At 37.3% G+C, this 123,661-nt stretch overlaps 7 protein-coding genes across 9 annotated transcripts; 3 read left to right on the forward strand and 4 right to left on the reverse strand.

Moving 5' to 3' along the window:
- Positions 1-552: 552 nt before the first annotated feature.
- Positions 553-18,777, reverse strand: phka1b (phosphorylase kinase, alpha 1b (muscle)). Of its 2 annotated transcripts, XM_051878758.1 has the most exons (32): positions 18,375-18,777; positions 16,693-16,851; positions 16,373-16,420; positions 13,657-13,825; positions 13,486-13,568; positions 13,326-13,406; positions 13,100-13,198; positions 12,838-12,984; positions 12,289-12,342; positions 12,064-12,186; positions 11,884-11,979; positions 11,618-11,725; positions 9,383-9,461; positions 9,115-9,249; positions 8,599-8,708; positions 8,357-8,501; positions 8,188-8,266; positions 8,033-8,103; positions 7,157-7,318; positions 6,992-7,068; positions 5,223-5,368; positions 4,954-5,107; positions 4,768-4,847; positions 4,621-4,699; positions 4,414-4,543; positions 3,288-3,389; positions 3,088-3,203; positions 2,958-3,002; positions 2,707-2,868; positions 2,562-2,615; positions 1,436-1,636; positions 553-1,279 (listed from the first exon to the last, which is right to left on the reverse strand). In XM_051878758.1, exons 1-32 carry the CDS (start codon positions 18,450-18,452, stop codon positions 1,106-1,108), a joined length of 3,546 nt encoding a protein of 1,181 aa, XP_051734718.1. In that variant the 5' UTR covers positions 18,453-18,777; the 3' UTR covers positions 553-1,105. The 2 variants fall into 2 exon arrangements, with proteins under 2 accessions (XP_051734718.1, XP_051734719.1); XM_051878759.1 differs by lacking the exons at positions 13,486-13,568; positions 13,657-13,825; positions 16,373-16,420; positions 16,693-16,851; positions 18,375-18,777 and having other exon boundaries at positions 12,289-12,337.
- A 2,016-nt stretch (positions 18,778-20,793) lies between these two features.
- On the reverse strand, positions 20,794-22,582 carry si:dkey-22f5.9 (liver-expressed antimicrobial peptide 2-like). The gene is made up of 3 exons (XM_051878761.1): positions 22,414-22,582; positions 21,631-21,794; positions 20,794-21,547 (listed from the first exon to the last, which is right to left on the reverse strand). The coding sequence occupies exons 1-3, from the start codon at positions 22,483-22,485 to the stop codon at positions 21,508-21,510; spliced, it is 276 nt and encodes a 91-aa protein (XP_051734721.1). The 5' UTR covers positions 22,486-22,582; the 3' UTR covers positions 20,794-21,507.
- Positions 22,583-24,341: 1,759 nt separating this feature from the next.
- Positions 24,342-36,964, forward strand: clcn5a (chloride channel, voltage-sensitive 5a). Its single transcript, XM_051878011.1, has 12 exons — positions 24,342-24,474; positions 25,425-25,610; positions 26,766-26,917; positions 28,088-28,187; positions 28,299-28,609; positions 28,737-28,943; positions 30,029-30,109; positions 30,203-30,748; positions 30,911-31,097; positions 33,051-33,449; positions 34,448-34,664; positions 34,809-36,964. Exons 2-12 carry the CDS (start codon positions 25,466-25,468, stop codon positions 34,897-34,899), a joined length of 2,436 nt encoding a protein of 811 aa, XP_051733971.1. The 5' UTR covers positions 24,342-24,474; positions 25,425-25,465; the 3' UTR covers positions 34,900-36,964.
- A 645-nt stretch (positions 36,965-37,609) lies between these two features.
- tnfsf10l3 (tumor necrosis factor (ligand) superfamily, member 10 like 3) lies at positions 37,610-46,571 on the reverse strand. The gene is made up of 6 exons (XM_051878012.1): positions 46,439-46,571; positions 46,032-46,322; positions 41,294-41,443; positions 39,164-39,200; positions 38,896-38,988; positions 37,610-38,622 (listed from the first exon to the last, which is right to left on the reverse strand). The coding sequence occupies exons 2-6, from the start codon at positions 46,044-46,046 to the stop codon at positions 38,165-38,167; spliced, it is 753 nt and encodes a 250-aa protein (XP_051733972.1). The 5' UTR covers positions 46,047-46,322; positions 46,439-46,571; the 3' UTR covers positions 37,610-38,164.
- Positions 46,572-49,281: 2,710 nt separating this feature from the next.
- Positions 49,282-55,325, forward strand: xndc1 (xrcc1 N-terminal domain containing 1). 2 transcript variants are annotated; one of them, XM_051878004.1, is made up of 9 exons: positions 49,282-49,446; positions 50,032-50,173; positions 50,265-50,420; positions 52,155-52,327; positions 52,454-52,536; positions 52,626-52,786; positions 52,873-52,939; positions 53,816-54,000; positions 54,119-55,325. In XM_051878004.1, the coding sequence occupies exons 1-9, from the start codon at positions 49,402-49,404 to the stop codon at positions 54,367-54,369; spliced, it is 1,263 nt and encodes a 420-aa protein (XP_051733964.1). In that variant the 5' UTR covers positions 49,282-49,401; the 3' UTR covers positions 54,370-55,325. The 2 variants fall into 2 exon arrangements, with proteins under 2 accessions (XP_051733964.1, XP_051733965.1); XM_051878005.1 differs by lacking the exon at positions 49,282-49,446 and having other exon boundaries at positions 50,291-50,420.
- Positions 55,326-55,456: 131 nt separating this feature from the next.
- On the forward strand, positions 55,457-71,053 carry trpc2b (transient receptor potential cation channel subfamily C member 2b). The gene is made up of 13 exons (XM_051878001.1): positions 55,457-55,825; positions 57,673-58,365; positions 59,284-59,493; positions 59,590-59,754; positions 62,047-62,221; positions 64,661-64,861; positions 64,953-65,115; positions 65,222-65,314; positions 65,627-65,819; positions 65,907-66,034; positions 66,167-66,242; positions 66,344-66,458; positions 69,121-71,053. Exons 1-13 carry the CDS (start codon positions 55,811-55,813, stop codon positions 70,020-70,022), a joined length of 3,129 nt encoding a protein of 1,042 aa, XP_051733961.1. The 5' UTR covers positions 55,457-55,810; the 3' UTR covers positions 70,023-71,053.
- Positions 71,054-72,201: 1,148 nt separating this feature from the next.
- On the reverse strand, positions 72,202-83,096 carry rrm1 (ribonucleotide reductase M1 polypeptide). Its single transcript, XM_051878003.1, has 19 exons — positions 82,949-83,096; positions 82,236-82,324; positions 79,780-79,957; positions 79,600-79,700; positions 79,445-79,504; positions 79,308-79,347; positions 78,051-78,213; positions 77,744-77,885; positions 77,569-77,652; positions 77,328-77,489; positions 76,665-76,744; positions 75,676-75,877; positions 75,411-75,560; positions 75,108-75,329; positions 74,956-75,032; positions 73,088-73,223; positions 72,908-73,003; positions 72,624-72,812; positions 72,202-72,538 (listed from the first exon to the last, which is right to left on the reverse strand). Exons 1-19 carry the CDS (start codon positions 82,965-82,967, stop codon positions 72,350-72,352), a joined length of 2,379 nt encoding a protein of 792 aa, XP_051733963.1. The 5' UTR covers positions 82,968-83,096; the 3' UTR covers positions 72,202-72,349.
- Between the last annotated feature and the right edge of the window lie 40,565 nt (positions 83,097-123,661).

Genomic DNA, 123,661 nt, shown 5'->3' on the forward strand with positions numbered 1-123,661 from the left:
AAGTAGCATTGTTGATAGGTTTGGGTGAGTAAGGGCAAAACACACAAAATATAGTACCTTCAATGCCCTTTAGAAGGCGATATCACTTCTTGTGTAGCAGAAATAAAATGCTGCAGAAAAAGTTAGGTGCCATGCATAATGTAACAAGTAATTACATTACTCATCACAAATATATTAGGGGTAAAAGGTACATATACTAATTCCAAAAATGCAGTCAAGTAGAGAGTAAAAGTTGCTAATATCTTTGATACTCAGTAAAAAATTCTCAAATACTTTACACCACTGCAAAAGTAGCACACTTCGCATTTAACTTGACTTGTTCGCAAAAGACAAAATGACTTTTTTACTCACTATTTTCTCACAACAATGTCTACATAGATTAATAATACCTTATTATCTACATTTAAAGGATTAGTTCTCTTCAGAACTAAAATTTTCTGATAATTTACTAACCCCCATGTCATCCAAGATGTTTATGTTTTTCTTTCTTCAGTTGAAAAGTTTTTGCGGAAAACATTTCAGGATTTTTCTCCATATAGTGGACTTCAACGGCTACCAAGGGTTGAAGATCCAAATTGCGGTTTTAATTGCAGCTTCAAAGGGCTCTACATAATCCCAGATAAGGGATAAAACTGTTTTTGTAAAGGCCGTTTGACTTAATCTTTGCATGTTCGCTTCGTAAACACTGGATCGGTACTTCCGCCTACGTCATGCGTCACCTTTCCAACGTGATTACGTCATGCGTGGCGCATCACAGAACAGTGCAAGATGAGCATTTGTGGTTAAGAAGTATATCATTTTTATTTTTTTTAGAAAATGGCCAATGGTTTCACTAGATAAGACCCTTATTCCTCGGCTGGGATTGTGTAGAGTGCTTTGAAGCTGCATTGAAACTGCAGTTTGGACCTTCAACCTGTTGGTAGCCATTGAAGTCCACTATATGGAGAAAAATCCTGGAATGTTTTCCTCAAAAAACTTAATTTCTTTTCGACTGAAGAAAGAAAGACATAAACATCTTGGATGACATGGGGGTGATTAAATTATCAGAAAATTTTAATTCTGAAGAGAACTAATCCTTTAAAATGTGATACTTCAGTCTGGAGCTTCACTGAAGGGCACAAGCTCCACTGGGAAGAAAGTCTTCAACATAGCTAGTCACTGCTTTAGAAAGGTAGGTCATGCTTCCAAAGCGGCCACTGGGAGCGCTGTCATAGAGCAGCCTGCAGATGCCAGTCATGTGATCTCTCTCAAGGAGACTTTCATCAGCACCCAGTTCTTTCTGCAGAAACAGAATTCAGTCATTAATGTTAATGACTCTATGAAATCCCTGTGCAAATGCAGTTTCTATTGCTATTGCTAGTCAGTTGCATGTGATAACATTGCAATATTGCACTGCAAAATAAGGAATATAAAGAACCCTCCTCAAAGAGCTAACCTGATCATTGTAGAACATGTCACTGGCCATTTGTACAATCCTCTCCACCTGAATGACTTCACCCAAACTCTGGACGTCCACCTCAGCCAACATGGTCAGAACCAGGATGGCCTCCACCAACAACTGCCGGTATTCAGGCTGAGGAACGCGGTTCAGCACCGTCTCCACATGTACGGCAAACTTTATTTCACCGGGAGTCATCTAGAAATGGCACTATTTTATTATCATTCTGTGAAATTAAGTCTAAAATATCACTGCATTTTATGGCTTTAAAGGATTAGTTCACTTCAGAATTAAAATGTCCTAATAATTTACTCACACCCATGTTATCCAAGATGTTTTTGTCTTTCTTTCTTCAGTCGAAAATAAATTTGAGGAAAACATTCCAGGATTTTTCTCCATATAATGGATTTCACCAGGGTACAATGGCTTGAAGGTCCAAATTGCAGTTTTAGTGCAGCTTCAAAGGACTCTACATGATCCCAGACGAGGAATAAGGGTCTTAAAAAAAATTATATATTTTTTAAAAAACAAACGCTCATCTTGCACTAGCTCTGCGATGCACTACGCATTACATAATCACGTTAGAAAGGTCACATGTGACATAGGTGGAAGTACAGTGGTAGGGCGAAAAACTTATTTTCTCCTCCAACTTCAAAATCATCCAACATCGTTGTTTTACCTTTTTTTGTAAAGAGCGTTTCACTTAGTCTTTGCACGGTCGCTTTGTAGACACTGGATCGGTACTTCCGCCTACGTCACGCGTGACCTTTCCAATGTGACTGCATAATGCGTGGCGCATCGCAGAGCAGTGCAAGACGAGCATTTGTAGTTAAAAAGTATATAAACTTTTCAATTTTTTTGGCCGATCGTTTCGCAAGATAATACCCTTATTCCTTGGCTGGGATCGTATAGAGTCCTTTTAAGCTACATTGAAACTGCAATTTGGACCTTCAACCCATTGTACCCTATTGAAGTCCACTATATGGAGAAAAATCCTGGAATGTTTTCCTCAAAATCTTTTCGACTGAAGAAAGAAAGGCATAAACATCTTGGATGACATGGGGGTGAGTAAATTATCAGGACATTTTAATTCTGAAGTGAACTAATCCTTTAAGTTGTTTACCTCTTTTGTGGTTGAGGATGGAAGCACAAAGCCCTCAATGGACAGCCCATTACACTGTTAATTAAAAGAAAAAAAAATTCTTTTAATTTGAAGCATAAGCTTGACAAACCTGGCCTCGGCACTCATTGTAATGTGTCCCACTCACCTTCTGCAGAATCTTCCAGACGTTCTGATAGAATCCAACAGGGACTCTGTTGAGAGCTCCATCTAGACGTCTGCGCCGAAGCCACTGGCCATGTCTGCTGTCACGCACCAACGTGGCTCCTAATGATCCCTGAAATGACTCGATGGATGGAAGTCTGTATCTCTGGAAAACAATCAGATTGATAACACTTATAAAGACATAGCTCAAGCTTGGAAAAGAAGTAAAGGCATGTTTGCCTGTGATCCACTTACCCCTGATTCAATGTTTCCAATATCCAGTGAATGGACGGACACAAACTAAAGGACACAGAAAAAGTGGCTGGTGTTAATCTACTGCAATTAGACTGAGACAAAACCATCCTAATCCCAAGCATTTTCTCACCAGTTTGATATCACCACCCCGTTTACTTGCAACTTTCACTTCAGTTTTGGTGAAGCTGGATTTGCTCTTATCCTGGATACTGACTGCAGAGCTGACCACATTTCCTGCTGAGCGCACTGGTACAAATATACAAATGATAAATGCAAATTCACAGACCTAATGGATGAAGTATGATGCTGGCAATGGATGAATATATTTACCACTTTTTTGAACTCCAAACTCTTTGCCACTGAGAATGTGAAGCAGCAGGTTCTTCATCTCAGATGGGCTCATATTCATCAAACTCTCTGTAGCCTCCTCACCTAAAAAAATGACCAATATGTTTCTCTATGGCTGGACTAAAATAATATATACTAGGGTTGTCAATTGATTCAAACATTGATTTAATTACATGGTAAATTTAATTAATCTTATATACACTACCGTTCAGACGTTTTGGGTCAGTACATTAAGAAATTAGTACTTACATTCAGCAAGAATGCAATAAATGAATCAAAAGTGACTGTAAAACCACTTATAATTTTACAAAAGATTTCCATTTCAAATAATTACTGTTCTTTTGAACTTTCTATTCGTCAAAGAACTTTCCATTCATTTCAGCTTTGCCATCACAGGAATAAATTACATTTTAAAATAATTTGCCTGTTAACTGTCTGTGTCCTTGTATCCTATCACACATTTTAGTAATCATCATAAATTAGGTATCATTCCAAAGCTTAAACACTCAAAATTCATCCTGTGAAAACCATTTTAAATTCATTTTAAAAACCATTTAAATAGCTTATTTTGTAAAATATGTATGTTATAAAATTAAAAAATATATATCTTTAGTTCAGTACATTAAACTTCTTTTAAAAACTTTTTTTTTTATAATAATATGTAATAATATGAGTGTCTTCTTTAAAATAAACCAACCTTAGGTCTTTATTCCAAAACATTCATGAATTACAACCATTTAGGTTCAGATCTATGCTCAAAAAGGGTTAAATAGAAAACATTATTTTATATTGCAATAATATTTCACAATATTACTATTTTACTGAATTTGTAATAAAATAAATGCAGCCTAGATGAGTATAAGTGACATAAACTGTAGTGTATATCAATATTTGTTGAGAAATCCTCCAGAGGAAGACAATTCTAAGACATTGTACGTGAACGGACATTACAAAAAGTGGCTTTAGAAATCCATATATTGTTTTATTTTTCATATCTTTTAATCACATTATTTTTATACTTTATTGTAATAAATATGAAATAAATAAGAATAAACAAAATTGTTTACTGCATGTTAAATGAGTTTTAATGAAACAGGATCTGAGATACCTGAACAGCTGAGGGACTGGGCGAGCTCAGTGACCATGACCTGAAGAATGAGGCCAATGCGGAGGCGGAACATTTCACTGAAGATTTTCGGCTGGGTTCGAATGATCATACCCAGATACACCATTATCTCCTGCCAGGAGCGTATACAAGTGTCAGTGGAATTAAAACATACAAGGTTGAGATGTGGATCTGACCTTCAGCTCTAACCTGAGTGAGAATGGCGATGGTGAGGTTGTTCTCACTAGCCTCATCGATCAGCCTTGCCAGCTTGTCTGGAGGCACAGGACTATAGAGAGACAAAGACTGTAGTATGAACAGGTAAACAAGAATATAGACATATCTGTGTGTACTCACGCTGAAATAGTTTTCTCTCTTGGTTCAGGAGGAAGGCCAACTGTTAGATGTTTCTGATGAATTAGCAAATCTGAGCATGCCTGTTAATGGAAAACATTCAATAACTACAGTCTGAGAACATTTTGTTTAATTTACATAAAGACACAGGAAATCTGACATTGTAATAGTGGCAGTGCTGATACTTACAGCATCCAGCTCTTCTACTTTCTTGCGTAGCATCCCGGAGATCATCCGAATGAGGCCCCAGTGTTTCAGACTTCCTGCCTTTTCATACAAATCACTCAGTAGTCGTCTTACCATCCAACCTTTCCCATGTAGCTTGGTGTCCCAATCCATTCCCCTTATAACAGAAATCCCAACATCATTTATTCTCATATAACCTCCACAGCCACAGTAGAGCTCTTTCCTAGGAGACAGACTAACAAAACTCATCAAATAGTTTTGGCGATACTGACTTATCTTTGAAGAGTATGTAGAGAATGTCAGCCTGATCCTGTAAGTTCTGACTTTGTTTCAGCATCTGCACTAGAGCTAGGTAGTCAATCCCACCATTGACGTCTCTGGGCAGGTTCACAGAATGAGGAGCCTGTGTCTCAGATATCTTTGCAGTGGAAAAAAGTCAGCTCATTGTGAAATCCAGAAAGCAATTTTCCCTTTCATTTTTTTCTATATAGATATTATTCAGAAAATAAATTCTTCAGATCTATTAATCTCTCTGAAATGAATCACAACATTACAGACTGTGTTTTGAAGTAAAACAGTATTTGATATGAATAATGGCAAAGGTACCTAGCTGTGTACTTAAATTTAAGGTTGCAATCACAGAAATGATATACACACCGATTAGGCATAGCATTATGACCACTGACAGTTGAAATGAATAACACTGATTATCTCTTCATCACGGCACCTGTTAGTGGGTGGGATATATTAGGCAGCAAGTGAACATTTTGTTCTTAAAGTTGATGTTACAAGCAGGAAAAATGGGCAAGCGTAAGGATTTGAATGAGTTTGACAAGGGCCAAATTGTGATGGCTAGACTACTGGGTCAGAGCATCTCCAAAACTGCAGTTCTTGTGGGGTGTTCCCGGTCTGCAGTCATCAGTATCTATCAAAAGTGGTCCAAGGAAGGAACAGTGGTGAACCGGCGACAGGGTCATGGGCGGCCAAGGCTCATTGATGCACATGGGGAGCGAAGGCTGACCCGTGTGGTCTGATCCAACAGACGAGCTACTGTAGCTCAAATTGCTCAAGAAGTTAATGCTGGTTCTGAAAGAAAGGTGTCAGAATACACAGTGCATCACAGTTTGTTGTGTATGGGGCTGCATAGCCGCAGATCAGTCAGGGTGCCCATGCTGACCCCTGTCCACAACGAAAGCGCCAACAGTGGGACCATGAGCATCAGAAATGGACCATGGAGTAATGGAAGAAGGTGGCCTGGTCTGATGAATCACGTTTTCTTTTACATCATGTGGATGGCTGGGTGCGTGTTCGTCGCTTACCTGGGGAACACATGGCACCAGGAAGCACTATGGGAAGAAGGAAAGCCAATGGAGACAGTGTGATGCTTTGGGCAATGTTCTGCTGGGAAACCTTGGGTCCTGCCATCCATGTGGATGTTACTTTGACACGTAACACCTACCTAAGCATTATTGCAGACCATGTACACCCTTTCATGGAAACGGTATTCCCTGGTGGCTGTGGCCTCTTTCAGCAGGATAATGCACCCTGCTACAAAGCAAAAATGGTCCAGGAATGGTTTGAGGAGCACAACAACGAGTTTAAGGTGTTGACATGGCCTCCAAATTCCCCAGATCTCAATCCAATCGAGCATCTGTGGGATGTGCTGAACAAACAAGTCCAATCCATGGAGGCTCCACCTCACAACTTACAGGACTTAAAGGATCTGCTGCTAACATCTTGGTGCCAGATACCACAGCTCACCTTCAGGGGTCTAGTGGACTCCATGCCTTGATGGGCCAGGACTGTTTTGGCAGCAAAAAAGGGACCAACACAATATTAGGAAGGTGGTCATAATGTTATGCCTGATCGGTGTACAATTACCTAACAACCACTAAACACATTGTTGGAAGGTTTTAAATTATCGCTAAAAACAGTTTCTCCATGAAAAATCAAGCATACTTTTATGAAGAGACATCCAAATGATTGTTCTAATTATTATTTAAATGTTCACAGTGAATGCCAGTAATTTAGTGTTATCTACCTTTCCTTTGTTATCCAGCAAATTAAGGTTTGGTGCTGGCGAACGGAAAAGTTTAGTTGGAAGGTACATGTGCACATCTGCGGGGAGGTCAAAATAAAATCATGAATTATTTCTGAGCATTGCAAAGGCAAAATGACTGTCTAAAAAGCCCCATTCTGAACTCACTGTGTATATTGAGCTCTCTGGCTTTGTGCACCAGAGACACCATTTCCCGTGTCTTTTTGGCAGCTGCCCTGAAGCGGCTGAGGCCTCCTTTAGTGGCACTAATGGGACTTTGCTGAGGAACTGCCAGTAACTGGTCCAGATACACAGCCAGGTCATCCACCTCTGCAAACACACACACACAATTAAATAAAACTCTCAGAGGGTTGAGCACGTCTTCTGTCACTTTTGAGACGAGATTGAATATTTCACCACATGTGTCAATATATAAAACTGTGACAGCAGTTACTGCTCTGTCACAAAATTGCCTCTCAATCCACCCATGCAGGTAGGCAAACTGTCTTACAGACTGACTGTCAACCACAGGCCACACATTTCAACATAAAATGTCATGCAGAAAAGGAAAAAACTGCAAGTCAACAGCCAACAAACCCCAGACAGCTGACTTAACCCTCCAAACAAGAATGTTTGTCGGTAATCTTTCACGTAAGAAAAGTGATTAAGTGACTACTTTCAAGATTTGAAGTATTCTACAAATGCAAAATCAAGACATTTAAGCAAACTTCGTTTCACAAGGGTACTGTAGTTCACCCAAAAATGAAAATTCTGTCATCATTACTCACCCTCATGTCATTCCAAACCTATATGACTTTCTTTCTTCTGTGGAACACAAACCAAAATATTTTATATATAAATTTTGAAAGTCAGCAGCTACAATGGACCAGTGAGTCATTTTACAAATACCTTCTTTTGTGTTCAACAGAAGAAAGAAAGACATTTTTCTTATTTTTGGATGAATTATCCCTTTGGTTTTAGTCTTTTCAAAAAAAAAAAAAAAAAAAGTTGGTTAAACGTGCTGCTAGCTGGTGGCTCACTCACCACAGTCCATAAATGTAAGATGGGCACAACAGGAGGTGTCAAGAAAATCAGAAAGTTTCCCAGTCTTAACCCTTGAAATGTAAAACTTTTTTGATTTTGGGCTGCTTCAGGTATGTAACAAATATTACAAGTGCTGACCTCTTTAAATACATTACCTTGCTCCTCCAAAGTAACCATCCTGTAGTTTTTTCAAGGTTGCCAAAACAGCAGGATCAATCTGTTTGTGGTCATCAGCTGTGAAGCACAAAAACTAAATGAGTCTTTTTTTAGAATAATAAAGCTGCTTTCTGCATATTAAGGCCGTTAAGTATTTTTTTCACTCACTGAGCATGTCATGTGAAATTGGGAATGTTACTGTGGGTCGGCCGGTCATCCTCCAACGAGAGCAGAGGTAGGAGAGGTCGATACGGAGCATCTCCACAATCATGTGATTGTCCAGGGCCAGATAAAACTCATGATGGTCTACAAACTGCACATTCGATCAGGACCAGAACCAGCAAATTAACTGAATGGATACTAAATATTCAAAAAGGCACCAACAAATTTGAATTCACATGCTGACCTACTTGGGGTGTGAAGGTAAAGATGGTGTTGCGAATAATGTAGAATTTTGATGTTCCCAGCACACCAATTCGCCGGTACGGCCGCCCAGTCAGTCCCAGTCTTTGGTTACGCCCTGAAAAAAAGACCAAAATATAGTAAAATCCTTCAGTCTTTATTTGTATTTTGCATCTCTCTCTCGCTTAAATGACATATCCTTTTCATATGATAAATGTGGTTGGGGACCAGCTTATTAAGCTCAAAAAGTGACAAAAAGGCACCACAAAAGCATCATAAAAGTATTCCATACTATTTGTGCATTATATTTCAAGTCTTCTGAAGCCATTTGAAAACTTTGTGTGAGAAACAGACTGAAATTGAATTCATTGTTTACTGAAAATCTTTCTATGGTCACCATTCACTTTTCACCATTCACCATTCACTCCCATTTCTTCTACCGAAGTTTGGAATAACATAAAGGTGCGTAAATGATGATAGAATTTTTATTTTTGCATTAACAATCCCTTCCACCCTGAGTTCACCTAGTCTGGCATAGATGTGACTGAGGACTCTGGAGGGCTGAACTCGGATTGGGTGAACGTCCTCCAGGGTTTCTGAGTCAATGCCATGGCTCTGCAGGACCCGTTTAATCTCGTCATTTTCTGCCAGGATAGACACTGAAAACACAAGAATGGAGAACAGCCAGTGTAAATATGGTGAGATAGAATATTTATGTAATAGATTCAATGTCAAACACAGTCTAAACTGATTAACCCAGTTTTAGCTACTGTCAAACACTGTAGGTCTTACCTTGAACCACAACATCAGGCTTGGGAATAGTGGAGAGGCGTCTATTGAGAGGATCAATTTCCCCAGCTGCTAAAAAACCCTATGAAGTCAAAAACAACAATATTTCACATATACACCGTGTGCAGAATTATTAGGCAAGTTGATTTTCTGATCATATTTTTTTTTCCAAGCACATTTCACCAATTACAAACCACATCAATCTTAAAAACTACTATTAATTTTGTATTTAATGATTTATAAGTGATATATAACGGTTTACGAAGGCTGGAAATGTAAAACACCTTATATTCAGGTGTGCATAATTATTAGGCAGATTTTCTTTTACAGGCAAAATTATCCAAAAAAGAGATTTAACTCAGACTGAAAAGTCAAAAATTATTAAATGCTCATGAAAAGGATGCAATACTAATGCAGTACTAGAAATTCCAAAGTTAAGGCATGACCAATGGACAGCAAAACACTCATTGGGTCAGCAGGGTCAGACAAAAACAGGTGGAGAAGAAAAGACACATGTTAACTGCAAAGTAATTAAGAATTAAGGTGAAGAATTGAGTGTGAAACCATCAGGAACCCTTTAGTCTCCAGTGCCACCATTTCCCAGAACTACCTGGAGTCTACAGAAGTGCAAGGTGTCAGGATCTCAGACTTAGAAGGTTAGGTTAGCTAAAAAATGACCCCCACTTAATAAGAATCACAAGCTGAAGTGTTGTAAAATACATGAACACTGTTTTTTTATATGTTTTATAGACAGACAGATTGAGAGCGGCTCTTGAAGGACCAGCAACACATCCTCTTGTACCACTGTTTGAAGAATTTATCTTCGAGAATCTGGCAGTAAGGTGTGGGAGTTCATTTTTAGTCCATCTTCTATCCTGAAAAGTCCGTCTTGCAGATATGGAATAAAAATGAACTCCCAAAACTTACTGCCAGATTCTGGAAGATAAATTCTTCAAACAGTGGTACAAGAGGATGTGGTGCTGGTCCTTCAAGAGTCACTCTCAATCTGTCTGGTCCATAGTTGTTCTGGCTTCGCCTTGGACTTCCAGGTCTCCAGGGCTGTGCCTCAACCCTCCACCATCTGGCTCCGCTGGGCTCCTCCTTCCTTCCATTCCAGCATTGTCCTCACTCCCACCCGCTCAGCCCCAGTCTGCTGATCTCCCGTCTCCACCTTGATCCCACGAGCCTGCAACACCTCTTTGGCCCTCCAAGCTTACAGTGTCACCCCGGGTCTTTATCTCTTCGGCTCTGCCTGGGTCTCAACCCGTCCCGGCTCCACCTCAGTCAGTAGGGCTCCTGGCTTCACCCTGGCTCCTCCCTCCATCGGTTCCGCCAGGTCCTTCGTCCTTATGGCTCTGCTCTGGGTCACTCCCTAGCTCTTTCCTCCATCTCCTCCCTGGTTCCTCCCTCATGGTCTCCCCCATGGACTCTTCTTCCCATTCCCCCTGCCCCTCCTCCAATGAACTTTGTTTCTGTTTTTCCCCCTCACTCCACTAAGGTGTAGTTTCTGTTCACAGGGTGAGGACCCACCTTCCGGTTATGTTTTATGGACTTTTAGTTTGTATCCCCTTGTTTTCCTGTGTTCTGCTCCTGTTCCCGCTCTTCATTTGTTGTCATGGTTACTAATTATGTTGCATACCTGATTTTGGTTAAGTCTGTCATATAAATTAGAGTTTAGTTCTGTCCATTGTCCTGTATTGTCTTTGAGTTTAAGCCAAAGCTGTTACGTTTTGTACTCCTGCGATTCCCGTATTTTTGATTATCTTCTTTCTTTTGTTTATTAATAAAGTTTTTAAGGCTGATATTAAGATCCACCTCTCCCTGCTCCTCCATCATCTTTGTCTACCTTGCCCAACAAGACACTTATGTTCATCAAGCCTGCATTTATTTAATCAAAAATATAGTAAAAAACAGTGATATTATTACTTTTTTACATAACTTTTTTACATTTTTCTATTTTATACACATATATGTTAAATATATTACATATTAAATTATGGTTTTTTTTTTTTTCATTTTATGTATCTCAATTTAATTCAATTTAATCTTATTTTCAAAGTTTTAAATGTATGTACACAAATCAATTGAACTATATTAATGAAATTAATAAGATAAATTAGTTGAAACAGGTGTCTTTCATAAGGGAGAAAAAATGTGCAGGGGGCCTCCAGGAACAGATTGAGAAACACTGCAGTACAGCATTACCATATAGAGCGATTTTTGTGGAATTTACTGTACCTCTGCCAGCAGGTTACCCAATATGTACAGAGACTGGCCCCATTTCAGTGGACATTTGCCTACTGGCACTCTCTCCACTGTGTGAGGATTAACATACTCTTCATCAACCTAGATGAAATGACACATACAGGGTGAAGGCCATTTTCATTTGGAATAACCCACAAAGAATTACTAAACCAGGAATTTCGCTTTAGGCTTTTCGTAACAGTACAAAATCTATTGATTTAGTATTAATAGAAAAATAACTAAATGTGTCCAGATTGTACCTTATCTGGAGGAACACTATAAAGCTCAGGGACCAAACGTAATCCATTCTTCCCTCTGATGAGAATGCCATCTAAAGCATCTCTGTACTCCTGAACCTAAATAAGAGAGGAACAAGCAAGAGAGCATTGTTTTCTGAAGAATAGTCAGATTGTCTGTTGTCTATAGTGTATTGTTTGTACCTGTTCTGGACTGTTGATAAAAATGCCATCCAGAATGAGGTATGTCCAGAACAGTGGCCATTCACACTCTATGTTCTCAAAGAGCTTCAGCTCTGATGACTCGTAGTACAATCGATTCGGGTCCTAAGAAATAAATGATTGTGTAGGAATAAGCTCCAAATGCCCATACAAAAGACAACCACACACATAGACATGACATATTGTCTCACAAATACACGGTTTTACCTCTCGGGGAGTTTTGTGTCCATCTCTAAGAAAGCGACAGCATCCATATCTGCCCTATGAGACAGTACAGGGGTAAATAAACACTGTAAAATTAAGCGTTTGTCGAAACTTTAAAAAAGCAATTAATAACATTTTTTTAAATATTTAATTTATTAAGTTAAAAAATAATAACAAATCATAAATATATAATTTATATATTTTTATTTGTTTAATTATTATGTCAATATCTTCACTGAACTTCAAATGTCAAGATATCACTATTTAGATGAAAAAAATATATATATTTTCTTAAATTGTTTACACAGTTCTCTGATTTTTCCTCCCAAATATTTACACTGTTTTAAATTTAAATGTCCAGAATTATGTGCTTCATTTCATGTTTTCTCGAACAAATGTCATTAAGGAGCAAAATGCTTGTTGTCTTAAACTATCAACAAAGTCATATTCATGAGACAAAAATCACACAAAAAAAATGCTATAATGTCACACACTGACCTCAACACTTAGTACATGAAACACATCAAGGGATTTATTGATATCCATATTCACCTGAAGTTTTGAAATGATTTCTTCTTTGGTGATATTAACAATATCAATGTCGTCAACTGCAAATGCTGGATAAGAGATGATGGACAGAACCCCAGCGTCCACCTCTTTGGATGTTGATGCCCTCGGCAGCATGGAGCTGAGAATAGACTATTGTAAAGGATCCAAAAAGAAAAAAACATTCAGTTAGTTTCAGGAGGCTTGGAAGCTCTGAATAATATGGAGGCTGTCTTCCCATGTGTGACATCATAAATTAGTTTATTACTTGGCAGTGCTGAATGTCATCAGCTAAAGCGTGTACGACAGATTCTGGGCCACCCTTGGCACCAAAAAGGTTCAGTCCATCCAAGGCCTCCAAAGCTGCCTGAATAAACATGCAGTAAGAGGTCATGCTTTTTTATCACGAGGAAATCATTATTTGACACTTGTTAGACACGTGAAACCAATTCTTAACTGATTATGCAATTTATAAATAAAATGCTAAATATTACCTTTGCCATTCCAATAGAGCTGACATTTATCTCAGGGATCCCTTTATTCGTCTTGTCTCCTCGTTCCCACATTCCAAAATCCTGAGGATCATTTCCAGTCTTAATACCCATGGAAAACCTATGAAATCCTTCCGTATCAGAACAGCATTAAGGTGCTTACCGCCACTTTGTACGCAGATTCAATGTAAAAGATCAGATTCTGGACAGCATCGACTTCATCACGTGTATAAACAATCTTCAGCCCTGCAAATAAAAAGTGGTGAAAATCTAGTCTGCTGTTCCACACAAGCAAAAGATTTAGACACTTTTTTTGTGATAAGTTAAATTTGACCTGATGCTGTCATTTGGGCCAGGAAGAGCAGGAAGATGGAGGTAGCGTCCACCTGTAGATGACCCCATTCCTGATCACCAACTACAGTGGCACACGTTCCTGAATGGAACTTGGCATGAAGGCAATCGTCGGTGCTTTTGCTGTACTTGAACTTCTCCACCTTATCAAGCTGAAAGTTGAATACAGAATCAGAGTTACTGTACAGAAGGTTTCTGTTTGCTTCTGTGACCAAGGCTGGTTCACATGCAGCATCCTTCTTGAACATAACTGAACTGAACTGAACATAACATTTAATTCTTTTTTTTTTAAGGATGACACATGATAGGCACAATATTCTTTATTTTGTTTATTTTGAATTATGCTTGCATTTTGCATTTTTCCTTCATTATTTTGCCTGATTATGTCATTGTCAGGATCCTGTGGTCTGTATCATGTTTTTTATTTAGAAATTTGCCATTCATTTGTTCATTCATTTGTAGTTTTGTAGTTCTTTTGTTCTTTGTAATTAGTTCCAGGTGTTCTTTGTTGTCTAGCCTCACTCTTTGTGGATTATTGTTTGTTTGCTTCCTCTAAAGTTAATGTTTTCATGTAGTTATTTGGATATGTTTCATGTCATGGTTAGCATGGTCAAGTCATAAAATATGTATCATGTTTGATCCATTAAACATCTTTTATCTGCATTTAGACCCAGTAATCTTTCTGACTTTTGAGACAAGTTACATTTGATATGCCATTTTATTCTGTATATATATATATATATATATGAACATATGTTACCGGCAATGTGTGAAATCCGGCATTGTATAGAATGCTTAGGGAAAATATAGAATGCCTGAAGTTTGTAGGCAAAGTATACAATTCTATACAACGCCAAAGGGCCAGCCGGCTTGTCAGGAAAAAGCACTGCATTTGGGCTTTGTGTGAAGAAAATGCTAAGAAACCAGTTTGATGTTCAATATTAATAATAATTATATGAATTAATAACATTCAGAAAGTTAAGAAATATCAATTTAATCTTCAGAATTCAGTTAATGTGTGTTCATATTCATTTGAGTAAAGTGTTTGTTTATAACTGATACCAGTTACTCTGAAACAAGTTGATGAAATGGAGAGAATAAAGTTTTTATTTGCATTTTTTTCAAAATATAATAATTAAAAATATAATGAATAATTATTAATTATAATGAAATTATCATTAGTTTAAAAGAAGGTATAAAAGGCAGAACCCTATATAAAAGGCAGAATCTATCGGTATCGTTAACCGGTATCGACAGATATCGTTCTAAATAATCGGCTATTGGTATTGGTGGAGAAATTTAGTATCGGCACATCTCTAATATACAGTTGTTGTCAGAATTGTTGGCACCCTTGATAAAGAGGTGCCAATAATTCACACCCTTCATAATGCGTTCAATTCTTTTCCTTCAATGAAAGGTTAGATTTTTGCTAATTTTATGAATTAAAGATCAAAAGGATAAACAATGCAGATTTATTTTTACAGTCATCTTTGATCATATTTATCAAGGGTGCCAATAATTCTGACCACAACTGTATATAAATGTATATATATGTGTGTGTGTGTGTGTGTGTGTGTTATTGTAAACCACTTTGTGTGCCCAGACATGAGTGGCGCACTAATAAAGTGTGTCACATTTCAGTATGGAGCTCACAATCTCTAATATAATTCTAATATGTATGTTGACCTGTTTGCTATGATTAAAATAATTTTTTATGTATATAGCTTATATATAATTGTAATATTCTTTTTGCTTAAAGAAACACAAACACACACTTCATTGTCAATAAGCCAGTAAAAATGAGAGCTGTGGTGGTGACAATAGTCAAGCCAAGATTTTAAGACAGTCTTGTGTACAATCGCTAAGCACTGTAATGCACTCTAAACCTTAATGAGTTCAATACACTCTGAGAGAAAATTCATTGCCTCTGAGTAATTAAGTAATGTCTCAAAATGGTAATGGGGTTGTCATTGTGGAACAGAGACTGTGATTCAGGTCAGAAAGAAATGGTATTTATTAGACAAAACTGTTCAGAGCAAATTCAACTATATTCATTATGTTATTATATTATTATGTAACATGAACTGATTTTATAAAAACAAGCACATTAGCATTTAAATGTTTGTGATCACTATGAGGTTTTTTTTTTTTTTGAAAGAAAGAAAGAAATTAATACTTTTATTCATGAGTTGAACATAATAAATTGATCTGAAATGACATTTATAATGTTAAGAAAGATTTCTATTTTAAATGAATAGTTTTTTCCTCATTTTGTTTATCAAAGAATCCTGAAAAACTGGAGTAATGGCTGCCAAAAATGGAGCATTACCATGTCAGGAAGACATATTATTTTAAAATATTATTTTATGTTACTGTTTTACTCTTTTTTTTCCTTTTTTGTATTTATTTATCAAATAAATGTAGCCTTGGTGAGCATAAGAGACTTCAAAAAAAAATCTTACTGATTCCAAACTTTTGAATAGTAGTCTATGTTCTTCTGCAAAGCAATTGCATTTGCAATGAGAAAAATAATTTGAAATGATCACCACAATGTTTGACTTAATACTTACTGCAAAACATTATCTACACCGTATGCTTCAGATTTACTGCCCAAAATGAGCAGGATTTGTTCAGATTCAATCAGAATCTTGAAATATTTATTTGCATATAATGGAATGAGATATGTTGTTTATCCATACCTGTCTCATCATACACTGCAGTAACCCTCGCATGAGTTTGACCACGCTCTACAGAATGAGAAGAGACAGAGAAAAAGAGGGAGAGAAAGAGAGCAGTGAGCCTTGACCGTGACCTTATCCTCTCCATCTGCTATGACCATGAAAGAAACATGAGCCAAATGATTTGCCCTCTGGCATTTTACATGGTCTCCCAGACACAAACACTAATGAGCAGAAAATATTAAATGTCTGGGACATGGGCAGACATGGTCTCCGATGCCCTTTGACAAAATTGTATAGTTTTGCTTGTATCTCAACTCACTATGTATGCATGAACCAACCTGCTCCAGTTCATAGGCTTTGGCTTTGTCTTCATCTCTGTCTGCATTCTTCCTGTAGGCCAGACTCAGAGCCCACACAGACAAGATGGAGTACACATTGTCTCTAACCCAGGCATGAGGTAACTTCTCATCTCCTGGGAGTAACCCTGTCACCGGATCCTGCAAAATATTATAAGGAACCATATAAGTCATTATCCTGAGGGTCTATCATACTAGAATTAATTATATTTATGTGATTTAAAGTCTCACCAATAGCCTGGCCAGTAACATTTAAAGCATGTGATACTTTAAATTCTATGTCTGTGTTTTAAATGTTCTCTTTCATAATGAGTAATTTTACTTTAGCACAGTCCTGTTGCCTTCAAGGTTTAGTTCATCCAAAAATGAAATTTCTGTCATTAATTACTCACCCTCATGTCATTCCACATATAAGACCTTCGTTCATTTTCGGAACACAAATTAAGATATTTTTGATGGAATCCGAGAGGTATCTGACTCGTCCATTGACAGCAATTTAACAACCTCTTTCAAGGTCCAGAAAGGTACTAAAGACATCGTTAAAATATTCGATGTGACTACAGTGGTTCAACCTTAATGTAATGAAACGACAAGAATACATTTTGTGCGCAAAAACAAAACAAAAACTTTATTGAACTGTTGCCATGCGCTGTTGACGTAGTGAACGCAGTTCAGCGCTTCCGTGTTCACGCCCGGACGCCGGCTCAGTATAGGCCGAGGCTGTTCACGTGAGCAGCACGACTCATGCGTGTGATGCTGATGAGGAGCCGGCCGATAATGATTCGCCGTTCTGACATAGAACCTGGAAGCGCTGAAAGTAAATAGTGTAAGAGAATGACACAGAAGAGAGGATATTGTTGAATAAAGTCATTATTTTTGTTTTGTTTTTGCGCACAAAAAGTATTCTTGTCACTTTAACATTAAGGTTGAACCACTGTAGTCACATGGACTATTTTAACGATGTCTTGAACCAACCCATTAACTAACCCATTAAACATGTATGATTCGTTTTATAAAATATTCTCAAATGCTTGATAACCCAAATTCAAACTGTAAACTCTCTTGTGAAAATGAAGTGTGTTTAATTTAATTATTGAATGTGCCCTTGTAGTGCATACTTAAAATCTTACAAGTAACGACAAATAAAGCTTTCACTTTAAAAGACTTTTTAAATAATTTTGTTATGCTTTAAAGAAGTACATATATTTTGATGTGCTAACTAAAGCACATGTAAAGTAGGCCTACCTGATTATAATTTTAACTGTAGTGTGTTGTTCAACATTATATTTAAAGTTAAATGTACAAAATTGTAATTACAAATGTATTTAAATACATGACAGAAGTTTCAATAGAAATGACATTAAAGTATATTTTGGTAACACTTTACAGTAAGGTTTCATTTGTTAGCATAAGTTAACTACATTATTTAACATGAACTAACCGTGAACAATACTTCTACAGCAGTTATTAATCTCAGTTAACATTTACTAACATAACATTCAGTTTCCACCTAAGTATATTATTTTTTTCCGTAATAAGTACATCTACTCTTTTTAAAATGATGCTAAAGTGTAGCGTACTTCTTTTTCACAAGGGCTGTTAGGATGTCAACACAGCACGGGCTGCTCTCTTATAATCAGTGAAAGTGAGATTTTTTGGCTTACCTGGTGACAGAGGATTGTCTGTTGCAAAGTTCTGGCATAGTTGTCGAGTTTCACTCCAGAATTACTGCGACTTCTCATTATAGTTGCTTTCTAAATGCAGTTTAGCTCTACAGTCTCACTAGCACTGTGTCTTAGCTGCCAGTGGACAAGTATCAAGTACCGTACATGTGAGGTAGGTAAATGTCAAAGACGAGTAATTCAGTAGTATCTGTTACATCAGATGGCGTAACTGGTGTTGAGGCGCACGCTGTCTTATAGCTACAGGCACAATTTTTCATCCATAATTAAAATACAATAAAAACAATAATACAAATTAAAACACATTTAAAAATAACATAACATATATAATGCAACACACTTAGCAAAATGTTGAATCAACAACTATACCACTGATATGAAGACGATGTAGCTTCTGTTGTTGTTTACAAAACGATTCAGCCTATTTAGCCATGCTGATTCATTCACATCAACAGCACGATTGCGAGTCAGATTTATTTTTGTACTACACAAAATCAGTGCTGGGGAAAGTTACTTTTACAAGTAATACATTACAATATTGCGTTAAAAAAAGTAACTAATTGCATCACTTAGTTACTTTTTATGGAAAGTAATGTGTTGCGTTACTTTTGCGTTACTTTTTCACATCTGGGCTGGGCTTGTTTGTTTGTTTGTTTTAATAAACAAAAAAAGTTATTCTATTTTTGGCAAATGTAAAGGCCTTTTCACACCATAGGTAACTGGAATTAATAAGCTTCAGGCTGAAGGAAATGCAAATTCACGCCTGTACAGTAGAAGGCGCAACTCTTCAACAATAAAATCAAAAATGAAACAAATGTGATGTTTATCTAATGGGATGTTTGCTTATTACTATGGTTAGATTGGATCATCAAAGGTCAGCAGCAAAGACATTGGTTAATAAAGTGAGATTAAATACATAAATAATATGTTTTTTTAAACATATTTAATTAGAGCACGTTTTTGTAACTTTCTGAGGTTGCATTTCACTGTTTTTATTCATTTTGAGGAATACTGAATCTGTTTTTGTGCAAGTGAGATGAGTAAATGCCTGCTCACATTTAGTCTAGATCTAAAATAACCATCATGTTTACACACAACGCCTCCGCACTAACTTATTTGAAAAAGTAACTCAGATATTTTGTTGTAAATTTAAAAATAAAGCATTACTTTACTAGTTACTTGAAAGTAATCTGATTACTTAACCCACATTACTTGTAATGCAGGCCTACCCCCAGCCAGTGGCGTAACTTTGTTTTAAAAAGTGGGTGGGACAGGAATGTGTGTGTCGGGAGTGTATCATTATAATAATAAATGCACAAAATTTATTGACATAGACCTCATGTTTAATATGATAGTTTCGTCCTTACATCTACTATAATATAATATAGTTAGTCTCGAAAGTATTTACATTAGTCAGTAAATACGTAAATCTGCACCTACCATTAGATTGTCCTGATGGACTAGAGGTAGAGCTTTTGTTCCGCATGCCAGAGGTTGTGGGGTCTAATCCGCCCTCGTGGTATTTATTTTATTTTTTTCTCAATAAAACCAAAGATGTTCATCAGTGATTGTTTATCAAGAGCAGAGACACGTTTATGTGCATTTTGTTTGTGATTTCACCGGAACGAATAGAGTCTGCGGACGCAACATCGATAGATTGAAGCGCTCGTCCGTGTGAAGACTGCGCACTGTGCACGAGCGCAAAGAGAAAACTGTTGCGCCACTGATAACAGCGGCAACGAGCACTCAACGTGATTTCAAAAACAACACATCCCAGCGCCGGATCGCCTATTATTTAACACAAACGAACGAATTGTTAATAAACTAGAGATGTTTCTTTTGTATTATTATACATCCGTGCCGCGAGATGTTTCAAAAAGTGGTGGGGACAATATCGACCCTGGCAAAAAGTGGTGGGGACATGTCCCACCCGCAAATTACGCTTATGCCCCCAGCAATAGTTCAATAAAGAACAAGTTAAAAGTGAGATTTGCCAATTGTTGCTCCAGCAAAGAAAATAGTTCCAAATGAAGTCAATCAGCAGAATCAGCCAAGAGTTGTGTTTTGTTCCATAAGGAATGGGTTTGATTGAACGAATCACTTATACAGACACAGTCACTTGTGGCCCCCTAGAGCAAAAAAATCATTGGGCTGTTAAACTAAATTTCAGCATATGTGATAGTAAATTTGCATATTGTTGGGCTTATGGAGTTAATTATTAAAACAATAATAAATATGTTTGATTTAAGGGACATTTTTGTTTGTTTTCAAAAGTTTTTTGTATGCTACGTGCTTCGAAAATATGCATAAACACATCACAATTGTAACACAATTGTATATCACAACAATAGTTAAAAAAGCATAAACTAAAAGAATGGAATTATTGTTACAGAAACAGAGGTATTTTTAGAGTTTTATTTGACAAACATAAACTTTGCTCTTTCATGTTAGAAAAGGACATGCAATCTGGGTACATGTGGAGGTCGTTCACAGTACAATGACATCGGTCTGTTACAGTACATTCTTGTGCAAATACTCCTCTTGCTAACTTCAGGGGCCTTTGTCATTAGAACTGGCTTTTCAGAGAACTCAAGCCATCATGAGAAAGATGTGTGCAACTGTGCACGTTCTCTTACAGGCACTATGCCTAGTATTGATTTTAAGTGTCACTACTGAGGCCTTCTGTATGCCCACATAGCATATCAAATACAGTACTTTATATCAAATATCACATTATTTTATACATATATATTACAGCTCTTAAAATGGTCTACAAATTAAAACAGATGCTTTTACAGATTAATACAGCTTTTTAATTACAATGCACTTACAGTATTGTATTGTAGAATTAAAGTTTGGGGCAAGTCAAATACAAACCCCAATATGATAATGACCATAAATAGTGTTATTAAATGTCTTGAATATAAAACATCTACAGTGAAACCAATGTAACTTTTCAAGTGAAACTTCTCCATATGCACTACATAATACTGCACTACATACAGTTAAAAAATTAAAGTGCTTGCAACATAGCCTTCACACACTGCTATGGCATAAAATAGTATATATTAATTGGGTTGACTCATAAATGAATATATTTCAGTCTTCCACTCCGCTATGAATGAACAGGCTCATTAAAAGAACAATGACCATTCCTGGGGGTAGAAAATATAATCAGTTTTCAAATAGGGCAGTTTTAGGACTTGATGAAAGCAGATGGATGGCAGCAGTGACGTACCTGCATAATCCTGTAGTGCACTCTATGTTGTCATGGCAGTACGCTCCATATGGTTTGAACCCCATGATTCGCCACAAAGGGGACATTCGTATCTTGCGGTGCAGTATATGTGATGACTGAAGATCCGATCGCACCTCAGAAGTCGCTAATGGCACAGTAGATACCTAACATAGGTAACATATGCATTAACATAATTTAACTTTTAACTTTTTATTAATAAAAACTTTAATTTTATAGGGTAACACTTTACAATAAGGTCTCATTTGTTAACTTAGTTAACAAGGAATAATAATGAGCAATATATTTTACAGCATTTATTCATCTTTGTTAATAAAAATACATTTGATCATGGTATTTAACAGTGCATGTTAACATTTTTCATGTCAAACAACGTTTGATTTTAAAAATGAATTGATAGCGTTAACTAAGATTAATAAATGTTATATAGCCTAGTACTGTTCATATACCTTAAAGTGCTACCTAGATTGTAAAAAATATATATATATTTTTGTAAACATTTTTTTTGTAAAAGTTGTAAATAGAGCTGAAGATTTTACAAGAAAATACTATTGTTGTCTTTGTTTAATTCAATTTCTTTATAATTTGTGAAATTTAATAGTTATTTCTCAGTGAAAACTGTTACACCATATTCTCAGTGCAGTAATTCTGATAAAATTAAAAAAGCAGTTTTTTAACAAAAGAAACATTTTCACGCCTGCCAACCTGGTATCACACGTTCTCGCTACCTGTGAAAAAAGTTGTTGGAAAGAGGTGTAAACCCACCTGATACATCAGAACTAGCAAGATCAGTGTGCAAAATCCAAATTTTGCCAGGTGAAAGTGATGCAGATTCATTTTGGTGGTGTTATTCCCTTCAAAACCGTGGTATGTCAGTGTGTCCAGGAGATTTGCTTAAGCTTTGCAATGACTATGTGTATTTATAACCCTGCAACATTGATCTTACCTCCCCACCCTCTCTGTCTATCCGTCTCTTCTGCTCTCTTACTATGCTCAAGGCCATGGCCAAGATAAAATCACATGTTTAGTAAATATTTGAGAGTTTACATAAGCTTAAATAGGCATTAATGTCATCTAGCTTGATTGATGAAAGTAAAAAGTTATTCTCGGAAGTGCTGCACTAAATGTTTTACATTTAGATTTACAGTAGCATGCTTTTTACATCATGATTAGATTCCTTTTTTTTTTTTTTTTAATTAAATAAAGAAATAAAAGCTATATCCAACAAATTACAATTCACAGAATTGCAGCAGTATATATAAAAAAATAAAAACATGCACCAGATCTCATATTGGGATTTCTGCAAAGGAACTTATTTGAGAATTGAGAAGACAAAGGAGTTGCTTATCCCTTTTTCCTAAGTTTAACATCATTTTCAAGAGAAAAGTATGTTCCCGTCCATCTTTCTCTAAATCAATAGGTCATCAAGTACATTCAGATAACATGTGGCCTGTTCATACTAAGAGTCTTGCATGCCGTTGCATCAGTCATTTCAATATGAATATAATTAATATAATAATTAATGTATGCAAATGACACATTGCACAGGCAGAATAATGCAACCGATATGAAAAGATTGCAACAGTATTTCACTTATTCTTGTAATAAGTTATTATACATGCAGTTTTTATGCAGTTTTCATTTGTCACACTACAGGACCATTTAAAATGAACAAAATTGTGGGGAAAAACCTAAAATAAGAGGTGATTAATAACAAGACCTAAGATAAAAATTTCTCTTAAACATTCATATACATTTTAATTTTAACTCTAAATTGATTTAATAATTTTAAAAAAAGTCTATGGATAGGTTATGCATTAATAATAGCATAATGCTGAACAACCTCACACAGCTGAGCGGTGAAAGTTCAGCATGTGCTCCAAATGACAGAACAGTGTGATCCAGTCCCTCAGTCTATGTATTTAATCGGAACAAACTGGAAAGTTCTAAAAATATTTGTTTTTGGAAAATCTGTGCACTATCACTTTTTTGTGATGTACCTACACTACATGTTTTTATACAGAACAGTATTGATGCCATTTAAAGAAATAGGCTAAAACAAAGTCCATACGGTTCATGACAACGCAAAGTCCATTAGGTTCAGGACAGCACAAAGTCCAGAAGGTTCAGTAACACGTAATTGTTGTAACAAATGTAATCACACTCTGCGTGATCAAGAGTAGGTCTATAGGTCTAGCACTGTCACCTATAGATGGCAACATTGAGCCACTCATTGTGTGTATACTGCCCATGTGTCATTTTGTAATTTGCAATAGCAATGAACATCACGTGCTCTTTGAAATATGGTTAAAGTGTACTGCCGAATGTGACAAGCATTTTTATAAACTAGCATATAGCTAGGCTATTTTAATGTTCTTTCTATTGACATTTGCATGTCATATATTTAAACATAGGCTATTTGTAATTACAGATTTGTAATAATATATAAAGTAATTTAGCTCATTTAAAAAATCTTAATTTATAAAAAACTATTATATATATATTCATAAAATATTAACTTTAAACTTAGGCTAATCTCAAATAACACACTGCAGTTAAAATTATAAGCACACCTATTCACAATTTATTAAATAAACTTACTTAAATAAGAAATAATCAATACATTAAAAAAAATCTATTAATTAGATTAGATTAGATTAGATTAAAGCTAGATTTTGGACAGTGGTGACAGAAGCCAACTGTCAGAGACATTCCTAATAGAATGCTGAAGTCGCCACACATCTTGTGTATCGGCACTCGGCTGTATATGTCTTAATTTGTACGTCATTGGCATCGGCGCTTGAGTGACACAAGATAGCAAACAAGGTAAATGTTTACTAGTTTCACTTTAACCTAGTTATAAGGCAATATAAGACATGTTAACATTATAAATATGTTCTGTAACAGTTCATCTTGAGCCATTAAGCCATGGTTCTTAAGCTTATGAAAATTACAGCTGGTTAGCAAGCAACCCTTTTAGCTATCCTGCTAACCAGCCCCTTGAGAGTATTTTTCTGAATTTGTCATAGTTCCCAATCGCTGAGAGCTTAAATCAGAGATGAATCAGTGTAGGAGTGCTACATGCGCTTTTTTCTACGGCATTTTGCTGCCATTGACCATATTCCTCATATTTCTTTTGCAAGCTAGTTGGCTAAGCTAAAATGACCCATATTTGAAGTTTGCTGATGTCATTAGCTTTGGTTTAGTAACTCAGATGGTACACCTTTAATCTAATCTGCTACTTCTATTAGATACATTTATTATACATAAATGTAAATATAGGGGAAATAAGCTTTTGCTTTTAATTATAAAGTCAGAAGTTCAAACAATAGTTAAAAACAAGATTGAGTTTGAAAAATAAGAAAGTTAATATTTTTGAACAGTTTATTGTTTTAACTTTATTTCTGTATTTTGTTATTATTTATTTGTTTTGTTTATAATAATGTACCCCAGGCTGTATTTGTGAACTTTTAAAACCAATAAAATAAAAAATAAAAACCATGTATCTTAGGACGCCAAAGAGAGTTCATTTTTATGTTTTTTAAATTCATTTTCTGCATAGGTTTGCTGGTAATAAATACATTCTTAATATTATTATTGAATTCTTGATATCACTATTGTAAATTCTATATTCAGAGTGGCAGCTGTTTTGTAATGCTCAGTCCAGAATTATAATAAATGGAATTAAAAAGTCATGATTTAAATATGTTACTATTCAATCTAGAAGTGCATGGTAAACATTAATAGTTAACTTAAATGGAGTCTCTTATGCTCAGGTCAAAGGACATTTCTATGTCCTCCACAGTCTGGAGGAACGATGGACAACGCTGGCTATTGCAGTGAGAGCTTCAACAGCCTGCAGAGTGGAACCAGCGATGAGGACATGGTGGAGATCACAGGAGCCACGCTGGACTTTTCCAGCACAGATGACGTGCCTCCTCTGGACCGGGACTATGGCTCAGGTGAGTGCCAGATCTACCCAAACACATGTGTTGCATTTATAGTCAAATGAGACAAAGGGGATCGAAAATAGCCCCAGTGACAATAATAATCTGTAGAGGTGACAATATATGTCATATTATTTCTCCAATGTAGCTGCCACCCAGTTTTATCCTTATTCATTGAGATTCCCATAGTTTTTTTTCCCTCTTTCTCTCATCACTTGATATAGGTTTGGGGGCAAATGTGTAACGTATAGGTCTCTGGTGTTTGTGTGTCTGTGAGAAAATAGTGGTGAGAATTCGCTGAGGTCACAGCTTCGGTATTTGCCGCCCCCCCTGACAGAAATCCTTTTATCAATGAGATCAAAGTGTACCCTCTAGTTTTTTCTATTGTAGCTAGTTTCATGTTTTTACCGGTGTCAGGTTTTCACATCCATCCGTTTCCCTTGAACTTCCTCAGCTTTTGATATCAGTTGTTTTGAAGTGTGTGATGTGTGGTTAGGTACTTTCACACAGTTTATTGGTTATTTTTTTCTGAAACACTAACATTTTGTGATTATTTTTTCATGAACAACATTTTTGTTGTACTCTTTGTGTTCTTATGCACATGTTATGGCATAGTAATCAATTTATAATTAAGCTTGGCTTCTAGAAGGTTGATAATTAACCATAGCTAGTTTTATTGCTGTGTTTTCTGTTGAGTAAGTTTATTTCCTGTTCTTGGTACTAGTAAAATCGTTCTAATAAAAGTCATGTGAAGAACTGTTGAACACTGGAACAGGAATGTGTGCCACCATAAATGTGAAGTGACAACCTTTACCCCTTTCCCTCTAAATGGGGGCTGGTAAATAAATACAGCCTCTGTGAGCATAAGCGACTTTTTTTTCTAAAAAAAAAAACAAAAACAAAAAAAAACTTTTGAACGGTAGTGTTTAGATTATCCCAACCCTTGACTTCTGTCATGAATAATTCCTCGTTAAAGAAAAGCAGGTTTAAGGGACAAGTGCAAATCCAGGTCTTCAGGCCCCTCTGGTCATTTTAGAGGAAAATGTTTCAGATAAAGGGCTCTTGTGATCATTTTGGTATTCCACCTAAGGCCTTGAACTGTCACAGCTTGTTATTTATTAGCACTTTTGAACTGCATGCATAATATATATCTCTTTCTTATCTGTGCAGGTGGTTCATATGGAGCTGGAGATGGGCCTAATGGGGTTCCTAAACTGATGGATTTGCTAGATGAGCCGGTGCCTGGGGTCGGCACATATGAAGACTTCAACACCATCGATTGGGTCCGGGAGAAATCTAAAGACCGAGATCGCCACAGAGAGGTGACAATACTCAATTGAGTCTTTTTAAACATCTATACTCGGAAAGAAATGAATCATGCATTTTGTGTCATCCCAACCAATAAAATACACTTGAGCTGTAGTATACGCTTATCACACTATGTTCATTCATATGTCACTGCACCCCCACCCCCTGACTTTCCATCACCTAAAAGAGTTCCTTGCCACAGTCACCTTTGGCTTGCTTAGTTAGGGTTTAAAAGACATTTCATATTCAGTAATGTCAGTCTGACTGCACTGACACTATCACATGAGAACAAAACTTGAACAGTGGATTGGTCTGGATGATGATTAGAGCTTGACTGATTCATTGGTTTTGCCAGTTAATCGGCACCGATAGCTGATTGGTGGAACAATCGGTTATTGGCAAAAATCCATGCTGATAGTTGTTTATTTTGACACGTGAGGCTGAGCGCTGACACTTCAGATGCATGTTTAAAACACAGAAACTATATGAATACAGAACACTGCAGTACTACTACATGTTGTCATATCATTATAAAGTAATTAAATTGCTGACTAAATGCTGCATTAGCAGAGAAGGAACAGCAGTAGCCTACCTATTACAAGGGTGTTTGCAGTGGGCTGTTTACATTAATCTCGCATCATAAAAGCATTCTGAGGTGCAAGTACATAGCCAAATGCACGAGCGAACTTCTTCGTGAGCATTTGAGCGTGTGGTTAAAAACTAGCCTAGATTGCCATCTGCTGTTAAAAATTAAGCTCAGAATCAATTCAAGAGAGAATCGTGATGCATTCAGAAAATCTCAGAATCGATTTATTGTCCCAGCCCTAATATTTATATATTTATGTAATTTAGCACATTTTCATGGTTCAGTACTGTTTTTTTGTAATGAAGTTCAGCACTGTTATACTTGGAGTGTTATGTTTTTTTTAACTTATTTATGCAGTATCTGTTTTAAATACTTTTGGTTGATTAATTGGTTATCGGCAAGTACGGTTTATCGGTATTGGTCGACCTCTAATGATGACACTATTGTCTTCTGTAGAACTGATTTACAGCTAATTTGAATTTGTTTCATAACTGACAAATTTTGCAACATCGACACAGTTATTGAACTGAAATGCGCTATATAAATAAATGTGAGTTGACTTGACTGTCTGTGATCTTCAATTTCTCTACATTTTTAGATTGCTACCAAGAGTAAAGAGTCAACCTGGGCTCTGATGAAAAGTATCAGCGATGCCTTCTCTGGCTGGCTTCTCATGCTGCTCGTGGGACTGATGTCAGGTTGGTTCATCTCTATAATATTAAAGCACAAGTATAATGAGGAGCGATTATAGTGCGGCGAATTTGAAAAATGACATCATGAACAGCATGTGCTGTTCTGTTTGATTCCAGGTGCCCTGGCTGGTGGGATCGACATCTCTGCCCACTGGATGACAGATCTGAAGGAGGGAGTGTGTCTGAACGGCTTCTGGTTTAATCATGAGCACTGCTGTTGGAACTCCAAAGAGACGACCTTCCAGGAGAGAGACAAATGCCCTCAATGGAAAAGCTGGGCAGAGCTCATCGTCGGCACCAACAACGGCCCTTTCGCCTACATCATGAATTACCTGATGTATGTGTGCTGGGCACTGCTTTTCTCCTTCCTGGCTGTGTCTTTAGTCAGGGCCTTTGCCCCATATGCCTGTGGCTCTGGAATACCTGAGGTAAGCTAAAGAATTTTAGTGCCTGTATAATATTTAATCTTGCATTTTGACACACTGGTTGTTGCATTGCTATGTAATAAAGTATAGGCCACTGTTAAAATGTCCCAGTTTTTGTTTGACCCTCTAGATCAAGACCATCTTGAGTGGGTTTATCATCAGGGGCTACCTGGGTAAATGGACTCTTATGATTAAAACCATCACCTTGGTGCTGGCTGTGTCATCTGGACTGAGCCTGGGCAAAGAAGGGCCTCTGGTCCATGTGGCCTGTTGCTGTGGCAACATCCTATGCCACCTCTTCACCAAGTACCGCAGGAATGAGGCAAAGAGACGAGAGGTATGATTACCCCTTATAAATCACCCTTAAAATGTTCTTAAACTTTTAGTGCCAAAAACTGATTAGAATTATATTATTATTATTTAATATAAATAAAGTAATTATAAATATTTTAGTTTTTCATGATCGTTTTCCGCCTATTCTGTGTCTGAGCAATAAACATTTGGCTTGTCTGTCATATCCAGTATAATTTGAACTTCCCTTATTCCTCTGTGTGACAAATAAACTGTTAAAATTTAACTGAAATGATCAGAGATTTTGTAAAATTTTGCCACTCTTTCCTAACATTGGAATCCTTCAGAAAGATACTGCACAGAGCTATCTGAACAGATAAAAGGACATTTTATTCATCATCACAGCACAAATAGGCAGAGAAATAGCTGTTATTACACTACTGTTCAAACGTTTGAGCTCAGTGAGATTTTTTTGAAATCTCACTGAGTGAAGAAATTATTACTTTTATTCAACAAAAATTGTTTAAAGGTGACAGTAAAAACATTGAGGTTACAAAAGATGTCTATTTCAAATAAATGCTGTAATGATGCAGAAAATTCAGCTTTGACATCAGAGAAATAAATTACATTTTAAAATATATTTAAAAATATATTTTTTTATTAATTGTAATATATCACAATATTAGAATTTTTACTGTTTTTTTTGATAAAATTGCAGCCTTGGAGAGCATAATACTTCTTTCAAAAAAAAAAAAAAAAAAAAAACCTTACAGACATCTACCTTGAATAGTACTGTATGTTCTAAAGACTATGATCACTGTTTTTAAGGAGAAAGGCACTAACTTCTGTCTCCCATCTGTCTCTCTCTGTAAATACAGTGGCTCTAAGGGAGCATTTGTTGTTACATTTTTGCGGCTTGCTGCTAAGGACATTCTGGTTGCCTGTTTTTGTGGTTTTATATTTTAAACACACTCATTGTGAGAATGTTTTTATTGACATCATGAAGACGAGACCAAACATAAGATCACATTTTATTTTTACATTTGAGGCCTTTGTTGATCCAAGCCTTTTCTGTGATAAGCTTGGTCTATTGTTTCACTTCTACCTTTCTTCTCTTGGTATGTTGATTAGGTATTGTCTGCCGCAGCAGCCGTTGGTGTGTCAGTAGCTTTTGGCGCACCGATCGGTGGCGTTCTCTTCAGTCTGGAAGAGGCAAGCATTCTCCAAACATACTTCTGTTTGCATACTCTCAAAATTATCTAGTGACATTTTAATAACCAGAATCACTCTCACTTTATCCTGTAGGTGAGTTATTATTTCCCTCTGAAGACGCTGTGGCGCTCTTTTTTTGCTGCGTTGGTGGCGGCCTTCACCCTTCGGTCCATCAACCCATTTGGTAACAGCAGGCTGGTGCTCTTCTATGTGGAGTTCCACTCCCCTTGGCACTTGCTGGAGCTCATTCCCTTTGTCCTGTTGGGTATTTTCGGAGGAATCTGGGGAGCTTTCTTCATCCGTGCAAACATTGCGTGGTGTCGCCGGCGTAAGACCACGCGGCTGGGTCACTACCCTGTCCTGGAGGTGCTGGTTGTTACGGCGGTCACAGCTCTGCTGGCGTTCCCTAACAGCTACACGCGTATGAGCACCAGCGAGCTGATCTCTGAGCTGTTTAATGATTGTGGCCTGCTGGATTCCTCACAGCTGTGTAACTACACCAACGTGAGCATCACCAAGAGCAACAGCGACGCTCTGCCTGACAGGCCAGCGGGACATGAGGTCTACACAGCCTTGTGGCAGCTGTCACTCGCCTTGATCTTCAAGATGCTCATCACCGTGGTGACCTTCGGCATGAAGGTACTGGGTCAAAGCCATCCATCCTATCTTCCTTTCTTCCATTATCCATCCATCCCTCCCTCCATCTCCCAAGGTCCTGACACACTTTCCATTTCCTTTTCGAATAGTTTAATGTTTACACAGACCGTTGTCTGTACTGTCGTCTCCTGTGTGTTCCTCCAGGTGCCCTCTGGTCTCTTCATCCCCAGTATGGCTGTGGGAGCGATCGCAGGCAGGCTGCTCGGTGTAGGTATGGAGCAGCTGGCATATTACCACCATGACTGGGTAATCTTTAGAGGCTGGTGCTCACCTGGAGCGGACTGCATCACTCCAGGCCTCTATGCTATGGTGGGCGCTGCTGCCTGCTTGGGTGAGAATCTGTTCAATTCTATTCAAACTAGTGTTGTCAAAAGTACTAGACATCTTTGGCATTCTTCACCAAGCGCTTACACAGATACACACAGGAGCGTTTGAAAACAGGCATCTATAAGCAGACCGTTCCGCTGTTAGACGTCTGCTTTCAAACACTCCCACTTTTAAAGTGCTTTCAAATACTTTGTCTGCTTTCAAACGCTCCCGTGTGTTGATCATTGTAGCCAATCACAGACATATCTGTTGAGCCCGTGAACACAATGGCCAATCAGAGGTGTTTAAGAATCCGCTCAACAGCGCTCAAAAAATAGGGGGAAATGCTGGCATAGTCACATTTTATAAGTGGCGCTCTCATAAAGCCGCCTCTCAAACAGTTCGCGAGTACCAAATTGACTTGGTTTTCATGGAGTATTGCGCTTAAATGGTCAAACACCCACAACATTATGTTAAAATGCCCGTCTTGGTGAGTTGGCCTATTCAGTTAGTCAGTCAGTTTGGGAACACAGCGCATGTTGTGTAACAGTATATAGAGTGTATGCATTGACGTCACTTTCCTGTCGGAACATGCCCCCTCAGCCGGACTGAGTGGCAAAAGAGCCTGCTGCGTGACTGGATTTAATAGGGGAAACCGTGAAAACATGTGTAAAACAGATGATTATCAGATTAAACTAAATGTTGGTCACGATATAGTGTTCCTTACAACTTACCAAAGATCCAGTAATCCATGGATATTGACATGCAGCCAGGAATTGTTTCCTGACATTTATATGTGCCTGATTTCGACACTGGGGAAATGCATAAAGCAAATTTGCCTGTGAACTCTTTATATAAATACAATATAGGCAGGTCTAAATCCAGCTGATCACTTAGATCAATGTTATATATATTGTCATATCGTCCAGCCCTAAAACTTTTATAGTTTTTGTCAGTGTTTTTTTTAAAACATCCAATTATGCAGAGTATAAGATGGTAGATATTTATTTGATGAGTTGTAAATAAAATATATAACAATACAATGTACAGGGTATGATTTTACCTCAAAATTCAACATATTGACAAAAAATGATAACTGGTAATCCACGTTTTGCTGCCTGGAGTCCAGTTTCTGTGAATTGCAGTGATCCATTTGCTTCTCTTTTCTTGAGTTTTCGGCAGTCTGTAAAAATATACTCCAGATTTCTTGTCAATTCTATTTGCACAGTCAGTCGCAAGCTCTTTCCCATTTTAGACGTGTTTTGTATGTTTTTCATGGCATTCATGCTAAAAACCAATGCTGCCACTCAGTGGGCATAACCGCGGTCACTCCGGCCGACAGTGACATCAGAAGCCTGTGCAGAAGCTCATAAAGTGATAGCAACCTAATAAACCTGTTGCTGTCTGTCATGTTAATCAAAAAAACAAAAGACAAAATTAAGGAAATCACTCTTTTCTCTTGTAACTTTAATTGTAAGCATTAATCTGTATGTAATTTTTACAATGAAGAACATCCAGTGTTGTTTTTTATTTGTAGTTTCTTCCCTGAATACTACTGTTAGACCCACTTTGAAACACTTAAAGCACTATTTCATCTGTCTCTTTATTCTAATGTTTATTTGTGCTATTGTTTGCAATTTGTTTATTTGTTCTTATTTTATTACTGACTGTTTACTCGTCTTTTTTATTTAGTTCAGTTTCAAATAAAGCCTTCCTGTGCTGTGTGAAAGCTATTGCAGCAAAATTACCCAAATACCAAAAAAAAGAGATAATAATAAAAATATCTGTATGGCAATATACATGGCAGTTTTCCCATGGTATTGAAAATGGTATCGGATAACAAAATTTTTAAAGGTATCGTATCGAAGTTAGAAATTCCAGTATCATGACAACACTAATTCAAACTGTCTTCTATCAAAAATGTGCCATTAGTGGCTTATCTAGGTGCCTTTTTTCCATGCCTGTCTTTCTTTCATAGGCGGTGTGACTCGTATGACCGTCTCTCTGGTGGTCATAATGTTTGAGCTAACGGGCGGCCTGGAATACATTGTGCCTCTCATGGCTGCCACCATGACTAGTAAATGGGTGGCAGATGCTCTGGGTCGAGAGGGCATCTATGAGGCTCACATCCGTCTCAACGGCTACCCCTTCCTGGAGTCTAAGGAGGAGTTCAGCCACAAGACGCTGGCCATGGATGTGATGCGACCTCGCCGTAGCGACCCCCCACTCTCCGTGATCACACAGGATGGGATGAGCGTGGAGGAAGTCGAGTCGCTCATTGCTGAAACGTCGTACAGCGGTTTCCCTGTTGTCGTCTCACACGAGTCTCAGAGACTCGTGGGCTTTGTGCAGCGCAGAGATCTGGTCATCTCTGTCGGTAAGAGATTACAGCTTTAGGTGCCGTTTTCACACCACATTGTACATTGTGTGCCTTGTTCTAAAAACAGGGACTTAAAGGGTTAGTTCACCAAAAAAGGAAATTTCTGTCACACTCGTAAGACCTTCGTTCATCTTCGGAACACAAATTAAGATATTTTTGATGAAATCCGAGAGGTTTCCGATCCCCCGTAGAAAGCATTCCTACTCAATCTGATAACATGTATATTATCAGCATTCTTGTACTGTACCTGTAAGCAATTACAGGACAGTTTAACATATAGAGTAAAAAAAAGTGCTCATTGACAGAATCAGGCACTGCTGCTTTTTATGTAATTCATTTTCCTTTATGACTTTTGATACAACTTGGTTCAGGATCTGTTGGGTCTCACTACAAGCGAACCACTCCAGAGTTTGCTTTCAATTGGGCTGAGACCACCTCATTTAGGCGATCTCAGACTGATTGTTTTGGTGCGGATTCGAGCGTGATTGGCATGTTTATATATGCCATAAATAACCAAAAAAAGGGAGGAAACATGCCAAGTTCCAAAACAAACTCTAAAAACAAGCCAGGTGTGAAAATGCCGTTAGATTTTCGACTGTTTATCGATGATTAACACCAGATCTTCGTAGATTAAAAACATAGTGCACCCAAAAATTTTAATTCTTTCACCTTTTACCTCATCTTTTACCTCATGTTCAAAATCTGTATGACTTTCTTCTGTAAGACACTAAAGTGTTTTTTGTTCATACAATGAAATTCAGTGGAGTCAAAGTCAAGTTGTTTTGCACCCAATTTCATTGTATGGACAAAAACGTTGAAACATTCTTCAGAAGATCTTCTTCAGCAGTTCCACAGTAGAAAGTCATACAGGTTTGGACTGATATGAGGGTGTTTTTTTAGTGAACTATCCCTTTAATTACTTTGTTATCATAGGGCTCATGTGAATTTTAGGTCTCTCATGAGAAGGTTTCTTATTCTCCATTTCCCTCTGGCAGAAAATGCTCGTCAGCGTCAGGAAGGTGTGGTCAGCGCTTCCCGAATCTTCTTCACTGAATACACACCTCCACAGTCACCCAACAGCCCTCCGCCGTTGAAGCTTCGTGGTATCATGGATCTCAGTCCATTTACCGTTACAGACCACACCGCCATGGACATTGTGGTGGACATCTTTCGCAAGCTTGGTCTGCGCCAGTGTCTTGTCACTCACAACGGGTAAAAGCTTGGTTTGCTTGCTCAGTTTTACAGTTCCAATCTCATATTTTTGAGTGTGTCCATGATTTGCATACATCAGAAATGTTATACATTACATAAATTCGGGTAAGCTCAATATAATTATCTGTTCCTGTCTTCCCACAGGCGTTTACTGGGCATCATCACCAAAAAAGACATTCTGAAACACATGGCCCAGATGGCCAACCGAGACCCTGACTCTATTCTCTTTAACTGAAGTGCCAAACGGGCTGTTATGAAGCACCAGCCAGTTTGAAGCAACCCACTGGGCAGAAAACACCAGTCTGGCCGAATGATTTGCACTACAGAACTGTCAGTACTGGATTAGCGTCCATTCACACTGTGAATCCATTTGTAGGGTCTTATTGGTACAGGCGCTACAACTGCAGGATGGAGAACCTTCAGCAGCATTCTATGCACTCCAGCAAATAGCTTAAGAGGTGGGACTGAGTGCAACCAAGTCTTGGTGTTTGCAAATAGCCAACCTATCATAACATATCAAAGCATCAAATCATATCACAATATATACACCACACAGACAAGTGAAGAAATAGTTGAAATCATTACATTTTGTAGCATAAATCTGTCTAAATATAGACATTCACCTACCTGGTCTACCTTGGATTGTATTACTCAACCCCAAAACACTTCTGGTCAGAAGACATGTCTCATCTTTCAGATTTTAGGAGACATTCTTGTGTATGTCAAGAGGAAGTCACAAGCGATCAGTGATATCAATCAGTGCATATTTCCCAGGAGTTCTCCTCCCTTCCACTATGCGATGGATGTTAATCATCAGTTAAGCATTATTTGTTGTTTACATGTTCATGCACATTTTTTTTTTTCTGTTTAAATGAGCATTTGCAAGTATTCCAGCATCTATAAGCTCTCGGGCTGAATTATATGAATTAGTTTTTGAGTATCAACAGTTAGTGAATTTGATGATTCAGTTTCCTCATTTTGTCAAGTCTTTATTACGGTTCCAGATTTTGTAATCAGTCATAAGCAGCACTGTGTAGTTTCTGCCAAGACATGACGCATTAAAAGACTCATTCTGTATATGTTTTGTACATGCACTTTCAAAATTACAATTTAATTTTTACACTAACATTCAAAAGTTTGGGGTTAGTAAGATTTTTCATGTTTTTGAAAGCAGTCACTTATGCTCATCAAGGCTGCATTTAGTTGATCAAAAATACAATAACACAGTAATATTGTGAAATGCTATTACAATTTAAAATATCTTTAATATATTTTAAAATGTAATTAATGCCTGTGATGAAAAAGCTCAATTTTCAGCATCATTACTCCAGTCGTAAGTGTCACATGATCCTTCAGAAATCATTCTAAAATGCTGATTTGCTGCTCAAGAAACATTTATTATCAATGTTGAAAGCAGTTGTGCTGCTTCATATTTTTGTGAATAGAAAGTTCAAAAGAACAGCATTTATTTGAGTTAGAAATCTATAACATTATAAATGTCTTGCAGTAATTTTTGATCAATTTAATGCATCCCAGCTAAATAAAAGTGTTTTCTTTTTTAAAAAAAAAAATCTGACCCCAAACTTTTTAACAAAAGTGTATGTAGTTATCAAACATTGTGCTCTTAATACCACTGTTAAAACCAAATGTATGTAGCATTTTCCTATGCAAGTTAGGTTGCCATATTTTTGGACAATATGAACATGCGATTAATGCAAATGCATTACGTTATGCTTGTATGCATTGCCTGTACCATTTATATTCCTATCACATGCATGTCCAATTGTAACCTGAGCATGCAAAATGTCATCTGAATTGTGTCATTTCATGATAAGCATACAAACCCAGATGTTTCCATTTTAATGTTAAAGCCTGCATCTGTCTGGTTCAACCTCTTTTAGTAATTTGAATCTCTGCTAGTCTACCACACCACTCTAAGTTAATTCACAGTGGGATATAGAATAAATGCTAAGACCATTATAAACCATACTTGAAACTCCCCCGATGGCTCATTAGCTTGGTTAGTTCTCAGCCCTTAGACGACTTCCACAGTATTTCCATTAAAAAAAAAAAAAGGGCCACTTTATTAAGAACATCTTAGAGCACTGTGTACTAATTTTTGTTGAAAAAATGTTTAATATTTGCCCAGAAATCATTTGTTGGGTTCTTTGTACTTTAAATTATGTAAACTTTTTTTTTGTTTTTTTGTCAGCATTATCCATTAGTGTTAAATATGAATGTCACCTTATCATTGTAATTTATTCATAAGCACTACATGAAATATAATTACATGTAACATGCTCTTCAGTGTTTCTTTTCGGTGTGGATTGTGAGATTTGGTGATGAACTTTCTCCTTTGTCATTACTTGAAATTACTGAAAAAGTTAAAATGGTCTGTACTGCAGAACACGAGATCCAGGGGATCTAGATCCAACTCCTCCCACTTTACATATCCCTAAACCTACCTGTCTCTGCCCCCTGTATCTAAACCTACCCATCCCCACCCCTGGATCTGGATCCAACTCCTCCCACTTTACATATCCCTTAACCTACCCGTCTCCGCCCCCTGGATCTCGTGTGTTCTGCAGTGAGGGGCTACTGAAAAAATGTTCCCTGGATCAGATTTGAGACCTTTATATTAGGCTACACTCATGTCATGGATATTTAAGTTTGGAGTAAAAGCAAAAAAGAACATTATTTGACAAAGGTTAGATTAACTTTGGCTTGTTTTGAAGAATATGAGTCAAATATGAGTCATGTGACGTCTTGCTCTTAATTTTACCCCATGCTGGCTCTGGATTATTTGCTAGACTTACTTCAGACATAACTGAATGACACATGCTTGACTCATAATACAGTATGGCTTAGTGCTGAGTGCAACAAACCAACTTAATTTAAATCGAGACTTCTCATCCATGAATGGTCATATTCCTTTTCGGAAAGAATGAACAATATAAACATTTATTAAAAAGAAAAAAGAAAAAAAAAACATAAAAAGGAGAAGACTATCAATCTGGCATGTTTTGCATGTACATTTAGCAGCAGCTTGCACAAAGTTTTGTGCATTTGTTGAAGGTAAAAGTCTTAATTTTAAGGAATTATTTCGGCTTTTTTTATTGTGGTTAAATAGTGACGGTCATTGTCATCATTTTCAGGTCTTCCAAGCATTAAATGTCAGGTTTGTCTTCACAAAGCCCTCACAGATTTGCTCATGATCTTTCAATTCAGATGGGAGTCCAGAGGTCATCACTCTAGCTGCTGAAGCCTAAATGTCCATATAAAATTCAGCCAATGAAGGTTAAATAGTCCTCCTCATCTCAGACCACAATAACAAGATGGTTTTCTGAAAAATAAGAGTTTGGTCATTAAAGGGCTTTTTTTAAACCCATCAGATGGTGGAGTATCTGTGCTTCCCTCTCTTCATGGTTCTCATGTGGGGCCCTCAGACAGGAGCAATTTCCTTTCCCTTGGAATGAGACCACAAGCCCCAACTGCGTCCCTCAGAGGTCAAACAGGAAGGCCCCGAAGTAGCTGGAGGAGTCTTCTGCATACACAGCTGTGGGAGAGGACACAGAGATGAAGATCTCATCACCCGCACGAAGTTCAAACAGGCCGCCCTGGTAGATGGAGTGAAGGGCGTTCTCGCTGTCTGGAGACCAACATTTGGTGCCCACACCCTTCAGGAGCTGAATAGGGCGAGCATAGGCAGTCTTCTTGTAGACACACTGCACCACCTGGTGGCTGACTGAACCAGAGTGGTAATTGTCAATGGAGAGGGTGAGGTAACGGAAGTAGACTTGAGCGTACAGGTAGTAGCGGCCTGCACGAGGAATACGCAGGCGGCCGTTGGACACGGTCATGTTGTGCAGGTGGGAGCCAAAACTCTGATTCCCCCAGGAACGAACAGGATGGCGACAGGACTGGTGAAGATCGGTCTGGGGGGTTAAGGATGTTGTACCTGGTATAGTAAAGAATAAAATCCTCTCAGTGTACAGAAACATTGCTCATTCCTGCTTCTGCTGAAATTTGTTTGTGACCACAAAGCATTTGTTGAACATTTTTTTTCTGTTTTTATGTAAGATATCTGTTCAGTAAAGACTCAGAAATGTTTTGTTATGTTACTGAATTCCTATTGGTAGTGTTTCCAAGAAGGACGACAGATTTTTTTTGTTTTGCTGACCTAAGTTAAGGCCTCTGTAATATACACACCCAAACATGCTGGCAAACTCACCCTGCAGTCCACTGTCTCTGAGAGTAAGATGAGCTGACGGCCGTGTGGTGCCAGTGGTGAGTAACTTTGTACGTGGAGGGATAGCTACTCTTTCTAAAAAACACAGTAAAGAACAAAGAGTGAACGAGTCGACAAAGCAACCAAACAACTCATGTAAAGTCATTTTAAAAAATATAGATTGCAGAATTTTGAAAGATTAGTTCAGGCAACAGTAGAGAGATTTTCTGCAATTGATGAAAACACTTGAATTCCTGTGGTTTCATGTTACCTTGAAAGGTGTGTTTTGAGATTATGTTTTCTGTGACCTAAAAGAGAGCAAAAATTTGCATAAAAAAGTCATGTTTATACTGAAATTTCTGCCACTGAAGTGCATACTCCTGATTTGGTTGAAAAAAGTGTTACACATAAAAACTTAACTAAAACATTTTCCACATTCAAGTCTGTGTCAGAAAGACAATCCAAGCTCTTTTCTGGATCACCAGAATGGAAAAATAACTAATTCCACAGATGAGAGAGAACAAGCTTTATTATGTTTCATTTATTTGGAGCACATTTTCTGAGTACAATAAGCCAAATCAAACTTTTAAAGGGTTAGTTCACCCAAAAATGAAAATTCTTTCATTAATTACTCACCCTCATGTCGAAATCTGTGAGCTTTCTGGCTTCTGATAGACTGCAATGTTATTACCACTTTCAAGGCTGACAAAGGTAGTAAAGACTTCATTAAAATAGTCACAATAGTAATAACGTTGCAGTCTATCGGAGGCCAGAAAGCTCTTGAATTTCATCAAAAATTTCATAATTTGTGTTCCGAAGATGAACGAAGGTCTTATGGGTGTAGAACGACATGAGGGTGAGTAATAAATGACAGAAATTTCATTTTTGGGTGAACTAACCCTTTTATGTAACCCCCAAATTATGTACCACGCTTTGTGTCATTCTCTCAGAATTAAGCTCTTAAAGGGCGCTAGCCGATATGGCAGTCATCATGGACTCACATTGATGCCTAATGGTTATGCACAATTAAAAATGATCAGCTATTGTACAATGCGCTATTCACAATCAGCCATGATTGATTTATACAGTGAGCTATAGTGCCCAATAAAACTTTACTGAGATAAAGTAAGTAGTATTCGACTAGTCATATGATCTCAATATGGCCGCCCCCATGAAGGGACCCATTCTTTGTTAAATAAAACACCTTTCATTAGGTTACTGATATGACTGGAGTCTTATCTTTTTCAAACATACTTTTAATGTCTTAAATTTTTTAAGTAAATAGGACTGCGAGCACCTTTAAAAAAAAAAACTTAGTTGATTGTAAATCGCTTATACTGTAAGTGACCAGAAATCTGTTTTAAATAACTTAAGGTTGGCCCACACTAAAAGATTTTTTTAATCATATCAGATTTTCAAAATGTGAAAGACCACAAACATGATGATAAAAATCATAGATTTAATAGGTTTGTTCCTATAGTGTGTGGAGTGCCACGATGTGACCAAAACAGCATACCACACGCTAACAGATTCCATTCACAAACAACCAGAGTCCTGGAACACGGGAAATCTCGCAAAATCTCTTGCAGTCAAACATGACTTTAGTAAATCAACATGGCAGACGGTGGGCAAGAAGCAGTGGCGATAATAGTGTTTGGGCTGCTTTTTTCAGAAAATTCACAGGAAAAAAAGAAAGAAAGAAAGGTTTGAAGTCATGGAGATTGTTATGCTTCAGTCCTTTGTCAGCCCGGTTTCTAATTGGGTATCGTTTCGTTCCACGTCACAGTCGACAGAGTGTGTGCGTTTGTCCTCGGGATTGCCCCTACACAATAGGATTGCTGATCGTAAATACTCAACATATTGTATATTTACGATTTGAGATTGGTTTTCAATCTGATGTTCTTCTGAGCAGATTCAAACACTCTTAACACACATCACACCACAGGAAAATCTGATAAGATTATCTGTAGAACCATCAAGATAAAGCCCAAATTTGGCCCGATTTTCATGTAGTATGTGGGTGCCTTTAGTTTTAAGAGGAAGGAAAAGATCAATGCTGAATGTTTTTGTGTTATGGGTTCCCAGGGTCTTGTGGTTTTCTGCAGCTACTCTCCCACTGGTCTTGTGAATATCTAAAGAGTCCAAATGGTCCAAATGCCATAAATAGACTAATTCCCATTACTACAGTAGACATCTGTGATAAGCAGAGCATGCTTTTGATGCACTTGCATGTTTAACTTAATGTGCTTTCATGTCTAAAATAATTATACTGCCTGTTTCCAAGCTTTGCAAAAGTTTCAAATCAAAAGTATGGGAGAAATATATCTTATGTTGGATTATTTTAACTAAGAACCTCTGCATTTCTTAGCATGTTTTATAAAGAAATGCAGCATCTCTTTACCTTGGAGATGTAGGCTTTGAGTCCCTCAGCTAGTTTAATGCATGGCTCCCCAAAGAGCTGAACCAGGTCATCAGGTACATCCTGTTCTTTCTCCATAGCATTCAGAAGACCAAGACACCTCAGCTCCTCCACCACACCTTCTGTCCGAGCCTGTTGACAACACAGATCTCAATTCACCAATCCACTTAAAAACATTTAATGTCTCCTCATGTGATGAAACATCCTAAAAAGCTTTATTTCTCATGAATACATTACAAAACTTTCATAACTCAAATATTAATTTAGCTTTACAGTACTATATTTAGCTTTACAATGTGCAGTTAAATAATTCCAGCCAAAACAGTATATGCACACTAGGTATGATGTTTAATGTTTAATTTTTTATTATAATAATGTTTCAGTTTTTTGTGCAATTGTAGAAAGATAAAACAACTAAATCAGTTTAACCAGATCATCTTAACCCTTAGCTAAGCCTTTTTTTTAATAAAAAAAAATGGTTTCCTCAATCTGAGTGGTTCAAAATGTTATGTAACCTGATTCCCTGAGAAGGGAAACGAGACACTGCATCATGATGTTGATGCTATGGGAACGCTCCAGTCTATGAAGCACATGCGCATACATACTTGTTTCTGATTGGCAGCTGAGAGAGTGGGCCGCTGTAGCTTCTACAAACCATTCTCTACTAAGTGGCCCTCATAGGCCGATGGTTGCCTATTCTTCACAGTTCTAGCAAGGGAACGCTAGATGCATATACACCTCCAGAAAAGTACTGGAGGGGAGGACAGAGAGTGGGTCGCTAATGGCGGCTATGTCCACTAGGGGTGGGAGAAAAAAAAATTTGATGCATCGTGATTCTCTCTCCAATGATTCTGGATTGATTCTGAGAATTTCAGAATCGATTCTGAGCTTAGTTTTTAACCACAGATGTGCGATGACGCTGCGTGTGCTATGGTGCACCGTCAGAAACACCCGTTCTGCTTGTTTCCATTTCCTCGCACACACACCACTTGAACCTTCCATAAAATAATCTTTCATAAAGTTTAAAAAAAGGCTGAAGCGAATTACAATCACGGGATTCATTGCACAGGATATGAATTATGAGAAACGGGTGCTTTGCTTGATGTTATACTTGCAGTTTGTGGTCTCGCCCACCGGTAGGCCTATTTTTCTTACAAATGCACAAAAGCACATTGACGCTTCCTCTCTACTCTAAATACATAGAAAGGGTGATAGATGGGACGCGAGTGGCAGTATTGTCCACTCTCCTCTTCTGTAACAGCCCATTTACATGCTACAAGGGAAGCACCCAGGTGTAATAACGTCTGTGTTCAGAGAAGAAGGAGGCCTGGAAATGATGAACGTTCAACATAACTTTATTAACCAAAAAATAAACAAACAACAAAAAGAAAGTAAGGCGGCAGCCCCTCACGGACGACTGCGACTTAAAATAAAACAAAACACAACATAAATAGTCCAGGCCTGGTCCTATGTCATCCTTCACTGTTGTTGTTCCTCCTTTTATCCTCCCGGAGTTCTTCCGTGAGAAACTCGATCAATCACGCCACTGGCCTCGCTCCATTCCCATGGCTCTCGCCCTCGCCCTTCTTGCCACATACCCCCATCTCCCCTCGCAGGCCAAGAGCACCCTCGAGACTGTTCTCTACTCACCCCCTAACCCTAACCCCCAAACATCCCCCCAACCCCCCCCCCCCCCCCCCCCCCCCACCCGCCGCCACTCACGGAGGCCGCAGCACCTGGGGGTAAGGACAGAGATGAGGCAAGAGAAAAGGAGACTGAAAGATGATGAGAGACAGAGACGAGAGAGAAAAAAATTCTCGGTCTGGTTCCCAGACACACTGCCGCTCTGTCCTCAACCAGCCGAGAGACCCTCACTTATGGTGCCAAGCGATGGTACTGGACACTTCTCAGTGGACGGCTCGATACTCTGCCTCCTGGTGGACAGTGATGGCTCCTCTGTTTACGGGCGTCTGGCAGCGAGCTCCCCGTTCCCTTTGGTCTGCCTGCTCCCTCCCCATCGTGGCGGACGGCAGTGGGTCTGGCCTCCGGTGAACAGCAGCAACTCCTCCATCCCCTTACGGATGGCAGACACCCCTCCTCAACCCAGGAGCATGGCAGCGAGCTCTCCATCCCACCTGTTGATTAATCGTTCCAGCACCACCGCCTCAGGCAGCCACTGGGCAGTGCTTTCCGTGTTTTTGGCACCAATGTAACAATGTTAAAGGTCTGTGTTCAGGGAAGAAGGAGGCAGGAACCTGGCAAACATTCTACATAACTTTATTTAACAAAATTAAACAAACAACCAAATGAAAGTAAAGCGGCAGCCCCTCATGAAAGACTGCCACTTAAACAAAACCCAACATAAGTGTGTTTTGTTTTAGTCCAGGCCTGGTCCACTCATGTCCTTCACTGCCGTCGCTTCTCCTTTTATACTCCAGGAGCTCCTCTGTGAGAAACTGAAGGCCGGTTCCCATGGCTCTCGGCCCCACCCTGCTTGCCACAACAGGTTTGGACAGGGCATGACACATTTTCTAAACCCACTAACCATCTTTGCTTTCACATTTAACAAAACAAACAGACAGACATGCAGGTTTAAATTTCACACACACACAGACAAAGAGGCTTCCCGAAGACAAAAGAGCTGATGACATGTTGTCCAGGAGGCCTTTTATAGATTGTTAATGCACCTGTGACGTCATCCGACTGCCGTAGCAATCGGAAATTAGCATGTATGTACACATGCTTCAGACACTAGCTCATGTGGAGTGTTCCCATAGCATCAACACCATGACGCAGTGTCTAAGTTCTTCGAAAGGGAAATTTTTAGATATGTTATCTAAACAACCAAAAAACTGAACTTCATTCAGTGGTGAAAAAAGTCCCACCTTGGCAGTTTGCAGTCAAAATTAACCGACCATAGGAAATGGGAAAGACCCTAACACAAAGCATTTTAAAAAATGTGTTGAATAAAATCTTTATATTTGCCACAGTGTTGAACAAACACTAACAGAAAAGGAGTGAGTCTGTAAAACATCTCTTTCTTTCATTCTTCTGATTCTTTCACAGCAGGAAGCTGCATAAAACACTTTAGCCATCTACTGGCCTTAACTGTCATAACATTATTTTGACCTGACATGACATGAAGCCATGTTATTTTTGTCTGGCCCCAATATATGATAAATTCCCATATTCACTTCATGTCTCAACTTATAGACATATGGATTTTTACTGAAATAAATTTCCAAAAACTTGTGTATTTGCTTATTGATGATGGTGAAACAGAGAAATGTACATAAACTAAAATAAATAAACCTGAAAGTGCAAAAAAGTGCATAATTTTATTGTTACTACTTCAGGAAAGTTAGTGAACGCTTAGGAGGGGTTGAAATGACAAAATAATATGAGGAAATTATTAATAATAGAAAATTGCCTTTTCTAGTTACGATAAGCTGTGCTCTACATACTTGTGCTATAGCTACACATACTAAAAAAGCAGAGGACTTTGGGGGCCAAACAAACAAGTTCCACAATGGAAAACTATTTAGACAGAGACCAGTTTATATGATAAGAAAAAAAAATTAAGAGCTTTCTAGATGCCTATAAATAAATTTGTCACTAGAAAAACATACAAGACTAGACTATGGTGTACAGATGTTAGAAGTTTACTAAGGCTGCATTTGACTTTTTTTTCACAGTTTTTTTCAGTTTCAGATTATTGTTTTCAGGGCCCATTGTGTATTGTGTCTAACTCATCACATGTGGCCCAAACTGCAAAACCCTCCCACTCAAAACCACTGACCTTGAGCTCTCATAAAGCAGAGGATTTCAAACTAATTAATATGCTAATTAAATCTGACAGCATTCCTCTGATTCAATTAAAATTCGTATGTATGTCGGTCGAGAGCCCAAATCTTTGTTTATCTTTTAGGGGAGTTTCCTAGACCACTTTCAGCCTTGTTTTAAAGTCCTTTACCAATAATTTTATTAATACTTTTTGAAGAGATACAGAGATGATAATGTTATCGGTTATTTTTAATGAAGACTTAAAAACGTAAATATTAAAAGGACACATTTGATTGTTTCAGCAGCCAATGGAAGAAAAAAATTGCTGAAACAGTATTAATAACACATAAAATCATTAATATTCAGTGCATTATGCAACTTCACTCACAGGACATAGTAAGTCTAGTTAGTCACAGTAGAGTTTGACAACTTTCCCACATAATACATAAAGAAGGTGTCAGAATACAAAGGACACCATCCAAAGAGCTCTTTTAGAGGTGTTTGAAAGCATGAGATGATTACAATACAAGCTTTAGCAAAGAATTCAGTCATTCTATGTGCAAAATGCATTGACTGAATCTTTTTATCAGAATGCATTTTAACAAAGACCCATGACCTAATTCTTGTGGCAGCTAAATTAATGCAGTAATAGCCTACCCATCCCATGACTATAGTCAAAGAAAAACCAGTGCTGACACAATGAAAACTTGTAAACTTGATACCAAGATGACAGCATGTCAGCCTGCAGGGTATGAAAGAGCTTTAATGCCATTTCCATATTATCTCCATTATGATTTGCCTATGCAATGTAAAAACATTAGCCTACATGTAGAATGGTTTTACAGAAAATAAAAAGTTTAAAGTGATACAGACAGTGAATAAACTGTTCCATAAATCTGTTAATAATAATAATAATTTTTGTTGCATGCAGTTTTACCTGTGCCATTGACATGTTCAAGTATATGAAGAGTCCTGTGGTCGAGGCAACTTGAAGGACAATCACGATAACAACAACCGTCGTCACCCACAACCTGGACGGGCACTTCGATACTTCGATTTTTGGGCTGAACCATGATGAATGAGCTCGATTCGCTACTTACAGATTGTAAATATTCGGAGTTGCCTTCGGATGCCGCGGCATTCCTGTCGAATGACTCTAGCACGCGCTGAGGAGGGGCTGCAGAGTCCATGTCCATCTCTGTGGCTAACTAAAGAAGTTTGATTTTACCTACCAACACAGACAAGACGTCCAAGGAGACAAATAGGTTTGAATGATAAGAATATCATTTCAGTGGCAAAATGAGATTCCGGTAAATCCTGCGAGTTTTAGCGACAATAAGTTACCGATGTAGCTGTAAAAACACGCTGATGTGCGGAATAACAACTGAAAGCGTTCGACAATAGACTGGCAATTTCATCCGCTCTCCATCCTGCCCTCTCGGTTTTCATTTGACACCGCCTCGTGCCTCCCATTATTAGTAGGCTACCTGTTACATCTGCAGTACACACGCTATGTAGAGGATGCAATAAAATAATAATAATTATGTCAATAATAAAACATGGTAGCACATACAAAGTGCTGAGTAGTAATGTAATCTGGATTACGTAACCAGATTCCAAAAATTAAAGGGTTAGTTCACCCAAAAATGAAAATTACTCCATTATTTACTCACCCTCAAGCCATCTAGGTGTATATGATGTTTTTCTTTCAGAAGAATACAGAACTGGCTCTTCCAAGCTTTATAATGCCAGTAAATAGAGAATAAGATTTTGAAGCTCAAAAAAGTAAAACCATCCATCATAAAAGATCCACACGTCTCCGGGGGTTTAATAAAGGCCTTCTGAAGCAAAGCGATGCGTTTGTGTAGGAAAAATATCCACATTTAAAACTTTAAAAACTAAAAAATCTAGCTTCCGACAGACGGACGTACACATCAGTTTACGGCGAAAGAGTGAACTCGACGCATGACGTATTGACGAACGCGGAGGCGCAGAGGAGAGAGCAAAACAAAACACCGGTCAAAAATTAGAAGTCTAAAACGAGAATTGTTAAAGAGAAATGTCGGAGTAATTCTATATAAGAGAAGAGGAGCTTGAGTTTGTTGCCCAGCCATATTTGTTTAAACTGCGAGAGGCGTCAAAGCTTATGCTACTCCTACATCGCGTCAGGGGTTACTCTTTTGGCGCAAGTCGACGTGCGTATGGCTGTCTGCCGGCAGCTAGTTATTTGAGTTTTTAAAGTTGTAAATATTAATATTTTTCTTACACAAACCCACCACTTCACTTGATAACAAAGAATGCAATATATTTTCTTTCTCTTTGTTTTTTTATATCAATATGGTACAATATTATTCTATTCAGTTCAATGTGATAAACAAGTTAGGTCAAAAAGTAGTCTGATTATATTACCAAAAATATGTAATGTAATGGATTATATTACTAACTACAATTTTTGCAATTTGGAATCAGTAATGGACTACAATTTGTTAGTATCTACCAGCAATGCACATATAGCATACATTTAAGCTTCCACATATTATATTTGTTGCTAATTGTTACTAATTACTATGGTAGCCTAATAAAAAATATGTAAGTAGCAGTACAAAATAGGATAGTAGTTTCACAAATTTACATAGTATATACCAAGTACACTTTGTTGCGCAAATATGTCAAATTTCATATATATATTTATGAATATTCATCATATTCAATTAAAAAAATAGCCTACTTTGAAAAATATGTTCGAAAACTATGTAATTATAGACCCATTATTTTTCAAAGTACAAGAATTAATACTTTATGGTTACATCACATCAATTTTAAAAATAAATTTTAAACTATTTATTTATTATATTTTTTTTAGCATGCAGTTGTTTTTGTTCTAAGTGTGTTTTGCTGTATTTTGTATGGTAGATGAATCTAACAACTGTTATTGCAAAGGAGAGATTATACACACTGCTATCTCGCACAACAAATCTGCTTTTCAAATATGTGGTCAGCCTGTTTTGTCTTATCTTTAACTAAAACTGTTAATAAAGGGACATTCTTGCAACATGTTTTTATTTCTAAGAATTTAGGCACAAATCAATGCTAATTAATTCAATGGAATATGAATAAAAAATAAATATAGACTTCAGTATAGTCATTTTTCCAAGCATTTCAGCTTAATAACTGGAATTTATAGCAACTTTCACCAAGACTCATGGTTTGTTTACCAGTTGTTTCCTGTCTTTTCTGTTCATGTAGTTCACTGCCAAACTATACCATCCCAATAAGCTTATGTGCTTAAAGACTTTTCTAAATCAACCTAGAGGGAAAATTCATGCATGGATAGTGTTTATTGGATTTCCTGTTCGTGCAGGATGATGGCATGTAGATGACGAGGATGGAAGACAGATGTTTAGATTACTGGAGTGCAGTTACAGCGGCCCCCTGATTCCCCACACCCACATACTTTACAGGAGTGGCTGACAACAGCTGGAGAAGGGAAAGTCTTCGAACTCATTTGCAAATGGTCGGAATTATCTATTTGATTTCCCACTCAATGCAACGGTCAACTAAATCCCATCACGTTTTTCAGGTTTTGGTTTCACTCAGGATATACATGTAATCAGGTGCAGATATTTTATCATATAGTGAACATATTTTTAACATGAACAATTCTTCATGAAAAAAAAGGAAAGATTTCCCCCCCTCATTGTTAGTAAACTGACTTAATGGTTTGTCCTGCTAGGGTTTAAAGTAGCCTGTTTTTAATGTGCACCAAGCACCGCATAATTCCCCTTGTAAGGGGCAGATATATGTCTGCAGCTGTCTTTTCCACAGGACAACTGGGGGAATTCTGCACACCAGCTTACAGAACAGCCGGGATGAGTTTAACGTACTGGAATGGAGTAAGAACTGGAAATATGAATAACTCTAGGCCTAAGTGGACAAACACGACATATAACGTTATGAGTTTATACACCCTTATTACCTCTAAATAGAATATTCATAATAATGAGGTTTTTTTTTTTTCTTTTCAGAAAATGATTTTGACTGTAGTTTTCATAACAAACTGTACAGTCTAGGTCTTGAATAAAAATATTCTTCGTGATAAATCTGTTGATTAAATTGATTTTCAATCTATATATAATTCAAATAATTAAAAATACAGGCTATATAAAGACCACGAGAGGGCATCGTCTGATTTTTTTGGCTGAACCGGATGAGGCGACGCAGTGGGCGGGGTTATTTGCGTTCAGGCGGGAAAAATGAATACGTGATGACGCAATACGTACGCTGTCACGTTGAATGGTTGTTTTGCGATGGCTCCCATCAAAATAAAGCATATCGTCTCGTTTACATCACAGGTAAATGTCTGGTCGAAACTTAATGTATACGGCAATGAATAGCAATTAATAAGTACTTGTAATATTTAACATTTCATAATAACTTTCATGAACAATATTACGTAATGATGAAGAGTTCATATACGTTCAAATAATGTTTCATATAAACTAACCCCGCCTCTGTATATTGATAATACAGAGATACAAAAAAAATACATATGAATCAAAGTTATTTTATTTCTAACTCCTTGAATGTGCTTATATGATGGTTAGCATGTTATTAACTAATTGGGTAACACTTTATTTTAGTGTCATTGTTACATATGTTACATGTTATAACGATAAATTTTGCATGAATTACATGCAACTAACCCTAAACCAAACCAAACCAAACCCTAATCCTAACCCTATAGTAAGTACATGTAGTTACTTAATATTACTTAGTACAAACATGTGTATTTACTGTGTAACAAAGACACCTTAAAATAAAGTGTAACCAGTAATGTTAATTGTTATGTATGTAATTAAGTATGTAATAATGTGAGTACTGAAAGTTAGTAAAATATTATCTGTAATAACGTCCTCTCTTACACGACTGAATTGCAGGATAGTAAGAATGGCGTGGATAATCTGTGTGATGGCAGTGACAGCGGCAGGGCTTGGTTGTGCAGCATCCAGGACCGCAGTGGAGTGCTCAGGGTGGAATTACAGATGGAGCGAGTATCTACTATAGGATTCATTGATGTTGGTGTGTTTAACATAAAATCTTACACTATAATCTGATATGTATTCTTGACATATTAATGTTCATGGTCTTCTTTTTATGTTTGTTTGTAAAGGCAACTGTGGCTCTGCATTCATTCAGGTCGATGTTGGCCGCTCCTCGTGGTCATTAGACCATCCGTATGTCACCCTGCTGCCCACTGCAACCCTCATGAGTCCAGCAGACTCGAAACAGGGCACTGGCCGCCAAAATGTGCGCATGTTTAAAAAAGGTAAAATGACTTCAAATCCCTAGTTTCTGCTACAAACTCAACCTTTTGGTATTTCTCACTTACGTGTCACACTTGTGATCCTCAGTGGTCAAAACAGAACGAAGACAATAAGCGTAACATTTTAAAACGAACGGTACGTTTCCATAATATTTTTTCTTTAATATTTTCTATTTTCAGCAGGTTTTATGGTACTAGGTACATATTCATCTCTAAATTATGCACCATTTATATCTATAAATAAAATAATACAAATTTAACAATAATATTTATTATTATTTTTAATTAATACAGCATTTAAGTTAAAAGTAGAGCAAAAGTATTTAAAATCCAAAGCATTGAAGGCAGATTGGTGCCATCTGATGGGAATCATAATGAAATGTATCCCTTAGTTGATTATAATAGTATTTTAATAATAATAATAATAATAATAGTAATAATACATTTGATTTATATTGTGCTTTTTTGATATATTTTATTTATATTGAGAGCCGCTGAAGAGTACAAGAACTAGAAGAGCGCAAGTTGGAGTACAAGGAGTGACTAATTAATTAGTACATAATTACTTACTTTTATGAGGTTTTACATTTGGATATATGTTAAAACATTATCAGAGACTACTTCATTGTGGCCGATTTGTAGTTTGTATCCCAAGAAATTGCTCTGTATTTTTGTATTTTCCATTTATTTTTTATTGCATTTTTGATTGTGAAGTTCACAAGTGTGACTTTTTTTATATTTGGCATGAAATGGAAGTTACGATTTGTGATTTTGAGTGAAATGGCTTCTTAAACAAGAAAAACTGTAAGGGTGGGACTTGATTTTGTCCATCAGGAATTGATTGGATGGTTGTGGTTTGCTATTGCTGTGATGTCATGTGAGTGACAGGTTGTCCCGCCCTCACGCTAGTAAACGCATCATCAGAGAAGAGATGATGCTGCAAAAAGGAGGGGAAGCTATTCTGATTAAAGATTTTGAGGGCACATGAATTTAAAAAATAATTATGTGCACAGAGAAATCATTTATAATAAATACTGCAATATTACTTAAAAAAGTGGTTAATTTTGAATTCTTGGTGACTTTAAAGGATTAGTTCACTTCAGAATTAAAATTTCCTAATAATTTACTCACCCCCATGTCATCTAAGATGTTTATGTCTTTGTCTCTTCGGTTGAAAAGAAATTAAGGTTTTCGAGGAAAACATTTCAGGATTTTTCTCCATATAGTGGATTTCAGCGGAGATCAACGGGTTGAAGGTCCAAATTGCAGTTTCTATGCAGTTTCAAAGGGCTCTACACGATCTCATCTGAGGAATAAGGGTCTTATCTAGCAAAACCATTGGCCATTTTCTTAAAAAAATGTAAAATACTTAGATGAGACCCTTATTCCTTGGCTGGGAATAAACCCGTTGATCTCAACCCGTGAAATCCACTAATTTGCTGAGTAAATTATCAGGAAATTTTAATTCAGAAGTGAACTAATCCTTTAAGACCATTTTGCCCTTTCTATCAATGTCCACAATTTTCTTTTGTTTTCATATAGCAAGTACCACATAAGTCACCAAGTTTCATACCATTCCGATTAAGTAAAAAATTCAGAACATAAAATTGTTCAGTCTAAAATGACTGAAGACCACCAGAGGGTTAAATCTGTGAACTGTATGCAAATGCATAAGACTTAATTGTGTTCATTGACACTGAAAGACTAAGATAATGTCTTAAATGTCTCCATGTCCAGCTGATTTTCTCCCTGAGGCAGCAGAGGAGAGCTGGGACAGACTGCGAGTCACCTGCACTCAACCTTTCAACAAACGGTCACAGTTTGGTCTGTCCTTTCTGCGCATCCGCACCACGGAAGGCGAGGCTGAAGATGCCTCAGCGCAACATGAAGATGTTGCTGTTGAAAATCTGGTGAGAGGTTTCATAAAGGTTTTATCACCTTGTGTTTAAAACAAATGTGCATTTTCTTATACCATATATCCAGTGGCACAGCAGCCATTACAATTGGGTTCAATTGTTATGAATTGTGTTTCACAGCGCACGCCAGAGAAGATGACATCTGTGATGGAGTGGCTTTCCAGCCCAGCTATCCAAAACACGTTTTTTGGCCGAATCACAGGGTGTGTGAATTAAGTTTCTTACACTTCATTTCAAAACTAGATGTGTAGTTGCATGGTTGTCAGAAGGCACTCTGTACTCTCTCTGACAGGGATGACTCCTCAGATGCCCAAAGGAATGCTGGGAGTTTGAGCCGGGCAGAGCGCATGGTCATAGCCGCCCACTCTAACAGACGGTCTTTGTCAACATCCCCGTGCAGTACCACATCCAGCACAACACCTCAGCAAGGCGATAATATGAAAACCCCACCAGGCAAGTTATTATTTGGCCACCATGCCGACAAAGCAAAAATAAATAATTCTTTCAGTGGATCACATAAATGTTGTTTCTACAATCAGGTGAATTTAGGACTTCCAGTGACCAAATGAGAACCCCTCAAGAGCAAAGGAGGAAGTCTAAGGCACGGTATGCACTGAGAAAAAAGTACTGGGCTGCGTTTCCCAAAAGCAATGAAAGTTTAAGCCACCAATGGTCTCTACAATCAACTTAGCTCACAATGATTTTGGGAAATGCAGCCCTGGTCAGATACCAAAAAAAGCACATTTTGACTTTTACAGTTTTTTTGTTTTTGTTTTTTTTTTTTTAATTTTATTCAGCACAGATGCATTAAATTGATCAAAAGTGACATTAAATACATTTATAATGTTACAAAAGATTTTGAATTTGAATAAATGTTGTTCTTTTGAACATCAAAGAATCCTGAAAAAAAGTTTCACGGTTTCCACAAAAATATGAAGCAGCACAACTGTTTTTCACATTGATAATAATAAGAAATGTTTCAGCATATTAGAATGATTTCTGAAGGATCATGTGACACTGAAGACTGGAGTTATGATGCTGAAAAATCAGCTTTGCCATCACAGGAATCAATTACATTTTAAAATATATTAAAATTGAAAACAGTTATTTTAAATTGTAATATTTCACTAGTTTTCACAGTTAGGATTTTAAAAAAACATAAAACATTTGTTAAATTTTTATTATGTTTCATATTTATTGTGTATTATATTTATCATGATGGAAAACATGTTCATCAGGTTTTACACAAATTTATGGAGGTTATGCATCTCTAATGCAGCTGTCATTAAAGCAAAATACATAAAGATAGTTTCAATCATATTGTTATGCTGATTATATAATATTCATTTGTAAGGAAAATTTCTTAAATGAGAAAAATGTAACATATACTTTTCAACTCTCTGAACCCTGTTGAATATATTCTTCATTCTGTTTATAATTTGTATAGACCCATACATTCTGTTTTTCATGGTGGTTATTCAGGCAGAACCTCATAAACCGTCGCACTCCACTGAAGAGATCCAGACCTGCAGCATCCGCACATGAACCCACCTCAACAAGCCCACCCAAAAGTGTCAGCAGACACAGTCAGAGCCCATTGGACACACAGGAATCTGCCCACCAGGATCTACAGAGCTCACCTGAGACCAGATGTCCTCTTTGTGGAGGTGATGTGATTGTGTACATGCACCTTTGGAGAGGAATTTTGCAAGTGAATCGATCGGCAGCCCATTTTGGCTCATAATGTACTGCTCACAAGCTCTCTTTTGCTTTTTGTCCTTGTAGAATCCTTCAGTCCTGATTACCTGCCGTTCCATGCTTCCACCTGCCTGGATTGTGATCCAGCGGAGCTCATGGGAGTCAGAGAAACAGAGGTCATGAGCTCACGGCACAGCTCTTCTGTTTTAGGCTCTGGCACAGATGAGCATATGGTTCCATGTCCTCTTTGCTCCATCCGATTCCCCCCAGACTGTATCCAGCAGCACGCCAGCAACTGTGGCGACACAATCGAGCCAAGCACTGTTTGGCTGAACTGAGAGAAGAGCATTGTGGTCTCGGAAACCTTTTCAAAATAGCAACATGCAAATAGAAATCAGGTATTCTCATGGTTTCTCTGGCATTGGCCAGTAAACATTGTGTGTCCTACTGGCTTATGAATTTTGGAAAATATGCATTCTTCCCTAAAAAGACTGTATTTTTATTTTTATGGAGACAATTATAACAATGGTCATCATGTTTATATTGTATGTCATGGGGACATTTGACTGGCAAACATGTTTGACTGTAAATATGTCATATCTGGCATTCACTGTATTTGTGGTATCAATTATTAGACATTACATTATTATAACATTATTAGAATGTTATATGAAACCATTGATTTTAATTATCAATATATTCTCAAAATTGTAAAATATGTCATTTAGATTTTTTAAGAATTTGCCCTGTCATTTTTCTCACTTTCTCAACAACAAAATAAACACATTTTTTTGGATTAAAAATGATATCTATATATTCATACACTACTTTTGAAAAGTTTGTGGTCGGTAAGATGTTTAAATTTTTAAAGGAAGTGTCTTATACTCATCAAGGCTGCATTTATTTGATCAAAATACATCAAAAAAGAAGCAATATTAATAGAATTAATGTAATTTTTTTGTTTTCAGCTGAATTTTCTGCATCATTACCAGAGTCTTCAGTGTCACATGATCCTTCAAAAATCATTATAATATGCTGATCTACTGCTCAAGAAACTAATGTTAACAAATACAACTCTTGATTTTAATAATGTATTAGTAAATGTTGAAATTAACATTAACAAAGATTATTAAATGCTGTATAAGTGCAGTTCATTATTAGTTCATGTTAACTAATGAACCTTATTGTAAAGTGTTACCAAAAAAAAAAAAAAAACCTTACTGACCCCAAACATTTAATTGGTAGTGGATATGTGAACACTTACTTTATAATAAAAGAAAAGAAAGAATTATGTTACAGTAATTTATCTAATTAATTTTCAAATAGTTGGCCTGAAACGCTCTCACACTGACCCAGTGTCATGGGGCCATCCTTATTGTTGAGCCCTGATGTTTACAGAGGTGTTGAAAGGAGGAAGTGCACTGATGGGGGAGTGGAAATTCAGAAGTCCTTAGTGAGCTCTAATGGGATGCAACATAGTGTTACGGTTACGTTTTTAATTGGCCGTATCCTTCAGGGAATTGTACCTGTTATTTGGTTTGTTCAGAATGAAATCATTCAGCCGTGTGTTGACTCCTCAACACACGGTGTGGCAAACCAGTGGACTCTTATGATTAGTGACTTAATCACTCTCTTCAGATCAGGATTAGAGCCTCATAAAACAGCGGTACTGACTGGCTTTTGGAGCTTCTTTGTTTGCTTTTATGGTATACAGTGGACATGTGAGACATCCGTTGATACAAGCCCACTGTAATATTTATTTCCCAGGTGTGTCTGAAGATGGAAAACCTCACGGTAAGAAATATGCATTTTATTTTGTGAATTTATTGTGTAAGCATGAGTCAAAGTGAAATGATATCTATGATAAAGAAGTTTAGGTTATGTGACAATCTGCTCATTTCGTTCTCAAACTTGGTGACTCAAGACTGTTCTTTTGCAGCTCAGCACATTGTGATTTGTTGATTTCCCCCCCAGATCTGATAAGTAAAGGACTACAAAATTAATTCAGCAGTTGAATGAGTTTGTGTGGAAAGATACTAATAAAAATACTATTTTTCTAATTTATTAAAATTATTCCATTCTTTTGCAAATTCTATTATCAGCATATAGTGCAAAGTGGCAAATTTATTTTATTAGCGAATATTTCTGTTTTTACACATTTTTTTGAAATCCTAAAACCTTCTTAACCTTTTTCACTCTAAGGCCTCCCATTGTCAAAGACAATATTTGAAGAACCCCCAACATATCTCTAGTATTTCTACTTTATTGACAAAGAAGCTGCTTATTTTCTGTTTTTTACTTTTTTATTTACAGAAACTAATAGTGGCAGAATTAAAATAATTAAGATAATTCAATTCTAGATGTTTCAATAACTGAATGTTTTCAAGGTTTACACATTTTTATTGCCAGTGAATATACATGACATTTCTAGTCATCATTTTCTAGACTTTTCCAGGTCTAGAAAATAATCACTTTTAAAATTCCCTCCTATATTCAGGTTTTTAAGATCATGAGAATCATGTTGATTAAATTAAAATGGCAGTTCTTGAAGGAACGAATTAAAATAAGAAATGTCAGCTAGCATCTTGATTTTTATCTACACTCTAAAAAATGTGTTGGCTCAACAATTTGCATAATTTTTTTTTGAGTTATGACAACTTTGAGTGAATTTATGTTCAACTAACAAGCTACATTGAGTTAGAGGATCTTAATTTGTGGCATAAACACAAATTTTTAAGTTGATAACTCAAAAAAAATTAAGTCGCTCCAACTACCAGAGTTGTAGCCCTGGAACCAGTTAATCTTATCTATTTCAGTTCAAATCAACAGCTATCATTGCACATGCTAACGTAACTTATTTAACATGTATATTTAATGAACAAGTAAGATATCATTAGTGCAGTCATTGCTTATAGAGCCAATGTAGTGTTTACCTTCATGTATCTACTCTTCAGTACAATGGTAACCACAAAAACTTCAACATTACAGAAACTCTTTTAAATGTCAAACATAACAGCATTAAACACTAACAGGTCTTTCCCTAAACTAAATACAAATAAATTAACACTTAATTTCAACATGTATTCTCATACAGTCCTATACAAAGCATGCTGGGAACTAGAAATCCACTGCCTGATTTCCAAAGTTATCAAGAAAATTTCATTAAGTTACTACAACCTAACTTTTTAAAGAAATGCCAATTAATGAAGGAATTTGAGTTGTGGTAACATGTCCCCTTAATTACTTTTTAGAGTGTGTCTTATTTTAAAGCTTGTTTTGTCTTGTTTCAAATCATTTTAAACCACCTTGTTGCCCCTTGAAAGAATTTTGAGTCCCCCTAGTCGGTCTCGCCCCCCGGTTGAGAAGAGAGCTACTATTAGAAGTCCTAAAACTTGATGTTGAATCCCACATTTTTAGTATGGACTCTTGGACATTTGTTAACCCACTTTATCTTAATTTTTTAAATGAACAATCATAGCAATGCTTTAGTTTTTAGAAAATGAGAATGACGTCATTTTAAAGAAAGAAGAACAGACAGACGTCTAGCCCTCTGTGAAACAGAATCTCATATTTCAGTTTGACGAATAGTTTGGTGTTGCTACTGTATGTATTAAAATGATTTTTATCTCCCCTTTGAATAGCCAGAACAATGGCGCGAGATTGTGAACAAGAAGTTTCGCTTCCCTCCGGAGCTCCTCGGCGCCATCCGAGAGGGGAACATAAACATGGTTTCTTCGTTGCTGAAGACAGGTGACGGTATCATCCGTCAGCTGGACGACTCTGAGGACAGGCAATGGAGAGAAGCGCTAAACTTGTCCATCCGACTGGGTAATGAGGACACCATGGACACCCTTCTCCAAGGGGTCAAGTTTGACTTCCGGCAGATTCACGAAGCTCTTCTGGTGGCCGTGGACACCAACCAGCCTCGTGTGGTCAAGCGCCTCCTGGACCGGCTGGATCTAGAGAAGGGAAACAAGATGGATGTGCGCTCTTTCTCTATGGCCATTTTTGACCACTCCATTGATGATTCCCAGTTTGCACCTGGAGTGACACCATTGACACTGGCCTGTCAGAAGGATCTGTATGAAATTGTAACAATGCTCAATCAGAAAGGTCACGAAATTCCTTGGCCTCATAAAATCTCATGCGCATGTCTGGAGTGCACGAATGGACGGCAATACGATTTGCTCAAGTTCTCGTTGTCCCGTATCAACACCTACCGAGGTATTGCCAGCCGTGCTTACCTGTCCATCACCGCAGAAGATGCCATGCTCAGTGCCTTCCGACTCAGCCGCGATCTCCGCAAACTGTCTAAGAAGGAACCTGAGTTTAAGGTTGAGTAAAGCAGGGCTCTTGTTTCTCTAAGAGGCCTCTAGATATTTTTCATAGTAGTGGAAGTAGTGGCTAAATCCTACATGGATATTTTTTACAAAATGAAATTATTAGAATATATTATATAAAACATTCCATAATCTGATCAATGATGTCACACTCATATATATTAATTAATTCAAAAATATTTATTTAAAATTAAAAATGCAATTTGATGATCAGCATATGAGCATGATTTATTTGTCTATTAAAATTAGTTTTGATATTTTTTAAGTAGAATAAAGTCTAAAAATGTTAGGGTGATGTATGTAATTAAAAATTTAACAAAGCTGCTGAAACAATTTTTGTAACTCTTTTTTTCTGCAAAATCAAAAGTCATGTGGTCTAACTAACATGCAGAGAAGTGCAGGAAAAAAAAAACATAAAAATATGATATAATAAAGAGAGACCTGCAGACCCTCATGACTTTGTCAAAGTCTCTTAAAATGTAAAATCATTTGATTTTTTTAAAAGTTCATTCAGATTGTAAAATGTCATTTGGTGTAACTCCCCAAAAATGTAATGATATTTATAAATGAATAATTCATTTGTAAAAAACAAAACAAAATTACCTTGAAAAATGTATTTGAATTTTTATTTTATTTTTTGAAAATAATGATTTTAATAAAATTAAAATACTTGTTATTTGATGGTTGCACCACATGACATTTTTAAAGTTATTACATTTAAACATTTCTTGAAAATGATATAAATGTTTTTTTTTAAAACCATATGAAACCAACATGAATACAAAGAATACACTTAGTACCTGTGTCTTGAAAGATTTTCATTTTCTTTATAGTGGTCACTCTTATATTTCATTGACCCAAACTCTGGCATGATAACAATGGCATATTTTTGGTCTCCTTTGCTTCATACAGCCTCAGTATCTTAGCCTCGAGCAGGTGTGCCAGGAATTTGCTGTGGAGCTGCTTGGAATGTGCCGGAATCAAAGCGAGGTCACCACCATCCTGAACAGCTGTGGGAATCTGGATGAGGGCAGCGAGGACGAGCTGGACCAACAGGCATTTGAGGAGGGCATTCCAAACCTTGCTCGCTTGAGGCTTGCCGTCAACTACAATCAAAAACAAGTAGGACCCCAAGCTTAACACCTCAGAACAAGAAAAAGCTGCATTTTTATTTATGCATGCATTTGGCTAACCATTGGCTTCTTGTTTGTACTGCAGTTTGTAGCCCACCCGATCTGCCAGCAGGTGCTCTCCTCCATCTGGTGTGGGAGCCTTTCAGGTTGGAGGGGCAGCAGAACGGCATGGAAGCTTCTGGTGTCTTTGGGAATCTTCTTGACCATGCCTATCCTTTGCCTTATCTACTGGATCGCACCAAAGTCAAAGGTTTGCCAAATTATTTTTGCTGCTTTTTCCATTAACTTAATTACAATGGATCACACTTTATTTTGATGATCCCCTTTAGATATTATGCTGTCTATTAGTAACATTGCACCTACATGTCAACTAACTCTCATTATAAAACGGTTAGTTCCTGTGCTTGATTCTGATTGGTCAGTAGCTGTGTTTTATTCACGATAAAACACGGCTATGACCGTTTCACCCAACGGTTCTATGTATCACTACACAACACCCGAGTGAGCGAGTTTATTACCTGCATTCAGATTTAGCATTTTCCTTCAGGTCAGTCCTATGTTCATAATAAAAAATCTGTTTAAATGTCCGCTGCAATATCTTGTCCTTTTAACAGTTAAGGGGTTTTCCCATGACTGACAGCGCTAGTCAAATCATTTATCAGTTGCATCTTGTTCCATGTTCACAACAATTCAGTCTTTTCAATGTAAAAGTCTTCGCTACTGACTGACACATTCATAAACACAGTCTTTGCCACCATCTAATGGCGTAATAATGTAACTTCTGTTGCTGTTCACAGTCAGGGACTATTTTTTCCGGCGGAAGGAAGGCTTTTAGTGATTTTACTTCATGAACGTTGCATAGATACATATTTTTTGGCTTTAAAATTTGTATTGTGTGGTAACTGTTTTATTAAAGCAATAAGGTACTCGAAGCTAGTGCTGTATCGTGAATAAGTCACGGCTGAAGGGGTTGCAGGCACTCTGCTTTGCGACTTGTTCACGATACAGCACAGCTTCTTGTACCTTATTGCTTAGACCATTAGTTGAGTGTTAGTAGACCAGTAGATGTAGGGCTAGGGTTAGTAGAATAAAGGGTAACACTTTAGTTTAGGGCAGGGTAGGTAAGTTTGGTCCTAGTGAGCCGCTGTCCTGCAAAGTTTGGCTCCAACCCTGAAAAAAAATCTCACCTGCCTATAGCCTTAGTAAGACATTGATTAGCTTGTTCAGGTGTGTTTAATTAGGTTTGGAGCAAAACTCTGCAGGACAGCGGCTCACTAGGACCGAACTAGGACCGTCCAATTCTCACTAGTTGCTTATTAGCATGCATATTACTAGGAAATTGGCTGTTTATTAGTAGTTATGAAGCACATATTAATGCCTTATTCTGCATGACCATTTTCTACATCCCTTAATCCTGTACCCAATACCTAAACTTAACAACTACCTCACTAACTATTAATAAGCAGTAATTAGGAGATTATTGAGGCAAAAGTCGTAGTTAATAGTTAGTTAACAGTAAGAATTGGACCCTAAACTAAAGTGTAACCAAAAAAAAGTGTTAAGGTTAGTAGAATAAGTTGACATGTACTTGCAAAGTTATTTAGTCAGTTATTTTATGTGTGTTGGGGACCATCAAAATGAAGATATTGAGCAGACAGTCTACTAATACTCAACTAATACTCTAATGAGAGTTAGTTGACATGTAGTTGCAATGTTACTTATAAACAACAGAATGTCTAAAGGGGACCATCAAAATGAAGTGTTACTTTAAAATGAGTTAAAGCATTTTATTTCTACTTAATTTATTTATGTCAAATCTACTTAAATATGCAAAACTGAAGTTTACTAAATTTTTTGAGTTGGGACTACCTAAATCATTTTTGTAGCATTAACTGAAACTTGGCAGTGGACTTTTAGTTTCCAGCATGCTTTGCATAGGGCTGAATTAGGAGAGTAAATGTTGAATGTTATTTTTAACATAATGTGTTCAGTGACATTTAAAAGAGTTTGTGTTGTGTTGGTTTTTGTGGTTACCGTTGTGCTGAAGAATAGAGCGTGAGGTTTGGTTGTCAGTGGCTACAGGAATTAATAGCATATGTTGCTCCACTCAATGAGTAATAGCTGTACATATTTATTGCAAATGTTTGTTATGCTAGGTACAAAATCTATTTTAAATGTGCAATAACAATCAAGAGTTATAAGTAATTAGATGTGTAATGTATTGACAAATATTAGTTAGACTTAACCTAATTTCTTTTAGTGTGTCATAGCTGTTAAATTTAGGTAGTCTACACATGAACACATCAACACATGGGATAAAATCTATCCAAACAAACAAATTGCAAATTGTTACCTCAGTAGTCAGTTTTATTGAGTAGATGCTACAGGTTTGTTTATACAGTATAACAGACTTTCATCTATAAAGGGTCGCTGGGATGCCTGAATCTATCCCAGCATCTCAACACTCTGGACAGATGGCCAGTCCATCACAGGACTATTCTAATGGGTTTTTCTACGTGTGATCTTATGTTTTTCTTCTCAGTTGGGGAAGATTCTAAAGATCCCAGTGATTAAATTCCTCCTCCATTCAGCTTCTTATATGTGGTTCCTGATCACGCTACTGGGGGAATCCATTGCTATGGAGGTGTATCGGGACAGCTTTGCCTCTCGTCAGCACACCATCCTGCACAGCTCCTTCCACATGGTCTGGGTGGTTGGTAGGTCCCAGGAACCACATTTCTCAAAAAATGGTTATGAGAAATTGATTGGAATACAGTTCTAGATTCATTTTGCTGCAAGATCTTCATTTCTGAGCACATGAAATGGTTACAAAACAATGTATTAAAAATGCAATAAAATGCAAGGTATACATATGATGATCAGCATATGATCATGTTTTAAATTTCTTTTTTGTATTCAAAACAGCGAAACCAGCTGAAAGCCCTGTTGAAAAAAACAGCATATGCTGGTTAGGTATGTTTTGAAGCATGGCAGCTGGCTTGAGGTTTATGCTGGTCCTTAGTTGGTCATGAGCTGGTTTAAGCTGGTCCTGAGCTGGAGCTAGTTGCTTAGGACCAGCACTTGACCAGCGTAAACCAGCTCAAACCAGCTGCCATGCTTCAAAACATTCCTAACCAGCATATGCTAGTTTTTCAAGAGGGAGGCCGTTGAACGTCCACGCCAAATACTGAAAAAGTTGGTAGATGGATTTTTTAGAGGCCAAAATACAAAGACAAAACATTTTTGATTTACATCGTAATCAGCATCGTAACAGAGAGTAGCACACCTGATTCTATTTACATGAATTTATTTTACCGTATTACATCCAATAAAGTAAACTCAAAAAGTTAATTTAAAAAAAATCATATACCATTTATAAGTAAACCAGACTGCGCAAAAACAAACAAACAAACAAACAAACAAAAAAACATTTGCATAAAGTTAAAAAATGTCAGAGTGAGACAACTGTCCTGATATTATAATGAAAAAAGCCTAATAAAAAAAAAAATAAATGAAACTATTAAATGTATTGTATAGTTTGGCATATTTTATTTAAAAAAAAAAAAAAAACCCTGCTTATTAATATTCGTTAACTTTTGTCTTCCAAATCAAAGCCATATGGTCCAACCAACATCCAGAAGAAAACATAAAAGAAAATGACTATTGAAAAGGTCAATAAATCTCTTATAAAATAACAGATAATTTGACCTTTCTTAAAGGGTTAGTTCACCCAAAAATGAAATTTTTGATGAAATCTAAGAGATTTCTGTCCCTCCATAGACAGCTACTCAACTGTCACTGATGCTTCAAAAAGTTCATAAAGAGATCGTAAAACTAATCCATATTAATGGAGTAGTTTAGATTTAGTTTAGATTCAGATTTTCCGAAGAGACTCAATCGCTTTATATGATGAACAGACCGAATTTAGGGATTTATTCACATATAAACATTGATAAGCGAACATAAACAGAAGTTCAACCGAACCTGCTTGATGCGCGAGAACAAACCTCTTGTGGAAGCTCAAATGTGCTGCGTAACACACGAGAATGAACCTCATTGGTTCTCGCACGTCAAGCAAACATGCTTGAGCTTCCATTTACCACAACTGATGTGTGAGTTGATGATTGTTTATATGTGAATAAAAGCCTAAATGAAATCTGTTCAGCATAAAAAACGATCGAGTCTCTTCAGAAGATTTGGACTAAATAGCTCAATTCATATGGATTAGTTTTACGATCTCTTTATGAACTTTTTGAAGTGTCAAAGTGGTAGTTGTGTAGACTGTCAATGGAGAGACAGAAATCTCTCAGATTTTATTCAATTTTCTTTTAAAATTCATAAATTAAAATTCTTAAAATTCATTTGTGTTCCGAAGATGAATGAAAGTCTCACTGGTTCGGAACGACATGAGGGTGAGTAATTAATGACAGAATTTTCATTTTTGGGTGAACTAACCCTTTAAGCCAAGGTTAGTTCAGGTTGTAAAAATGTCATGTGGTGTGACTCTCCCCAAAATAATGATATTTATGAATTATTTTTTAAACAAAAAAAATAAATAATACAATAAAATACAAAATGAAATTTGAAATATATTAGATATATGTGACCCTGGAACACAAAACCAGTCATAAGAGTAAGCTTTCTTACTCTTAAGCTTTCCATCGATGTATGGTTTGTTAGGATAGGACAATATTTGGTAGAGATACAACTATTTGAAAATCTGGAATCTGAGGGTGCAAAAAAATCAAAATATTGAGGAAAATCGCCTTTAAAGTTGTCCAAATGAAGACCTTAAGCAATGCATATCCACTCACAAAAATAATTTTTTTATATATTTACGATAGGAAATTTACAAAATATCTTCATGGAACATGATCTTTACTTAATATCCTAAAGATTTTGGCATGAAAGAAAAATCAATAATTTTGACCCATACAATGTATTGTTGGCTATTGCAACAATATATAACCTGTGCGACTTATGACTGGTTTTGTGGTCCAGGGTCACATATTTAAAAAACATTTCGATGAAGATGTGTACACTCACTTGTAAATACAATTCTGCATTCATACTGCTGCAACTTAAGGTCTGCATTTTTGAGCATTACACATGAAATATTATAAAACAATAATTTAGTAATTAATCATTTACAACAGGTTTTTTCTGGTTCGAGTGTAAGGAGGTTTGGATTGAGGGCTTGAGGAGTTACTTCCTGGACTGGTGGAACTGTCTGGACGTGATGGTTCTTAGCATGTACCTGGCTTCATTTGCCCTGAGAGTGGTCATCATGCTCAAGGTCCACTTCCTCTGCCAGTTACCTGACAACCAGGATGAGTGTGTCTACTTCAACGACACTTGTGAGAGAAAATACTTCACTAAGCCTCGCAATTTAGCCTGCAATACGGCAGCTGATTGGCCTACTACAGTAACGTATTTCTGGCTTTACAGTGCGTGATGAGTGGCATCAGGAGGATCCCCAGTTCATCGCTGAGGTGCTGTTTGCGGTGACCAGCATGCTGAGTTTCACTCGCTTGGCCTACATCCTGCCAGCACACGAGTCTCTAGGTACCCTGCAGATCTCCATTGGAAAGATGATTGACGACATGATGAGGTATTCAGCTGCGACAAAACCTGGTGGTGTCCATTATAAAGATTAATACTATCTTGAGAAACACATTCTGATGCTCTTTGTTCAAAATGCTTCTTTTTCTCTTCAGATTTATGTTCATTTTGGTGATCATTGGAACCGCCTTCCTGTGTGGCATCAACAATGTCTATGTCCCATTTATGATCTCCCCTAATCTTGGAAGGTATTTCCCAGCTAACATTGTGCAAACATTAAGGAAATGTTACTTTTATTTCAAAAACGTCCAACTAAAGTGTTTCAGAAAAAAAAGAACATTCCATGAATTATGTATAAAACATTTTGAGAACATTGTTAAATACCAGATAACTGAATGACGGTTCTATTAACCTTACAGGAAGAATGTTTGTTCTTAACTTGAGAGAACCTTGCTTGAACATTAGCTTAAAGTTCTGAGAAGCTTCAGAAATCTAATCAATGAGCTGAATTTGAGATAATCTTCATAATGGAACAACGCCACATCCGCTTACATTTACAGATTAAATGAAACCTTCAGCTTCCTCTTCTGGACAATGTTTGGTATGGCCGACCAGACCTATGTGGACATGCCTGAGTTTGTTTTGGCTGAGTTTGTTGGCAGAATCCTTTATGGCATCTACACCCTGGTCATTGTCATTGTGCTTCTAAACATGCTCATTGCCATGATCACCAACTCTTTTCAGAAAATTGAGGTAAGCTGGAGGAACTGACCCTGATGTAACATGTGTACAGTAGAAATATAGGCTTAACTGTTTGACTTAAACTGTTCATCCCTGTAGGATGATGCTGATGTAGAGTGGAAATTCGCCCGTTCAAAGCTCTACCTGAGTTACTTCAGAGAAGGACTGACTATGCCTGTCCCCTTCAACATCATCCCCTCTCCAAAGGCCTTTTTCTATCTTTTAAGGTTGCTTATTTTCTTATTTGATGGAGTCAATTATTGAGGACTAGGACATAAAAGTGTCACTTTTTTAAGTGTTAATTGTAAAAGGGATATTCATTTTAATTCTAGTGTTTTTTTTTTCCCTTTATATTTAAGAGGAATTGTCAGACGGATCTGCTGCTGCTGCTTCAACTGTAACTCTGCTCCAGACTATCCTCCACTCACGTCTATGGTACACTTTTCAGTCTTTCAAGATTAGAAAATAAATTACTGTGTAGCTTGTTGGACAAAACCCTTGCTTCCTTTTGCTTTGTTTGAAATGCGACACTGAAGGATGACATGGGCTCAGGGGAGAACAGGATTCCCTACAGACAGCAGGTCATTCGCGCTCTGGTTCAGCGCTATATCGAATCTGCCAGGAGAGAGTTTGAAGAGGCCAAGCGCAAAGGTATGACTGACAAGGTGTTTCGGTATCTGTTTATCATGTTTTTTTATAGACCCCATCCACTGGATTTGATTCGTTTAGTCTGTTAGTTGTGAGGTCATCTCTATGCTGGTGTACTTGTAAACGTTGTCAAAATGTACTTTTAGCACACATTTCAAATGTACCAGCTTGTCTTTATATCAATAATTCATCTTGTCCACAAGGCCATGCGAGTCATGCGCATTACGTGTTCAGTCTATAGGCTGTGTTTCTTTACAAAGTGCCATCGCCATCTACTGGCCTGGCAGTATAATACAGATTTTTTTAGATGTTTTAGTGGATCTGTGTGAATGGGGACGGGGGGTTTTGACAATGGCGTGTCATCTGTACGCAAAAATGCGAAGGAAAAACTTTAAACTTTTCAGTTTAAACGTTGTCGTGTAAAAGTACCCTCAGAATTATGTGTTTCTATGGTAACACGGAGCCCTGCACATGATATGCAAACAAAAATATATATATTGTGGCCACAAATTAAGAATTTGTTCCCTCTTTTTGATTGAACTGAAACAAGGGAACAAATTATTACAACATGGCCACGATTTAGTAAAACGAGGGAACAAATAGTTATTAAACAGAATTATTATGAGAAAATGAACTACATTTTACTGCTGAAACTTCCATTTCAAGTATATACGCAGTGTTGGGGAAAGTTACTTTTAAAAGTAATGCAATACAATATTGCGTTACTCCCTAAAAAAGTAACTTGCGTTAATTACTTTCTACGAAAAGTAATGCGTTACATTACTTTTGCGTTACTTTTTCTCACCTGAACTGGGCTTTTTTGTTTGTTTTTTAGTAACAACAACAAAAGTTCTATTTTTGGCAAATGTAAAGGCCCTTTCACACCAAAATTTAAATGAATAAGCCTCAGGCTAAAGGAAATGCATATTTACGCCTGTACAGTAGAGGGCGCAGCTCAAACAAACCTTTCAGCTGCGTTGCCATTCTGGATTATAGAAGAATAGGATACAGGAGAAGGAAGTTGAACACTTATTTCTTGGGCTGCGTTCCAGTTCGTTTTTTTTATGCTCTTCCCTCACTAACTTCCCTCAGTTTCGTTGACTCGGATGTATGTCATTGCTTGTGTTGCACGAGTGCCCACTACTGGCGGAACCTTTGCAATGGGCTGAATTGGAACGTCCTAAGCCCTTGATCACTTGGAATCCCCTATGGAGTTTTTTTTTTTCCCCTTATGAAATTGTTTAATGCAGCATTCTATATGTATATAGGTGTGTTTGGGTTGTTTTAAATATTCTAAAAAATAATTCATATATCATAGAGTGGGTAAATTAAACATGATATGTGGTGACGTCACAATCGTGTTGCATTGTGGTATATGGAGCTGCCTGAAGTGTACATATAAAGTAGACTCAGTCAAAATCGAGGGAGCAAGGGTCTGTCCATATAAACTTCCCTCGTCCTCTTCACGAAGTGGAATGCACTTCAAAATGGTGGCAGGGATTCCCCCGAGGGAAAGTGCTTAGGGAAGTTTGTGAGTGTGTGTCTAAAATTGGAGTGGAACGCAGCCTAAATCTAATCTAAAGTAACTTTTTCTTATTAGTATGGTTGAATTAGGTCATTGAAGGTCAGCAGCAAAGACATTGGTTAATAAAGTGAGATTAAATACATAAAGTATATTTGTGTAATTTAATATATTTAATAATTACAGGTTTGCGTAAAATTCTGAGATTGCATTTCACTTTTTTTTTTCTTCATTTTGAGGAATACTGAATGTTTTTGTGCAAGTGAGATGAGTAAATGCATGTTCACATTTAGAACTACAATAGTCTAGAACTACAATAACCATCATGTTTAGACAGCGCACACAACTTTGCACCTTATTTCTCTCAACATGAGCACAGGAGAGCTTTCAGTCAATAAATGTGAAAAAGTAATTTGCGTTACTTATTTGAAAAAGTAACATATTTTGTTGTAAATTGAAAAAGTAGTTACTTTACTAGTTACATGAAAAAAGTAATCTGATTACGTAACTCAAGTTACTTGTAATGCGTTACCCCCAACACTGTATATATGCCTGATATAAAAGATTCAGTTTACAAGTTGTAATTATGAGTTGTACAAGTATGTGAATGTTTTTTACAAGTCGGAATCTAGTAATCGTGGTAATGACCCTGAAACCTCCTGCAAACTTCAACGGGAAACAGGAAACACTTTTTTTTTTTTCTACACAAAATATTTTAGAGCTTGGCATAATTACAAAAGTGAATATACATTATAAAAAGGTCCATAGAATTTTTATTAATTTTATTCATTTACATGACTTTCCCGGGTCTAGAAATCACACTTTTAACACCAGGCTTCCTCATATATTCATTTTTTCCAAGACTGGGGAATTCTGGTTCTTCAGAGAAAAAAAAATTAGAGCGTGAAAATAAATATCTTGATTTTTAGTTTTTTTGTCCTATTTTAATGCTCGTTTCGTCTTATTTTAAGTAATCTTGAGGCCCCCTTGGAAGTTTGCTGAGGCCTCCTGGTGAAGAACCACTGTTTCATATAATTTCTATGAAATATTTGCGTTCATACAGCAAAGTATATAACCATATTCATACTGTAGTTTTCACATTCAGTGAAAATGCTGAAATGATCTGGAATGTCTTTCCTGCAGACGTTGGGAACAGGATCACAGAGCTGAGCAAAGTGATCGGCCAGCTACACGCTGAAATGAAGCAGATTCACACGAACATGTTTGACTACTCAGACAACACCAAAGCAGACCCATCAGGAGGCTCTTCTTTCTTGGGAAAGTACATCCTCGGAGCCAAAAACAACTTCAAGGGCTTCAACAACAACGAGAGAAAGACTGCTCCATTTCATGAGCCAGTACACCATGAACAACCAGCGGAGACTGTAGAAGAGACTGTAAATGTGCAGGAGTCACAGACCACTGACACAGAGGCAGACAGGAAGTCAAATGAAGAGCAAAGCAGTGAGGGAGAAACAGATAACGCTGTGGATGACATGAATGGGACAGAGGAGAGAGGAAAAGAGACAGGAATTAATGATGTCATTGAGATTAGCATGGAGGAGGGTGCTGAAAAGAATACAGAGAACACAAGTGAGACAGTCATAGATATAGAGTCCAATTCAGACATTGAGAGTGAAGCCAGTGGAAAAAGACAAGATGAGGTGATGACAGAGAAAGCTGAAGATAATAGAGAGGAATTGAATACAGATGAGCCGACAGGAGGATCAGCTCTAAATGAAGCAGAGACAGAGGAAAACGGAGAAGTTGAGGAAAATAATGGAACGATAGAAGATATAAATGAGGATGTAGTTGAAGTGGTCAGTGAGGGAAGTTCAAGTGAGGGCATTAAGTTTGATCTGAGTCAGACAAACCTAGTGAGTTTTTTAGCAAAGAGGATAGAGGAAAAGCTAGAGAAGAAAGTCCTAAAAGAGACGAATTTCACTTTCAGTGGAAACCAAGCAACATCTCCAACTGGCAGCGATGACTCCCAAGACACTGGTTTTGGTTCTCAAGAATTTGAACCCTCAACTAGTAGCCCTTAATGACAGCAATACATTTTTCCAAGATAAGTTCAAAACAACTTGCTTGTGAGAACCATAAACCTAGTTGAAAACATTTTTTTTTTAGTGTTTTAAGATAAAATGTGTTGTTACAGTGGCCTCAGAAAGTATTTGGACACATTTGTCACACTGAAAATGTCTTAATGTTAGGTTTAAGGTTATATTTGAAAACAAAATGTCAAACCAAGTCGCATCTGAAAACAAATGATGCTGGTGTGTTTAGCTTTTCTCAAAAGTAACTTTTAGTGAACTCTGTTCACACAGGTTTAGTTCATCATATTATCTATGAACATGTTCCACTGAAATTTTATAGCCAGAAAGTGTCTGAATACTTTTAATTTAGAACAATATAGCTATTGTTTTATCATTTGAAAGTTTGTTTCACTTGTTCTGCAATGCTGTTCAAAAGTTCAGGGTCAGTAAGTGTTTTTTTTTTTGGAAAAAAATGTATACATTTAATCAGCAATGTATAATTAAATTGGTTGAAATTCAATTAAATTGATCAAAAGTGACAGTAAAACATTTGCATTGTTACACACACAAATATATTTACATATTCCAAATAAATGCTGTTCTTTTGACTTTCTGTCCATCAAAGAATACTGAAAAAAACTCCATAAAAATATTAAGCAGTAGCACAACTGTTTTCAACATTGATAATAATAAGAAACTTTTCTTGAGCAGCAAATCAGCATATTAGAATGATTTCTGAAGGATCATGTGACCCTGAAGACTGGAGTAATGATGCTGAAAATTCAGCTTTGCCATCACAGGAATCTTAATTCTTAATTAGAATCTTAATAAAGAATCTTAAAATATATTGAAATAGAAAACTGTTCTTTTAAATTGTAATATGTCACAAAACATTTATTTTGAACAAATGCAATCTTGGTAAGTATAAGAGACTTCTTTTAAACCTTTAAAAACTCACACTGACCCCAACTTTTAAACAGTAATGCATTTTTAGCTGTGCCTTGTAAGGCAAAATACTTTTTTGGGGCCACTGTGTGAGATTATATATATATATATACATACATCTCAGTGGCGTGTAGTCCATATAAGCTGCTCGGCAATTAATATTAACACTATAAATTACTATTAAATTACTTGTTTGAGGTGTACATGATAAAATGTTGGTAATGCGTATGTAATGCCGTAATTTATATATATATATATATATATATATATATATACACACACACACACTTGTATGTGGTTCACGGGGACTCTCCATAGACGTAATGGTTTTTATACTGTACAAACTGTATATTCTATCCCCCTACACTACCCCTACCCATCACAGGAAACTGCATTTTTTGAATTTCAAAAAAACATTTAGTCTGTTTTTTAAGTCATTTAGTTTATGAGGACACAGGACGTGTCCTCATAAACCATGTTTATGTTGTAATACCCATGTCATTATACACATTTGTGTCCTCATAAACCATGTATACAAGAACACACACACACACACACATATATGTACATACATTTTGAGAGAGGAATTCTGGTTGCTTGGTCTTTTGAAATTCTGAAATTTGTAAATCATGTAGATTTAATTATAGAACTCGTGTTTTGTCATTAAAATAAACAAATGTGCAGTGTTTTTTGTCCCCATAATAAGTAATTGCTTTAATATAAAATAATTTAAATGAATATCAAAAACTTGAATGCAGCCATGGTTAAAGAGACGCACGAGAGCACATTTATAACCCCAGAGACCTCATGCACATGTTGCAGCTTGTTCAACACCTGCTGTTTGTGACACAGCTGCTTCTCCCATGAGGTCACAACTATTCATTAGCCAATCACCTGCAGCCTCAGACCCTCCCCATGCACCTCTACTGGAACGTCACACCTGTTCCCATAACCATAGGAATATGACCAGTTAATACACAAAGGGTAATGCTGGTGGGATTACATCAGCTAACAATATCTTCAACTATAAGGTGTTTGAATGTAAATAAAAATGACTAAGTATTTTATTTTATCAAAGCTAAACAAATTACATGTACCCTTCCAAAAATATTCCCTGATATTACGTTTGCATACAACACTATAAATTACATTGTGCAAGTATCGACAATTTATTGACCCTCAACCATAAGCTTTATGAAACTGCCAGAAGGATTATATTAAAAAAAAAAATCTGAACAAAGTCTGAAATTCCCAAATTCTTTATTGTATACAGAAAAGTAAATACAAATATTTCTATAATTATTCTCTATGCCCACTTAAAAAAAGATTCTGTACAAGAGGAAAAGTGTTAACCATCCTATCGATCCTCGCTGACGGCAGAGGAGTTCAGTTTACGAACCGCACATCAGACATTCGTCACGGTTCTCCAGCGAGCACACCATAGCGGCTTTGTTGCGTTCTTTGGTTTCCTCCTCACTTGTACTTTTCTGCGTCTCCTTCAGTTTCTCTTTGTTCAGAGTGAACTGGATGGGGTTGGCGGCTGGTTTAGTTCTCAGGTAGTACATTCCTGTTTTAAGACCCTGTGGAGAGAAGTAGACAGACTATTTAGCCATCAACTCTAATTTCTAAACTTCCAAATCCAGGCTCATGAAGTATCTAGTTTACCTGCTTCCAGCCGAAGAAGTGCATGCTGGTCAGTTTGCCATAGTTGGGTTCAGCTATGTGGATGTTGAGGGACTGGCTCTGGTCAATGAAGGCTCCTCGATCTGCAGCCATCTTTAAGACAGTCTTTTGAGAGATTTCCCATACAGTCTTATACAGCTCCTTCAGGTCATCTGGTATTGTGGGAATGCCCTGCAAAAAGAATGACATTTAGAAAGTGACACAAAGCAAAAACAAAAACAAAGAGTCAGTAATCAGTTTCATCTGATTTGGAAATGCCAACTAACCTGGATGGATCCGTTCTGAGCAATTAGCTGATTTTTCATTTCCTCGTTCCAAAGTCCTCGTTCCGTGAGGTCTTTGAGAAGATGTGGGTTCACGATCTAGAGGTAAATGAAACCCACTAGTTAATTATGTACAATGACATCAGTTTATCTTGCAAACGTTCACTGTAACGTCAAGCTCACCTGAAACTCTCCAGACAGAACTCTGCGTGTGTAGATGTTGCTGGTGTAGGGTTCGATTGACTCATTGTTGCCCAGGATCTGAGCTGTGGAGGCAGTGGGCATGGGAGCCAGCAGCAGACTGTTACGCACACCATGCCTGGCAAAGAAAAATAATAATAAATATGTGCATATATATTATAGCCTACCTTAGAATATATATTTTTTTTATTTTTAGTGTAAATTGGATATTAAGAACTAAGGTGAATAGTGTTAAAAAAAAAAAAAAGTAGCCAAAATATCAGATGACACTACATTAAGAATTGCAAACATTTTTTACATTATATTATATTTTATAACTTTTTTTGAAATGTTATGTTTAAATATGAGTCAAAGATGTCTATTATAACATGTTTTTGAAGCATTGATCATTGTAGCCAATCACAGACATATCTATTGAGCGAGTGAAGACAATAGCCAATAAGTGGCGTTTAAGAATCCGCTCAACAGCACTCAAAATGATAGAGGGAAATGCTAGTATCGTCACATTTTTAAAATTTCAGTACTGGCTTGGTACTGAAGTCAGTACTTTTGACAACACTTTATCAAAATTCTTGTTTAATTTTGTTGACATTACTTTTTAAAGAAGGGATTTTGGATCTCTCTTTTCAATTGCTTCATAAATCAGAAAATGTTGTCAACAGCCAAAAATAAAAAAAATATATATTTATTCTTTCAGGAACAAAACAAAATCATATATGAACAAATCTGTAAAAACCTTTGCAATATAGGTAGGAATGAAACTAAAATTTTATTTTTTAAGTTTCTTTCCAGAAGTTTGAAATATGTTATGAAAATATCCCAAAATCTCAAAATTAAAAAAAAAGAAAAAAAAAAAAAAAAAAAAAAAGTTTTTGCCTTGTATTATACACTGCCCGGCCAAAAAAGTCACTGTTTGGATTTTAATAGGCAAATACTTCATCTACGAATGGATCATTATTACAGTGATTATTATTTTTTTAGCATGTTTTATGTTTAGCAACGGTTCTTTTAACCCTTAAAGATGGAGTGTGTAGCTTTTCATTTCTTGAACAACCATGTAGGAAGACACATCATGGCCATATTCCAGGATGACAATGTCAAGATTCACCAGGCTCAAATTGTGAAAGAATGGTTCAGAGAGCATGAAGAATCATTTTCACACATGAATTGGCACCTCTGAGTCTTAATTTCATTGAAAGTCTTTGGGATGTGCTGGAGGAGACTTTACAGATTGCTCGACTCTTGCATTGTTAATACAAGATCTTGACCAAAAATTGATGCACGTCTTGATGGAAATAACATCACAACATTTATTTAGTCAAGATCTTTTATTGACAATGCAAGAGGTGAGCACTCTATAAAGTCTACTCCAGCACATCCCAAAAACTTACACTGAGGTTAAGGTCAGTGCCAATTCATGTGTGAAAATGATTCTTCATGCTCTCTGAACCATTCTTTCACAATTTAACCCTGGTGAATCTTGACATTGTCATCCTGAAATATGGCCATGATGTGTCTTCCTACATGGTTGTTTAAGAAATAAAAAGATACACACTCCATCTTTTAGGGTTAAAAGAACCGTTGCCAAACATATAACATGCTAGAAAAATAATAACCACTGTAATAATGATCCATCCATAGACTCTTAAGTATTTGCCTATTAAAATCCAAACAGCGACTTTTTTTTGGCCGGGCAGTGTTTATTTGCATAATTGTTTTAAATGAATTCAAATTGTTACTTAATATAATTATTTAAAACATGTTCCACTGACAATTCTTCAAATTCCTATGACACTTCCAGGCTGTCCACAGGATTTTTGAGATTATGAATCATGCAAGCAGTTACTAACTTTGCGATCTTCTCCTTAAGTGCCCCCCAGTCCCACAGGTCTGTAGGTGTCTTTTCCCACATATCATACTGCAGGATCTGTGAAATCACCAGGAACAATTAGAGCTCTGTAAACGTCAATATCCAATTTCCACACAATAATATTTAACTTACGCCCTTGCTCACAGGAGACCCAGCGTAGGTTTCATACGGTCCAAATTCTGCAGCCAGCTCACAGCTGGACTCCAAGGCAGCATAGTAGATGGTCTCAAAGATCTGTGTGTTGAGAAGCTGAGCCTCTGCACTCTCGAAGGGGAAGCGCATGAGGATGAAGGCGTCGGCCAGACCCTGAACACCAATCCCAATGGGCCTATGACGCTTGTTGGAGTTCTCTGCCTGTTGATTAAGAGAGATGATCAACCTCTGCAGCGATTATAATAACGCAGGATGGCTAAAACGGAATAAACAGCACTTCACCTCTTTCACTGGGTAGTAGTTGATATCGATGATTTTGTTCAGGTTCTTCACGATGACCTTTGTAACAGAGGCCAACTTCTGGAAGTCAAAAGTTCGCTCTGAGGTGACGTACATGTTAAGTGCAATGGAAGCCAGGTTGCAAACAGCCACCTACAAGAGAGAGTTGGTTCTTCGTGAATGCACTTTCCAATAAAGTCAACATGTCATGCGACAGACAATAAGCTATATTATTATACTTTGTATAGGTATTCTGCACTCTCTTTACCTCATCCTTACTGGTGTACTCTACTATCTCTGTGCACAGGTTACTGCATTTGATGGTGCCCAGGTTCTGCTGGTTGCTCTTGCGGTTGCAGGCATCCTTGTAAAGCATGTAGGGTGTGCCGGTCTCTGTCTGAGACTCAATGATGGCATACCACAACTGCTGAGCTTTCACCACACGCTTAGCTTTACCTGCCTGCTCATAACTGGAACAAAAGAACATTGAATGATTAATAATAACTTTTTCATAATTTTACAGTAGTATCATTAAAGGAATATGTAATTTTCGCAGCTGAAGTTTGCTTATTCAAAACAAAGGCGCAGCTTGATGACGTCATGAATGAGCGTGGAATCATGGGCATTGTCGTCTCCATATCCACAGCCAATGGAAAGGAATTCAACGGACTCGGGCAGAAATCATGTTCATGGATGAGCTAACGTTTTACTAACGTTACAGTGGTATGAAGCAGGACGGGTCAGGGGCCGTGGGGGCAGGGACGAGGCACTGGAGCGAATGCTAATGATAGACCTGCGATGCACACCGATCTCTTATTATGCTTATGCTGCAGTTGGCCACTTCCGCTCTTTGCGCTGTGAATGTGGACCAACACTGCTTTACATGGTTAAAACAATCATACTAAATACATTTGAGTGTGTTGAAAGTTATAATGTTACTCTGTGCGTTCGCTCGGTGGCTGCTATGAGACACTTGTTGCACTTTTCAGTAATCTAGATCGACATTAGTAAAACTGTAAATCGAAGGTAGCGCGGATATGATGTCATCGACAGGTGACGCAATGACACGCTCTTTGTCCTGGTTAAAACTGCTGATTTTTCTGGATTTAAACATTGTTGGAAACGTTTGGGATGATGTAAGTACACATCAACAAAATATACAACATTGTTCTAGTGGTTTTTGGATATTTAAATCTAAAAAAAAATAAAAAAATATTTTTTTTTTTACATATTGTGCCTTTAACAATATTTTCATACCTTGTGTAGAGCTTCTCAAACTCCTCTCCCCAGCACTCATCCAGCCCGGGACAGTCACTGGGACACATCAGAGACCAGTCCTACATGAGATAGGAGCAGCAACATTTTTGTTTTTGTGCTTAAAATGAAGCATCTGAACTAAACTGGATTGGTTATATATTGGTTATGTATACACAAACACACAGCCATTCAAAAGTTGAAAAAAAATTTTGGAATGTTTTTGAAAGAAGTCTCTTTTGCTTACCAAGGATGCATTTAATTATTATAAACACTGTAAAACTGTTATATTGTGAAATATTACAGCAATTTAAATTAACTTTTCTATTTTAATAGATTTAAAAATGTAATTTATTCTTGTGATGGTAAAGCTGAATTTTCAGCATCATTACTCCAGTCTTCAGTGTCATATGATCCTTTAGAAATCATTCTAATATGCTGATTTGCTGCTCAAGAAACATTTATCATCAAATGTTGAAAACAGTTGTGCTGCTTAATATTTGTGGAAACTGCTAAACAATTTTTTTCCAGGATTCTTTGATGAATAGAAAGAAAAGAAAAAAAAAGATTGCTGAATCCTTGCAAATCCAGAAATCCTTGCTGAATAAAAGATATTGATATTGCAGATATCTCTCAAATAATTCTCATAGTTTAAAGTGTGCTCACCCCATTGGTCTCCACTCGCTTCATAAACAGATCAGGGATCCAGAGGGCATAAAACAGATCTCTAGCTCTCTGTTCCTCTTTTCCAGTATTCTTTTTAAGCTCTAGGAAGTCAAAAATGTCAAAATGCCAGGGCTCCAGGTACATGGCAAAAGCTCCTGGTCTCTGAGTGAGGAGGAGAGAAAATGTCAGTCTTCCAAACCAAATTTGAGAATCCTTGAGTATCACATGTAAAATGTTTTACCTTATTTCCTCCTTGGTCCACATAGCGTGCTGTGTTATTGTAGACACGAAGCATAGGAACCAGGCCATTTGAGTTGCCATTTGTCTAAGTGACAAAAGACATGAAGTAAACCCAACTGCTGAGATTTAAAGTACCATTGGAGTAAATCTAAAAGCAGAGGATGAAGAAAACTCACCCCTGCAATGTAGCTGCCAGTGGCTCTAATGCAGCTCACAGCCACCCCGATACCTCCGGCAGACTTAGAGATGAGGGCACACTGCTTCAGTGTGTCATAGATCCCCTCAATACTGTCATCTTTCATAGCAAGCAGGAAGCAACTAGACATTTGACAAAAGGAAGATGCTTGTATTATGCATACAGTACGCTACTGACTTTGCCAACAGTAAACAGGAAAACATTTGTTTTGAAAAACTGCCCCCTTGTGTCTGATTGCTATATATTGACTTCCTATATATGTTTTCCTGGTGCTTCCTGGTGTTCACCTGGAGAGCTGTGGCCGGTTGGTGCCAGCATTAAAGAGCGTAGGAGAAGCATGAGTGAACCACTTCTCAGACAGCAGGTTGTAGGTTTCAATAGCTGCTGCAATGTCCTCCTTATGGATACCCACGGACACTCTCATCAGCATGTGCTGGGGCCGCTCAGCAACTGAAAAAAGAAGAGGTCATGGTGTCACAGGAATGTTTTCCAATCAGGTCAGAGTCTTTTCTCTTTTTCTTTACCTTGCTTGCATTTCCCCTCATTAAACGTTTCATCTACCACTTCTTATGTTTAGCCCTGTTGCGATAATTAATCTTCTGATTGCGGTTATTTGATCTAAGCGTGGTTTCAGTCAACTCTTTTATAGGCCTATGGCACACAGGACCAAAAGAAATAGACAAGCACCAATTAAGTTATTTGAAGCCATTCCATAAGAATATTTACATCATTAAATTAAAGTTCTCGGAAACTCGTCTTCCCTCCATTGCAGCTGTCAATCATTCTCCTTTCAGCAATCAAACAGCACACCTCGTCCAGTTACAACAGTCAGCGCGGTAAAACCCTCTCCAATGACATTCCCATTATAATGCTTTATCTGTAGATAAAGGGCTGTGGATTTGCATAAAATGACTTTATTTTGCTGGAGTTTATTGCGGTTTCTGCCGGGTGTCTGTTAGGTCACACAATAACTGGAATTTAAAACTGTAAAGAAATAAATGATTAATAAACTATTGGACAGATATACAGTAGGATTTGTGCGCTTGAGATTACATTATTAAATATTACATTATTTGTGTATTTACACAATTCTTTACATATATAAAAAATATAAAAATTGTGGAATGTATGAATACATGAATGTATTTCATAAGAATATAAATAGTAATTTGTTTTTATTAACATGTTTAGATTTTATAAAATTACTCTGCACCAAAGATTTTTTCAATAATTACTTTTTGCTGCTGAATTATACACTTACTCAGTTCTATATATATATATATATATATATATATATATATATATATATATATATATATATATATATATATATATATATATATATATATATATATATATATATATATATATATATATATATATGAGAGAGAGAGAGAGAGAGAGTGTGTGTGTGACAGGCCTACTTATGTTGGTCTTTTCTTTACGGTTTTCTATCCTTTATTTTTCATGCCCTCTCCATTTCCTTGTGTCTCAATTTGACTGTCTTTTATTTGCATACAGTAGATTTCATTTAACTAACTTACCCTTTCCATTGATCTTCAGCAGATATGAGCGCTCCAATGTCTAAAAGAAAGGTTAAAGTCTAGGATTAACACCACAAAATTAATTTCAGAGAAGCATTAAAATGTCTATTTTGCATATGCTCTTATTTCAGAATTACCTTGAAACCAAAGAAGTTGTAAGAGAAATCTCTATCAAAAATGATGGCTGAGTTGAGACGCTAGGGAAATACAGAAAAATTAAATTAATTATAAATACTAAACACAAAATGTGACTTTTTATGGTGGTGGAGAGGAATGTGCAGATCATACTTACATCTTTGTTGGCCAAAACAATATCAAGGGTTTCTTTTGAAATCATAGGTGAGTGGCGGCTGTTTAGGGGATTCACATAGTTGTAGAGGTCCTCCATAACCTCTGCAAATAAAAGCATTATTTCATTTTAGATTGTGAAGTGTCACATTGACATGAAACGGGTGATTGTTTTTCAACTCACCACTGAAGACCTTCTTAGTTTCTTTGTGAAGGTTGGACACAGCGATGCGGGCCGCCAGGATGGCATAGTCAGGGTGTTTGGTGGTGAGGGTGGCAGCGATCTCAGCAGCCAGGGTGTCCAGCTCTACTGTGGTGACACCGCTGTAAAGGCCCTGAATCACCTTCATTGTGATTTGAGTCTGCAAAGCAAACCATGTGATTTTGGGTCAGAGCTTTATATTTAGCTTCTTGGAAGATGCTTCTTTAAATGGAATAACTTTTAAAGTGTTCCTAATATGGATTTTTTTGAAAATGCCAGTGTGTAATGTAGCTGTACGTGAATGTAAACAGTCTGCAAAGTTGTAAAGCTGAAAGAGCATCATAAATAAAGTTATTGTCTCTCAAAAGAGTCGACTCCGATCGGCTTAAATGAGTTCGAATCCCATTTCCTCGAAGTTCACGTCACAACACATTTGCATAATGCCGCCTACGTTCTGTGTGGACATCCCGTGAAAACTTGAACTCCTCTCAAACGCTGCAGCTCGTTCGTGTGGATAACATGTCGACAAGACGCTGTGCTCTGCGCTGTGAAAGGAAATTCGTTATCTTTTCCAAAATGAGGCTGTGAAGAATCAGTGGTTAAAGGTGGGACAATACCCACTTTATTTGGACCAACGTGCTCCTCAGAATCACAACCTGTAAGTGTGATTATATATGTATATATTTTATACCGAGTGTTCAAAATACATAGTTTTGTGTTTTAGATATATTGTGTATGTCTCCGGCTAACTCACGTTATTACGTATTACTACTCTTACTGAAATACTTCGGCTAATCAGCTGTGGGCCACTATTATCTAAAATTGTGTCCATTAATGCAGATTGTGTTGTTCTTACTACTCTGAGTAATGATGAAGGATGGAGCAAGATTTGTTTTACAAACTTTAATATTACATCTGTCATTCACGTTAATGCTCAGCTAACGTACGCACCGTTATGATACTGTTAATAATACAGTTCCCACATGTGCACCTGCAATAAATTAGAAATATACACATCGGTTTGTTGATGGACATACACTTGTTAAAGAATGTTCACTTTAAAATGAAAATTACCCCAAGATTTACTCACCCTCAAGCTATCCTAGGTGTATATGACTTTCTTCTTTCTGATGAACACAATCAGAGTTATATCAACAAATATCCTGACGCATCCAAGATTTATTCAACTTACGAAAAAAGCGTAACTGACGTCATTGGTCCCGTTCACTGCCATTATAAAGCTCGGATGCATCAGGATATTTATTAATATAACTGATTGTGTTCGTCAGAAAGAAAAAAGTCATATACACCTAGGATGGCTTGAGGGTGAGTAAAGCTTGGGGTAATTTTCATTTTAAAGTGAACTAATCCTTTAATGCTGATGGTGAAGAATTACAGTTGCAACATCTCATGATGAAAGTCAAACTAAGTAGTGTATCACTGAGAAACATCCTGCTCAAGTCGTCCTTGTGGTTGAATAACTAGTTCTTCCAATATTTCATCATCGGACTTGCGCTCGGATTGATATAGTAAAATCAATGCCATCGTTACTTCCTTTACAGTGTGTACAATCGCTGAGCTTTAGGAAGCCTACGGAGCTAAATCAGTTATGGTAATGGGTGTTTGTTTCCGACTTGTGCTGTAAGCGGTAGAGAAATCACAACAGACTGGGCAGTCTGGCCAATCAGAGCAGAGCAGGCTCACAGAAAGGAGGGATTTAGAGAGACTGATTCACCCGACGAGCCATTTGAGAATCACTGAAAAATGCAGGTGATGCGCAATGTATATTATGAGAAGAGGAAATTGCTTTTTGACCTTTGCGTGATGCATGTAAACCTGTTGCAGGAGACCTCCTTTCAAATAGCATAATATGGGCACTTTAATACAGGGCCGTAAGGAAGTTTCTAAGCATTATGTTTGTGGGTGGCTAATACAGTTTGATCTGTTTAAATATTACTAGGGTGTTGGCTCTTCTAAAAGAAGTTGGAAGTGGCCTGTTATGGATCTACTGTTTGATGAATAACTATTTAAGGGGCAGTTGTGGCCTAATGATTAGAGAGTCAGACTGGTAACCTGCGGGTTTAGTTCTCAATACTGGTAGGTAAAGACTTTAGCAAGGCACCTAACACACAATCACTCCCCGGGCACCACAGCAAAAATGGCTGCCCACTGCTCTGGGTGTGTGTATTCACTACTCTCTACTACTAATGTGTGTGAACTAATTGGATGGTTTAAATGCAGAGGACAAATTTCAAGTATGGGTTACCATACTTGGCCTTCACTTGGCAGAGGGTTTTCAAATTGGATGGGGGTGTCCCTCACATGAGGATAATCATATTTGGGGGCTGTGGCATCTAAAAGATTGAAAACCCCTGGACTACGCAATGGTTGATTGCGGAAAGTGTAACATGTTTGTTTTGATGCATTTCATAACTTACAGGATCAACAAAGTCAGAGTTGAGTCCATAGCAAAGTTTCTGGATGCGTGATGTGATTTTGTCGAACATTACACGCTCCTGGCGCCCATCTGAGACAAGAAAAACAAAAACACCAGATAAAATAAACCCCATTTTGACCTCCATAATGACTCATTTAAAATACAGTAAGTCCCCTAATAAAGAATACATTGACATGATATGAACTGCAAATAAAGATATGAAATGTGCATAAAAAAATATTTGGCTCATGAGTGTGGCATAACACATTTAAGCTATCATAACCTGTTACGTGTTGTATATTTAGCACTAAAGTTACCCGCTATGATCTAGTTGGGGTTGGCGCCAAATTTGAGTTAACAAAGAGAATAGTCTTCTGGCGCTCATTCTCAATATAATTACGTTATGTAGTTGGAAAAGTCAATATAATAAACAACCAATAAATCTGCGACCTTATCCAAGATTTAAAATGAACTCAACAGATTTAACGTTAGATTCTTTTTTTTACGTGTAGACATTGCAACACGATTAAGGTCAATAAATATTTGGTTTACAGACTGGCCATCATTGTGGTCAATATTGAGAACATTACATAAACAGCTAGTTAACGTTAACGTATAAATTATTAGCATATATACTGTACATTTTTATTAGCATATAAATTGTACATTTTCCGACTATATTGCCAATGAAAAGGTAATTGAGTGGGACTTTACCTCGCTTGATCACGTGCATGATGGTAGACAGCACAGGAACAAAAAATTTTTATTTTTTTTTAAAATGTTATTTATGGATAAAGTGTTGCTCTGCTGACCGGCTTCTCAGCTGCTCCTGTTGTTGTGAACGAAGTGCTGAGCGCCAACACAAACCCGCCAGAATCATTGTCGTCATCGTCCAGAGAAGAGTATCTTCGCCAATGGCCATTCGCTCCTTCTTCTTCGTCTTCTTCTTCTTCTTCTTCTTAGTTTTATGGCAGATTGCAACCATGGCTTATCAGGTGCATACCGCCTCCTACTGTATCGGAGTATGTAGCATGGATATGAATCTACTTTTACAAAAAAAAAAAAAAAAACCACATTATATAAATCCTATAATACATCCCTGTATCCTTCAAATATTCCACGACAGCATCCTGCGTTTTTTTTAACCCCTTCTCCTGTTGTTCCCAAAACACCTTCAAGGTTCCATTTCCTTCCAATCTGAATTATCTTTTGCTTTAATCTACAAACCCGATTCCAAAAAAGTTGGGACACTGTACAAATTGTGAATAAAAAAAGGAATGCAATGATGTGGAAGTTTCAAATTTCAATATTTTATTCAGAATACAACATAGATGACATATCAAATGTTTAAACTGAGAAAATGTATCATTTTAAGGGAAAAATAAGTTGATTTTAAATTTCATGGCATCAACACATCTCAAAAAAGTTGGGACAAGGCCATGTTTACCACAGTGTGGCATACCCTCTTCTTTTTATAACAGTCTGCAAACGTCTGGGGACTGAGGAGACAAGTTGCTCAAGTTTAGGAATAGGAATGTTGTCCCATTCTTGTCTAATACAGGTATCTAGTTGCTCAACTGTCTTAGGTCTTCTTTGTCGCATCTTCCTCTTTATGATGCACCAAATGTTTTCTATGGGTGAAAGATCTGGACTGCAGGCTGGCCATTTCAGTACCCGGATCCTTCTTCTACGCAGCCATGATGTTGTAATTGATGCAGTATGTGGTCTGGCATTGTCATGTTGGAAAATGCAAGGTCTTCCCTGAAAGAGATGACGTCTGGATGGGAGCATATGTTGTTCTAGAACTTGGATATACCTTTCAGCATTGATAGTGCCTTTCCAGATGTGTAAGCTGCCCATGCCACACGCACTCATGCAACCCCATACCATCAGAAATGCAGGCTTCTGAACTGAGCACTGATAACAACTTGGGTTGTCCTTGTCCTCTTTAGTCTGGATGACATGGCGTCCCAGTTTTCCAAAAAGAACTTCAAATTTTGATTCGTCTGACCACAGAACAGTTTTCCACTTTGCCACAGTCCATTTTAAATGAGCCTTGGCCCAGAGAAAACACCTGCGCTTCTGGATCATGTTTAGATATGGCTTCTTTTTTGACCTATAGAGTTTAAGCCGGCAACGGCGAATGGCACGGTGGATTGTGTTCACCGACAATGTTTTCTGGAAGTATTCCTGAGCCCATGTTGTGATTTCCATTACAGTAGCATTCCTGTTTGTGATGCAGTGCCATCTAAGGGCCCGAAGATCACGGGCATCCAGTATGGTTTTCCGGCCTTGACCCTTACGCACAGAGATTGTTCCAGATTCTCTGAATCTTTGGATGATATTATGCACTGTAGATGATGATAACTTCAAACTCTTTGCAATTTTTCTCTGAGAAACTCCTTTCTGATATTGCTCCACTATTTTTTTGCCGCAGCATTGGGGGAATTGGTGATCCTCTGCCCATCTTGACTTCCGAGAGACACTGCCACTCTGAGAGGCTCTTTTTATACCCAATCATGTTGCCAATTGACCTAATAAGTTGCAAATTGGTCCTCCAGCTGTTCCTTCTATGTACATTTAACTTTTCCGGCCTCTTATTGCTACCTGTCCCAACTTTTTTGGAATGTGTAGCTCTCATGAAATCCAAAATGAGCCAATATTTGGCATGACATTTCAAAATGTTTCACTTTCAACTTTTGATATGTTATCTATATTCTATTGTGAATAAAATATAAGTTTATGAGATTTGTAAATTATTGCATTCCTTTTTTATTCACAATTTGTACAGTGTCCCAACTTTTTTGGAATCGGGTTTGTATTCCTCTCTTCCCTATATTTCCTACAATGTAACAGTATATGTTCTGCATTTTCTGTGATTTTACATTCTATACATTCATCTGATTTACATTTACCTAACAAAAACAATGTTTTATTTAACCCTGTATGGTCAAATCTCAGTCTGGTTAAAACAGACTCCTCCCTTCTTTTCCTTCCATTAATACCCTGTGCATTAATACATTTCTGTATACTATAATATTTTCTTCCACTATTATCCATGTCCCATATGTCCTGCCATTTCTTCATTATTTCTTTTTTAATTATTGCTTTAGCTTCTCCTTTGCCAAATGGAATATTTATAATATCGTTTATCCTGGTTTATTTCTTTGCTATTTTGTCTGCTTTCTCATTCCCTTTTATATTTACATGAGCAGGTACCCAGCAGAATCTCACATCTATCTGAAGCCTCCGCAATCTAAATAAACTTTGGTGGATTTCTAGCATTAAATCTTCTCTATTAGATCTCATATTTTGAATACTGTAAAGGGCTGCTACAGAGTCAACACAACATACCACTCTATCTGGTTTTACTTCTTCCACCCACTGTAACCCTATAATAATTGCCATCATCTCTGCCGTATAAACTGACAGCTGGTCAGGGAATCTTTTCCCAATACTTACATTCAATGTTGGTATGTATATTACCCTGTTTTCTTCATCATTGGATCCATCTGTATAAATATCTAAATAACTGTAAAATTTGCTTTTTATGTATTGACTTGCCATATGTCCTTTCTCACTCTCTTCGCATTTATCCTTTAGTACCGTTATATTCAAATCTACCTCAGTTTTTGGAAACAGCCAAACAGGAATATTACTAAAAGGTGTAGGAGTGTTAAAAAAGATATTGTTTAATCTATATTCCTCTGATTTAGTCTTTGTTACCCATCCAAAGCCATTACCTTTAAAAGAGTTATACTCCCAACATTCATGAATAACACTATTTGCAGGGTTTTCATTTCCACATCCACGTAATCGACACCAGTATGTAAGCAAAGTTTATCTCTTCTCAGTTCTAAGGGCACTTCTCCTAATTCTACTTGAATTGCTTTAGTTGGTGTTGATCTCATAGCACCAGAACAAATCCTCAAAGCTTTATTAATAACTCTATCCATTTTCATTAAATGTGTTTTAGCTGCTGCTCCATACACACAGCATCCGTAATCTATCGTTGACCTCATTAAAGCCCTATAAATGTACATCAGTGATTGTTTATCTGCTCCCCAATCTTTCCCAGCTAATGCTCTCATTGTCACAGACACGCCAGGCTCTACACTCTCACAGACACAGCGCACGTCATCACCAGAGTTTTAATCACTCACACCTGCAGCCCATCAGCACTTTCATCAACAGCAGCACAAAAGGCTCACGCTCTCACTTATTCACTGTCTGGTCTTGTTTGCACATGGTTCCTATCACTCTGCTTACCTTAAGGACTCCTCTGAAGATACTTACCCGTCTCCTCGTGTTCTCCTCGTGTTCTCCTCGTGTTCTCCTCGTGTTCTCCTCGTGTTCTCCTCGTGTTCTCCTCGTGTTCTCCTCGTGTTCTCCTCGTGTTCTCCTCGTGTTCTCCTCGTGTTCTCCTCGTGTTCTCCTCGTGTTCTCCTCGTGTTCTCCTCGTGTTCTCCTCGTGTTCTCCTCGTGTTCTCCTCGTGTTCTCCTCGTCAACTGTGAGTTCATCAGTGTCTGCTCAAGCCCCAAGTCTGTCATCTGTCTGCCATTCCTGCAAAACAAGACAAGTATCAGTTCTACATCTGTATCTGCCATCATATCAACCTGCATTCACTTACCTGCACTCTGTCATCTCTTCTGGTTGTTCAATAAACCTCATTACCATTATTCCTGTGTCGCTGTCCCCTTCTGTACTTGTAACACTCATTAAGTTTATAACTTTTTTTACATTTTGATTTCACCTTTTCTATATGTATTTTCCATGTTCTTTTTTGATCTAACCACATACCCAAATATTTAAAACATTCTACCATTTCCATATTGTGGCCATATAACTTCAAGTTCTGTTTGTCTATCCCTTTTTTCTTGGTTAATAACATACAGGTGCTGGTCATATAATTAGAATATCATCAAAAAGTTCATTTTTTTATTATAAATTATTTTTAAAAATGAAACTTTCATATATTCTAGATTCCCCACATGTAAAGTAAAACATTTCAAAAGTTTTTTTTTTAAATTTTGGTGATTAGAGCGTACAGCTCATGAAAGTCCAAAATCCAGTATTTCAAAATATTAGAATATTTCCTAAGATCAATCAAAAAATGGATTTGCAAAACAGAAAAGTTCAAGTTCTTTAAAGTATGTTCTTTTGTGCACTCAATACTTGATCGGCAGGACATATTACAGCAAATGACTTGCTCCTAGCACAAATTACTGCATCAGTGAAGTGTGGCATGGAAGTGATCAGCCTGTGGCACTGCTGAGGCACTATTGAGCCTTCAGATCATCTGTATATTGTTGGATCGACTGTTTCTCATCTTTCTCTTGAAAATATCCCATAGATTCAGGTCAGGCATATTGGCTGGCCAATAAAACACAGTAATATCATGGTCAGCAAACCACTTGGAAGTGGTTTTTGCACTGTGGGCAGATGCTAAAGTCCTGCTGGAAAAGGAAATCAGCATCTCCATAAAGCTTGTCAGCAGATAGAAGCATAAAGTGCTCCAAAATCTCCTGGAAGATGGCTGCATTGACTTTGCACTTGATAAAACACAATGGACCAACACCAGCAGACGTCACGGCCCCCCCAAATCATTACTGACTTCAGAAACTTCACACTAGACTTCAAGCAGCTTGGATTCTGTGCCTCTCCAGTCTTCCTTCAGACTCTGGGACCATGATTTCAACATGAAATGCAAAATTTACTTTTATCTGAAAAGAGGATTTTCGACCACTGTTCACTGTCCAGTTCTTTTTCTCCTTAGCCCAGGTAAGATGCTTCTGACGTTGTCTCTGGTTCAGAAGTGGCTTGGTAGTCCTTTTCCTGAAGATGTCTGAGTGTGGTGACTCTTGATGCGCTGACTCCGGCTTCATTCTACTCATTGTGAAGCTCTCCCAAGTGTTTGAATCGGCTTTACTTGACAGTATTCTCAAGCTTGCGGTCATCCCTGTTGCTTGTGCACCTTTGCCTACCCAATTTCTTCCTTCCAGTCAACTTTGCATTTAATATGCTTTGATATTTCACTCTGTAAACAGCCACCCCATTCAGTAATGACCTTCTGTGACTTACTCTCTTTGTGGAGGGTGTCAATGATTGTCTCCTGGACCATTGCCAAGTCAGCAGTCTTCCCCATTAGTGTGGTTTCAAAGAACAAGAGATACCCGGAATTTATACTGTAGGGATGGTCATTTAATCAAACTCAAATGTAAATATTCTAATATTTTGAGATACTGGATTTTGGACTTTCATGAGCTGTACGCTCTAATCAACAAATAAAAAAAAAAAAAACTTTTGAAATGTTTTACTTTACATGTAGGGAATCTAGAATATATGAAAGTTTCATTTTTTTAAATAATTTACAATAAAAAAATGAACTTGTTCACGATATTCTAATTATATGACCAGCACCTGTATAGCAGGATTTACTTGGAGAGAGCTTAAAGCCCCAATTATATGACCATTGCTCTACTTTATTTATTGCTTCCTTGATTTTATATATCACACCTATGGGATCTCATCCTCTTACCCAAATGGCCCCATCGTCTGCATTCAAAGCTGACCCAACTCTTCTATCTAAATTCATAAAAATATCATTAATCAAAACATTAAATAAAACTGGACTTCTGACGCTTCCTTGTGGAATTCCATTAGTAATTTCATATTCCTCTGATACTTCTGATCCTACTTTAACTCTAAATCTTCTTTCTGATAAAAAATCTAAAACCCAATTATAGAACCTACCTTTTATTCCAATTTTATTTAATTAATAACCCTTCCCTCCACATAGAGTCATAAGCCTTTTCAATATCAAAAAATACAATATTCATTAATTGTTTCATTTTAAATGTTTTCTCTATCTCATTGCTTTCTTTCACAACAGCATCCATTGTAGAACGTCCTTTTCTGAAACCACTTTGATATGGTGCAAATAAACCTCTGTGTTCAAGGAAATAATTAAGTCTTCTTACCAAGATCTTCTCCATCCACTTGCATAAGTGGGATGTTAGGGCGATGGGTCTGTAATTGCCAGCGTTGTTAGGATCCTTTCCAGGTTTTTTAAAAGGCAATATTAATGCACTCTTCCAATTTTTTGGCATTTTGCCTTCTTCCCAAATCTTATTAAATAGATATCTCTAATACTTTTTCCGGTAATTTTTGAAACATAACATAGCTCAGTTGATCTTCTCCTGTAGCAGTATTTCTGATACCATTTAATACTGTCACTAACTCATTCATATTGATTTCTTCATCCATAGTATTTTCCATGTTATCTTTTTTAAAAAGCACATCCCTATTTTCATTTAAAATATTTCTTTATTTTGTCTATGAATATCATCTAAATGATCTCCACTATGCACACTGGCAAACTTCTTTCCTAACATATTTGCCTTTTCCTTATCTGTTATTGCCATTATTCCTTGATCCTCTAATACTGTCCTTTAAAGATATTTGCTTTACATGCTCATCAATGAATCCTGAAAAAGTATCACAGGTTATAAAATAATATTAAGCAGCACAACTGTTTCCAACATTGATAATAAATCTGCATATTACAATGATTTCTGAAGGATCATGTGACACTGAGACTGGAGTAATGACTGATGAAAATGCAGCTTTGATCACAGAAATAAATTATGTTTTAAAGTATATTAAAATAGAAAAACATAATTTTAAATTGTAATAATATTTCACAATAGTATTGTTTTTTCTGTATTTATTATGAAATAAATGCAGCCTTATTGAGCATAAGAGACTTTGTTCAAAAACATTAAAAATAGTAGTTTCCAAAGTTTTGACTGGTAGTGTATATATAAATGAATATATAGACTTGCTTAAAGGCATAGTTTACCCAAAAATGAAAATTTAAACACCTTCAAGTTGTTCTAAACCTGTGACTTTCTTTCTTTCTTCTGTTGAACAAGAATGTTGGTAACCAGACAATTGATGGCCACCATGAACTGTCTAGTTACCAAAAATCTTTAAAACATTTTCTCGTGTTCAACAAAAGAAACTCTAACACAGGTTTAGAACAACTTGAGGGTGATTAAATGATTTTAATAATCCCTTTAACACAGCTTACATTTTTCATAGTGTAATTTCAGATCAATTGTATTTCACTGGTGTGATGTCAGACCTATTTTAGTAATATTTCCATGTCTTCAAATGACAGTGTAATAAATCTGAACTATATTAACATTGTATTGTTAAAAGGACTGTTTATTCAAAAGTAAACGTTTATAGAAGGCAGTTAAATGTGTCAATCACATCTGATGAGGCATTTATAGATGTTTCAATAAAATGTTAAACATGCACTCTTCACTGGTCTCTCACACAAATTCATAGTACAAAATAATACATGGTGTTCAGTAACATATCTAAAGGTAATCAAGTTTACACAATTTGCATGTTAATACAAAAGACAAGAGCATTTTGTGTGGTTAAATTGTTATTTGGAATGCAATTCATTTATATGCACCCAGAGAACAACAAACTCAATGAAACTTAAGTAACCCTCTGCTACTCCTGGAACAAAAAACCAACTGTTACGACCCCTGATAGAGTTGAATCAAGGGGCAAAGGGTTGTAACATTAAACTTGGGAGAAGACACATACACAAATATGTCATAACCAGGTAATGTGTACAAGGCAAGGACACAAGTCTGAACAAGCAAATGATTTATTTACAATATGCAAGGGTATGAAAATAGCATGAGAAGGGAAAAATGTGTTTACAATGAAGAAATAGAAATAAAAAAGAAAATATACTATTTACACATATGCAAAAAAAAGTTATTACAAATTACAAATGAGTAACAAATTGGGAAGGGGAGGAGAATTGGTCAAGGGACATGAGAGGCAAGATGAGTGATTACAGATACACAAGAGTACAGCTACACAAACTGGGAACATGCTAATCTAATCTCACAGGGTCTACACTGTAGTCCCTAGAAACCAATTTTATGCCACGGTGCAGCAAACACATTGGAGATGGGGTCAATGACGTAACGGTAAACACAGAGTCAGGTGCTGTGACACTATGAAAGAGAAAGTAAAAAGTAGGGAAAGCACTCAAGGGAAGAAAAGAATAAATATTAAAGGGTTAGTTCACCCAAAAATGAAATTTCTGTCATTAATTACAGAGACAGTTGTAGAGACAGTACAGCGCTTCCAGGTTATACATCAGAACGCAAATCTCAATTTGGCCGATGTTCTTCACATGAGCAACACAACGCATGTGTGTGATACTGAGGCAGACCAATAATGAGCCGGCGTTCTGACGTAGAACCCGAAAACACTGCTCTGTCTCTACAACGTAAACAGAGTAGGACAGGTAAGAGAAGAAATTAAATAAAGTCATTATTTTTTTTTCATAACATTAAGGTTGAACCACTGTAGTCACATTGACTATTTTAGTTTTTATTTCTATTATGTTTTTACTACTTCTCTGGACCTCAGGGATGCAAACAGGTAAGGGGGAAAAAAGTGAGAACATTAGGGCGGGGGCATGCTCTGAACATAATTTTTTTTAAAGATATTTGCTTTACATGCTCATTTGTAGTTACTTTGATTTTTTAATTTATTTGTTATTACCATGTATGTCCAAAACTGTAATTTTACACACACACAAAAAAATGTTGCAACATTTCACCAAAATCAAGATTGAATAGGCTACATTTGGTCAAAACCTCATGTTATAAAAAGATGAAGTGCTATGGCTATTTAAGACAATATTGGCTGATTAGACGGCAATACTGAGCTAAACTGCAAACTGTTTGCCCTCTCTCTCTTCACCGTTCCCACATCTCAGACCCCCCCACCCCATAAAAACATTTGATCTATGCAAATCCCATAAGTGACCCATTTTGATCTCAAAAAGGTGAGTTGTCACTGAAAGGTGAGGAGTTTGCATCTATGAATGTGGTAATTATGTTGCTTTCTCTTGGGAATCAGAAACCTCTCAGATTTTATCAAAAATATCTTAATTTGTGTTCTGAAGATGAACGATGGTCTTACGGGTATAGAACGACATGAGGGCGAGTAATTAATGACAGAATTTTCATTTTTGGGTTACCTAAACCTTTAACATAATGCATTTTGTTTGAGTTTGTGGTACACAAACTTCCTCATTTCCACTGCATGGCGTTGTGTCAGCTGGCTTGGACTGATGCCTCTCGTCAGGGCAAGAGCATTCTTAGATAAATTAAAATATTTAATGCCAAATAAAAGTCAGTTTATGTATTCAAAAGAAAATGTTGCACAAAGAAACAAGTTTCGGCTATGAAGCTTTGTAATGCCTTACCAGTAGTACAAAAGCCCCCCCAACTGCTGGCATCTTTTTGTGGTGCAGAGCAGAGACCACCATATTCCCAGATTCCTCCCAATTCATTGGTATGACTGTACCTCACAGCCATATACCTCCTGAGTAAATAAGTGGAATACATTCAATTATTTACAAGGTTAAATTGAGTATTTATAATGTTTCCATAATTTGGCCAAATTCAACTTTAGATTACATCTAAGGGTGCTTTCACACTGGCAGTTTAGTTCTAAACAGAGCACAGGTCGCATGAAAAATTGATAATGTGAAATCTGTCATAACACCCTGGAGCACACCAGGGTACTGAACCTGAGACTACCTGTAGGAGGTGGTCTGAGCTCAGTGAGTTCTGTAGCACTGAAACTAATAATCACTGTAGCACTAATCACTATGGCATGATTCACGTGAATATGAAAGCAACTCAGGTTCGCATTTGTACAGGAAGTAAAGTAAATTGGGCATGTGGTTTAGCCGATGACGACAGTGTGAAAGCCCTTAAAGATCAATATGATGGCCGATAAACAAGCAGAACTTAATTCTGTTGGAGTGAAGAGTAAAAATATGTACAATATGACACTACAATATACTATGATAAAAAAAAAAAACATGTACAGTAACATTACTCAATTTGTAAAAATTCTACATCTTACCTCCACATATCAACATACAAGACATTGTTTCCCAACATTGAGTCCAGTATTGATACCTCCATATTTGGAACATCAGCTACCAGAAGTATCCAGTGATTGTCGCTCACATTGATTGGAAGGAAAATCCACTTCATTTGGGAGAACGCCACCTTAAAATAAAAGACATCAAGAAAAAAAAGTGACATACTGTTGAGATAACATTCACTTTCTTTCTATGCAACCCACTACAATGTAAATATGCGATTAAACTTTAATGCTAGGAGACTAAATGTCTATCATCAGCCATTGGTTAATAAATTACATTTCACTGGCCAGTGTTTGAATTAGATGCTAAGTCCAGTATAAGTTTAGCACAGATATATTTTCACTTGCTTTGTCTTGAACACTGAGTGCTTGAAAATGTCGTTCTGCACTATTTCAGTTAATCTCAATGGATGCACAGAGTATTTGACGTACCGTAAACTCTGTGAATGTGCATGACTTGCTGTCGCTTAGTGTTCCTTTAAGTTTTATAATAAGAAAAAATAAAATGTATAATATATAATGAATGATTCCACCAAAACAGCTCGTCTTTGTAAAATGGCACATCTTTTTACATTAAAGGGATAGTTCACCCAAAAATGAAAATTCTGTCATCATTTACTCACCCTCATGTTGTTCCAAACTTGTATAAATTTCTTTCTTCTGCTGAACACAAAGGAAGATATTTTGATTAAAGTTTGTAACCAGGCAACTTTGGGGCACCATTGACTTGCATATTATAGACACCAAGCATCTGGACTGAGACACCACATATCTAGACTTAGACACATCTGGACTGAGACACCAAGCATCTAACCTGAGTCACCACGCAACATATAAAACATTACCAATTGCCAATATGTAATAACGTTTCAGTATACAGTTAAGATAAGTAACGTTAAAACAGCAGACACTTACAATCGCTGAAACACCAAACTACACAGACCACCTGTGAATCCTGTGAGCCGTAATTAGGACGTTCACTCTACAAATTAACTTTGTAAGTAATTATTTGATGACATTTGACCGTTCATGTTTGAAAAAAGAGAATATTAAACAAACCTTTAAGTAACCTAGATCGACGTTGTTTCTCTGGGGCTGTTTCGCCCACAGACGTTATAATAAACACTAGACGCCCTATTGGCCGCTGGACCATACGTCAACGGCGCCGCCATATTGTGCGGGGCAACGTTCCCATAACGCTCATAACTGGAATTGAGAAAAATGCCTGCTTCATGTGCTGCTTGGGGCTGTACAAATCGCTGCACACCTGAAAACAGGTCTCAGGGAATGACTTTTCACAGGTAAGACTGAACATTTGTTTCTGGTTGTATCTGGTCATTATATAATTATATTGATAGTAGTTGGCCACCGGAGTCAGTCAGACTAAAATAGCTAGCGATGTCGCTAGTTAGCTGTGAAAGTTGAGATATGAGTTTACATGATTTCTAATATAGTTTTAGCTTATATCTTATTTTATAAACTAAATTTTCTTAAGTTTAAATATGCATCTTTATTTTCTTAAAACCGACTTTTATGACAAGTACTCGTTTCGGCTAGGTGACTGACATTTTGTGAATCTTACTGTAACATTAGTTAGTTGGCTAGCTTCTCGCACATTGAAGGTTTCCCAAAGACAACGAGTTGAGGAGACAGTGGGAAGTAGCTAGAAGGTGTCACGATCACTGTCTGTTCCTGTCAGTTCCTGGACTCCACTTCCCATAATCCTCCCTTCCAATCACATGCACCAATCACCAATTGCCACACACACCTGCAGATCATTACCTGGACTATTTAAGACACACACACACACACACCCTTTGCGAAGTCTTGATTTGCCCCGGTGATCACTTCTGAGCGTTTTCTTGTGGATTGTATTTCTGTTGCCATTGGACTGTTTATTGGACTGTGTTTGTTTGCCGCCTGCCCTGATCCTTGCCTGTTATTTGGACTGTGTTTGTTTGCCGCCTGCCCTGACCATTGCCTGTGACTTTACTCTGCTTGTCTGCCGCCTGCCTCGACCATTGCCTGTCCCTGTTTGTGTCTCTGCCTTTGCCCCTGTCTACTCTGTAAGTACTTTTAATAAACAAGCTGCAAATGGATCCTCACGCATTCGACCCATCATTACAGAAGGGAAGTTTCCCGACTCATCAAAGAGTAGGTTTGTCTTTTTAGATTATTTAATAGTTTGCCATTAAATGGTGATTTGTTTATATTTTTATATCCTTTTTAGCCCGTTGCAACCAGGGCTACACAAGCCTCAAGGAAAGCTGAGGAGAGCCTGTCAGTGCACTGTTCTCACCATTTTCAAGAGATTGATGGAAAATATATAGCTTTTTGTTGTTATTATTATACCAATACTATATTATTATTGTCCTAGTCACTATTTAATTTACTATTTTTATTATTGTCTATATTATTCTGCAATTGATATTACATTGTATTTGCGATTATTATTATTATACCAATACTATTATATTATACCACTTGAGATTATCAATTATAGTTATGCTGTTATATTATTGTCTATATTCTGTAAATGATACATATTCTATTGCTATTATAGTATTACTATACTATATGCTATTATCAATATATTATTATATTATATTATTGTACTTATACTATTATATAATTGTACTATTCATTACTATTTTATTTGCTGTATACTGTTTATTGACAATATTATATACTTTATTATTGACTATATTATTATATACTACATAAACTATTTCTTATATATAGTGTATAACAAACTATTTACTATTCTCACTTTCTTATATTTACTATTTGCATTGCACTGTAGTTGTACCATGTCATATGTATTACCAGAAAGGATCCATCAGTTATTGTTGTTGTATGTTTTTGGAGTATCTGTCTGTAAATATCTGTATCATTTTAGTGCTATAAAAATACAGAAAACAGCCTGTGTGATTTGTATTTGATGATTTGTTTCATTTTTCCCCAATGGTGGTCAATTCTAAGTTCAAAAATAGCTAAAATTGGGTTAAAGACAGAAAATGCCTTTTCCACAATAAAAAAAACTTTATTTCATTTAATGTGAAAATTTAAAGCAGCCAAATACATGACAAGCCTGAGCTTTTACTATTTCTTATTAAAATAAATATTTTATATGTCTAACTATATGTATAAAGTAACTAGAACTTTTTGTACACCACGTACATTATAAGCCACTGAAATCGGTTGATAAATGTAAACGTTATTTTTGTTTTTATCCAGAAAAACCGCAGCTCGTCCGTTTACTTGCATTTGTTAACAGCGCAGTCTTGCCCCGCACAATATGTCGGACTCGTTGACGTATAGCAGCAACAGTCCAAAGAGGCCAATAGGGCGTCTAGTGTTTATTATAATGTCTGTGGTTTCGCCGTCTTTTCGGGGCATGTAAACGGCGCATGCTCCTTGACCTTGCGAACAAGCCACGCCCTCGTGCTGTCGTCAGACTCGAAACCCCAAGTATTTAGTCTGAGCCGTGATGAAACATTACATTTTTTATTTAAAAAGTATCAGAATACAAAACTGAAACGTCATATAACTGAAGACCTGAAAATACATGATGTGACTTACAATGAAAAAGTAGTTATTTTTCTTTTTAATTAAAGTCGTCATGAAATCAAAATGGACCCTATTTATTTTGTAAGCGCATATTACTAGTCTTGTGGTGAATAGTTAATCCGTGCAAGGTAATACACAGGAAAGAAAAAAAAAAAATGTTTGTCGTGGTAATCTTTAATCAAAATCTGAAAAGTTACTTCCAGTCTGGAATGGCGTTCCTTCTCTGATGACGTCAGTTTGACGGCTTGGGTTGGGTTGAAAACGCTTAAACCATTATTATTATTTATTTTTTGTTTGTTTGTTTCTTTACTGTTTTTGTGTATACTGTTTATAATTCTATTATTGTTGTTAAATTCTTTAAATTTAAATTTATTAAATTCTGGTCTTGACTTTTTTTTTAAAATATATATTCAATGCCACAAGAACAAGAGGTATTATATATTCACATTATCATTAACATTAGCTGCCAGGGGGGGAAAAAAAAAAAAAAAAAAAAAAGTTTTTTTTTTTTTTTCCCCTTTCCCCCTCTGTTTTATACCATTTCCTCTTTACTTCCTGCTTGTTAATTTCCGCCTATTTGGAAAAGTAATTTGTATGCATTTTTTTTTTTCTCCCTTCACAACGCCACACTCTCCCCCCCCCCTGGAGAAGACAATCCCCGTTTGTTAAAAAGGGAGTATTGTCAGAAACCAAGAAACTCCTCATCTTCGTCAGTAGATTCATGGAAGATTTCCAAAAGTTTGGACTTTTCCAGATGATTTAACTCCTCAGCGGTGGGAAAACTTCAGATTACATACATGAACGGTACGCACATCCTCACATCCTCACCAGTGTCTTCTAATGCCACACGATAGTTCAGTGGTCCCAGCTGTTTTATTATTCAATAGGGACCTTTCCATTTGTTGGCAAGTTTAGCACTAAAATGGTGAAGTGCACTTGACTGTGGAAAATGTCTCAGCCATACCCGATCTCTTTCCTTGTAGGTGACATCTCGTCGAGTTTTGTTGTAGCTATGGAGTTGTCTTACAGTGACTTTCTTGGTGCATTCTTTGGCTCTAGCTTGTAACTTAGCCAGATGTTCTGTGACATCGTAAGATGAAGCAGTAGGAGAAAGATTTTGCCCATGCAGCAGCTTATCCATCGGCCCCTGTAACTTCCTCCCTAGGTGAAGCTCGGCTGGAGACATACCAATGGTTTCTTGTACCGCTGAATTGATGGCAAACCGTAGCTCAGGTAAGTGTTGGTCCCACCTTTTATGATTATCATCCACATATGCTGAAATCATCTGTTTTAACGTTCTGTTCACTCGTTCTGTTAAGTTTGTCTGTGGGTGGTATGCGGTAGTCATTTTCTGGGTGACTTTCCATTTTGCACAGATGTCTTGAAAGATGGCAGACATAAACTGCGTACCCTGCTCAGACAGGATGAAATCAGGTACCACCCAACGAGTGAGGATGTCTTCTCTGAGATGGGCAGCGACAGTTTGGGCAGTGGCCTTTCTCAAGGGGAATAATTCAACCCATCGGGAATAGTAATCCACGAATACTAGTAGATATTCATATCTTTGGGGGCTGCGAGGCAGAGGACCCATGATATCTACTCCCAACATCTCATTTGGGCGAGTGGTGGTGGTGGTCTGTGGAATTTTCCCAGCAGGTTTGCGGTTTTCACTTTTCAAGGTTTGACATTTTATACACTTTTTCACATGCTGTTTGACAGATGTCCACATGGCTGGCCAGAAGGCCTGGTGTACTCTCTGGTAAGTTTTGTAAATTCCCAAATGACCACTTAAGGGATGGGCATGATAATGTTGTAGAATGTTTGGGATAAGGGTGGCAAGAACATAGATTCTATAGCGCACTTGTCCATTTGTCAAATGAGTTCGGTGATATAGTTTGTCTTCAACTACTTCGTATTGGTCTTGCACAGAAGAATCATTTTCTGCTAGTGACTGAAATACCTAGGTAATTCCCGGATCTTTGTGTTGTTCCTCCCAGATGTCTACTGCTGAAATTGGAAACCCAGGTTCCTCCTTCTGAGTGGAGTACAGGTGGCATCCAGGTGCAGAGTGCATTCGAGATAAAGCATCTGGGGCTTCATTGAGTTTTCCCTTCCGGTACTCAACTACAAAGTCGAATTTCTGCAGGCGGAGTGCCCAACAGATTAGACGTCCCGTGGTTTTTGTGGAATTCATGACCCACTGAAGAGCAGAATGATCTGTAACTATTGTGAAGAGTTTTGGTTCCAAGTAGTGTTGCCATTTTTCTAGTGCCCACACTATTGCCAGACACTCTTTTTCAGTAGCTGAATAATTCATCTACGCTTTCGTTAAAGTGCGGCTGCCATAGGCCATGACTTCCTCCAAGCCTTGCATTTTTCGTTGTGTTAACACCGCACCCAATCCTGAGTCACTGGCATCAGTGTAGACGACAAAAGGAAGCTGGAGATCAGGATGTCCCAGGATAGGAGGTGAGGTGAGACAAGACTTCAATTTCTCAAAGGCCTGTTGACATTGTGGTGACCACTGGAAAGTACGTCCCTTTTTCTTCAAGGCATTTATAGGCTCTGCAATCCGAGAGAAATTGGGCATGAACCGATGGTACCACCCTGCCAGTCCAAGAAATCGTTGAACTTCTTTAAGGTTCTTTGGTGCAGGATAAGAACAGATAGCCTCTACTTTACTGGGGTCAGCAGAGATGCCTTTTGTGTTTACCACATGTCCCAGAAATGTCAGTTCCTGAAGGCAGAATTTACTCTTTTTTAGGTTGATGGTTAAACCAGCTATGTGCAACCGGGAGAAGACCGTCTGCAGATCCTGGAAGTGTTGGGTGACAGAGGGTGAGTAAATGATAATGTAATCAATATACATGAAACATTCTTCCTTGTAGTTCACCTAGCACAGTCTCCATTAACCGCTGAAAGGTTGCTGGAGCATTCTTCAGTCCGAATGGAATGACATTGAACTGGTATAAGCCAGATGGAGCGATGAAGGCAGTCTTGGACTTGCTCTCTGGTTCCATCGTCACCTGCCAGTACCCACTGTTGAGGTCAATGCTGGAGAAAATAACTGAGCCGGAGAGGGATTCCAAGATCTCAGTGATATTAGGTAGAGGATAGGCATCTCTCTCAGTGATAGCATTGACCCTCCTGTAGTCCACACAGAATCTCAAGCTGCCATCTTTCTTTGGGACCAGGACAATGGGTGAAGCCCAAGCAGAGTGTGAAGGTTCGATGAGACCATTCTTTAACATTTCTTTAACTTGTTCTTGTACCACATCTTGTTTCTCTGGGGTTAATCGATATGGACGCTGTTTGATGGGTACAGGGTGGACAGTATAAAGACAATGCTGGAGTACAGTTGTTCTTCCGAGCTGGAGGGTACAGACTTGAGGATTGTTCTCTTGGAGGTGAAGTAGTTGGCACTTTCTTTCAGGAGGTAAGTGTGCTTTGTCTACTAGAGTCCTTATTAAAGTTTGGTCATCCAGATTACCTGGAGGCTGGAATACCGTTGTGATTTGTGGTGGAGGAATAGAGCTGAACAGTGAGAGAGTTTGGTCTGACCTTTTTCTGTGTGCTTTCTTTTCCAGATGCAGGATTCTTCTAGCAGGAATGCTAGCTTGTCCAGGCTGGAAAGGATATTCCTTGTTGGGAGTGAACTTGAAAGAATATTTTCCATCTGCCACGTTGATCTGCAGCCCACTGGTGAATATAAAATCCAATCCTAAGGCCACAGAGTACGCTAGAGCTTTGGAGGAAAGGATGGCTACAGGTATGGAAAAGACTTGGTTGTGGAGGGTTATATCTGTTTTTGTCCACCCTACAGGTACTGCAGTCTCACCATTTGCCAAGTAGAGGGGTCCAAGGGACCAAAGGCAGAGTGTGTCAGAGGAGGCGAGCTCTGTCCACAAGCTCTCATGTAAAAGAGTATAGCTTGCCCCTGTGTCAACGATAGCCTTTCCTGTCCAGTGGCCAATGGTTACAGGCACAACTAACTGTTGAGGTATGGGCTCATGTTTAGAAGTAAAAAGTTCAGTTTTGGCAGATGGCTGGGATGGGGGTGTGACAGTCAGGGCTTTATTGGATGGCATTCCTCCTGTCTTCTGAGAGGGAAAAGTTAGCTTATTTCCTGCAGTTTGATGTGGACTTTGAGGTGATGGGGAAGGCAAAGCGGAGTATTGTGGACAGTTTCCAGGTGGATGCTGACCTTTACATCTCCAACACTGGACGACTGGTCTTTCAGCTTGCCGGTTGGAGGTAGGCTTAGGTGTAGTTACTGTCCGCCCATCATAATGCAACTGTTGAGCATAGTCTTTTTCCAGCTGATGACCAAGTTTTAACAGTTCATCCACTGTACTTACTCTGCTGCGAAGTTGACTGGCGAGGTATGGTTTAATATACTTTAGTATCATTTTAACTAACTCATTCTTTGTCAGTGAAGGTTTCAAGCGCTTGCATAGAGCTCTGTAAGTGAAAGCGAAATCTCTAATGGGCTCCTTTTCTCCTTGAAATCTGGTGCGTACACGCTCAGCTAGCTCGTCTTCATAGTCCTCAGGGAGAAATGCTGTCTCAAACTCATTCCAGGTGCTAACAGAGGACCTTGCCACTTCCCACCAGTCCCGTGCGGTTCCATAGAGGACAGTGCGAAAGGTTGCCAGAATGTCTGCATCATCCAAAGGGTGTAATGCCAGAAAGTCTTGACACCTGGTTAAATATAACAAAGGGTCACTATCATCCGATGGTCTGCCAAATGTGGGGAAGGTAAGCTTCAAATGATCACTCTTGACCACAGATGTTGGGTGCGGAGGAAGTGGAAACATAGACGGGGTTATGTGGGGGGCTGTTTCACCTTCTGCAGCGGAGGTGTAAATGGGTGATTTGGGTAAACTTTGAAAATCAGTCACAGTTTTTCCAGGTGTCTTGAAATAACTATCCACTTCTTTTAGCTCTTTCAGGGAGTCACTGAAGGTATTCAGTTGGACATTACATTGACTAATCTCATGGGTAAGTTGGTCACAGTCCTTTTGAACACTTTGCTGCAGGCTCTGGCTGTCTTTTTGCACCTCTAGCTGCAATTGTTGTACCATGAACTGAACTTCAGAGACTATGGTGCGTTCACTTTTCTTCAGTTCTCCTGTTACCATCACTTTCAGGGCTTTTGTCAGTTGATCAGTGTCCTCTTCTTCATTTTGTCTCTGAGCAGTGATCGTGTTCTGAAGCTGCTGGTGGTTGGATTTAATCTTAGCAGTCAAGGTTGGCATCATGCTGTGAAGTTGCAGTTGCAAGTTCCTTGGTGAGTACTTTCAGAGCTTCGTCCTGCTGTTTGAGGTGATTAAACAGGATATCCCAGTTCCCTTGTACTTGCGCTGACAATTGATAAATTCCTCTGCCAGAAGTTGGGAGAGATCCAGGCAAGTCCTGCTGTATTCCTGAAGGAGGCAACGTTTGCGTAGTTTCTGTGGAGGTGCACAACTGCATGGCATCGGTTAGTGGAGGAGCATTTTCCCCTGGTGGCGGAGTAGCAAAGCGCACCTGGGCTCTTGGAGGAGGACTAGGAAAGTGTGTGGGTGTGGAGTAGAAGGTGGGAACATGAAGTGGTTGTCGTGGTTGTTGTGGGGTTTGTTGCACCGGGGCCCAATTGGGTGTTGCAACATCTGGAGGATCAATTGCCACAAAAGTGGATGGTGATGGAGGGGTATGGGCCATGGTTGACGTGTGTGTAAATGGCAATGTCAAATTTGAACTGTTGTAAAAAAAAAAAAAATTAAAGGAAATACTAATGGGCCTGTGTAAATTCTTTGGGGAAAATGGGGCACCAAAATAAACTACAGAGGGATTACACTTTCATAATCCAAAAAAAGATATATACAAAATTTACCAATTTACAGAGGTTTACAAATTCACAATTTTTTTCTTCTTCCACACAGAATTGACCCAACAGTTCTTAAAATGATACTTGTTATATTGTTAGTCACACCAGTCCCTTGACTTGAATGGCTTGACTCAGTTTTCCAAAACAAACAGTTCAGTTCACCAAAAGTCCATAAAGCACAAAAATACTCAATGTCCAATTCAATTAAATCACACACACACACACACAAAAAAATTGTTCAATGTCCAACCAGACAATGCAAAAGTTCTCAAAGTTCCCCAGCAGCAAGTGTTCAAAGATCACAAATTCAAAAATTCAAAAAAGTTCAAAGTCTTTGGTATTTGCTCAAAGTTTAGGTTCAAGTCCCTGTTCGGGCGCCACTTCTGTAACGGTGGCTGCCCCGATTAAATTTAAAGTATTAAATTTCATTAAATTGTTCGGGCGCCAGACAAGTCAAAACTTGTCAAGAAAAAAAAAAAAAAAAAAAAAAAAAATTAGGTTCCCGGTACAGCTCATAAACCACCGATACACAAAATGAGTGCCATTCAATAGCTGCAGTAATCACCGAATATGGGCTTAAATGACAGTCACAGGATGAAGGCTTTCAGATCAAAAGAATGTTATTTAAGGAAACATGAAAACAACAAGGCAATTACACAATCCACTTTTCAACAGCATTTGTATATTTTTTTCCAGTGACAAACGACCAAAATACCAAAAACAACAAAACTAAATGAAACACACTGAAACGGAACGGTACCAGAGAAATTGCTGCTTAAGTTCAAAATTTCATTTGATTTCACAACTTAGTGTCTTTGATTCACAATACATAATTCACAATCGTTTTTTTTTTTTTCCAGTTTTCATAGAAATGATTAAATTTCAAACAAACAAAATATAGAGGAAAAAAACAAACAAAAAACTGGAGGTAGCTGGAGGTATGGTGCACCAGGCAGGCAAACAGTGCAGAGCTCAATTCCTCTCGTCACTTTAGGATTGCACCTGGTCAGCGCACAGAAAATCCAGCAACAACGGCAGGCCTTCAGTTCAGGTAGCATGTGTCCCACTTCAATAACCAACACGTTTCGTTTCCTTTTCCTTTTCTGTTTCCTTTTCCTTTGAAAGTGTTATTAAGTGTACTATAATCTAAGACCTCCAGTCCCCCTTGCTCTTTAGGATTACAAATGACCTCTTTTTTCAAATAATGTGTTTTTTTTTTCTTTTCTCCAAATAAAGTCATAAAGTATCTTATCTAAATCTTTAATAATCTTAGGAGGCACATCCAATGATAAAGACATATACACAGATCTAGATATACCTTCCACCTTTGACAATAATACCCTCCCAAATATTGATATATCCCTCATTAACCACAAATTAAATTTCTCACTTGTTTTCTTAATAATCAGTTCAAAATGTAACTGACTCCTTTGTTTTTCATTTTTACAGATTACTACACCTAGATATGTTAATTGGTGTTTAACTGGGATGTTCTCTATTTCTGTAGAGGAGCAGTCTTTAAGGGGAAACAATACAGATTTATCACAGTTCATTTTAAGGCCTGAAACAGCAGTGAATGCCTCAATACATCTAATTATTTTTGGTATCTCAAATTTGTTTTTCAAAAAAACTGCAGTGTCATCAGCAAACTGGCTAAGCTTAAATTCTACACTTAAAGCTGTGATACCATTATACTGATTCCTTTTTACATGCATTGCCAAAACCTGAGTGACTAACAGAAATAAAAAAGGAGAGAGGGGGCATCCTTGCCTAATGCCACGATGAATATCAAACCTTTGTGAAGTACCATGAGCGAGTTTGACAGAACTATTACATCCACTATACAATGTTTTAACTGCTTTCAAAAACATATCTCCAAAACCAAAAAATTTGATAACTTTGAGAATAAAACTATGGTTCACCGTATCAAATGCTTTATAAAAATCGATAAATATAATCAATCATATCTAAGACCAGTCTAATATTATTCCTGATATGACGACCTTGTATAAAACCAGATTGTTCTATATCAATTATTTTATCTAATCCTTGTTTTAATCTTCTAACAAAAATCACTGCAAACAACTTACTGTCATTACTGAGCAAACTAATGGGCCTCCAATTTTCAATATATAACTCGTCCTTGTTAGGTTTGGGAATCAGTGTTCTAACTCCTTGTTTTAATGAAACAGGCAATTCATCATTTTGTATAACTTCTATGAATACTAATAACAGAAAAGGTCTTATAAAATTCTCCTGTTAGCCTGTCATTGCCTGGAGATTTGTTATTTTTAAGAAAGTTAAAGCACTCTCTCAACTCCTCAATGTCAATTTCTTTATCACACACATTCTGAAAGCTTTGGTCTATTTTTATTGTATCGCTCGCCAAGCTATTTAAAAAAGCATCAATGTTGGAAGTAGCTGATGTAGAAGAAATTACTAAAAAAACTGAGCCACATATTTTGAAATAACTGAGGAATTGTCTACTAATTTGTTGTTAATCATTAATTTTGAGATTGAGGCAAAGTCACTGTTTCTTTTTTCGAGGCCAAAAAAATATTTTGTATTTTTTCCCCCTTTTTCTAACCATTTAAGTCTGGATCTAATGAATGCTCCTCTAGCTTTATCCTTGTAAATATTACCTAATTCAATCTGCAATAAGTCTAATTTTTGTAATTCACAATCAGTCAAATCTTCCTTTTTCTTTTTACACAATTTAAAAATTTCCTCTATGTTAGATTATTGCTCCTGAGGTGTGCCTCATCCCAGTCCTCTTAATTGGCAATTGAATGAACAAGACTCAGCGCTGAGGGAGAATGTAAAGTCTCAATTTTATTTAGCAGGAGAAGAGATTATATAGAAAGAGTACAAGTGGTGTAGTATAGGTTTAACCAATGAGAGAGAGAGAATACATCATATAGCTCATGGTATAGGAATGTGATACATATAGAAAAACAAGTCTAAATATGGTCATCTCCCGGTCAGGTACCCAGGCTTTCCTAGGGATCCAGAAGACCCTCTCCTATACTTGCAATACAAAAGTAGGGACCATTCCCTGTCTCCCATTCAATCCTAGTAGAGCCTTATTCATTATATGGAAATGGTTCCGGTACATAAAGAAAACCATATGTTAGAGGATAGAATACAGCTTCAAAAGAGGACAAAAGACCCTCTGTCCACTTTCCTTCAATGCTGAGACCAACATAAAATCTATCACTTGCCCCTTTTTGGCAATAAAATTGCCACACCCAAATCTCAGCATTACTTTTCTTATACACAAATACAATCACTTTCTTTACCTTCATAATCATAATATTCTTCAGCAAATATTTCCTTCATTTTCCTTCAAAATTACTAACACTTAACAGTTCTATTCATCAAAGCATATTGAGAGGATACAAAGTTATTCATAGCACGATTAATCAAAGCTCTAATAAATGGAATAATACAACAGATAATAAATGCGATAATTAATAGGATTACACCTATAGGAATTAAGGCAGATATAAGCATTTGTTGCCATCCTGTGAGCCATGCTAAGAACCCACTTTGATTATCATCAACCTCTCGTCCTTGTAATTCTTGAGCAATTCTAGTCATATTTTTTAAACCCTCTGAGATTAAATGACCATCTGCATCATTCTCAGGAATACAGGTACAACAAGAGGTTCCAACCATAACACACACTCCTCCTCTCGCAGCAGTTAACTGACCTAAGACCAGCCTGTTTTGCAGGGCAGTTAAACGGAGCCCTCGAAGTTCCTGTTGAACACCAGCCAATGTGTCTCTTGTAGTATTGATAAATGAAATTAATTCATATATTGTAACTTCTACTTCAATCTGAAGACTAGAAACACATACCCCTGGGAACATTGCTTCAAAGAATCTTTCAGTACCAGTCCAGAGTCGATGTTGCATTGGTACTGGATTATCTCTGCTCAAACTACCAGTTGAACTGCGGCCAGAGAGGGAGCGTTTCTTTTTCTGTTTTATCATAACGTGGGGTTTGTGTGGTCTAATAACCATGGAATATTCTTCCAAAGTTACTAGAGCACATCTTCCACTCCAATCTTCTGGAAGAGTAGTGTAGACTCTTCACAGCCAAAACCAATCTTTGACAGCTCTAGTTCCCTGTGAAGCATATCTATGGCAATTTTGACCTGGCGTAAGTGTCAAATCAAGTCACCTTTATTTATATAGCGCTTTTTACAATGCAGATTGTGTCAAAGCAGCTTTACAGTGATAAATAGTATATAATTTTGGCTGCACAGCAGCTCTTAAAGAAAATGCTGTCAATGTAGGCAGATGCAAAGCACTGTTGAATATCAAATGTCAAGTGTCCCCAACTAAGCAAGCCAAAGGCGACAGCGGCAAGGAACCCAAACTCCAACAGGTGACATCAGGTGGCAAACAGGTGGCAAATAGGTGTTAAAATGGAGAAAAAAACCTTGGGAGAAACCAGGCTTAGTCAGGGGGCCAGTTCTCCTCTGGCAAACAGTGCTTTGTTACGATTCAGGTAGCTATCATAAGCCCGATAGGATCGCAACTTCAAAGTATTTATTCCAGTTCAATCCAGTTCAATCCATCGTATTCATCACACCGGTATGGATGGTTTGTTGAGGAACTGTGCCACTGGCTGTCGTGTCGACGAGGCCTTCACAATGGATGATCTAGTTGACTCAATCTCTGCTGACACTTCAGGGGTGCGTTGTGGTCGTGTCAAGGCGTAGGTCCTCAATCTCACCTGGATACGGCCTGGATCCGGTTGACTACGGTAAACCTCAGGATATACAGAAAGACTAATATTAGCGTAGATGCCATTCTTCTTCTGATGTAATGAGTACATCTGGTGTTATAGGAAGTGTTCCCGGTTCTGGCTGACCTAATTTATGCAGCCTAATAATCCTTTAACGGATTTGAAAAAATAAATTGATAATGTGTTATGTGTATGCCAGGTTAAAGAGATGCGTTTTTAGTCTAGATTTAAACTGACAGAGTGTGTCTGCTTCCCGAACAATGCTAGAGAGATTGTTCCAGAGTTTAGGTGCCAAATAGGAGAAGGATCTAAAGCCTGCAGTTGATTTTGATATTCTAGGTATTATCAGCTGGCCTGAATTCTGAGATCGCAATAGACGTGAAGGACTATAATGCATTAAGAGCTCGCTCAGGTACTGGGGAGCTAAACCATTTAGTGCTTTGTAAGTAAATAGCAAGATTTTAAAATCTATACAATGTTTAACAGGAAGCCAATGCAGTGTTGACAGAACTGGGCTAATATGGTCATACTTCCTAGTTCTAGTAAGAACTCTAGCTGCTGCATTTTGTACGAGCTGTAGTTTATTAATTAAGCGAGCGGAACAACCACCCAGTAGAGCGTTACAGTAATGTAGCCTTGAGGTCATGAAAGCATGAACTAACTGTTCTGCATTTGTCATTGAGTGCATATGTCGTAGTTTAGATATATTTTTAAGATGGAAGAATGCAGTTTTACAGATGCTAGAAACATGGCCTTCAAATGAAAGATTGGTATCAAAGAGCACACCCAGGTTCCTAACTGATGACAAAGACTTAACAGAGCAGCCATCAAGTGTTAGACAGTATTCTAGGTTATTACGTGAAGAAGTTTTTGGTCCAAAAATTAGAATCTCTGTTTTTTCTGAATTTAGTAGTAGGAAATTACTGGTCATCCAATTTTTTTATATCAGCTATTCCATTAATTTTGTGAATTGGTAAGTTTCGTCAGGGCGCGAAGAAATATAGAGCTGAGTATCATCAGCGTAACAGTGAAAACTAACGCCATGCTTCCTAATGATATCTCCCAAGGGTAGCATGTACAGAGTGAACAACAACGGTCCTAGTACTGAGCCTTGCGGTACTCCATATTGAACTTGTGATCGATATGACATCTCTTCATTTACTACTACAAACTGATAACGGTCAGGTAAGTATGATTTAAACCATGACAGTGCAATTCCACTAATGCCAACATAATTTTCGAGTCTATTTAAAAGAATATTGTGATCAATAGTGTCAAATGCAGCACTAAGATCCAGTAACACTAATAGAGAGATACAACCACAATCTGATGATAAGAGCAAATCATTAGTAACTCTAATGAGAGCAGTCTCAGTACTATGGTACGGTCTAAATCCTGACTGGAAATCCTCACAGATACTATTTCTTTCTAAAAAGGAACATAGTTGTGATGATACTGCCTTTTCTAGTATTTTTGACAGAAAAGTGAGATTTGAGATCGGCCTGTAATTGACTAATTCTCTAGGATCAAGTTGTGGTTTTTTAATAAGAGGTTTAATAATAGCCAGCTTAAAAGTTTTCGGTACGTATCCTAGTGATAAAGATGAATTAACGATATTAAGAAGAGGATCTATGACCTCTGGAAGCATCTCTTTCAATAGCTTAGTCGCTATAGGGTCTAACATACATGTTGTTGATTTTGATGATTTAACAAGTTTAGACAATTCTTCCTCTCCTAAAGCAGTAAATGAATTGAATTTTTCCTCAGGGACACTACAATGCACTGTCTGACGTGATACTGTAGTAGATGGTTGCATGGTTATAATTTTCTCTCTAATATTGTCAAACTTGCAAGTAAAGAAGTTCATAAAGTCATTACTGCTGTGCTCTTTGGAAACATCAGAAGTTGAAGCTTTATTTCTTGTTAATTTAGCCACTGTATCAAATAAATACCTAGGGTTGTGCTTATTTTCTTCTAAAAGTTTTGAAAAATAGGCAGATCTAGCAGTTTTTAAGGCCTTTCTGTACTCAATCATTCTCTTCACGAAATGCGAAAAACCCAGCTGCGCTCCATTTTTCTGGCTGCTACCTTTAGGGCCTGAGTGTGCTCATTGTACCACGGCATTGGATTAATTTCCTTAATCTTTTTTAAACGCAAAGGAGCAACTGAGTCTAATGTGCTGGAAAAGACAGAGGCAATAGTTTCTGTTGCAACATCAAGGTCTTCTAAGCTATCTGGTATGCTAAGGCGATGAACCTGATCAGGAAGATTATTTATAAAGCGATCTTTAGTGGTAGAAGTGATGGTTCTACCATATTTATGGCAGGGAGGCAGTTTAGCAGCCTTGACTAAATGTAGTATACACGAGACTAGATAATGATCTGAGATGTCGTCGCTCTGCTGCAGAATTTCAACGGCATCAATATCGATTCCATGTGACAATATTAGATCTAAAGTATGATTACGACAATGAGTGGGTCCTGACACGTGCTGTCTAACTCCAATAGAATTTAGAATGTCTGTAAATGCCAATCCTAATGCGTCTTTTTCATTATCTACGTGGATATTAAAATCACCAACAACAAGGACTTTATCTGCAGCTAGTACTAACTCTGATAGAAAATCAGCAAATTCTTTGATAAAGTCTGTATGGTGTCCTGGTGGCCTGTATACAGTAGCCAGCACAAATGTCAACTTACATAATGTTACATAAAGTACCATCACTTCGAAGGAATTATATTTGAAAGATTTTTGACTAATACTGTAAATATTACTATAAATTACAGCAACACCTCCCCCTTTGCCTTTCTGACGAGGATTGTGTCGATAATAATAACCTTGAGGGCTAGACTCATTTAAAGTAATGTAATCGTCTGATTTTAGCCAAGTTTCTGTCAAATACAGCAAATCCAGATTATTGTCTGTGATAATATCATTTACAATAAGTGCTTTTGAAGAAAGGGATCTAATATTTAACAACCCAAGCTTTATCATTTGTTTATCAGTATTATCTCTATTTTTTATTTGTTGAACATCAATTAAATTTTTACCATTAAATGGGTTTGGAAGTTTTTTGTTTTTACTAATTCGGGGTACAGACACAGTCTCTATGTGATAATATCTAGGTGTAAGAGTTTCTATGTGTTGGGAATTATCTGACTTCTGTAACGTGAGGCAGCTAGCAGATGGTCGGTTTAGCCAGTATGTCTGCTTCCTGACCTGGACCCCAGTTTGTCATGTTTCAGCTCTAAGACTATGTGCCATATTACTAGAGAGAAGAGCAGCACCATCCCAGGAGGGATGAATACCATCTCTTTTCAACAGGTCAGGTCTCCCCCAAAAACTTTTCCAATTGTCTATGAAACCTATATTATTCTGCGGACACCACTTAGACAGCCAGCCATTGAGTGATGATAATCTGCTAACTATCTCATCACTCCGACAAACAGGAAGGGGACCAGAGCAGATTACTTTTCCTAACATTGTACTTGTGAGTTCACACACTTCTTTAATGTTAATTTTAGTGATCTCCGACTGGCGAAGTCGAACATCATTAGTGCCGACGTGAATAATGATTTTAGAGTATTTACGATTAGCATTAGCCAGCACTTTTACATTTGCTTTAATGTCAGGTGTTCTGGCTCCTGGCAAACATGTGACTATGGTGGCTGGTGTCTCTATTTTCACTATCCGTGTAATAGAATCGCCAATAACTAGGGCACTTTCAACAGGATTCTCAGTGGGTGTTTCAATGAGTTGGGAGAACCTGTTTGATGTTCTTATTGGAACGGAAGAGTGGTGTTTTCCGCGGCTAGGCCGCCTCATCGTTACCCAAGTGCCCTGCTGCGCGGGCTCTACAGCCGGAACCGAACAATGTACAGAGTTCACTAAGCTAGTCGCATCCAAAACAGTATCTGAAGCCCTTACATTCTTACTATCCTCAATTAAAGTTTGGATGCGTGTCTCTAATTCTGAGATTTTCTCTGTCAGCCTGACTATTTCCCTACATTATGACATGTAAATCCCTCATCGCTGACAGAGAAAGCTATACTGAACATGTGGCAAACAGAACACGATATAACACTAGGAGAGGATGACATGACTCACCGTGTTTGTAGACTGATCCGACTTACCACAGCTGTTTGATGAACGCGTTGAAAAGAAAATGAGCGCGCAAGAGACTGATGACAAGTTAACAAGCTAGCGAGATGCAAACACGTTGTAATAGCGATTTAGATTCAAAGATTAAAAGCTAGCGACGTCAGATTAATGTGGTAGTCAATATTATATATAAGGTAATGATAATATAAGCAACAATGAATGAAAGTAAGAGATTCAAATCAAAGCTATACGGAGTTACAGACGCAAACCACTCTGAGCAGCGAGGCAGACAGGAGCAATCCTTAGCAATACTTAGTGCACAATATTTAGAACACATGTCTTGAATAAAAGGATTAGTCCATCCATAAGCAATCATAGTAGATATAGGATGTGGTGTTTGTTTAGAACACTCAGTCATATTAGCTTTTGGATAATGCAAAAGACAACCCATACAACAAGGCATATTTTTTATCTCACAATGATGGTATGTTCGATTACATTTACTTTTAGGAATTACCCCCAGTCTCACTGTTCCAGTTTCCCTTTCTATACACAACAGTGAGTCTGGAATAGAGCCAATGGTTGTCACTTTAGCATGTACTTGCGTTGCAAGCATCATTATTCTACTTTTTCCACAACTCCATATTGCGGTTCTATTTGGAGCCATCATTCCAGTAATGCTAACAAAAAGAGGGCATTCTAATTCTTCTTCTGTTATTGGTGATTTAACCTCTACATGTGGTCCAGAAGCACTATGTGGCATTTTTGTGCAAACATAAGTCACCTCTTTTTCCTTCATATTTGGCAGTGTAGTTGGCTAATCGCCACCACATATTAGCTGCGAAAGCATGTGGTTCTTCTTCATAATGTACCCATGTTTCATTACCAGTGCTAACAGCAGCTTGTATATGAATAAATACATTTGTCAGAACCAGGTAAAATATCAATTTAGCAATCATGGCTTGAGAGCTTCAATGATAATTATTGCTGGTTCTAGATCTCTAGCAATCTCTTTCTTCTTCTCCTCTTCGATCGTCTTGGTTCACCTTCCGTCGGATCTTTCCTTGGCTCACTGGCTTCCACCTCTGCATCGACCAGAACATTCCCTTGGGATGGAGCTGCTTTCAGTCGACTGTCATGGATCCACTGTGGCTGGAAGTCAGTCAGCACTCCTGTTCTCGTCACAGCAATCACCGTGGCGGGCCCCAGATACTTCGGCTCTCCCAGTTTTGGGGGCTTCAGACACTTTATCAGCACCTGTTGTCCTGGAACGAAAGGATGAGTGGGCTTTTCTGCAGGAAGAGGGAGAGAGAGAGACACATCACCATTGATGCTATTCAAAGTTTTAACTAGGGAATCCACATAATCCGTGATAATCACCTCCGTGTCACCTGTGGACCTTTGCACGACCTTTGACCCATGGGGTCGGGAAAGGTCTACCCATAAGGATTTCAAACGGAGACATCTTTGTTGTTGCTGATGGTGACATTCTAATTTCTGTCAATACCGCAGGCAGCAGATCAACCCAATTTCTGCCTGTATCAATACATGCTTTATTAAGCCAATCTTTGATAATACGTTTCAGATTTTCTACCTGTCTACTCGATTGGGCATGGTAGGGTATGGGAAATTTCCAGGTATACTAAGTTCTTTGGCTAACAATTGTGTGACCTTGGAAGCGAACGGTGTTCCATTATCACTTTCTATGACCGATGGTATTCCAAAACGTGGTATAATGTCTTTAGCCAGAGCTTTAACTACTGTCTGTGCATTTTCTTTTCCACACGGAAAAGCTTCAGGCCATTTAGAAATCACAAGCAAATATTTATGTGGCGAGGGGGGCGTGGTTCAGCGGAGTCGGCAGCGGGAGAGAGAGTCAGGAGACGAACGGTGAGTGAGTGGGCTAAATGCAAATGACGAACACCTGTCTCTTGTTTCAGTAATTGGTGTGGAGAGAGTATATAATGCCAGGAGAAACAGGAGTGGGAGAGAGAGAAGGACTGCTGACTGCTGCCCACGCTGGACGTATCGTGATTTTTGTTGGAGAGAATTTGTGATTTATTTGTGACCGTTTTGTGCCTGTCTGCACACCTTTTTTCTTGTGGTGAAAATATTGAATAAAAGCAGTCAGTAGTCAAGCCGACCCTGTCCTCTTCCTTCCTAAACATTGAACCTTGTTACAATTTATTATTTCCGCAAGGAGGCATGTGCGTAAAATCAATTTGCAAGTGTTGGAATGGTAGCTCAGGATGTGGTAAAGAGTCATGTTTAGTTGCCTTGTGCTTGTTGGTTTGAGCACACACCAGGCAAGCATCCAATATCAACAGAGTATTTCTTCGAACATTTGCTATGCAGTAAGATCGATTCACCATTTGTATCACTTTCTTTTTTGACACATGTGATACACCATGATAATGTCTACATAGCATAACAATCGTAGATGCAGGTAGTGCGAGTCTACCCTGTTTGTCTCTTAAAATTCCAGCTTGATCTGGTTTTACTTCATTGTCTGACCAATGAGTCAAATCAGCTTGCGTAGGGTTAGCTTGTAATATTTTAATGTCCAAATCATTAGTCAATAATGAATTCATCATAGGCACATCTGTGCCCCTTTCGCTTACATGTGGACTTAATATCACTTCTTTAGCAGCCCATTTCGCTATTTCATCTACAAATCTGTTTCCTTTGGCCTCATCTGTTTCTCCTGATGCATGTCCTGCTACTTTGATAACAGCGAGTTTTGATGGTTGTTGTGCTGCGTTAATGAGCTCCGCTACAATGCTAGAATGAGCAATTGGCTTTCCATCTGAGGTTTTAAAATTTGCCAAGAGGCAGAATGGGGAATTAGGTATAATTGCAAAAGCATGCATTTTAAACAATGATGGGATATCATTAGAAGTAACCGGAAACGTTGGTGTCATTTCGCATTTTACAAGTACACCGTTGATTCCTACAGAGTTGACATGTTTTCCTGTAATCGAGCCCTCATAAACAAGAGAAGATAAAGATGATATCGTTGCACCACTATCTATGAGAAAAACAGGGTTTATGGTCAACATTTAATTCAATAAATGGCAAAACAGTTGACACATTCGGATAACTCAATGAAAATGGAAAGCTCACGCAAGCGTCGTCCCAATTCATCAACAGAAATTGTAGTAAGATTTGGAGTGGTTATACGAATTAATTGTGCAGTGTCTTTGTTCATATTATTTAGGAACGTATTTAAGAACAACGGACAATTTTGATCAATAGGAATCGCAGACTCCTCAACCCATGCATGCCTAAATCTGTTAAAGAATGCAACAGGGCTTTCACCAGTTCTCTGTTTGGTATTGGCTGCATGCGAGATGTCTTGTTTAGCAAAAGAGACACTTTAAGCAAAAAAAGCAGTCAATTGCTTGAAAAAAACTTTGAGTTTACCTGAGCTGGCCCATACCCAATCACCCCCATCTTCATCATCGTCATCAGAATCAGCAATTAGAAGCACTCGTGATAGTTTAGACAAATCAAGGGGCTTAGAATCTCCAGCTTTCTGAGATACAACACGACTAACAAGCGGTGTGACGTATATGGGGTTCAAGTAATCAATTTCTTCAATCATTTCCTCCTCTGTGATTTCTGCAGGCAGTGTTTTAGTCAAAATAAAACGATAATCTCGCCCTGTCAGTTGACTGTAGGCTGTTAACCGTTGCAGTACTGCCACAAATTGATGTGGTGACTTAGCCGGATCAGGTATATCTTTACAAATAGCCACTGCCTCGGTAACACTCAGAGGAGTAATTTTGTAACCATCTGGAAGCTGTACAAACGGAAAAACTTCAGTTGTGGTTGGCAACTGCGGATATAATCGATTAGTCAAGGGCTTTGGAACTTCAGCAGAAACAACACATTCATACGGGGGAAGGGACGTGAAAGGTTTCAGCTGAATCTGAGAGAGAGAGCTATCTTGCTTTTTGAACTCAGGACCCTTATCCCAATAAGTTTTCATCTTCATCCAAGCTTTATATGCATCTTTCATATAATCAATCGGCCATTCTGGGTCACCCCAAGAACCAAGGACCATATCTTTTGCAGCACGCATATCTTCATCTTTAAAAGAACCATCGCGGGGAAACGGATCTAATTGTATTTTCCCTTCTGACCATCCCGCGAGATTAGAGAGATAGGGTTCAGAGAAAAAAGCTTTATTATTGCGATTCATGAAATCCTTGGGGGTTTCCCCCATTAACGGTCGACTAATCGTTTCACCCATTTGAAACAGCCAACAAAGATATTTCCTTTGCTTTAATGAAAGCCTTACAATTTTAGAGAATGGCCAAATAAAATACAAATTAAAGTCTTTATATTAACTTTTTTGGTATTTTTGGCCAAAAGAAAAAAAAATTAAATTCAGTATTATTCATTCAACTGCCAACAAGAACCGAGGATATCACAATGAAATAGACTTATGAGAGAGAGAGAGAAAATCTTCAACTCAAACTCATCTATTCCCTTCCCACGCATAAAATCCGTGAGGATAACACCAAAAATGAAAGGGTGATCAGTCCTCTTTCACTCTTCCCGCATTTATCAAAATACGAGGATATCCACTTTTAACAAATATGAAAAAGTAGGCACGAAAATACAAGGATCAATTTCTCAACAGACAGTAAGATGCACTTAAGCATTTTATTTCTTACCTGTCTGGAGAAATCCCGGACGAGCCCCCAAATTGTTAGATTATTGCTCCTGAGGCGTGCCTCATCCCAGTCCTCTTAATTGGCAATTGAATGAACAAGACTCAGCGCTGAGGGAGAATGTAAAGTCTCAATTTTATTTAGCAGGAGAAGAGATTATATAGAAAGAGTACAAGTGGTGTAGTATAGGTTTAACCAATGAGAGAGAGAGAATACGTTATATAGCTCATGGTATAGGAATGTGATACATATAGAAAAACAAGTCTAAATATGGTCATCTCCCGGTCGTGTACCCAGGCTTTCCTAGGGATCCAGAAGACCCTCTCTTATACTTGCAATACAAAAGTAGGGACCATTCCCTGTCTCCCATTCAATCCTATTAGAGCCTTATTCCTTATATGGAAATGGTTCCGGTACATAAAGAAAACCATATATTAGAGGATAGAATACAGCTTCAAAAGAGGACAAAAGACCCTCTGCCCACTTTCCTTCAATGCTGAGACCAACATAAAATCTATCACTCTATAATTGAGTTCTCTTTCATTTTATTATTTTTTGCTTCCAATTTTCCTTGGTTAATAAATGTCGTTCTAATATCAAATTTCATTAATTCCCAATACTTTCCATAGGAATTTTCTAAACTCGCAGTTGTTGTATATTTTTCAATAATTTGTTTAATTTTCATCTTTAAATATTCATTTTCAAGCAATTTATTATTTAATTTCCAATAACTGCTTTTTTTTACTGATTTATCTTGCCCTATATTAATTCTTATGAATATTCCTTTATGATCCGTCATTATGCAAGGTTCTATCAGCATAGAAGCCACATTTTTAGTTAAATTATTAGACACTAACCAATTGTCAATACGGGAATGAAGAGATGAGTCCTTGTTACTCCACGTATATTCCTCCCTGTCTGGATTCTTATATCTCCACACATCGATAAGGCCCAATCTTAAACATATATTATCCAATTCACTTGAAGAACCAGGCCTATTTTTAGGAGGCCATCTATCAATGGTTTCATTAAACACAGTATTGAAATCTCCTCCCCAAATAACTGTAACTAAAGGATATAGGAACATGAAATGTTGAATTCTAGACTCAATATGTGAAAAAAGTATTTCGTTATTCATATTGTTATTGGTGGCATAACAATTGACTAATACAAATTATTCATTATCCTTATTTAACACAAGCAATATCCATCTACCAAAATCATCTTTTTCGTAATTTAGTATTTGTCCTGTAAATTTATCTTGTAAATTTATCTGCCAAATGACAACCAAATTTCTTTTCCTTACTGGTTTTTCCAAAACACTGTATCTGAAGAACATGCATGCGTTTCCTGAATTAAACAAAAATCTACACATTTCCTTTTGCAAAACAAAAACAAAGCTTTTCTTTTTAGGATATCACGAATACCTCTGGCATTGATAGAAAATAAAGAAAGAGACATTAGTCCAAAGGATTACTAAAAGGACCACAAGAGTAAAAAAACCCGAAACTTTTAACTTTAACATAATGGGATTCTCACATATGACTGCCAAGAATTTTAACAGTTGCAAACATTCAAATAAAACTTAAAGTGCGTCCAGTTATTATACCAATCGAATTTTGAACTCAAAAGCAACCACTTATTTATTAACAAAGGAGATCAACTTTAACTTTGAAAATACCGCCAACTGCAACAAGACGACCAAGTCTATGAAGTTCCGTTGCCTTCTTCAGGACAAATCTCTTTACCGTCAACGAAAGCCCTCTCTCCGCTGAAGTATGCATTTTTGCCTTCCTTTCTTGCTCTCTCTACAGCCGGCCAGAGACGATTCCGTGCTTCTATGTCGAAAGCAGACAAGTCCTCCTTAAACCGCAGCCCCTTGCTGGTTAGATACTCGTTATTTTTTGAGTTTTTCCAGATGAAATCTCTCGCTGTTCGAAAAATAAATCTCAGGATCACCGGCCTTGGTTTCACTTTTCTACCGTCATCGGATGTTTTGAGTCTGCCAAGTCGGTGTGCTACATCCAGAGCATCAATTACTGCACGTTTATCCGTGTCCGAGGCCACCGCTTTGCATACTTCCATGACTCTCATTTTCACGTTTTCAGCAGATTGCTCCGACAGTCCGTATAAACGCAGGCACCATCTGCGGCTGTAACGTTCCTGGTCATGAATTTTCGTGTTCATTTCATTGACCTTTTGTTTTCTAGGACAGCATTCGCATTTTTCAGCTTTTCATTTTCTTTCTGCGGAACCATTACATCATCATGAACTGAGGTAAGAGATTTGCCCAAGGCCTCAATGTTGGAAGAATTCTCCTTAACCATTCTTTCAATCTGGAAGGATCTCTCATTAATCTTTTCAGAGAGAATTCGGATGATATTCTCCTGCACGTCACTCAAAGACAGTTCACTTTGTTTGTTAGATGAGACGACAACACTTTTTTGCCTTTTGGGAGGTTGATTTTTGCTTTGTGTATTTGGACAAGAATCACAAATTCCTCTGTTTTTTGTTTTTTTTTACTTTACAGGCATACGAGTGAGTATCGTTAAAGTTTCTCTTCTCTTTCGTATAGTGTCAATCTCCATCTCTGCGCCAAGATCGTCATCCATGTTTTTTAACTGTGCAGCGAAACGGTTGATTTTGTGATTTAAAATCCTTGTCCATGCTCCAAGGTCAATATTTAATTAAATTCAACAGTCAATAGCAAACTTTAGATAATAGTTAGCAACTTTATGAAATTTATATAATCATTTGTGAGAAAAACCTGATTTGTTTCTCAGCTTAGAGAATCAAGACCATCCACGGCGCCATCTTGGAGCTCCCCAATTCTGCCCACTATTCAATATTCCGTTTCATCTTCTTCTTCTTCTTAGTTTTATGGCAGATTGCAACCATGGCTTATCAGGTGCATACCGCCACCTACTATATCGGAGTAAGTAGCATGGATATGAATCTACTTTTCCAAAAAAAAAAAAAAAAATTATCTAAATCCTATAATACATCCCTGTATCCTTCAAATATTCCACGACAGCATCCTGCGTTTTTTTTAACCCCTTCTCCTGTTGTTCCCAAAACACCTTCAAGGTTCCATTTCCTTCCAATCTGAATTATCTTTTCCTTTAATCTATTCCTCTTTTCCCTATATTTCCACATTCTCTCACACACTCACTCAAACTCACACTTGCACACACACAAGCACATTATTGCTGTCACCTTTTATTCCTACCCCATGCACACTTTTTACTTAGGCCTACATTAATTATTGATTTTTAGGGACATTACGTCATTTTCTCACACACAAAAACATGGCACCTGGAGCCACAACACGGCAGTGTACTGTTTGCTATAAAGAGATCGGCAGCGCCTCCAAATCATGAAACATTGTGGAATAACAGTTAAACAGAAGAAAAGTCTGGAACACCAAAAACTTAAATTGAATTACCAATGGGCAGCCAAATTAAAAAAAGATGGAAATATCTGCAAAATTATGAATTCTGTTGACTAGATTGTAAGTTTTATTTTAATATATGACTTTTTTTTTTTTTTTTTTTTTTTTTTTTTAATTGAAACAAAAAGCCTGTTAGCACTAAAGTAAGTTTTTAACTTTAATGTATACTCTTGTTTAAAAACATTTTGTTCTCTCTTCTCAGCTCCATAAGCTGGAATTACTAGGTGTCTCACCGATGCTTTTTATCACAACACAGAAAGGCCAGCACCGCTCTACAAAAGTTTTAGTTAAAAGTGCGTACATTCAGAGCCATCCCTCAGTTCCAGTTATGCAGAGGCTTTATGAGGCTGTTACAAGAGGTATTTATTTGTACATTTGCATTCACAATTTGAAAAGCTTTTCTCATTGTAATACCTACTCATTTACCCTTGTCTCCAAAAGATTGTTATGATGTCACACTAAATATGTTTTATAGAGTGCATGTAGTGGCATAACTACTGTTAGTGTTTTATTAGTATTCATCTATAGATTTAAATCATAACTTCCTCTAAAGTTATTATTATTATATTATAATTAGGAAGGATTGTTGTTATCAGCCATAGATGAGTGTCAAAATAATGTCAATTGAAGAAAACGTGCAAAACTCGCCCTAGAAGAGAAAAAAAGTTTAAAATTAGTAACATTTTAGCCATTGTTAAGGCCTTTGTCAAGAACAACTATATCACAGAATGCTTTACACCTTCTCACAGTCACCTTAGATATTTTGGATGCCCATGTCACCAAGTCTGGCCAGTCGTTAAGTACAGACCATTACTGAAAGTCTGGACATGGTACCCAATGTCAATACACTAGGATGCAGAAATATTTTTCACCCCTAGAACAGGCAAAAATAAATGTATTTATAAAAAGTTTCATCACCTGTAATTTATGCAATGTCATGTATGCTATATATTTCTCATGTGGGAATTGTTATATGTTTGAAAAACATCAAGAGAACTGAGAACTTGTATATGCGAACATTGTAGTGTCAAAAGACATGAGGATGTTAGTAACCCTATAGCACAATATTTCAAATAGCATTCACATTTCATCTGTGAGTCCTTTTATTTTCACATTGAACAAGTTCATTTATTAGGCCTGGGAGGAGATATTGATGTGAATCATAGGTCCAGGGAAACTTTTGGGATTTTTACTTTAGATTCGTTGTTTCCCAAAGAGCCTATTTAGGTAATAGGCTATGGTATGTTTTATTGAAATTTCTCTTTTTCCCTTTTGATCTTGTAAAAAAAGCCACTCCCACAGTTAGTAGAGTACACCTGTTGCTAATTGTAAGAATGTTTAAAGCAGTGTGTGATTAAGTTGTTTTTGATGTCTTATGAAGGCCTTGACAGTGTCTAAAACGCTTGTTTTAAACTGAGAGGCTGTTTACATGACACTGAAAATGGAAACATATTATGCATTTGGACAAAATGCAATTCATTTACACGACAACGACATTTTGGGGCATGAAAACAAGCTTTTGAAAATGGGATTTAAAGTGCAAGTTTTTGAAAACAATGCCTTTACAGTCACCACATAAACAACAAAAACGTGAATTTGTGAAAATGGTGACATCATGGTAATGCGTATTACATGTTCACATGTGTATTACGTGTTTCTTTGACAAAGTGACACCACCAACTACTGGCCTGGAAGTGAATCAATTTGTAATGTTTTTTTTTTTTGTTTTTTTTTCTTGAGTGTTGCACCTTTTCTTCAATTAAGATGAACTTTTGTTTTTTGATAGTACCTCCTCTTTAGATGGTTGAGCATATCTTTTTAACCCTTTTTTTTTTGTCAAAATAATATCCATATAGCAGGAATTAATAATTAGCTATAATATAATACATGTTATGTGGTTAGTTAATATCATGTATTCAGTTAAACTGACTCAATGAAATTGTTCTTAATGTAAGCAGTTTCTGCTCATAATGACTAAAATATAAGAAATGTATTTGACAGTTTTGAATTACAATCCAAATTTGGAGTCATCTGAAATCTTTGCAATTGTCAGTGTTACCTAAAATCTTTGGAAAGACTGGAACTAGCACAATCTGTAGTTGCTGTAGTTAAAATCAGGAAAACAAATGAAAAAGAATTAACATAGCTGCAGTTCATTGCATTTCAGGCAGAAGACGATCAGGTATATTTCGTACTATTTCATCAGATACCATTGTTTGTATAGATGCAGTGAGTGAATGCTAATTTATATGATGTGTGTAATCTAGATTCACATTATCAGAAAGGCTATTCTGGAAGCAAATGTGAAAACGATCTACCTTCTTTAGTTCTATTCTATGTACTATCAAAAGATTTGTGACCTAAGAGTGTGATGTATAGCGTGATAGAAGACTGGTTAAATACAAAGGATCTAGTGCAGGTGTGCCCAATCCTGGAGATCTACCTACCTGCAGAGTTCAGACCCAACCCTTATCTAACACAACTGTATTTAATTATCAAGTGCTCCTGAAGATCTTAAACCAGGTTCACAATTTGGCCACCTTGGACAAATTTTAGAAATACTAAAAGATTCCTCTGATCCTAGGCTAAAATATGTAGTCTTTGATTGTTAGTTTGACATGTTCACTGACAGGACATTGCGATCAGATTTTACCTCAGACAAAATTCTAGCAGTGTCAGAAGATTTGGCACACAATCCTGCAGTGTGACTTCTCCTATGACATCAATCAAATTGTCTTTATTTTTCAAGACAAGCCATGATCAAAATTAATGTTAGAAATTTCTTTGTTAGCCACCATTTCAGTCTTGCATGTAATGCAGCTCACTGTCATCAGACGTGTATGGGTTGATGTAAAACTTCAGACAGGTTTTCTTGTGCACGTATTTTAATGTGTCTTGGTTGCTGTGCGGTCTGTATATTTAATTACTGTTAGTTTGATTAGAAATGGAGCTGAACTTTACTCTTCAAAAAGTTTGGACACATTATTATTTATAATGTTTTTGAAAGAAGTCTCTTATGCTCATCACGCCTGAATTTATTTTATCAAAAATACAGAAAAAACTGTCATATTGTGAAAATCTATTACAATTTAAAATGTTTTATTTTTCATATTAATATACATTAAAGGTAACACTTTACAATAAGGTTAATTAGTTAACATAAACTAATAATGAACTGCACTTATACAGCATTTAATAATCTTTGTTAATGTTTATTTTAACATTTACTAATACATTATTAAAATCAAGAGTTGAATTTGTTAACATTAGTTAATGCACTGTGAACTAACATGAACAAACAATGAACAACTGTATTTTCATTAACTAACATTAACAAAGATTAGTAAATACAATAACAAATTTATTGCTCATGGTTACTTCATCTTAGTTAATTAATTAACTAATGTTTAACTAATGAACCTTATTGTAAAGTGTTACCGCTTTAAAATGTAATTTATTCCTGTGATCAAAGCTGAATTTTCATCATCATTACTCCAGTCTTGAGTGTCACATGATCCTTCAGAAATCATTCTAATATGATGATTTTCTATCAATGTTGGAAACAGTTGTGCTGATTAATATATATTTTTTTGAACCTGTGATATTGTTTTCAGGATTCAGTGATGCATAAAAAGTTTATTTATTCAAAATAGAAATCTTTTCTAACAATATATGTCTGTACTGTCACTTTATCAATTTAACATGTCCTTGCTGAAAAAAGTATTCATTTCTTTATTTCCTTTTTTTTTTTTTTTTTTTTTTTTTTTTTTTTAAAAAGAGGAAAAAAGTGTATATTGTTACAAAAGATTTCTATTTTAAATAAATGCTTTTCTTTTTAAACATTTTATTCATCAACGAATCCTGAAAAAGTATCACAGGTTATAAAAAATATTAAGCAGCACAACTGTTTCCAACATTGATAATAAATCAGCATATTACAATGATTTCTGAAGGAAGGATCATGTGACACTGAGACTGGAGTAATGATGCTGAAAG

This window comes from Ctenopharyngodon idella, chromosome 21, assembly GCF_019924925.1.
Source record: "Ctenopharyngodon idella isolate HZGC_01 chromosome 21, HZGC01, whole genome shotgun sequence".
Classification (NCBI taxonomy): Eukaryota; Metazoa; Chordata; class Actinopteri; order Cypriniformes; family Xenocyprididae; genus Ctenopharyngodon; species Ctenopharyngodon idella.

Excerpts from the sequence above, each read along its gene's own strand:
- xndc1 (XM_051878004.1), top strand. The coding sequence starts at position 49,402 with ATGGCTCCCATCAAAATAAAGCATATCGTCTCGTTTACATCACAG. Across the intron at positions 50,174-50,264 it reads TATAGGATTCATTGATGTTG|GCAACTGTGGCTCTGCATTC; the intron begins GTGTGTTTAACA and ends TTGTTTGTAAAG. Across the intron at positions 52,940-53,815 it reads AGGAGGAAGTCTAAGGCACG|GCAGAACCTCATAAACCGTC; the intron begins GTATGCACTGAG and ends GTGGTTATTCAG.
- phka1b (XM_051878758.1), bottom strand. The coding sequence starts at position 18,452 with ATGAGAAGTCGCAGTAATTCTGGAGTGAAACTCGACAACTATGCCAGA. Across the intron at positions 12,343-12,837 it reads AAATCATTTCAAAACTTCAG|GGCAGATATGGATGCTGTCG; the intron begins GTGAATATGGAT and ends ACTGTCTCATAG. Across the intron at positions 2,616-2,706 it reads TCTGGAAGATTCTGCAGAAG|TGTAATGGGCTGTCCATTGA; the intron begins GTGAGTGGGACA and ends TTTAATTAACAG.
- trpc2b (XM_051878001.1), top strand. Across the intron at positions 59,755-62,046 it reads GGATCGCACCAAAGTCAAAG|TTGGGGAAGATTCTAAAGAT; the intron begins GTTTGCCAAATT and ends TTTTCTTCTCAG. Across the intron at positions 65,116-65,221 it reads ATGATTGACGACATGATGAG|ATTTATGTTCATTTTGGTGA; the intron begins GTATTCAGCTGC and ends TTTTCTCTTCAG.
- tnfsf10l3 (XM_051878012.1), bottom strand. Across the intron at positions 38,989-39,163 it reads CTCAAAACACACCTTTCAAG|AAAGAGTAGCTATCCCTCCA; the intron begins GTAACATGAAAC and ends TGTGTTTTTTAG. Across the intron at positions 38,623-38,895 it reads CAGAGACAGTGGACTGCAGG|GTACAACATCCTTAACCCCC; the intron begins GTGAGTTTGCCA and ends TTACTATACCAG.
- si:dkey-22f5.9 (XM_051878761.1), bottom strand. The coding sequence starts at position 22,485 with ATGAATCTGCATCACTTTCACCTGGCAAAATTTGGATTTTGCACACTG. Across the intron at positions 21,795-22,413 it reads TGCTAGTTCTGATGTATCAG|GTATCTACTGTGCCATTAGC; the intron begins GTGGGTTTACAC and ends TACCTATGTTAG. Across the intron at positions 21,548-21,630 it reads TGCACTACAGGATTATGCAG|GAATGGTCATTGTTCTTTTA; the intron begins GTACGTCACTGC and ends TTCTACCCCCAG.
- clcn5a (XM_051878011.1), top strand. The coding sequence starts at position 25,466 with ATGGACAACGCTGGCTATTGCAGTGAGAGCTTCAACAGCCTGCAGAGT. Across the intron at positions 28,188-28,298 it reads GCTCGTGGGACTGATGTCAG|GTGCCCTGGCTGGTGGGATC; the intron begins GTTGGTTCATCT and ends GTTTGATTCCAG. Across the intron at positions 30,110-30,202 it reads TTCTCTTCAGTCTGGAAGAG|GTGAGTTATTATTTCCCTCT; the intron begins GCAAGCATTCTC and ends TTTATCCTGTAG.
- rrm1 (XM_051878003.1), bottom strand. Across the intron at positions 78,214-79,307 it reads GCTGAAGATCAATGGAAAGG|TTGCTGAGCGGCCCCAGCAC; the intron begins GTAAGTTAGTTA and ends TTCTTTTTTCAG. Across the intron at positions 77,653-77,743 it reads CTGGCAGCTACATTGCAGGG|ACAAATGGCAACTCAAATGG; the intron begins GTGAGTTTTCTT and ends TTTGTCACTTAG.